At 43.0% G+C, this 121896-nt stretch overlaps 5 protein-coding genes and 1 non-coding gene across 19 annotated transcripts in view; 2 read left to right on the top strand and 4 right to left on the bottom strand.

The window, feature by feature from the left end:
• The window catches only part of dennd4c (DENN/MADD domain containing 4C), a 35951-nt gene extending 33133 nt beyond the window's left edge, over positions 1-2818 (bottom strand). For 3 of the 6 annotated variants that reach the window (XM_069705185.1, XM_069705181.1, XM_069705186.1), the window contains exon 1: positions 2423-2818. The gene's annotated coding sequence lies outside the window, so the exon portion shown is untranslated. Of the gene's footprint in view, positions 1-804; positions 1010-1468 lie in introns of all 6 variants that reach the window. The other 3 variants (XM_069705183.1, XM_069705184.1, XM_069705182.1) reach the window with 3 other exon arrangements.
• Positions 2819-4016: 1198 nt separating this feature from the next.
• haus6 (HAUS augmin-like complex, subunit 6) lies at positions 4017-12038 on the bottom strand. The gene is made up of 16 exons (XM_069705174.1): positions 11852-12038; positions 11420-11515; positions 11256-11334; positions 10795-10927; positions 10478-10622; positions 8764-8829; positions 8613-8670; positions 8234-8407; positions 7730-7926; positions 7366-7495; positions 7121-7223; positions 6959-7022; positions 6164-6296; positions 5901-5999; positions 5627-5762; positions 4017-5446 (listed from the first exon to the last, which is right to left on the bottom strand). Exons 1-16 carry the CDS (start codon positions 11983-11985, stop codon positions 4743-4745), a joined length of 2451 nt encoding a protein of 816 aa, XP_069561275.1. The 5' UTR covers positions 11986-12038; the 3' UTR covers positions 4017-4742.
• On the bottom strand, positions 6738-6868 carry LOC138624751 (small Cajal body-specific RNA 8). The gene has a single exon (XR_011311184.1). It is a non-coding gene; the product is annotated as a small Cajal body-specific RNA 8 (non-coding RNA).
• A 2552-nt stretch (positions 12039-14590) lies between the features above and the next one.
• plaa (phospholipase A2-activating protein) lies at positions 14591-20671 on the bottom strand. The gene is made up of 14 exons (XM_069705175.1): positions 20388-20671; positions 19865-20058; positions 19593-19693; positions 19270-19390; positions 18520-18687; positions 17988-18123; positions 17590-17759; positions 17347-17498; positions 17050-17269; positions 16870-16935; positions 16688-16759; positions 16330-16437; positions 15375-15545; positions 14591-15270 (listed from the first exon to the last, which is right to left on the bottom strand). Exons 1-14 carry the CDS (start codon positions 20534-20536, stop codon positions 14702-14704), a joined length of 2397 nt encoding a protein of 798 aa, XP_069561276.1. The 5' UTR covers positions 20537-20671; the 3' UTR covers positions 14591-14701.
• Positions 20672-21402: 731 nt separating this feature from the next.
• Positions 21403-28325, top strand: zdhhc21 (zinc finger DHHC-type palmitoyltransferase 21). Of its 2 annotated transcripts, none has more exons than XM_069705177.1 (8): positions 21403-21476; positions 21910-22086; positions 22215-22313; positions 22531-22642; positions 23681-23819; positions 24055-24171; positions 24789-24832; positions 25806-28325. In XM_069705177.1, the coding sequence occupies exons 2-8, from the start codon at positions 21933-21935 to the stop codon at positions 25936-25938; spliced, it is 798 nt and encodes a 265-aa protein (XP_069561278.1). In that variant the 5' UTR covers positions 21403-21476; positions 21910-21932; the 3' UTR covers positions 25939-28325. The 2 variants fall into 2 exon arrangements, with proteins under 2 accessions (XP_069561278.1, XP_069561277.1); XM_069705176.1 differs by having other exon boundaries at positions 21410-21641.
• A 5661-nt stretch (positions 28326-33986) lies between these two features.
• Positions 33987-107343, top strand: LOC138624738 (nuclear factor 1 B-type-like). 8 transcript variants are annotated; one of them, XM_069705202.1, is made up of 13 exons: positions 37911-38314; positions 42779-43310; positions 78937-78993; positions 81260-81328; positions 84367-84487; positions 85171-85292; positions 85751-85822; positions 88389-88523; positions 88704-88888; positions 91344-91482; positions 92092-92174; positions 96700-96788; positions 100832-107343. In XM_069705202.1, the coding sequence occupies exons 1-13, from the start codon at positions 38297-38299 to the stop codon at positions 100962-100964; spliced, it is 1755 nt and encodes a 584-aa protein (XP_069561303.1). In that variant the 5' UTR covers positions 37911-38296; the 3' UTR covers positions 100965-107343. The 8 variants fall into 8 exon arrangements, with proteins under 8 accessions (XP_069561309.1, XP_069561304.1, XP_069561305.1 ...); XM_069705203.1 differs by lacking the exons at positions 37911-38314; positions 85751-85822 and adding an exon at positions 33988-34042; XM_069705204.1 differs by lacking the exons at positions 37911-38314; positions 85751-85822 and adding an exon at positions 33988-34042 and having other exon boundaries at positions 88392-88523.
• The last annotated feature ends 14553 nt before the right edge of the window (positions 107344-121896 follow it).

Below are 121896 nucleotides of genomic sequence, written 5' to 3' on the forward strand. Positions count from 1 at the left end.
TACAGCACAGCAACTGAACAAATATTCAGCACAGAGCAACAGTAACCTCACAATGCGCCTGACGAAAGCTGGACAAAGTAAATACGTTTAAAATAAATAAATAAATAAACTGGATAATTACGTTCACTAGAACCATTTTCAATAAAGAATGAACCTTCACTGTTTGGCTGATTTATAATTGCAGGAAGGATCAAATTCAGCTCAATCATTCTCCTTTTTTTTTTCTCCAATTTGTATGGGCCAATTCTTCTCCCACAAACCCACGTTTAACTGAACAGGATATATTCTTGCCCATTTAAGTGCGCGTGTTCTGCCGACTTGTACTTCATAGATCTGCAAATTAACAAACAATTTGTAGGAAAAAAAAAAAAACTGGCAAAAAAAAAAACCTTTTTGAGTTTCAAGTGTGCCTTCATTGATGGAAAAGGAAAACTGCAAATTACGGGCCTAACGTGATACATTGACCTGGAGGTGACAGATGAAGTGGAAGTCCTGCAACAAGCAAGCGCCTGAGCCAAAACCTGACGTGAGCCGGTTGAAGTGTAAAATATGTATGCACAGTGGAGGGGGTACAGGAGTAACACGAGTTGAAGACGTGCTGCTGATGCGGTCCTCAGAAACTCAACTAAGTGTCAGCTGACATGAAGCACTGAAGGAAGTTCAGGTGTCACTTAAAAAGTGTAAACACTGATAAAGTGAAAGTTTTTAAGCTCCGAGAGTTAAAATGTCAACACGAGGGTCATAAACTGACCATAATAAAGTCAGTTGAAGTGGAGGCTGTGGAAGAAATGAGTGGCAACTCACCGATGTACACTGAAAGATGGTGCCAGTTGGAAGTGCGAGTTACGGTGAATTCACAGACGCTAAAGATATTGTTTTGCAGTTGATTGGAGGAGCCGAGATTGGAAACGGTGCGACACGTCGGTGGAAGTCTGAATGCTGGAAGCAAATGAAATGTCGCTGATGTCAGACGTAGTAACGTTTTGTCGTTCTTTCAGAAACATTCACTCTGAAAGAGAAACAGAAACAAATACAGGCTTTTCACACGTTCATCAAAATCCTATTTGACTTCTGCCTTAGCAACTAACGAGTCCTCCAACAGCCTGTTGCTGCTCCTTTGGCCAATCCACCTCCTTTCCTTGGTCACCTGACAGAGCCTTTGGACGGCCGATGGCGGTGACAAAGTGCAAGTTCAATGTACACAAAGCCACAGTGCAGCCATGACTCACTTTATACCTGCAGCGGCTGGTAGGAGGAAACATTCACTCCACTCCCCTTTTCCAAAGCCTGTCAGGCCAAGCCAAGGTCAAGAAAGATAATTTTTTTTTTTTTTTTTTTTTCCTGCTGCGTTTTCACGTGGCTGTGGCTCAGCGAATCCAGCCGGGGCAATTTCGACCGTTCTAACTCTTGATTATCCTGCTATCATGTGACAGCAACCTCAGGTGGTTAAAAAAATATGAGCGCTTACAGTACAATAGAAGAGGAAGTGCCGTGTTCTGCTCTGCTCTGCTCTGCTCTGCTCTGCTGGGACTTGTGCCACGGCTGTCATAATAGGATCATCACATGCCGTGCCGTGAATCACCAAACCGGTGATGGGAAGATGGAGCAGGGAGTGCTCCGCCGGCTTCCAGGGTTAGACTGCTCCTGCTGCCTGGCAAACAGTCAAGCGCCGAGTTGCTGAGGCTCTGATATGTGAGCACCTTGGCACGGCCTTCAATGGCATTTGTGCTCACCGCTCGAGCGCACACAGCCACAAAAAGGAAGAGGCATCTCACACAGTTATATAATCAGCGACTGGATAAAAATGCAAAGGGGGAAGTCAGGTGAAGAGTTTCTTATCAACTTGAGAACAGTTTTGACTGAATTACACCGTAAAATCACCGGTGTTATCCAAGCAGGAAGTTGCTGTGGGTTTGTGAGTGAGCCTGTGCAGACACCTGCAAGGTTGGACAGTCAGCTTATCTGGCGTCAAGGAGGGCCTGGGGAGGAGGGAGGAGGAGGAAGAGGAGGAGGATGAGGAGGAAGAGGGGGGAGAGGGGTGTAATGTTCCCAACTGTTGCATCCGAACCATAACTAGGTCAACTTTGTTGCAGGAAATACACATCAGCGAGGGGGGGGGGGGGGGTGCAACAAAAGAAATGTCCTCCCGTGACCAGGCTTGAGCGGTGATACGTGGCTCTGTCTGTCCCTCCGCGGTTGGATAACACGGCGGAAAGTGCACAAGCGGCCCGCGGCAGGAACACGTCTTTTCAGCGGGGGAGCTTTTACTTTACGCACAGCTCCAAAAAAAAAAAAAAAAAAAAAGAGAAAGAAAGAAAAACAACAACAACCTCCTTATAACACTTCAAACGCTGTTTCAAATTCCCACAACAAACATCGTCCGGTCTCGGCCATCTCCACATGAGAAAATATGTGTACTTACCAGCTGTTTACACTGCAGCGAGAGACAATGTTGACATTAATGCAACTTGCTGTTTTACCGCTTAATATAGTCCGGATTTTTTTTTTTTTTTTTTTTTTTTTTGAACTGTGCAAAACGGAATAAACCAGGACGGCGCGCAAAAAAAACAAAAACAAAGCCCCAAAAAAAAAAATTAAAAAAAAAAGCCACTTGGAAATAGTCCTTTGGAAGTTTGCTGGTTACTTCTTCACGCGCACTTTCATCTGAAGTTGTCGGCGGAGGTGGGCGCCATGTTTGTGTCTGCGCTGATAGTTTTTGTTGGTGTGAGCTTTCTTCCTAAACGTCTCTTTCAGGCTGGAACCGCCCAGAGAAGAGGAGAGGCCAGCTCGTTAGTCCGCTGCAACTGAAGCTGGCCTCGAGGAGTTACGAAGCAAGTCTGCGTATTACCCGTCAACTTCCGGACTATCTTTTCAAAGTAAAATTCCCTCATGGCGAACACGTGTAGCAGTTTTCAGAATAAAGCGAATAATTTGTTAAACAGAAGATTGAGCCTATGTTATATATTACATTTTTATTAATTATATGAATTACTACAACATTGCTGTTTTATATATATATATAAAACAAAGACAAAAAAAGCCACTTGGAAATAGTCCTATATATATATATTGTATAAATACACAATATGATACTGTATATGTACTGAATATACAATGTAAATTACATGTACTATATCCACATTACAGTTAGGGGAGTAAGAAAAAATACACTTCACTTCAGTATCATGATATTGTATTTTGTGATGCTGTATCAATAACTAAAAAGTTTAGTTTACATGCAAAGCCTTTGCACGGACGTATGGATGTGATATGATGTTGGTGGTTATGGGGAAATACAAGTGCAGATCCGACTGTTCTGATTGTATAAATAATAAACTTTTTTCTTTTTATAAACACCTGCGTTAAGATATGCATTGTAACGCCTGATTCGTGCCAATGAAAACAAGTTTCAGCTGTTTATCATAAACGCTTTTGTCATGGTGCAGCAGATTTCATGTGGAGCCTTTCAAATCTAGTTTTGCCCCCCCACGATGTCAAAGTTGGTGCTTTATTGTGAAGGCAACATGTTTTGACTTCCTGCCTCCCTGACTTTCTAATGCTGCCTTGCCTCCCTTATTTATTTTTTTTGCTCAGCTTCTGAAGCCCCCCCATCTTGAATTGGAAGAAGTTACACAGATGTATAAAAAAAAAAAAAAACAGGTGCGTCAGAAAGCCTTCATAGATTTTCATGCGCTCTGGAAAAACACTGGTAGCCTCGAGCCCAATCTGCAGATTTTTTTTTTTAATATCATTTCAGATTTGCACACTTGTGTACAAACCACAAGACATCACCTGTGGGAAAAATCCATCACACAACACAATAACACCGGTCTGTTTTTCTTGGTTGTTTAAATATTTAAAAAAACAACAACTTTGCACTATTGTTTAGTTTTAATTTAATTATTTTATTGTATATACTGTGCATTTTTATATTTAATATTTTTTTTACTGTTATTTTATTTCTTTCCTGGATCTATAAATGCTGCTGTAGCAAAAAAAAAAAAAAAATTCCCCTTGGGGACTAATAAAGTAACCATCTATCTATCTATCTGTACGTTGCACCTAATGCTCAATGCAAACCACAAAAAAAATAATTATTTTTTTAAATTCCACAACTGAAATGAGCAAACCTTTTGACCGATACGGACTTCCCACTCTTCCACACTCACCGTGCTGCTGACACTTCGAGACATGATGCAGTGAGATTACTAGAAGTAGATGCATGCTTTTTATTTACAACAACCGAGAAATTCTACTTTCATTACCCCGAGCGGCCTTGGGTCGTGTCAAACTTGTGGCTACATTCCTCCTATGAAATTTAAACATTGTATAAAAGATATTGTTTGGTTAGAGACCATGTTAACAGTGCAGCGTAAATGTGAAGGGGGGGGGGGGAGGGAAGCCAACCAGCACCCATTAATGCTGTGGATTTAAACACCGAACTCCATCCCTTTTCTGCTATACAACATTTCAAGTTTGGTGACTTCAATGTTAGACTGCTTACACGGGAATAACACGCAAGTTAGAAATCCTAATCATTTACATGCAATGAAAAAAAAACCCTCTAATTTTGCACTTTTATTAAAGTAGTTCATGTTATTTAATGAATAAACTTAACTAATTCAGTACGCAACATATGCATGTTATTTTACAGCTATATACAAGTGTTTGTAAAATGTATTAAAAGTCATAGTGTAGAGTTTAAGACAGCTGAGGCGGAAGAATGTTTCCTGTGAATGAAGCTAACGCTTCATGTCATCTATCGGGGAGAATGTGATCAGGCTGGGGAGGCTGTATTCCTGCTTCTTGCGGGGTGAGCATCCCTCCAGTTCGTCTAAATCCAGTGAAAAGACCTTTTCCGCGGCTTCCACCGATGTTGCCGGTTCCGTTCGCCGGTCTCTGCCCAAAGCAGAAACCGGCACGCGACACTCGGGTGCGTTTATGAGTCCAAGCAGGGAGCCGTCGTTGCACGCTGGCTGGTTCTGACCCAGATGACGGCGTGCGGTTGATCGTGTCTGCTTTGTGTCCGTCTTCAGGGAGGGGATGAGCAACTCGTCCTCCTCACTCTTCACGTCTCCGTAGTCGTCGTCGAGACTCGACAGACTGTCCCAGCTCAGCATCTCGGGGAGCGTTTCGTGCTCGAGGCTGAACTGCGCCGCACTGCCGCCCGTGCCGCTCAGGCCGTCGACGGTCTCCGCGTTGAAGGTGTCCCACGACGGCATCGACTCAAATAACAACCCCCGCTGGACGACAGGGGGGCTGCTGTGGCTCGGGACACGGCCAGAGGCGGTCTGGGAGGGAGCGTCGGGGCTCGGCAGCGCCTTACGGGGCTCGCCGACGGGACTCGGTCGCTTTGTTGTGCGGCCGTTAGCCTCTGCCGACTGTCGAATTTTTCTAGCTTCATCTTCCTTGACCGCTTTTCTCCAGGAGCTTTTCACATCCATAACTTGAGAAAACAGGGAAAGGAGGAAAGTAATTTATTAACTGGGAAAAACACACTTTATGGAACGCTTTTCCCCTAAATAATGCATTATAATCGTTTATTACATGACATTTCACATAAAGCGCAGGCTTCATTCATAATTCCGATTTAAGAGACATGAAGCCAAATGGTTTTCCGACTTACTCAAGCACTCGGGTGTGCGCGGCAGCTGCTTTTTAGTAGAGAAGGGATCTCTTTGAAGAGTGCCGAGAAGGCCCTCCAAGTCCAAACCTTTGACCCTGCCCTCCGAAGGTGTGGTTGTCGTCACGGCATCCGCAAACTAACACAAACCCACTTTAATCAGTATCGAGTCAGTCAGGAAACCAAATTTGTTTGTCGTGTACTCACGCCGCAGCCAGAAGTGTTAAACAGTCTTTTCTAATTCTCGGGCTCCTGCTTTTGAAAATCATCTCTGTACCTGATCAGCAAGGTTATCGCACTCCATGTCCAATATCAGCGCCTTGGTCCTCATGGGCGCCACCTTCCGATGGACATGGGTCGTCTTCCTCGCACTGGCCTAAAACACAGCAGGTTTGTTAAATGTGGTTTATCAGGGGAGGCGATGGACTCGAGCTCAGGAGGCGGAGAAAATCCGGTACCGGGTGTGTGTGTGTGTGTGTGTGTGTGTGTGTGTGGGGGGGGGGGGGGGGGGACAGAGCTTAGCTGCACGATAAGACTCACCTGCGGTGGCGGAACAGGTGGAGCACTCTGTGGAGAGTGTGTGTCAAAGAGCCAGCGGAGGGAGGTGTTTGTTTGTGACGCTTCAGCGATGACAACTGGACTTTGAGTCCTCTCAACTGTTGCAGGGTAAGGACTGTTTCAAAAATACAAAACAACCGATTTAAAAGACTTTTTCACAGTGAAGTGCTTTTCCCCCCACGAGTGTTTTTTTTTTTCAAGTGGAGAAAACAACACCGAGTGCATCAATGCAGCTATTAACAGCCTGCTACGGAGGCCTGGGCTCAGCGCTAAATTCCCAAATCTTCAATTCAATTGAATGGATGAGTCCAGGGTGGATAACTTCGAGTCTCAAGCTCAAAGTAGACCGACGACTAAAATCCTCAATTTTAGAACAATTTGAAGTAGCAGCATTATTTTTTTGACGATGTAAAGTTTGTCATGTGTCAACATCTTGTTCTCGAGTCTTAAATTTCAATTTGCTACAAAATTTCAAAAGCAGTCCACGGGTTTGTTGCTTTTCTTTCACCTTTCCGCTCATTTGTGATACATTTCCACGTAACTCGTGCAGAAATACAAGTGTCCGCTCCGTATCTGTCCGTGGCGATTTCCCTCAATTCGCCACGGTCATCAGAGAGCAGGGATGCTGTAGGGAGGACTAGTGATGGACAGAGCACTGCTTACACCTGCCCAAGTATCATCCTCCCATCTGAAGCCAACACACCAGCCACAGACGCATTCAACATTAAGATGAGAATGAGGCGTGTTGTCATTCAGTTCAAAGAAAGATTAGATCACCTTGTGACGTTAGAATAACTCGGATGAACATCTTCCTGTGGTTTACTCTCTGCAGACTTTTCCTCTGGGGGGGGGGAAAAAAGGGTAAAAACTTCAATTAGACAAAAAGCGTTAACTATCAAACTACATATATGGACTGGATTATAATCCAATGCTGCTCACCAAGAAGTTTAGCAGGGTACTGGGAGAAGACGCTACTTCTGTAACTAGCTTCAGCTGCCGGTTCAAAAGACAGTGGAGCCATTGGTGAGAGGAAACCAAGAGCCTGAAAACAGGGAGATATGAAGCAAGACCAAACAACAGGGTGAGGGAAATGTATTCCTCGTCCTCCTGCAAAGTATGATAATTTAGCGGAGTTTAAAAATAAGTGTAATGTGACTAAAGCACCAATTCCGGGGTCCACTCACAGGGTCTTCATTCAGAAAGGACATTAGGGGCATGACTCTCAGAGTGTCCATCCACTTCTTGTCCCAGTCTGCCTCCAACTCTCTGATGGCATTCCTCACTTCAGGAATTTCTTCCTTCGAAATCTTCTGCCTGAGAGAGGAAGGGTGCAGAAAAAGAGCATGAAAGGAAAGCACTCTTGCGCTCACTTTAACTCTCGGGTACAAAAACAAATACTGCTGAAGATAAGTACACCACCGCCACCGCAAGTCTCCCAAGTAGTTGGGCAATTAGGAGGTACAGCTAATCAGAGGCACCTACCGGACAACTCAAAAGACATTTCGGATCAAAAGTGCATCCATCGAGTGAGTGCGGTTTGACGGTTACCTGATGAGGTGCAGGTCCTGCAGCATGCGGGCCATCTGACGACATTTATCCTGCAGGTGCTGAGGACTGATCGCGGGTTTGGGGGCATGAGAGACCCGACACTGTTCCTCCCTCAGGAGCTGCAGCGTGTGATTCATCAGCTCCATCACACAGAGGAGGTTCAGTTGGCCGGCTTCGTACACGTTCCCCGAACTTAACTGGAAACACACAAGGCGATGGTGACAATTTAAGAAGTCACATTACTGTATATCGATGATGTTGGACCTGAAACTATATTATCCTAAGAAGGCACGTTGATTTAATCGAGTGTCGTCTCAGTTTCTTTCATCTTTATTTAGCTTGTATAAACTGCGACACGCTTTCATTACAAATGATCCGACTTGATGGTGTGCAACACTGAAGTGACAAGTATCAACTCAAGAATAAAATAATCTTTTGTATTGTGAATCGTATCAGATGAAGCGGATACAAACACACACTTTCCATCTATATCTTCACCCTCACCTGATGTGGCAACTGTTCAATTCTGTCCAGCAGACAGCGGGGAACTTTCAGAACTCGATCCGTCCCGTTGAGGATGTACTGATCTACATCCCCCTTCATAACGCTTTCCACTGCATTCTGCTCCTCTTTGATAGTCGACAGCATTTCATCAACGGCCGACCACAACGCGCGCACCTTAGAACAACAGACAGAATACAGTAAGTACTTTAGTGAGCTCTGAAAAATAAAACATAACTACTTCTTGCTAAAACTCATGCCCTCCATAAAATGTCACAATCCGCCAGCATACTGCCAGCACATTGGCTCAACTATACATTGATTTTGAAAGGCACTTTTATAACCTCTTATTTTGGCATTATGATTTAGAAACATTTGAAACCTTTTTGATCTTCTCAACAGGAAGAGCTCCATCCTGTGTAGAACCACTGCTGCGACACCTGAAAGCAAATCGTGCCATTTGTTGAATGAGTCGAAGAACTTAAATCTAAAGAATTGAGAAAAAGAAGAAGAAAAAAAAAACCTATACGTACTTAGTAAGTAGCTCATCATACTTGGCACCATCTGCTTTGATGTCTCTCATAGACTTTACCAGAAGCCTGCACACGAGAGCAAAAACAAAAGAAAGCAGGTTTAAAAAAAAAAAAAAATACAACACTAATCATGTCGTAGAAACTAACATCCACATGCAAATCAAAATACCACAAAACTCTCTTCCACAGAAAATGCTTAGTTAGAATACAAACCTCTAGAACATGGCGAGGCTTTTCTCAGAGCAGATATATTTTACAAGCTGGAAAGGCCCAGGTGCAGCCGCTAATATTAACAAGGATTGCATTAACGGTTGGTGGCCTAGTTGCAGATTCCCGGTATCGTGCATGCTGGCTCGCCGTCACGCTTTAATGCATCACTTGATGGAACCGAGCCATCGTTAACAACACTCATTTCACCTGTGCTTTCCCTGTGAGGACAAATCCAAATGCCCGCTGGGAAAGAGGGCGCCGACCTCGCTAACTTTACCAATCAGCTCGCTTAAAACAAAGAGCCACGGAAACGTGCAGCAGCGAGAACGCTGACAGAGAATTAAAAGCCAAAAATACCTCTGGAAAAAAAGTTTGATCGAGGCATAAAACCAGACAAAAAAAGAACAGAAGAAACACGAGATATAATACAATAATCACATACTCTTGTAACAGGTTAGGGCGAATGGGTTTGGAAATGAAATACAGCTGACGTTTTACACCATGTGAAAAGGAAAACGTGCCACTCTTTGTGTGGGTGTCCAATCAGTGTTGATGGTAAATGTGGTCAATTAAAGCAAAAAAAAGAAAGAAAGAAAATGCTCTATAAATTCTTTGTCTCTGAGAACCAGGTACAATATCTGTTCTTCTTCGAGCACCAGCGCCATTATTTAATGTGTACGGTGACGTAGTTGGTGGCCTGAAGAGTTGCAGACTAATTCAGCTGTAGTCTAGCGTGGCGATACGCAGTGTTTACAATGGCTGCTAATGTTAAGAGTATATAATCAGTACTAAGAGCTTCCTGATGAAAAAACACCTTCTTTCCTGTCTTTTTCCTCTTCGCTGTCAAGGCTGTCTGTCTGCTTATCGTTTTTTTTTTGTTGTATTCTTTATTTAATTGTTTGAGATCTACAAGTAGAGCGACCTGGCAAAGAAAACCAAATGTTTGGGGGTTGGGCGTCAGAAACTTGCATGCAATGCATCCTGGTCCATGTAGGCTCAGCTTTCTCTTTCAATATCGCACTGAGGAATTTATTGCTAATTTATCATCAACACTGACATCCACAAGAGAAGTGGCAATTTGTTCTTTTAAGTACTTTCCAGTGATTGCAGAGAAAGAATGACAAAACATCTTTGCATGACTACTATTTATTAGAGCCGTTATGTCTCTGTGTGACTATTGTATTGAATATTTCTCAACGATGCACAAACTTATACTTGGCAGGAACACTTTTGCTTCTGAATCTTGAAAAGAGTAAAGTTTTGATCAGAAATCGTGCCATTACAAGTGATATATTAATTGTATTTTGTTTGATAACATTACAACACATTTCCTTTTTCTTAATACCGGACTTGAACAAGTCAGAGAGACTGGATTCATTACCATAACCTCCCACGTGGTATGTTTATGATATTATTACTGAAGTAGAAAGCGTCTGTTGACAGCCTGTGTCACAAATAAAAAAAATAACAACTCTGCAGCAAAGTCGGACAACGAAGGACTTACTGGGCTCTTCTCTGGTACTCGTGGAGAAAGCGATCCTGATCCACTGCAGCTTTCAGAAACCTGGCACGGATCAGATCGAGTCTCTTGGTGGCGATGTCCAAGGTGGAAGCAGGCTTCGCTGCTGCCTCAGGAACCCAACTGTCATCTAGCAACGATAACATTCAAGATTATTCAATAAGATTTTCTCCAATCCAGCTCCGTGGCAAAATAAACGTACGGAACGAAAGACTGCTCGTCTAATGCTGCGAGACTCTACACTTTGTAATAGCAGTCAAGATTCAGATTGCAAATATAGGTATCAATCCATCAAGCCCTACCCGCGGTGAAGGTCTTCATTTCCTGCAGCATGACATGAGTGGCCAAATGAAGCATCAAGCTGATGAATTTAGGGCCTCCAGGTGAGAGAAACAGTGATGCCAACACTTTGGATCCTGCGTTCGCGGTTTCATCCTACACGGTGATAAAAAAAACACACAAAAAAACACGTAGGCTCACAAATTCAAGACATATACAACACAATTTTAGACAGTTGTGAGGCAGACAGGAAATGCGTGGAAAGGGGGATGAAGAGCAACAAAGAGCCGCCTCCATATGTGAGGGGGGGGGTGAAACTACGCCCTGTTAAGTCAGTCGTTTTAATAATGTCAAGGCAGGCGAGGAGGAGAATGTGGGAAGAAGAAAAGAAAGGAGAGCCAGAAACAATTTCTCATTTGATGAGGAACATATTCGGTGAACCTACACGGGCAGATGAAGAGGAGGAACACCCAAGACACCTTACCATTATTTCTCGCAGCCAAGCGCAGGTGACTTTGCGGAACTCGGCATCGGCTTTGTGGTTCACAGCAGACCAACAGTGCCTAAAAATAAACATCGGTTGTTTTTTTTAAATTATTATTATGACAATAAACAATACACACGTGTGGCAATCGTGTCTGACTTTACCTGTATGTTTCATGAAATCGAGTCGGGTTCAGTTTCTCCAACAGGAAGTGGATTACTATGTAGAAGGCGTCTTTGTTTGGTTTGTCAAACATATTCCTGTTGGTCAGACAGAAGATTTACACACAATCAAATGTTAACGAATAATGTGAATGTAACTTAAAAGTGAAAGTAGCCCATGTTTAGGTTTAGGTATTTACTTTATTAATCCCCGAGGGGACTTTTTTTTTCTCGCTACAGCAGCATACAGGAAGCAATAAGATAATAATAGAAAGCGATAAAATAGCAGTGAAAATATAAAATACACAGTATATATTTAGAGATCGTACTTCACGATACACGGGACTCAAACCCGTATAAACCCGAATTAAATTAGATAATATCCCGACGTCTGAAATCAACAAGCAATAAAAATAATAAAAAAAACATACTCACGGTCCCACGTTGACGTGCTTTACGTGAATGCTGGCTTTGCCGGCGATTGACGTCGCAACGTCCGGATGAAATCCCAACCCGAGGAGAGTGAACCACAGATATTTACCATTCTTCTTCTGTGTCGGGTTTGACATTGTTCCGAGGAGCTATTTGTTAGCTCGCCGAGCGCTGACGTCCTACTTTTTTTTTTTTTTTTGTCAACAACCATTAAAACTAAAATTTAAAAAAAAAGTATCCGAATTACACACAGACTACCAAGAAGCAGTTGCGTTGAAAGTTGTAAAGATCCGTCCCAGCTGAAGGTTCACGTTCAAATAAATTCCAGTAATTTGGGAAAACGCAGCCGCGAGAAAAGCTACCGCCAATTTTTCCAATGATCACCCGGATGTTGTTAGCAACTACTTCCGGTTCACCAAAGTCACTTTTTTTTTTTTTTTTTTTTTTTTTACATTTTAAACTTTAAGAAACTAGTTTTGTCTGTTATACACATGTGCGACGTATACACTGTAATTCCATAGGAGGACTTTGGGAGAGTCAGCCAAGTACAGACACAATTCTTCTTCTTCTTCTTCTTCTTCTTCTTCTTCTTCTTCTTCTTCTTCTTCTTCTTATTCTTATTCTTATTCTTATTCTTATTCTTCTTCTTCGTCCCTGATTTTATTTGCGAACCGCTACCAACTTGAACAGGTGCATACCGCCACCTACCGTCCCGGGGTGTTTCAGTTTCAGGGCGATAGTTTCAGATGTCTTCCATGATAATAATTACATTTAAAAAAATTAATTTAATTAATTAATACATCCTACTTCTTCTTTATGAAGCTGAATAGAGCCTTTAACATGTTTTATATTTTCAGGAACATAACAAATATTACATTTATCTGAAGCGATTTTTGCCATTAAATAAAGAGTTGATTTTAGCTCCGTATGACCGAATAGCCTTGAAAAAAAATTACCTCCTGTCTTCTATACTTCCATGTGAAAGCCTTCACATTTATTGATTTCTGAATGTTATGGTAATGTCTTCCTTTGTTGTCATTGTCCCTGCGGTGAAGTTACTCAAAGGTTGGAAATTTACTTAAGTGCTTTTTCAATTATGTATTAATATTTTCATAGAACAATTTGCATTTTTCCAATAGCTTTAGGGTCATGTGACCCATTTTCTCCAAACTAATACCATATCATATCGATTGCACAAATAGAAGACTTCTTTTTATTGCAGTGTATTTCTTCTTCAGTTTTAAATTAATACTTTCAAGGAAATATCAGCATTTCTTTTCCAGACGCATACCAACCCTAAACTGAATTGTGTTCTGCTTAGTGCTGCATATTCTATTATATTTCATATAGGCTACATGAGACACATTTGACACATTGTCAGTGGAATTATGAAGTACAAATACTGAATTTCAACAATGTGAGGCATATTCATTATTTATTTGATAAAAAATAAATCTTAATTGATTCAATTAATTAAATAAATTCGAATTATTAAGCTATCTGATTTTTTTGGGGGGGTGTGGCCACAAAGGGCAGGGCATTTCTCTGGTGGGAGGAAACCATGGAAACAGAATGAAACAGCATCCTTTATGGAGGTAAAGAGAAGGACAGAGACCTCGACGTTGAAAAGAAACAACTCCAGAAGAACAAACAAGAACTAGAGGAATCTAAAAAAAAAAAAACAAGTTGAGGAAAAGAACAAGAAACTCGACGAGGAGAAGAAAGAACTGGAGGTAGAGAAGAAGAAAGTGGAGGAGGTAAAGGAAAAAGTGGAGGAAGCAATCAACAAATTAAAGGAAATCATTTGGCGGGAATGAAAGAATTAGAGGAAGCAAAGAATCAACTCCAAGTGAACAAAAAACAATTACTTGATCGTACCAAAGAACTTGAAGAGAAGAACAAAGACCTGCAGGACGAAATAAACGAAACTGAGAAGATTAAGGGACTGGAGGAGGCGAAGATAAAGATGGAGGACAAAATTAAAGAATTAGAAGAGACAAATAAAGAGTCCAAGGAGGCAAAGACAAAACTGGAGCACAAAAACAAGGACCTGCGAGAGAAGAATAAAGAACTGGAAACGAGCAAGAAAGACATTGAGGAGAAAAACCAGGCGTTAGAAGAAGAGAAGGAAGAACTGGAGGTGAAGAACAAAGACTTAGAGAAGGTCAATAAGACCCCGCAGGAGAAAAATGCAGGGTGAGGCTGGAGAGGTGAAGAAAGACGGGAACAAAGAAAGAAAGCAGCTTAAAAAAGAGGAGAAAGAGAAAGAAACAAAAGCAGCGAACCACAGTATCCCTCTTCTTCCCTCCCATTCTCCACCTTCCTCCACCCCATGTTCCTCTCCTTCCCCCACACCGCTCCATCCTAACGCCTCCTCTCCTCCACCCGTCCCACCCCCCATCTCATTTATCCTCACCTCTCTATCTATAATTACCCTTACCTTTCCCTCAACCTCCTCCACCCTTCACCATCACCCCCATCATTCCTTATTTCAAATTAAAAAAAAAAAAATCAATTGAAAAAATAAAATCCTATTTCTGATTGCACGTCTGAACCCTTAAATAAACATGATAAAATACAACTGCACCATATTGTGTATGTTGGTTGTTGTAGAAATATTGGTGGTTATGATTTTAAAAAGGAGGAACGTTTTGAAATTTAAATTTGTTATCATTTGAACAGGATTTATTTTGTTGTTGTTTGAAAAGGTGTTCGAGTGAGAAAAGACCACAGACAAGTACAAGGAGTCCTTTTTTTTTTATTGCAGAACGTACAATTATTTAAGTAGCCACCACAACTGATTAATCAGAACAGAGTAATAGAAAGAAATGCTCCTTTTTCTAATCATTCACATCATTGTAGTTCCTTTAAAACCAGCTGGCAACACTCGCCAACCTTTGATGGATCAGAGACTGATGTGTACTTGGTAATCTGAGAGTTGACGCCCAAGGAGCGAGCCAGGTCCTGGGCTGTCTCGTCTGAGGCCACAGTGGTTCCCAAGGCCACCAGCAGCCTAAATACAGCCTCCTTGTCTTGTACCGTCTCCAGAGCTCTACTGGCCACAGACAGGCACTGGGCCTTGGCCTCGAGATCCGGCTGGCTATGCAGGCAGCCGGCGTAGTTAAGCACCAGAGTGGCCAGGGCGATGTGGATGTTCTTATTGCAGACGGTGGCCAGGTCGGCAGCGCGTGATAGCACCGTTTCACGCTGGGCCATGAGGAGGGCTCGGCCATGCCTGCCAATGAAGCAGTTACACAGAGTCCGCAGCGCCAGCATCTGGTTGGCAGGACGCCCCTCGGGCCTCATGAGGCTCAGCAGGTGGTTGCACAGCTGGACTCCCTCTGCTTCTCCGCAGAGGGTCTCGTTAACCTGCGGGTGGCGCACTGCCAGCCTCATAATGTCCAGGACAGGAAACACAATGTCTAGAACACATGGGAAGATTGGGGAATTGCTTTAGTGTACAGAAACTGTCGAATCATGCCACAAAGTTTGTTTGTAAGGACAAAAAGCATTTTTTTTTTTTTACCTTCGGGCAGGTGAGAGGCCTTCCAGAGCAGGTTGATCTGTTGGATGGTCGGGGGAGGGTCAGAGGAGCCGGACTCACACACGCACACCAGCAGCCTCTCGAGGCTTTCCAGAATTTCTTCAGCGAGCTTGTGCTCGTGAGGGGCCCCTCCATTCAGCTCCTTCAACTTGGCTGGTGAGAAAAAGAACAAATGATTCAATGACACAGCGAGAACTCTCTAAAGAACCAGGGGAAAAGACCTTCTGGTACGTGACAAGAAATAAACGGAAAAAGGTTTACTGTTAAAGCCTCAAAAATGTTCATATGTAATGGATACAATATAATGATATATTATATATTTATATGGCATAAAATATGCATGAATAAATAAGTAACAATTATTTTGTTAGAAAATACTGAATAAGAATTTAAAACTTAAAAAGTCAGTTCCCACTGGATCACCATCATTAGATTTTGATTAAAATTTTGCTAAAACCTGAGTGGTACATGAAAGTAACTGAGCACCGCTGACTTCAAAGCATTGGAAGATGACAGACATGAAAAACACCATTTTAACGTGACATAACCAAAACATCATCACTCAGAAAGGGGGAAAAAAAAAAAAAAAAAGGCCAGAGGACCTGAAAATAACATTTTATGGACACAGTTTAAGTTTCCAGAATCTCAAAATGGAATATTAGAGTTACTAAATCTGTGCTGTCATTTGGTTTTGATGTGATATTGTACTGGTACAAGAGCTACTCCAATGAATGACAAAATAATCTTCAAATGTAAATGTCTCGCTGTGACAACTGAAACGATACAGACATGCATTGGAAGGTTTCTGGTTAATTCTCAGTTCAGCTTGTTGGAAGGATTTCAAATGAAAACGTCACTCTATTGTCATCCAAAAAAAAGGTAAACAACATCAATCAGCAAGGTTTCATGTCGACTGCGCATCACTGAAAACGCTCACCGATGATCAGTGAGGGATTGGCTTGCTCGAAGGTCACACCATCAGTCTTGGGGAAGTAGATATTGGTTGCTGTCTGCCTCAGGGCTGCTGAGGAGTAGGCGCCTCCTCCTGCAGAGTAGTGAGGGGCATCGTCCGATGAGTAGAACAATCAACATTTAAAGGGTAGAAAACAAAACACAGCTGGTCTTGTAGTTTCACGAAGGAGGAATGCGAATGACGCGAGTCGACCGCAGAACGGCTGTCACAGATTAATCCAACACGGGAGACGCCAGCGGTATGACCTCGTCGTCTCGGCTGCTTGTGAGTGTTGCTTTAGTCTGTCGTTTGTTTTCAGTGGTTCCTTCAGTCGGTAACTCACCTGTGAATGGATCCGGCACACCAGCAGGACCACTCGGGTGTGAGCCCGATCCCGGGATGTAGCGACCTGAACCTGCGAAGAGAGAGAGAAAAAAAAAGGAAGAAGCTGTGAAACTGCATTCATGGGTGATGTTCAGTCTTTTAAAAAAAAAAAAAAAAAAACTTGGAGGAAATATATCGCACCTGTGAATGGATCAGCTCCAAAGCCCGGCCTATTGTCAGAAGAACCGGGGATGTACCGAGCACCTCCTGTCATATAAAGAGACATATAAAACACGGTGGGGAAAATAAAAGTTGTAATGAGATATTGTCCGTTTCTGAAAGGCGGAAAAACAAGCCGGAGTCGGCATCTTTCGGCCTCACCAGTGAGCGGGTCACCACCAGCAGGCTGGGCCGGTCCCACCACGTCTCCTTTGGTGTTCTCGATGATAAAATTGGCAACCTGGTCCAGGAACATGGGGCTGAGGTCGTTCTTCTGCAGGAAGTTGTGCGCTGTCAGCCAGGGGTCCTCTGACACGTTGTAAGGCAGCTTCATGGACGGCCCGCCCTCGTTCACGTCAATGGTGAAGACGTAGTCGTATTCCTGAGGGCAGATCGTTAGTCATTGGTGGCTGCTCTCCTGCGGTGTTCATTTCACTGTCACTACGCCTGTGGCCTCACCTTTCCTTCGTACATCACGTTCTTGGAGGTCTGTTCGTTCGAGCCTCCGACCACGTCTCCGATTTTCACCCAGCGGTCATCGCTGGCGCTCCACTGATACGCCTCCACCTTCTGTCCGTCTTTGATCAGCCGTGTTTGTCCATCACGGTTCCCTGGGTGAAATAAAACTATCTTCAAGCACACAGAACAGGTGCACCGATTCATAAAATAGAAACAAATATAATATATATATTTTTTTTTTACCCGGCTCATCAAGGTGTTCTCTTCCAGGAAGGTCCTCCATTTTGATGTCTCCAAAGTCGCCTGTCTTGGAGTCGATGGTAGATTTGGAAAGCTCATCTTCAAAGGCCTGCAGGTCCTCCGCGCCAGCCATGCGGTCCTCAGCTTCCGTAAAGACACGGAGGATGCCATCACTGTGGGCGCAGGAGCAGCATCCGAGTTAACCGCAGAATTACCTACCGCGTCTTCGTCTTCGTTTTTTAAAAAAAATTTTTTATCATGTGTGAATGTGAGTGTGGAGTCAGAAATGAAAGCAGTGAACAGTATGAGGAAAAAGGTGTTTAAATATTTATGGTGTAACATGATCAGCGAAATTATTACGAACTGTCCACACACTGGCGTGCCAAATGCAGCTCTGTTACCTTGATCCGACGGCTATGTCTCCATTGGGCAGAATACAACAGCACCAGACAGACTGGGCAGGCAGGCGGATGGTCTGGGAGCACTCTCCCTTCCTCCATATCCGCAAAGTCCTGTCCTCTCCTGTGCTTACAAAGTCTAAGGGGAAAAGCATAACGGTGAGTCCGCTACCATCGAACAGCATTGAAACAAATAGATGCTGCTTCAGAGGATGACCAAGCATTAGTGTCTGGTTACACACAAACATTGCAAAGGCCCTCCAGGAAATCGCGATCTTGCGATTGCAATAATCATCACAAATTCATGAAAACACCATCATTTCTCTTTGACTTGCCATTTTTTTTTTTTTTTTTTACTAATTCCCTAATTTTACCACAAACAAAAATTCAACTGATTTTTTTTTTGTTGAGAAAAGCGGATGCAAAATTTGATGATTTTTGATAGCACAAAAAAACCTCTGCCAAATCCTGGAGGGACTGATGACAAGTCTCCCAGTCTCCCATATGTCTTTAAATATGAATATAATGAACAAACCTTGATTATTGGGGAAGACAGCTAAGCTGTAGATGTAGTTGGTGTGACTGTAATAGACCTGTACGCATTCGCCTGTCACCAGCCACCTTCTGATACTGGTGTCATTGCTGCAAGAGAAGAACTCGGTGTTGCTGATCACTGCGAGTCCTCTTACACAGTCCTCGTGACCTGAAAATAGAAGAAACAAAAAGATTTCATACGCTGTACATTACATTACATTTAGCTGACGCTTTTTTCCAAAGCAGCTTACGACACACCAACGGGAGCCATTTTTAGGGTTCGGTGTCTTGCTCAAGGACACTGAGGCACGAAGGACAGGAGGCGCTGGGGATCGAACCACCAACCTTCCGATTGGTGTGCAACCCACTCTACCGACTGAGCTACAGCCTCCATTGGACTGCAGAGATATAGCTGCTGGACAATCCTTCGAGTATATAATATTATAATGTATGAATAGTTTAAGATGACCTTCCTCATGTCCACTTACCAATGAATGACACCACTGTAATGTTTTGCTCCGACATAATTTTTGCTTCCTATCAATCCCTACAAAACGTGTTGGCAGGACGACCTGGTTACAATAACCAGATATGCAAAAAGAGGCAAACTTCAAACAGTTTCCTTTGTCTAAACAGGTCCTATCACTCTCAACTATCAGCAGTCAGTTACATTTCTATACACACACACGTATATCGAATTAATATTCAAAGCTAAAAAAAATAATTATAATAACATCACGCAAAGGCTCACCTGTAAATGTCTTCTCACATCGGCCGGCCTTCCAGAGCTTTATGGTCTTATCTGCTGATCCAGACAGCATAAGGCCTTGCTCGGGTAAGATGACGACCGCCCACACTGCTGCCGTGTGGTCCTGTGGTCAAATTCACAAATCAGACAACACGCTCCCTGATTTTAGTTTGGCTTATTACAGCTGCATACGTGAATTTACTGTTAAAGTATACTGTAAGATAAAGTAAACTGTAATAGTGCAAATGTAATAAAAAAACCAACAAAAAAAATGTCAGAGAGGGCGACCCCGAGTGTAATTCACTGTCCCGGGAGCTTCGGCATACCTGCAAAGTCATCATGCACTTCTCATTGAGCCACACTTTGGCCGTGGTGTCCCAGGAGCCACTCAAAAGGGTTCCAAACTTCCCAGACGACAGGGAGCAAACTGCGGGACATTAAAATGTTAGAAATTTTGCAAACTCACCCCCCCCCCACCCACCACCACCACCACCCCTCCCCTCCACCCCACCACCTGCATTACATACACGTTCATCCTCAAGCGTGCAGAAGAAGAAGAAGAGGACCCCCCCCCCCCCCCTCCCCTCGGACGGCTCACCTGTGTTTTTGTGACCCTTGAGAGTGAACAGGGGCTGCGGTTGGTCCATCGTGAACACGCAGATGTTATTATCGTTCCCACCTGTGGCGACGAGCCCCCGAGGGTGCGTCTCGCTGGGCGCAACGACGCACACGCAGGACACAAAATTTGAATGGCCGGACATGCACTGCATCTCCGTGAAGCCTTTGTCCGGGCTGAAAGGAGGCGGAGACAACACAAAGAGACACGGTTTTCAGAAAAGTCAGCGAATTAAAACTCTTGAATCTGTTTTTTGTTTGTTGTTGTTGTTGTTGTTTTATTCGATCAACCGAGAGGAATGAATGACGAAGCTGATTTGAGCAACCGTTAGCAGCCCGCCGTCCGGCTCACCGCGAGACCGACTTCGTTCACGACGCGTCGGTGTCACAACTCAGCGATTTCGTTTGGCGTTTATTCGCCTTGCGGATGTTCGCGGCCCGCACACGTTACTTGAAATAAATAAAATCGCGGCCGCCCAGCTGGCGGGCTAAACGCTTTATGCTACCTGGAGTTCGGTACCCAGACTCTTCCGGTTCGGTCTCTGGACACAGACACGAAAGCTCCCTCCGGGAAAACAGCAGCCGCGAGGCCCCTCACGTCCATTTCGTGGCCCGGAATGGAACACCTGAGTTTGTACGAGTTAGAAGATGCCATTTTTTTTTTTAATTTCTTTTTTTTTTTTTTTGTACCCCCCCCCCAATAACAAAATCAAACTACTACAGTAGTGTTGCGCTAAGCGGCGTTGCTGTCAACAAACCACCAGCCGCTAATGCTAGCGGAAGTGGAACTACGTCATTGCACGCAAGGAACGTCACTTTCAAATTTAGTGGCGTCGTTTAATTTAATCAATTAAATAGGATAGTTTTTTTTATATTCTTTTAAAGCATTTTTAATAAGATATTTAATTCGCAAATACTATTTAATTTAATTTAATTTATTTTTTTTAAAACAAAACACCGCCTCAACTTGCATTAATCGGGGGCAGCAGCACGCTGTTTTGTTGCCTGGTGGTGCAGTTACACTGCAGACGAGTCCACCGCCCACCTGTCCCCCCGCACAGCTGCATCAAGTCACCGCAAACGATATGGATTAAACCGGAAACCGGTAATGTCCACGTTAAAAGTAAAAGCTGAGACTTTGCCAGTGGGAAAAGGGCAGAAGACTCCCGCCATCCTTCATACCCTTACGAAAACAATTACATTTATTTATTTATTTTTTTGGACATATGAATCACTTATAAGTGAATCTTAAAATGGATCTGGTGTTGAGGTGTTATTTATTTTTGCTTTTGAAACAACTGTTTGAACGGTTAACTAATTATCATATATTGTTTGTTTTGTTGTTATTTGTTTTTGTTATTTTATTATGTTTTTGGTTGTTGTTTTTTTGGAATCACCGAAATATAGTTCATTCAAGTGTTTTATTTCTTAACATACACTAACCGGAAAAGCATTTTTTTTGGTGGTTTTTTTTTGTTTGTTTTACTGCAGGTAGCAAAACCCAAGTCCGGTCCTGCCCACAGAAAGAGGCTCGGATGAGGAAGTAAGCTCCATCGATACGCGAGCGGATGCTGAGCAGGACAGCGACAAGAAAAGTAAGTGTGTTTTCATTTTAGCCCATAAAAATAAAAAAAAAAAAAAAATCACGACTGAAGCTCTTAACACTTTGAATGATGTATTTCGCACATCGGATGAATGAAGTGACGCCGGCCCGCGGATGTTCGCTGAGACAGTGAGGCGACAGAGCCGAGCCCCATCCAGTATGACTGATGGAACAGGCGAGGCTCCACAATAATAATAATAATAAGGCTTTTAGTGCTGTCCACGCAGGACCTGGTGTGTCCTCGACCCGGACACGTCACATGATCAATCCTACTATTTTGCTATTAAGTCAGTCACCAATGCGTTACGACTGCTACGGTCACGCAGCAGGCGTGTCCACTGTTTGGTCATCAATGTATATTAAGCACGCGTAAGAGAGGAGGGGGGACCAGGTAGATTACCCACTCTGTTTCAATTCCACTATAGGTGTCCCCGGAGTCCCAGCAGCCATGAAGCTTCGCCTGCACTTTGTGGTGGACCCGATGGGCTGGCTGTGCATCAGCATGGTGTTTGGCATCTGGCTCTACAACACTTTCTTCATTCCCAAGCTGGTTTTACTCCCACACTACAATGAAGGGCACATCCCGTGGGCCATTGTTGTTTGTGAGTGTCCTCGGATTCCAGCGGAAGAATTTCTTTGACAGCACATCAAAGTTGTTGGCGAGTTAGTTGAATTTGTGACTACGACTATATATGACTGCGAGTAGACTAAGCATTGTGTATGCCTTCAGGTTACTACATAGCGTCAGCACTCTGCGTAGCGGCCCTGTTTAGAGCTTCAACAGCAGATCCCGGCCGTCTTCCTGTGGACCCCCACATACCTCACTCTGGTACGGAAACATAAACACACACTTTACTTGTTATCCCAACTTTGCCACTTACATTTATTTTTAAAGTTCCTCATCTGATCGTGTGTGTGTGTGTGTCCTCAGAGTTTATCCGTAAATCTTTACACACCTGTCCTTAGACCACATAGATGGGATTAAAGATGCAATTGGTGCGTTACCGGTTGTTTTTGGTAATAAATATGTTGTCTTTGTGTCACAGAAAGAGAGCACTGGGAGTTGTGCAATAAGTGCAACCTAATGAGACCTAAAAGGTCGCACCACTGCAGTCGTTGTGGCCATTGTGTGCGCAGGATGGACCACCACTGTCCTTGGTAAGCACACGTACACACACACAGTATTTTTTATTTTACTTCAGTATTTCCATCTTATACAACGTTATACTTCTCCTGTACTACATCTCAGAGAAAAACATTGTACTTTTTACTCAACATTAGTCTGACAGTTTTAGTGAGAAACCAAACTTGGTGATCTTGAATTTAATGGTTCAGAAAATTCTCCAGCTACGTTAAGATAAAATATTCTAAAAAACCCAGTTGTATTTGCTGGAAAATGTGTTGTTTTACTGAGCTTGTTGACTTTTCAGAGATACGTGGTTGTTATTGAGCAGAAACGAGACAATCTTTTAGAATATCATCCATTAATGTAGATTAGACTAACCAACAGGACTTAAAGTAGATCAAATAAGCTCAACCTTAAATTACTACACCACTAAAATGCACAATAATGCAACAATAATATTAATCCAAAAACATCATGTATAATAGTAAAACACTGACAGGAAACATTTACTGCATAGTGTGTACTATTACTTTTGATACATCAAGTATATTTTCGCTGATAACGCGTACATACTTTTACTTCAGTCAGGTTTTGAACGCAGGACTTTGACTTACGATGGAGTATTTTCACTTTGTTGTACTAATATTTGTACTTATTTAAAAGAACCTGAGTGCTTCTTCCACCACTGCACTCACTCATTCAGTTCTTACCTAAGATTCCAGAGTTTATCTCATGAAAAAATGCAAGGAAGAATTCCAAAATTCAGATTTCAAAGTGACAAACTGAGTTTACACAGCAGATGAATAACAGTCGTACAATCATACAGGTGACGTCATATTACTGTGAAGGCAAGACCCATTCTCTAAAGCCTGAACGAAGCCAGTTTCTGACCTGTTTTCACTTAACTGAAGACACTTTCTACGATTGATATTAGTTTACTGTAATTGGGGCTAAACATTTCTGTTATTTGCACAACAGTTATTATATAAACAGGCCACGCAGTTGTCCAATACTGATGTAGATAAGGGTTATACATGGTCATACCCTAAATCCAGTTTATTTCCTTGCAGGATTAATAACTGTGTGGGAGAGGACAACCACTGGCTCTTCCTGCAGCTGTGTTTCTATACTCAGGTCCTCAGTTTATTCACACTGGTGCTGGACTTCTGCCAATACTATTATTTCCAGCCACTGACAGGACAGGATCAGGTAAACAGATACAAACTGAAACTGCTTTTTTATTAGTTATATCCTAGTTTTTTGACAAATAAGCACAATAGCTGTACAAAATGCTTTATCACATTTGTCACAGCTGTAAGAGTCACCTGCAACAGTGGTAAAGCACAGATGTTAATATTTTACTCCTGAGAAAGTCACCACAAAGAGCTTTAAGTGTCTAAGATAAGAGTGTTTAACACCAGGTCGTTCTGTATCCTTCGATCAGGAGAAGTTTACTACACGTCATGAACTGGCTCTGCTGCGAGTTTCGGCGCTGATGGGTGTGGTCATGTTCGGAGGCATGTCGAGCTTGTTTTACACCCAGATGACGGGCGTCCTCTCCGTGAGTACTGAATAACAACAACAACTGAGCAGCTCATTATCTTGTTTCAACCGACATTTCAAGCCGAGCTCTCCATCCATTTCCTGCTGTGGTGTCTTCTCTTTATTAAAAACAGCAAATATGTCCAGGCTGATATGACTGTTGAATATCACTTCGTAGGATCTGTATATAAAGCATGACAGGTCTTATTTCCAGTAATAAAGCAAGTTCTTTCTTTTTAAAATAGACGAGAGCTTCAGACAGATCAACATGACACACTATACCGAAATAAAACAATCAATGCCGGTAATGCAGTGATCAATAGAAAAGAAACATGAGAGAAAGTCGGGAGTGTGTGAGTGTGCATGTCTTTGTAAACCTGTAAATGGCAGCAATTAACCTGAAAGATATTAATTTTTCATAACTTTGCTGACATTAAAATCATTTAATTCCTACACCTTCATCAGTGCAGAGCTGTTATGCACTTGGCCTCCATGAGGAGGTGGCAAACATCAAGCTGTTGTTCAGAAAAATAATACATAGCGTTGCAACTGTTTTTGGCTGGTCAGGTGAAAATTTAATCAACTTATTTTTGCAAAAATGATCCACTCTTTCTTTCCCTTCCCTCCTCCTTACAGGATATGACCACCATTGAGAAAATGGCTCACTTCTCAAATGAAATGTGAGTCTGATTAACTCAGTTTGTCGTAGGTTCTATTGAAATGTCACTGGTTGCAGATTACTATTTACCCTGTGTATGAAGTAAGGAATGTAACTATTTTAATTACTTCATCAAAGTATTCTGCATTTACATTTGATTTGATCTGATTACATTTGATTACTTTTCTAACAAATATTTTAAACTGGGCAATAAAGCTGAAAAGCACCACAATCAACACTGATTACTGTCAAACTTCAGATAAAACCGATTTCATGAAACCTTTTAAAGTACACCCACCATAACAAATCACAAGTCTTACACACACAGTTTTTTCACTGGTCCCTGATGGGACTCTTTTCAAATATCTCTTAGTCTTATCTGACAACATGGCCAAACTGCCTCGGTGTGGTTACTTCGAGCAATGCGCATTGATTTGATTGGCAGATGAGAAGCGGGGCAAATTCAAACAAGAGAACCAAATAGAAACACCTTCAAAATTTGAGTGCATACTGCCAAACGAATAGAGCCTGACATAGACTTCTTGCGCAGCAAAAATAATGAATATTATATTCTATATATACGTTTTTTTTTTTTTTACCAAAAACAATATATTTCCATGTAATCCCTTTGTAAACACCAACATTTTTAAAAGCAACTGCAATTTAATTACTAATTCGTCTCCAGGAACTGAAAGATTACAATTACATCTGTTTATAGTAACACACACTCGGTATCAGTGACAGTTGCACTTAAGAACTGGGTTGACACTTTGGGAAATATGCTTCCTTTATCACTTCCTGGAGGAGTGGGTCAGGGTTAGGGAAAATACATAACACTCTCATAACTACTCGTTAAATGTAAGGCGATACAGTAAGGCTGTTTCCGGTTAACAGGCTGCTAGATCATACTGAACATATGTTTCCCAAACTATGGACTGTTTCTTTAAAGTTCTCTCATCATACACATGTATAATTACCCTATCATCTTTCATCAGATATGGCTCAAAGAGATCATGGCAGTGGGCGCTGGCTGAAGTCTGCGGCACTCGCTGGAAGCTCCTGTGGTTCGTCCCGATCCGAAACAGACAGCCACTCCAAGCCGGCCACCTCTTCCGCACCCACGTGTAGCACTCCAGTGTCTCCTACCTGCACAGATGCTCCGGGCTGCCACGATGAAACACTGTATACGCACTCAAGAATCCATCGGCTTGCCTCCACCGTCCTCGTTTGTGCAATGAGAGTTGGCCAGCAGTCTTGGTTTGTCAGTGGATACTACAAATACTTTTTTTTGTTTATGGGGGGGTTTTATTGTTTTAAATTTTTTTTTAAGCCTTTCTCTACGAGGCCCAGACTGGCAGTAAACAGGGTAAAGAAACACCGTTGGAAGTGATGGGATTTTTTTTTTTTTTTTTTTGACTCACTGTGACTGCTACTTCACCTGAAAGCAGCTGGCGAAAGGGACCCCTCTCAGGTTACTTTAATAAAGAGCCTTTACCTTTAATCAACTACAGACAGAACTAGGGTAACAAACCTCCGTATGTCTAATAGAAAGGCATTTTTTTGTATGAAGTTTGTGCCTTGTTTCTTTTATCGATGTCCTTTTTATTTGTCGCACATGAGCAGTGCTTCTGTTTTATGTTTTCTGGCCTATTCCATTTTGGAAATTTGTTGTGAAGGGATCTGATTATCATTTGATGATTCACGAATGTTTTCTTGCCTTGTTCTATGAACGTTTTATCGATAAAGCGTTGTTTTATGAAGCATGGCCACAGAACAAAGAAATGATAACTTGCATACTGATATGTGATACTTTAGTTACACGGGAATGAAGCTATCTAAACGAAAGCGGCTAGTTAACACTTCACTTTGCCATTGTAAAGAAAATTCCAAACTAGACACTAGCTTATACGATCAACCTTATGCTGTAAATGTCAAAGTTTAACCTGCTGTGTAATCTTGTTTTTCTCAGTATAACATTACACAGCCAGTTCATGTCACCTGATCATAACTTGATGTTAAATATTTATTGAAGGGGTTTGAGCCACATAATGTCTTCTAAGATAACTTTAAAGGACCGGTATGATTTAGGAGGCTCTAAAGGAAGAAATGGAACACAATAGTCATAATTATGTTTTCATTTGTGTATAATTTTCTGAAATTAGGAATGGTTGTGTTGCTATTACCTTAGATTGAGCCCTTCATGTCCACATAGGAAGCAGGTCCTCTTCCATGGAGCCCGCCATATTGTACAGCCGCGTACACACTGCTGTTTTAAATCCGATACCACTCTTATGTCTGAACACTAACTCTGAAACTACAGCCAGCAGCTGGTTAGTTTAGCTGGTTAGTTTAGATACAGAAAGCATGGAAACATAAACTACCATGTTTAAAAAAAAAAAACCACAACTTGTCTATTTTACACTTTTTTACACAGGTTTTTGTACAGATGAAATAAATGTGTAATTAGTTGTGCGCTTTTGGAAGGAGGGTTTTCTTACTTTTGGACAGAGCCAAGCATTATTGTTGATCTTGATGCTGGGGTAAAGCTAAGCTAGTCAGCTGCTGGCAGGAGTTTCACATTTTCATGACAGGCATGAGAATAGTTACAAATTTCTTATTTTACTCTACAAAAAAAAAAAGGAAAGTGACTTTATGTGTTTCCCACACTGTTGACCTACCCCTTTAAAGCAGCGTGTTCAGCTGAAATCTGCTCTATCAACCGTAGCACTTCCAGCACAGTGCGCTGGCACAAATAACTTGAATACATGTCTTTTATTTTATTTGCTTGCCAAATTATTTGTGATTTATAATGATCAATTTTGTGCTGCAGGTGTCATAGTTATGTCTTTAATGTTTCTGAATAAGTAATATTTATACGTGCATATCTTTATCAGTAATCCAAAAACTAGCGGATTAGTCTAGTTGTGATGACATAGAGCTGGCTGACACTCGTCACAATACAAAAAAAATTATTTATGGTGGTTCTGCTGTGACTCTGTTGTTGAGCTGTTTAGAGATTTTATTCAATTCTTTAACAGGATACTTAAAGTGATGATATTAATACTAACATTGCGTGGTTGTCATTGACTATTATACTTGTCTTAGCTAAACCTGTATGTAAACAAAGCTTATCAAGTGTGGAAAATATTTCAATATCCAAGTAGTTTTAAGTGCCTGTCCAGGTCTTCTTTTGACTCTTATGGTTAATCATCATTATTGTATGGTCTCCATACAAGCCAAAGACCTGGGGAAACGTTGCAATAGTCAGCAAGCATCCGGTAAAATGCATGTTTCACCAAATTTCTGAAGGTAGCGGTTCAATATTATGCACTGAATTTCACGTTGGCACACGGTCTGTTTCACTTTTGAAAGGATGTCTTCACTTGAAGTTGTTTTATTGGATGTGTGTGGTTTGTCCAGGTTGTTTGCATTTGCATGAGTGTGTGTTGAGAACTTTGCTCAGTGGTTTTTACAACTCATATTCAGGTTCTTGGATGTTTTATTTTTTTTGTGTGTGTGTGTGTGGGGGGAGGGGGGGTAATGAGGGGGACAATTGTGTGTTATGGGCACACAAAAAAGTCATATGTAACGTTTACAATTTCTTTAAATAATTTTTTGAAAGCAATAAGCATTGTGCATCAGTAAAGCCATCCTTATTGTTACAACAGTAGTGAAAATCTGACGTATTGCGAAGTTTATAAAATGGTGGGTGGGTTGCACTCATGACTTGCCTAACTTCAGCGTCTGTCAGTTTGTCAGTAACCTCTGCCAAGAGCAACACTACTGAAGCTGTGGTGTGTAGTTGTACCGCCTATTTTCAACAAATAATTGCTTAATTAAACAATTAACAACAAGACAGCCTCTACACGTCATGTTGTTAATAAGGGAAAGACTTGAGTTCATTTTATTTGAATTGAAAGCTGCAGGAAGCTGGAGGTGTGAACATTTCCAAGATGCTGTGCTTTATCACTCCCTCCCTCCCTCGCAGGTGTTACCTGCCGTCCCCCAGGGCACTCAGTACAGATCTGTATATTTTCTTCAATTTGTTCATTTTCTGTCTGTTCTGAATGTGTTTTCAAGATTTATTTTTGTTTAATTCTGACCTCAAACACTAGAAGAGTTATGGTTTGTGAATTAATACACATATACATAGATATTTTACCACTTACTTTATGTCGAGAAAGCCTATTAGAAGTTGCCAATTTATTGTTACAAATCTATTAATTGTGATTATAGAAAATATATAGGTATTCATATTCAAATAAATTTGATTCTGAATAAGTTTCAGCAACTTTTTGTGTTCTTTTTTGAAATTCTATTTAATTTTGGCTGAATCTGTTTTCCAGTTATGAAAATAGTAGCACATGATCAACATTTTCATGAAGTGCATTTATCAGAGGGAGACCTGGGAAGACTTTTAATCTTAGCCATCATACATTCATGTGGGAAGAAGTTATCAGGCAAATAAAAAAATATAGTTGCATGCATTGCACTGCAAAGGCTTTGCAGTTAATGTTTATAACAACACGGATGCCAAGTACACTTTTTCTTCTATAAAGGAATGAATATGTCAGGTGCATACAACATTTATGACAGATCTTTATGATAGTGCTGATCAGTCTATCTGCCTGATAATCCCAATTTCCTGCATGAAAAAATGATTGAAGTGACATGAACAAACTGAAAACTTTATAACAAATTTTCTTTAGGGACATAATTTTGCATTAAAATAAAGGCAATATTAATTGCTGGAAAAGCACAGGTGTAACTGAAAACATTCAATCTAGCTGCGTATTGTGTGTTTAGTGGTCTCTGGCAAGGTTTACGGGCACACTTGATGGAACTGAGTCATTATAATGCAATTTCTCCTGTGCTTTTCCTGCGATGACAAGTCAAACTGAATCCACTTTTAACAGAAGACCGTTTTTTTTTTTTTTTTTAAAGAAATACCGACCTATTCAGCATCAAAGTCAAAGGCTGTGTGTTTCCCTCTGCACAATTACCCAAAGAGCAGTTGTTTCCGATCAAATGGCCATTGTCCTGAAAAGTTATTAAGTCTCAGTGAAGCGTGTAATGTGTGCACGATCCGTGAACATAATCTATGTGTGATGTCCAAAATATTTTTTTCTACTAACTCCACACACACACACACACACACACACACACACACACACACACACACACACACACACACACACACACACACACACACACACACACACACACACACACACACACACACACACACACACACACACACACACACACACACACAATACACAGCCCTCAACAACCTCAACCAGTTTGGTCTTGACCAACCAAAATCTTGAATTGTTCAGAACCCCAACAAGGTCATCGTAGACTGATTTAGAACATGACATCAAAATTGGGCTTAAAACGCATTATTCATATTTTAAGCAAATGGATGAATCAGTATTGGTAAAACATTCTATGTTAATGCATAGTTCATCCAGATTTACACAAATCAGTCCTCTTAACTGTTTTCACATCAAAGACAAGTAATGCCTTTATTAAACATTTTGATTTGAACTAAATCATGACAATCACAAAAATAAATGTTCTCTTTAAAAAAAAAATATATATATATAACTTTCAACAGTGCTTTATACCAGATTGAGCTTGTCCTAATGTAAGAGCTTTACACAGTTAGTTTTAAGAAATAGTTTTTAGTACAACTAGAACAAGTTTCTGTTGTGCTTTTTGACACGTGGCCACTCGTTTGTGTCTTCAAATGAACTTAAATCAGTGTGTCACTCTAAAAGTCATATATCATAATCATAATCACATTTATTATCACAAAAAGGTTTTGACGAGTCTGAAATGTAATTTGTCATTTTATACTTTGAGATGATGAAATGTAAGGAGTCCGGTCTAGATAATAGCAGCCGGCACCAGCCTGGGTTAAATGTGCTCTTAATCTCTGGTAATGGTTGGTCAACTGCACTAATTAAATAAGTGACCACCTGCCACGTTTATGGCCGATGACATCTGGTTGAACAAAAGAAATAATTAGCCACATGCTTGATAAACATAAACTATGCTTGGAACAGTTATCTCAGATACGAGGCCGTCTACCTGTCTAGGATTGGAGTTAGTGGCTTGGCGTGTTCCGCTGCTTTTTTGCCAAGCCTAGACACGGATTAAGTCTACGCTATGGAACACATCATTCATGAGTCACGTGTTCATTTTCTATTTCTATCCATATGGGCCATATATCCTATGTCATATAATGATTAGCATCAGTCCAAGCATGCATCAGACATGCTTTGCTTTGATGCCTTTTTCACATCCCACATCCCAATCCATAAAAAGGCCCATAAAGCCTTTTTAAATCTTAAAAAGACATTTTTTTTAATGTTTACTGACTCCCTGATTACACTTTGAAGTAGTAACAAATTATTTCTGTCGTATTTTCCCTCCTTATAACAAAGGCATAATTAGATTTGCTAGACCTCAGCGAGTCATGTGTCCAGCTTGCTGGTGGCACGTGTCGGCAATGTTCCTCCATTTCCATCTCCACAGCTGAACTTCCTGAAAATGGTGGTATTGATTGGCCTATTGATTTTCAAACACGCTGTCATTGTAGAAAGTAGAAATCCAATTAAAAGTTGAACTTGAAACAGTTAATCCAATCAAGACGATGAAACTTATCGATTTGAACCTTAAAATCAATAAGGTGCACCCGGCTCTCGTGTGTGGGAGCTCGGCCATAAACATTTTCCTTTCTCCAAAAGAATGAAGCCCACGCTCGCCATCGGCTTCAAGAACATGTCAGAAATGTTGTTTTTTTATCTGCTAAGTATATTTTTATTGAAACAAATACTACCAGCTGTGTCAACTATTGTATTCTGTTGACACTGGCTTTACTTCCTTGTTGTTGGTGTCTCAGACTCCACTGCAGCAAAATAATAATAATATTAATAATAACAATGGCAAAATCTCCCTTTTTTTCCCTTCAAATATACCTTTTTAATATTTTATACCCTTTATACATCCAAATGTTAAACCCAATATGTAAATGTTAAAGTAAAACTATTCCCTTTGTAACAAGCAAACGATATGCAGTTGCAGCTTACAGAATTTCAATGAACATAAAGCATGGCTGCACTATAACACCAAACAAGGAAATATCTTATGTCATATTTGAAGTGATATGGGACTTTTGTTTTGTTTGCAAAAAGGTCATTCACCGACAAAGAAATGTGCAGCATGTTATGGTACACTGGGAGTTTACTTGTTTGGGATCAGTGAGAAACCAGAAGTTGAACTCCCTGTTAAATCTCTCACTAAAAACATAAAAAAGAAAAGGAAAAGCTTCAATAAGAGAAATTAAATATACTTTTCTGGGGGGGGGGTGTATTGGGAGTTGTAGTGTTTCGTAAAAAGCCAGACATGACCACACAGAACATAAAAAAATCCACTGTATTTAACGACTTGAGTCTCCAAACAGAATTGGTGCATACTTTTCTGCAGCAGATGTATTATAAATATCAGTCTAACTTAAGGTTTATGAGAAATGCTTGTAAAATTTGAAACCAAAAAAAGGCACGAGAAAACATTAAGTGAGTTTTCTGAGCTGTAAAATGAGGCTCCAAACTCTTTTCTAATTAAACCAGTCTGATTTGTAAACCATAGTTTTCACTGACACTTTACATTTGTAGCATTTCATCCCACACAGTAATATTCATGTTCCTGTTGTAAGCTGACATTTGCCTTCCACGATGAGTCTCATATTGTTCTCTGTTAAAGCACCAGTTCAATTAGCCTGCTGCTAATTAGGCTCCTAATTAGTACTTTATTAAAGTCAGGTGAGCTGAAAAGGTCAGCTGAACAGCGACTAATGAAGAACAGCTACACAGAGCAATCAACTGGCAGGCAAACATGTTTACATTGGAAGTGAAACGTTGGTGTGTTCAGTGCTTCATTTCCACCACATTTATTATTTCTATCAGTTTATAATGGATCTTCAGTCATATTGAGTGTGACTTAACCCTGAAATATGATGTTCAGTGACCAGCATGCTGCGTTTATATGCAAAAATCTACAATATAGTCCGAGCACAAGCCTTTCCTTTTTGTTTTTACTTCATCTATTTGTTGTAATGACGCTAAGTTACTGTTGCTAAGTCCACCCACCATCCATGTGGGGAAATCCAGCTGCCACTGAGTGGCCTCAGTGAGGGGGATTGGAATGTGGCAGGAGAGAAAAGGTCTTTTCAGCTGGCATTTAGATAACATTTACATGGACACGCCAAACGTCTTAATTCATGGATCAAAATACAGCAAAGCCATGAAGTCTGAGGGGCAATTTTGATGCAACAGGTCTCTTGATGACTATTTGATATTTAGGATTTCATTTTTTGGGCTATAGGTCGAGACACCTTTTGAATGAGAACAGTCATTTGATAATCCTTTACCCCAAATCCTCACAACGGTGTATTTTTGAATGCAAAAAGTCGGGGGGATCTCAGTATTTTGAGACATCTCCTCCACCCAGACACTGATATCAAACACTGGCAGGTTTGTACTCAGACAAAATAATTAAACAAATGGTTGATGAGAGTGAAACAGAGAGACAAGAAGAGGCCAGATGTCAGCAATGACTCAATCAGCTTACTTCTGACTCAGCCTGAGCAATACTGTTAAAGAAAGCTGTCTTTTCTCAGCTGTGTCAAATTTCACGTTTGATGTGGGGAGATATATTTTTGTAGAAGAACACACAACATATTTTAAACAGCAAAGTAAATACTTAACTGTTTTACTTGTATTACTTCTAAAGTCTATCAAATCCCATTAAATGCATTTGAATGACACTAAATGTGGCAGTTTTTGCAGCAAATCTATTTACATGTTCATAAATCTTTGTACAACAAGTGGAAGAGAGGGAAGGGGGGGCAGAAAGGGGAGGAGGTTAGTGGAGGAGGGGGGATGGTGAGGGTTGCAGGGTCATGGCTCTTGTAATTACCACAGTCAGGTTCAAATCACTGGTCAAGCTGTTGCTGATTTTTTTTTTCTTTCCTTCCCATAATGCAACGTTGTCAAGGACTGGCCTACATGTGGCACGGCATGCCTCTACTGATGCCCCTTTGATTAGGTGCCTTATCTTCCAAGGGGCAGCGTCCGATCAGAGTGCAGTGATGGCCGGGAAACTGACTGAGAGGTCCATTAAATGGCAGCTTTGTTATGACATCTCAGCCCAGACGTGGTGGATGGTAAGCGGAGCTCTTTTGTCCTGTCCTGTGTGGAACTCCAATCTTGTCTGATTGACCTAAATAATCATTTTCTTCTTCAAAATTGAATTAACCTGAAGTGGCATCATTTTGTAGACTTTGGTTTGTGTCTTTTTGTGACTGTGGCCAAGTTAAGATTGATTCAACTTGTTGATATTGTGGAAAAATATGAAAAGATTTTGCCTGCAGGACTGAACATCTTGTCAAGTGCCTTCCACAGCCTTTATTTAGTTTTTGAAAGAAAAAATGTCAAGCGCATCCTTGGCACTAACATTGATTTCTGGATGAATGTGATCCTTGAGGCCTGAAACTTTAACATTGATCATTTTAAATCCAATTTTACTTCAGTTTGGATTTTGAAGATGAGAAAAGGGAGGGGGCAAAATGGGTCACAAAAATAATGTTATTTTTTCACTGAGATGAATAACGAAAGAAAGTATTCAGCCTGCCTGGAGTAGAAGAGCGTTCCTCAAGTGCACCTCTCTGTGCACCCTCGGCAGTGTTAATTTAGCATTGGACAAAGAGCCCTTGTCCAGCCCGCGCTTTTCCCATGCTGAAGAGGCAACAGAGGCTGACATTTCTCTCTGAATATTTATTTACTTGTCTGACAACAGGCGAGCTTTTATTGTGGCCCATCACCAGGGTTTAAGTTGAGGTTTGTATGTCTGTCTCTGTGATATACGAGCTGAAATAAGAAATTCCCCCCTCTCTGCTCAGGCCCTGCTGCTGGTGTTCACTCTATTAAGTCCTCTGTTCAGTCATCTTCTATTGTAGTGACTAAAGAGCATATGTTAATTTAATGTTGACGTACTAAATGTGCTTTTTTTCAGATGACATTTTTTAACTTGCTTTCAAGCCATGATATCAAGTTTGTGTTGTTGTTTATTTTGCACGAAAGTTTATTTTAACATGTGCTTTTATAATGGAGGATGGATTTTAAGATGCATTTCAGCAAGCAGGGGACAGACCATGACGTGGAGTACATCACTGTGAGGACGAGCACTTAATTGAAAGTTCATATCAAAGTTTAGAATATTGGAGGCTTTCACAGAGACCAGCTGACCTGCTGTCTTGTTATGAAAACACGCGTTATGAAAGAACATAGGAAATGGTGCAACTGGTAAGAAAGTGACATCAGACCTACAGTACTGGTCTCGAGGTTACAATGTAAATTTAAGGAACAAAAGCATCTAAATCTATTTCATGTTTTGCTGAGAAAAACACTCGGGTAACCGATGCAGTAGCAACAGCAGCAGCTTTGTCCTATCACTGCATCCATCCATCCATCCATTAACTACACCTACTTTACTCTGAACAGGTTAACTGGGAGGCTCCAGTCTGTCCCAGCTGTCTTTGGGTGAAGACAGGGTATTACCGCATACAGCATATGGTTACGTTTACATTGCAGCTAATTTTAGAGCACTTGGCCACTGCCACATCAAAACATGTACATTTTTGAGAATCGGGATTGGTATGTATGCTTTTGCTCATTTAAATTAAATGTCAAACGTGTTAACAGAAATATTAAGACCATAATATGACCATTTTGGTCACCATAGTAACACCTTTAGAATGCTGCCCACGAATGGTTCGAAGAAAGACAGTTTGGTGGACGGCCCCATTACATACAGTAGGACTGTCGCATAAAAAAAAGTCATCCCAGATGACATGTCAGAACGAACAGAAGTGTAGATAATAAAATGAATGATTGCTGAATTTTAAATAGCTGACACCTGCTGAGCAGGGCCTCTGCTAACGATATTATTTACACCTGCTCTTTTCCTATCAGTGTTGTCTCATAATTTAGAAAAAAGGGAACTACTGTGCCACCCCCCCCTCTCCCTCTCCTTCTCTCCCCTCCCCTCCCCTCCCCTCCCCCCACTGTATAATTTATACTGTAAATTATCCTAAAAATTTAATTAAACCAGGCCACCTTTTAATATTGGACCACAGTTTAAGTAGCTGTCAGTTACGTTTGTGGCCACATGGGGGCGGTAGGTCCACATTCAGAGCGATGAATCTGTGTGTGGAGCTCATGCCACCATGTGCACCAGGAGATTGTAAGACACAAGGCTGGATTCATGGAGGCAGAGAGTGTGGAGTCAGTGTTTGTGATAAGGATTTGGACCTTCATGGAGTCATGAACAGCAGTGAAAGTAACTCAAAGTAAAACATTTACATAAAAAGTCCAGACAATGTGAATTGAATGCAAATCAAACTATTCCAAATGTGGTCCAATTTTTTTTTTAAGGAATACGGTGCTTTTCATTTAGTGATGGTCTGAAGGAGGGTGAAAACATGCCAACGGTAAGGAGGACAATAACTATTGAGCTTCATTACAGAAAATAACTTGGCTTCAAGGCTGCCAAAACACACAGACACACGGACAGTTGGCAATCAAACTGAATTTGTGCTTAAAATGATCATTGATCAGCCATTTCCTCCACAGCTGAATGCTCTTAGCCTTTTTTCTTTTTTTTTTCTTTTTTTAATGTCTTTTTCAAGCAAGGACTAGGTGGATTTGATTCACTTACTGGACCCACATGGCAACAGTGACATTTTCAGATGTTGCAAACAGTGTGTTAATGTCACGATAACAGTGATGAAAGAGAAGTCAAATCTATTGTGAAACTTCCCATTCAAGTCATAAAATCAAAAATTTAGCTGTTGTTATGGATGGCATGCCCAGTAGACGGTAATGCATGATTATGCACGACAAAGGTTCAGACAGCATATCAGTCAAGTCCTCTGGCAATATGGCACCGTGTGATGACTGTTGTTGTAACTGCTTACCACTGCTGCTACTATTCACACTGAGCAGCATAACAGCACTGATTTATTAGAATACTCTCATGTTGAGATCATATTACCGTACAATAGTGGCAATATCGGTGCTTTCAATTCAATTTCTGTTTCTAATATTTGGCTGATTGGTGAAATCTTATCATAAAAAGTGAAAAAAAAATTAGTGGCGTCATATATTCCAAGTAATTTCTAAATCACAGTAATTTTTTTTTGGGGAAGAAAATAATCTTCATCACCCTACTTTTATAAGGAACATACTTAGGTGGCTCAGTACTTCCTCTTGTAATAATAATTCCCAGCACCGTATATAATAAAGCAGTATTTGACTCGGGTGTGTAGTGTTTTTAATCATCACTCGGTAACTCCATCGCTATTCAAGCCCGGCTGTCCAGCAGCGGCTCGGTCAAGCCGCAAACAGCGCGTCAGAGGAGCGGAAGTGAGGGGCCCAGGGTGCAGAGTCTCGGGGCCACCGCTGCTGGCCAATGAGCGACAAGAATGCAAGCACCCTTGCAGAAAAAAACCCCCAAACTGTCAAGCGTCTGAGAAACAGCTCGACAACACCCGGGAAGTGGAAGAATATACTTTCAAAATAAGAGACAGGGTTTTTTTTTTTTTTTTTTTCCCCACTTCTGACAACAGCGCGAAGCCACTTCAGCTTTAATCTGCACGAATAACCGTTTTAAATACGTATTGACACATTTCATAGTAGACGAAATAGGAAGGGACATTAAAAGAATATACTGCAATTTAACTACAAAGAAAATGAGATTTTTTTTTAGGTTCACAGATTGTACTGGACGGCTCCAAAGCTCAAATAAACTTTCTAAAGAAAACGGTGAAGATTAGATGGATCTTTTATTGTCTATATAGTCTGTTTCAGAAAATACTCCTGCTATTAATTGAGGTGTTTTTTGTTTTTGTTTTTTTTGCTAAGAAAGATTTTATTTGGAAACATTGTACCGGAAGTTGCCCTGTTTTACATCCCGCCCGGTTTGACGGTCACTGCTGTGTGAGCCGGAGGGCGGCAGTCAGTCAGACAGTGAAAGTGAAGGCGAAGACCAACCCAGTGCCGAAAACTCAGCCTCTTCTGGATCACGTTCAACTTCACTGAACAAACCCCCCCAAAAAAACGATCCAAAAAAAGTAAGAATTGAAGAGGAAGGAAGACAAGGGGGGAAAAAAAAAAAAAAAAAAAAAGAGAGAAAAAAGGCGAGGTGCTCCTAACTTCTTTGCACCGCTATCTGCCAAGAATTGTCTTCCGGTTTTGACTTTTTTTTTTTGTAATTTTTTTTTTTTGGTGTTTTTTTTTTTTTTGTTGTTGCGAGCACTGCAAGAGAAAAAACCCCTCCAAAGCACAAAGTTTGAGCGTGAGAAATGTGAAGCTACCGGCTTGTGTGTTTCAACCAGGCTCCAGGACTCCCTATTTAATCCATGCAGTACAGTGCAATGGTACGTGAACATGGATTATTATTACTACTTTCAAATGTTGTGTGAACAGACTTTGTGATACCATATATATATATATTTATTTAAAAAAAATATATATATATTTTTTTTGTAAGATATGTCCTGTCCTCGCGACGATGGGAAAATGTGGAGAAGTGGGTTGACTTAACACGGACCACAACACTTGGCACGCTTGAGCCAAAAAAATTGTACTGAACTTGGCACAGTTTCTCCGGCAGCCTATGTTAACAACCACATTCCCCTAAATCTGGCAAATGAACTCTATGTGGACTGTTGACAGCTCTGTAGGACACACGTACACACGCACACTGCAGAAACAAAGTAACACTTCCACTGCTTTCAGTATGACTCCTACAATATTTCACCTGACTTAATATCTCCTTCAAAAAAAAAAAAGAAGTAAGAAAGGAGTTATTCTACTTCCTGATATACTACAAAATGTCATTTTTCAATTAACACAAAAAAAAAGAAGAAGCCCTCTTCTAATGATAATGTGTGGAAGATTTTAAACGATGTGTTTTCTTTTAACTACCTCGGTTTAAGGTAGGTATCGTAGGACAACGTAGGCTAAATTCTGCAGTGACTAATTCTATTAATTAGATATTAATTCTTTTATTTAAAAAAAAAAAAAAAGCACTCTCCCCTCGATTTTCTTTTTCTTTCAATAACTTTTATATTATTTATTTAAAAGGCGTCATGAACCGACTTTGTGCCCTTGCTTAACTTGTGTGACCGGCGAACTAAAATGACCTGACGTTTTGTTTTCACTGTGAACCGCAGACACTGCCGTTGAATTATCTAAACTGGAAACGGTGTGTGTGTTGTTGACACGGGAGCTCGGGGTGGGGGTGGGGGGGGGTAAAGGGTGGCAGAGGGAAAAAAAAAATCTCCCCCCCCACCACCACCACCACCACCCCTTTGCCTTATGCGACCGAGGCTCTGCGGTCCAAAGTCCCCGTAGTTCATAAAATAATTCTGCTCGAAGTGACGGGGTAAATGAATTGTATGCCGGGTTGTCACAGCCGATGAGGAGAAGAAGGTGCTTGGAGGGTGGATATGGGTTGTGTGTTTGGAAGAGCAGCAGCAGCAGCAGGAGGAGGAGGAGGAGGAGGAGGAGGAGGAGTGTGACTGTGTAATTACGTGGGTGAAAAAAAAAGAGAAAAAGTTGGGTCTGATTTGCTGGAGTCGCGCAGCACCGAAGGTGCACCGGTCGATTTCATATCAAGTTTGGTTAAAGCGGGGGTGAACATCACACACTCGGCGCCCTCTGAAAAGCTCCCCGTAATGCTTTTTAGGAGATAGCGCAGCGACCGAGACGCGCAAAGAGCCCATGCAGTAGAGAGGAGTACGCAGCAGCCCCACCGGCTCTACGAGTACAATCTGCAAGTGCTTATATACCGTGCATGTCAACTTAGACACAAAAAAAGAGAGAAAAAATCTCCTTTTTTTTTTTTGGTTTGTTTTGTTTTGTTTGCGGTGACGACAATCTTTGGATCGCAAAAACACATGGATGTCCTTGGATAATTCCTTTTTTTTTCTTTTTTTTTTTTGTGGTTTTGTTTCACGCGGATAGCTGCTCCACAGTCTTGCATGGTGCACATCGGTCCAGGAATGGCGCGATAAAGTGATCAGAGGAATCAGTCCAAGTACAGTCACTCTCTGTGTAGCCGTCTCGTCATGTATTCCCCGATCTGTCTAACTCAGGTATTTGTGTCTTTTTGTATCCATTTAATCGCTCTGATTTGAATATTAGTGATTTTTTTTTTTTTTTTTTTCTTCTCCTCCTCTCTTGCATGCACTGGTCTAAGAATTGAAAGTTCTCTGTGTGCGTGTGTGCGCCAAGACAGTGCAGCGTCAGCTCTGCGTGGGAAATACTTCGATAATTCATACATATAATACAGATTTGTCTTGTAAGTGAAAAAATAGCGTTAAAACGACTAGAAATTAAAATATCTAACTTAAAATATATATATTTGTGCTATAGATGGCGTGTTTTTGTTGTTGTTTTTTTTTTACTTTTGAGATCTTGGATTCTAACAAAAGTACTAATGATTTATAATTTAAGAGTCCTTGAAGTGTTCATCTTAAAAGTTATGCGGAAAGATGATTTTTACGATAGACTGTCTTTTTATAGCCTTGTACAATTGGCACAGGTATTCTTATTTTCTCTCGGGTTTAATTAGGTTATTGGCGTCCTCCAATAACCTCACACACACTTCCCGGCCTTGCTTGAGCTCTGTTTATATATATTTTTTCCCCAAGTGTATATTTTTATTTAGAGAAAAACCCATATACTTTAGTGAAGTTGGAGGAAGATAAAGCCACTTTCACTGTAGGAAGATCAAACACACGATATGGTTGATTCAGCGGTTGGACAGAGTAGCTGACTGTTTTGGCTGACTCAGTTTTACTGTTTATATTTTACTTGGCATAAGTAAGTGATTGACTGAGATGTGGTTTAGTTTGTACTTAAGAGGATTGTGCTTTTATGGCCGCAGATGAAGTGCACTGCATAGGCCCTGGCCAAGTCATTTATCTTTACAGCATTTGGCTTTAGCCTGGTTAAAAAAAATTAACACAATATTTTAAGTGATTTTTGAACAGGAAACCAGAAGTGAAAATGATTTCAGAAACACTTGCTGCAGAACACATTTACCAGCATTTACTTTTGTAATTTTAATTGGCAGCTTTATAGCGAGGAGATGGCATTAAAAGAAGTTCTGAATTATATTTTGTATGTCTCTAAAAGACTACGACTCGTACTACTATCCACAGTAAATCTATCACATTTAAAAACTAGAATGTGCAGAGTATAAAGTTTACTTCTCCTGTATAATAAATGATTATAATTTGACATTACTGTAGTGCAGCAGAGTTTTATTGGCCCGTGCAGTGCAGACTAGAAATGTGGCTTCTCAGAGGAGCACCAGCGGCAGGCACCGATAGGGAGTGGATTTCTGGGGTTTCCTCTAGCCTTCTTTTCCTGACTGCTTACAAAAGGAACAATATGGGATTTTAACTCCTCAAAAGCCTGCTTAAAAGGGGCTGCGCATACTTATTAAATATGACATTTTAATGAGCTAAAACAAGGATAATTTAATGTTTCCACTTCTCACTTAAAGCAGCTGTAATTTCTGATGAATCCTAAATCATCCAGACCGTCCTGTGCATTCCTCCACCTCCACAGAACAAGCAATGAGAAATTATTGTAATTTGCCCTGAAATTACTGATGTATTTCAGATGTAAAAACCCGTAGGCCACTCAGCTCTTGTAGAAATATCGGCATTTAGGATTTTCTTCACAAGGAATTGAGGGAAATTCTGTCAAATGAAAAAGTTGCAAAAAGTTTATTTTCTATATTCCTTTAGTTTATAAATATAGAAAATGTGGTTTTAAGTAGACTACACTATAATTAAAATGAAAAGGTAACATTTGTGTTAAATTATTTCTTTAATATGAATCTGAATCTGTTACTATATTCTAATAATTTATCAGAAAAAAATAGTTTTACAAAGAATTTTCTTTTAGGTTGAAGCTGATGTGAAACATTTGAGAAGTATGTTTGAGAAGCCGGATTTTAATGCCACTGACAAATCTGAAGTTGTAGGAATGAAGCAAGGCAAGAGCCATTCCCTGTGATAACCCCGACACTTGAAATAATCTGGCATGAACTTCTTTTCAAGTCCTAACTCAACCTTTACAAATACCTTTCACACTATTGCTTCATTAGACGTGCTGCCTTTCTCCTCTGCTTCTGTTTTCTTTGCGTTTTGTACACGCAGACTATATACGCGGCTGTGTGTGTGTGTGTGTGTGTGTGTGTGTGTGTGTGTGTGTGTGTGTGTGTGTGTGTGTGTGTGTGTGTGTGTGTGTGTGTATTTGGAGAACGGGAATCTCCTTAACTTCCTATTTTGTGGCTGCATCTCGCTTGGCCTTTCCAGCTTATCCTCTGTTCTTAGTGAACATGGGATAAGTTCACAGAGGAATGCGGATAGTTTGATAAGAGAAATGCAACTGTGTGTGGGGCGCATGCTCTCTGCTGCAGCAGCAGCTATACAGGAGTCCTGCTCAGAGCATGCTCGGGAAAAGGAGAGCGGAGCCACGAGTGCATTCAGCCACCGGGCTTGGTGCTATTGTAGTGCCGGCAGTTGATATATATACACTGGAATTTCCTTCTCATACCTGTACTACGTCCAGATACAGCTAAGATGGTAACATCAATGTTGCTATATGAAGAGAAAATTCTCAGCTTAAATTAGCTGCCAATAACATTATATGACTGATTAGGAGTGATTTTTGTTGTTGTTTTGATTTTTTTGTTTGTGGTCTTACTTCCCTTCTGCCTCAGATTAGTAGCTGAATAAACCCGTATTTCTTGTCCATGTTTGATTACATTTCTCTCCTTCTCTCCTCCCTCTCCTCACTGTGTCTCTTGGATGCTCCAGGATGAATTTCATCCCTTCATCGAGGCACTTCTTCCTCATGTCCGTGCCATTGCCTACACGTGGTTCAACCTCCAGGCCAGAAAACGCAAGTACTTCAAGAAGCACGAGAAGCGGATGTCCAAGGACGAGGAGCGCGCAGTGAAGGACGAGCTTCTGAGCGAGAAGCCCGAGGTGAAGCAGAAATGGGCATCCAGGTTGCTGGCCAAGCTGCGTAAGGACATTCGGCAGGAGTACCGGGAGGACTTTGTCCTCAGCGTGACGGGCAAGAAGCCCCCGTGCTGTGTGCTATCCAACCCGGACCAGAAGGGCAAGATCCGCCGAATCGACTGTTTGCGGCAGGCCGACAAAGTTTGGCGTCTGGACCTGGTGATGGTCATCCTCTTCAAAGGCATCCCTCTGGAAAGTACAGACGGCGAGCGCCTCGTCAAGTCTCCACATTGCACCAACCCAGCACTTTGTGTCCAGCCACACCACATAACAGTATCGGTCAAGGAGCTGGACTTGTTTCTAGCATACTATGTCCAGGACCAAGGTAGGTTGAAGCTCATACTGTGTGTGTGTGTGTGTGTGTGTGTGTGTGTGTGTGTGTGTGTGTGTGTGTGTGTGTGTGTGTGTGTGTGTGTGTGTGTGTGTGTGAGAGCTAATGCGCATGTGTGAGCGATGGCTTGGCGAGGTCAGGGTTCACATGTGTTACTTCTTGGCAGTTTGGCTTCGACTGGCTGAAATCACCACGACATTTGCCAGACAAATAAACGTAAGAAACGTAACAGTCGGTACTGTACAAACACAGCATCATTTTTACAAATCTTTTCAAGTAAGGCTCAATATTAAACAAAAAGAAAACGTGTAATCAGCATAAAGCACGTTTTAAATGTCTTTGCCCTTTTGTAACGCAGCAGCAGCTCCTACTCAGTTTTCAGTAATTATTCAGTTACTGTAACTCTGACGGGATGCGTTTTTATCTCGCGCACACACACACACACACACACACACACACAGCCCCACAGGCTCGTACGACTGCATGCACACTATATACCTGCTGTGTTCGCCTGGAAATTAAGTCGTGACATTTGTGAAAAGTTACAGCATAAACTGGCCAAATTGAAATGAACCCACCAGTGGTATATTTTTCCAAATACTGAATCTACTGACTTGCATCACATGATTCTTATAAAGTCCTTATTGTTCCAGTTTTCTGTTTATCAACAGCACATTTTGTAAAGCTGAGGTTGTCCTCAATATGTTAAAAATCACAGCCTTCATCCCCACAGTCCCTATAATTCCATGTAACATCATTTTAAAATTCCTCAGTTATAAATCAAAACTCATATTTTGTCACCATTAAAAAAAAAATGTAACATCCATTTGTTAAAACACATATTTCTATCTGGAGTCACATTAAAGCTAGGCATTAGTCAAAAGCTTAAACTTTAGATTTGTGTTTATATTTGCCAGAAATGTCAAACTTTTATTGTGTCTGTGTTTAATGTGTGATTGTGTTGGTGTTATAATGGCAACCTCTTTCTTTCCTTACTTCCTGAAACATAGCGATGTGCTCAGTGTGAACACTGAATCATGAATATTTTTTTTTAGCAGAGTGCAAGAAGAGGATCAATAAATGGTTGCCAGGTAGTGAAATAGGTTTTGACATGCACATTATTTTTAATAGATGTCTTAATATCATTTTTTTCAAAACTGAAATTACTATAATTAAATTTTTGCTTTGATGCTTAAACCAGAAGACATGGCACACACCAATAAAATCATCGTGACATTTACTGAAGCATTTCAGATCCAGCACAGAACATTTCAGCCAAATCTGATCACTGGAAATACTTTTTTTTTTTTTTTTTTAGAAGCAGCCAGTTCCAGGCTGTAAACTGGGAGGTTTTCACTCACAGCTTGATGACAGAAACATCAGATTCGGATTCAATAATCAAAGTCTAAATAGATCTGAAGAAGCTATTGTTTAAATAGATGTTGTACATTTTCTAATCTTTGTATTTTGTAATCGTACTTGGACAGCAGATTAGAAGGCTAACACCTCGAACATCCCTCTCAAAATTAAATTTGTGTCTCCTGTATTGTTGGTTTGCCACAGTATGTGATTGAATTTCATTCATTCACAGTTTTAAACTTCCTCTCTTTATCTGCTGACACCACAGGAATCCCCCTGCAACGCTCCAAGCTGAAATTCCCCTGTATTAAATCTATGGCAAAGGCACAGAATAACCACCGATACATCGCTATTGAAGGGAGAAATAGTGGTATGGCTAGCTCATTATCATCAAACCCTGAGCGCCATTTTGTGTTTGATAAGTGCCAGGGAAAGCAGAAGGCACAGCACAGAGACAATAATGGTTGCCACTGGCACCGGGGTTGGCATCAGACCCTCTTTTGTGTCTTTTGTAGGATGCCACCGCTTCTGTAGTTTGCATCTGCTGCATTTTTTTTAACTGTTCAGTACCAACTTGAGAACGGCTCTTTAGTCCGTTTTTTTTTTTCCTTTCCACAATACACACCATTTAAATGATAAGTTAGAGCTCGTGTTATACATTTTAAGCGATGTCGCGCTCGAAAAAAAAATGTTCTACTTAGAGTTGAAGAGCAAATTACTGAGAAGAATATATAAAATTTTAGTGTTGGAAATAAATGTGGGACATAATGTTCGGTTTTGCTATTGAATATATTCACTACGGTTCAACAGTGATTATTCACCGTTGTCCTCAAAATTTCGCTTGATTGAAACTTTGGCAAATACAAAATAGCGTTCTTCTACCGGGATCACAGAGATGTCTGTGGGTTTTTTTTTGGTTGTTTTGTTTTGCACGCTAAAGCGTCTTTTCCTTTTCTTTAAGTCGCCAAGCGATGCCCAACGCGCAGACAATGCAGCCATGTTGTGGTAGCGTGCGGCGCAGCGCCATTTTGTTTTACACTGTGCCAGGGAGGCAGGCAAATCACCAGTAATGGTTGTTAGAGGTTTGGGAGGTTGGCATCAAACTCTCTTTGTCTGCTTGCAGCGTGCCTTTGATTCGTTGGTTGGCATCCGCAATGCAGTGGGCACGTTTGGAAAGTTTTTTTTGACAGTGGCAGAATGGAAGCCGCTGCCTTTGTTCTGCTGCAACTGCACGAAACAAACAAACATACAATCAAACACAAAGAAACTCGCAAACGGCTCAGCCTGAAACTGAATCCGGTATTTGTGCGAAATGCTGGAAAAAAAAAAAAAAAAAAAAAAAAAAAAGTGTTCGGACCGTGCTTTTAATATTGCGCTCCGTGTCCTGCTATCTGGCAGGGTCTCCCTTCTGCTGCGTATTCAATTATTTTGCTGCCGTTATTTACTTCAACGGTATTTTTTTCTTAGCAAAAAAAAAAAAAAAAAAAAATCCAGTCCAGAGTGTATTTGTTTTCTGATTGCGGCGGGTTGCTGCCTGAGAAAGGTCGGCGGGTTGGCAGCGAGTGTCCTGGGTGAATTTTGAGAGGGCACTCAGCCCTCTTGTTCTGGGGTACAGACGCGTTTAGCCAGCCAGGCAGGGCTGTAGCACCCATGTGCATGCCCAGATGAATGCCCGCTGGGAAGTAGGCTGGGGGCTGGGAGTGGGGGTTGTGGCATCCATTGTGCCAACTGGCAGGCCGTGTTCAATACAAGGCCTTGGCTTCTCACACACACACACACACACACACACACACACACTCTCTCACACTGCCGAGGTGCTCCAATGCTTTATCGTTACCTGATTAAACAAGAAGTGCAATTCTTTTTTTTTTTTCTTTTTTCCTTGAATCATCACCTCTCACCTCCTGGATTCATATTTTGCATATCCAGTCCGACAGCTTGATGGAATAGTTGTAACAAGGCATGGAGACAATCATCGTGTCGGGACTTGTCAGAAATCTGTAGGCCTCGTTTGTATTTGGGTTTTGTGAGCTGCTCATCACTATTCGCTCAAGAACTGCAGAGATATAGTTCTTGTATTCTCTAAAAGTTCTCAATTCTACATTTATATCCCTTGTTCCTAATAGATATGCATGTCATTAATAAAATAGGAAAATGGATATATAGATATATTTTAAAAGCAGGTGATTAACATTCATTCACCATCCAGCCGATGAATTTTGGAGGAATCTTTTAATTGTTCTGGAAATAATCCTCAATTGTAAATATAATTATAAATTACTGCAAAGATTTCTAGACATTTTGGAAGTGGATTTCCTCACAACCAGTGACAGAAGTGAGTTGCTGAGGGAGTCCAATGGGAGACTTAAGGAGTCAAGGTCAAGCAGCCTTCCCATTACTCTGGCGCTGAAAGTTAACACAGCCATAAAACATCATTACCTTGACTTTTTTCCCCCCTCAGTAATGTAACTTTTTTTTTTTCCTTCACACCGTCATGATAGTTTGTGGAAATGGATGGATTACCTCCGAATACACGCTGCCATGTTAATGGAGACCTTGTTTTACAATCGGCAGACTTAACCTCCGCCCCCGGGGTCGTGACCTTTGCAAAGAGATGTGGCAGGGTGTCCTCTGAAGTTTAATTGAGCAAAACAGATCGGTGAAAAATGCGCCGTTGCAGACTCGGGGCACGTGGAGGAGGAAGACTTTTTGCCTAGGGGGTGGGGGTGTTGTCGGTCAGGGGAGGTGGTGGAGGGGAGCTGCTCATAAGCCCCCCTTGTTGACCTCCTCAATCGGGGTCAAACCACAGCGGTCGCAGGATCACCGGTGGTCTCTTGGCAACTGTTTGTCTCCACTCCCCTGCCAGTTCTTCTGGTCTAGCTGGTGGTCCCTTGGTTCACTGGCCTAAGTGAGGGGGAGTAGGCACCACTGACTCCCTCCCACACTCCCCTCACCCCTCACTCCTCTCCGTCAGGCCGGGTAGTCGGGCTGCTGGTCGCTATCTCCGAAACCGGCCACTGCCTTGCTCACCAAACTACTTGGGGTAGCTGTTTGCATCTTGTTTTCCGCCTGGCTGCCTCGGAGGCTTTGGTCAGGCGGCCAGTGTGGAGGTCTGACCTTCTGGGTCACAGTGGAGGTCTGTGACTAAGCACAACATTGAACCCTCCCTCCCCGTATCCCCTTATCCTCCTCTGCCATCAGGAATCACCCCTGCGGCACACTGCCCGGCCAAATGACTCTCTCACTCCTTTTTTCTCCCGGTCTCTTTTATTTTCTGGCTCCCTGGCTTTCCCTCAAGTCCGAGACTCTGACCATGACAGCTGTCCCAGGCTTAGGCACTCGGCCAGAGAAAGGGTGGCTGGGTTCATGCCAGAAGTGTGAAACAAAACTTGTTGTAAGTAGACAGCGTTAAGGACACCACTGTTTGACTTTTTTAGGTTAAGTTACTCACTTGCCTTCAACTGTTGAGTTTTTCTGCTGAGATGATATTAGAAAAAGTCTCAAGGATGGCTTTTGTGGAAGTTGAGTGGAATTTTATTCTTGGACATGAATCTTTAAAAGCGAACATTCAGAACAAACTTAGCAAGACCGTAAAATACAAATCGTGGGGAAAACGTTAACCAGTGATGCCAGAGCCGTACAGAAAAAGTCTTCAGAGTGAACTGTACAACCCTGTGCTTAGCTTCCATTCTGGCTTCCTTATTAGTATGCAATAGAGCCCGCGGTGTCTGGCTACCTCTCTCTCAGAGCCATAACCTATCGAACACATTCTCTCAATCTAATCCACTTAGAACTCCCTCCCAGCTTCACCGCTTGCCTTATTGATTTCCGCTTCCCACTAAATGTCTTCCCAATCCTTTTTCTCTTAACCCGGGAGCTATTTATGTTTTGCTGTGCAGTCTTTCTTTCTCTCTTTCTCTCTCTCTCTCTTTCTTTCTTTCTTTCTTTCTTTCTTTCTTTCTTTCTTTCTTTCTTTCTTTCTTTCTTTCTTTCTTTCTTTCTTTCTTTCTTTCTTTCTTTCTTTCTTTCTTTCTTTCACTCCCGCTTTGTTTCTTTCTCTCTTTATGTCTTTACTCGCTCTCCGGGATCTTTGGTTGTTTGTGGTCTCCATCAGACTTTCCTCTGCCATCTCTCCCCTCCTGCGCTTTCTCAAACACTAACCTGGGTGCAGTGCAGCCAGGTTGCCTGGCTCAGTATGAAGCTTGTGTTATTAGCAGCGGGGCTTTGCTCGAGCAAATACCTTGAGGCTTAAACAGGCCATGTTACCTCCTTAGCCCTCTTTTGTGTGCCATGTGTACATAAATCTCCATGGAAACAAGGCAACTTGGAGCAGAGGCCACTGAGAAATGTGGATGCTTTCTTTCTCAACAAAATTTACAACTCCCTCCTTTGCTCTGCTACAGTGTGTTTAATTTGCTTGTGTCACAGTTTGCACTGTTGCATCCGTCAAAAAAACGGACAGGGCCTTTTATTTTGCATTGTAAAGCGTAGGCATTGTGTTTAAAAGGCTTTTCTTGTGTATTTCAGCAGGAGACTCACTTTTGCGTTTGTGGCTGCACTTGGTTAAGGGCTGCAGTCTGTGTCATTAGTCTATGGTTAAGATCTCAGCTTCCCCACACTTTCCCAGGCTTTTGGGGAGGACCCCAAATGCATTTCAAATCCCCCAGAGGCCACTTGACTGGAGGACCGGCACCTCCCACTCCTCCCGGATAGATTCCCCACCCCCACCCTGTCTGCCAGTCCAACCAAATGAAGACAAATGGGTACATTCACCCCCTATCCCAGCCACTACACCGTACCTCACTGTCCTGCTGTACAAAGCAGGCCCTCCCTGCTGCCTGAACTTCTCCATCCAATGGCTGCACCCTCTTCTTCGCCATCGTACTAGCGTAACTGCTAGAAAACCCCACTGTTGTCCCATCTGCCTGCCGGACTGGTCATGTAAGACAGCAGGGTCTGTAGTGAAAAGAAGAAAAAGAAGGTTCAGACAGGAGACACAAAAGTCTCCGATTGAGAATTCGTGTGAAGATGTTTTTTTGACCTTGCATTTTTTCAAGTCAGCCAGGAGAAAAGCGCCCTCAACTATCAGAAAGAGACTTTCAATGCAAAAGCTAGTCCCCTTTGCCCAGGATGGAGGCTTGTGAACAACCAATAAAGGGAAGAAAAAGTGGGTTGGGGTAGTAGGTGGGGTGTTATGGGGAACTTCGGGCAGGGACAGACAATCAGAGCGGTTGCCCAGGAGACACTAACTTCTCTGTGCAGCACCCCACTCCCCTTCTTTGCCCCATCAAAGTCTTTTCAGTCCAGACAGGGCCGATCAGTGGCCCAGAGTGATGGTTGTCTCTTCTTTTGTCTGACGGTACAGTATGGCCCATCACTGTGACGGCTGGAGAAGACCTGAGCGGGACTGGAAAAAAAAAAAAAAAGGCCCGCCGTAGCAGGGCTGTGCAAAATGTACTTTTGGGTGGGCATGTTGTTGTTTGGGGTATGGGGGGAGTAGGGGTGGGAGGGGAGAATCCCCTGAGGATTTCTTTCTAATGTCAGTGCAGCGGGTCAGAGAGGGGATATGGTGTCTGGGGCTTGGGAATGGCCTGCTTGGGACGGATTCATCAGCACCCCATTGAGTTGTCAAAGCCAGCGAAAGAGCTTCCACTCCTCCCTCACATATGTCAGGTTGACTTCTCAAAAAGCTCCCAAATTTAGTAACCAACTGTCGAGCAGCAGAAGATGCCCAAAGTTCAATGTAATCAGCGAAACCCCTCCCTCCAACCACACTGATCTTTATTGACCAGTACTGTAAGAGAAGTTCTATAGCAGCAGAGAGGCGAGGGAAGCTGTAAAAATACGTCTTTTACGCTTTAAGGACTTGCATAAACATGCTGTCTTTTATGAAAGACAGCATCTTTGAGCAGTGGGGCTGCATGTGATTAAAGAGAGCCATATAGAAGGAATAACAGGAGGAGAGGAAATACGGACGCCTTGTTGTTTGTAACGGCATTAAAATATCTCAAAGATCACCAAACCAGCAGATGTTACAGATTTTCTACAGAGGTACTTCCTCCACTGTCACAGAGTATTGTTTTTTTTCTTTCTTTGGATCAAGGCATTAAAAACGACAAACTCATGCAGTGATTTATAGGACAACAGAGGAGAAAAATACACCTTCTCCACTTTCTTTTTTTTTTTTTTCAGAGATTTTCATATAAATAGTGAGGCACAGCTTAAACACAACATTCAAAACCAGCACCTTAAATTAGAAACTCCAAAACAAAACTCAGACACTGCCAACTTTGGGGCAGAATAATTTTTATACTTTACTTCAAAGTTAAACCATAAACTGTGATTAAAAACTCAAAAGTATTTCTTTTTGCTGTGACTTTTTAACATTTTTTTTTTTTATAAGATGTGATTTTGGATATTTGGATCATTTTTAACCAATAGCAAACACTGACTCTTAAGAGTTAAATAGTGATGATATTGTTTGGCCACACTGCCACTATTTGTGTGTGGAGCGGGCGAGTCCAATGCTCTGTGGACCTTGCGATTAAAGGCCACTGCAGCACTAAAAGGATGGTTAATGAAGCCCGTTATTTTTACTAAGGAAGAACAGGGCTTGTTACCATGGTGTCTTCTGCAGGCCTGTGAGATCTGGCTCCCGATAGCTTGAATTCTTCTCAAATTGGCCTGCTCTCTCTGCTGGCGAGCGGCTCCAGCTGGTAGTTTAGCTGCACAGACTTTTAGAAAACCCTTCTAAAATTTCGTCAATGCACATTGAGGCACGTGTTTGCACTCAAACGCCCATAGACGTGTGCACTCAGAAACCCATGAACTCATAACTGCTCACACACACACACACACACACACACACACACACACACACACACACACACACTACATTCTTACTCACCTGCACTTCAGCTCAAAAATACTGCATTTAGATTCAAACTCCTCAGTACTCGAGCATCTGTTAGACAAAATTTGAAAGTGAGAGTCTTTAAAAGCTCGTTCCAGATTTACTATGTCAAGATTGTAATTAGGACTCCAACATGTGCGCATACCTACAACCCACAATTACTTTGCGGAGTCTTACCAAAAAATAACTCCACTTCACCAACCCTCTCTTAAATCATCAACTTACATGAGCAGGAAAATTCAAGTCAAGAAAAATGCAGTCACTCAGCCTGTTGTTATCTCTTGTATGCCACTCTTGCCTACCTAATAAAACACAGACCCGGTTTAAATTGAGCTTTGTCCAATAGAATCATGATGTAATAGCTGATCTTCCCTCACAGTTTTCACAGAATTGTTTGCAACCTGTGGTCTGGGACCTGTACTGACTTAACATAGCATCCGAGCAGTTATGATAATGACTCTAGTTGACCTACAGATGGCTAACTGAGTAATGCTGGAGCTCATCATCTCTTATGAAATCCCAGCTGAGTCTGCTTGGTGTTTCCCGGGAACATCTTCATCTGCTCATGCGGGTCTGTTTTGCAAACTAGTCGACGCTTACCAGACATTTTCTTCTCCCCTTTTTCTGTAAAACTTCTGGCTGTAACTTGGGTTGCCATGTGTGTCTTGTTAAGGGCAGTTATGACAAATGGCAGCAGCTGTACAAACTAATCTCTCTGTAGCTTTCACACATGGCGCCCAATTAACAATGGACCACTGTGGGGCCCTAATCCATGGTGCAGCCATCCTCTGGTCCCGCTTGCTGAGCCAATTGCCCCAGGAGACTCTTCTCCTCAGCACTCCTGATAGGCAGCCTCTAACTCCGTTCAGATGGAAGCCGGTGAACGCAGCCTCAGTCGGAGACTCGGTAGCCATCTTGTTTGTTTCCACGTTGGGAATCCTGGTTCGTGACGCTAAAGACCTCCGGGTTTTATATGGCACGTTGGAGTTCCTCGGGATCGGGTTGCAGCCCTGAGAGAACACACTGCATTGGCAGGCTGTACGTGCAATGGTACATTTGCGTGTTTGGACTCTCACATGCACATATGAACTCCCGTGTATTCAGCTTGTGCACTTGTGCAGTATGGATTAAAATAAATGTATGTAGATGCAGTCGATAGATTTAGCAAAGTGGTTTGGTGGGAACAGTGTTTTTGAATGTGTGTGTTGGTGTGATATAGCTTTCCTGTCAGAGGGCATTTTTCCAGTAGTTGCATGATGATAAACTGCTGTTTCTTGGGGCCTCAGATAGTTCAATGCACTGTGTAATGGACTTAAAGTGGTTGTGTGTGTGTGTGTGTGTGTGTGTGTGTGTGTGTGTGTGTGTGTGTGTGTGTGTGTGTGTGTGTGTGTGTGTGTGTGTGTGTGTGTGTGTGTGTGTGTGTGTGTGTTGGGAGAGGGGGGGGTGCTTTACACAGTGCACTCACTACTTCTGCAAATTTATGAGATAATATAGTGTATGCAGACAAGAGGATAACAGTGCACACTCTTTAATGAGTCTTTTTAACTGTGGAATTATCCCAACACTGCAACTTACATACACAAACAAAACATCCACTTTCCCACTAAAGGTTTCAGTGTGTGTGAAGTCCTTCTCGGTCCAAGAGTGTGTCAGCAGCGCTCTACATGGCTTTGCCTAAGTGTCTCCGGTTCAGGTTTAGATTACAATTAATTATTCGAAAAGTGAAATACAGTAAGACAACATCTCTTGGACGCAAACCAGTGTGAATTGTATTTCCATATTTTCTTCACCCTTATCCAAAACAAAGCCGCAAACGGGACTCAAAAGCAGGGTAGTGAAGGGTCGACGGCCATCAGGAAAACGTTGCCAGGCCCTGCCAAATCTATGACATGAATGAAACAAATGGATGAAGGAAAATGGTAATGGTTGGGGTGTGATCTCTGGCAGGCAGAGCAAAACCAGTGCCAACTATTATGAATGGGGGAAGCTGCTGCTGAGCTAATGAAAAAAAAAAAAAAATTGAAAAAAAAAATGCACTTTTTTTCATCCACCATCCAGGAATAATTGACCATGGGCAGGCCTTCTGGTGCGGGTGGAGAAAGCCACAAGACACTTGACTAACATCTTACCGCAAAGCAGGACAGTAACACACAAAGAGTGGGGGGGAGGTGGGGGAGCAGAGGCAACAAAAGGAGGTTTATTGGGGGACAAAGCAGAGTTCTTAGTTACTTTTAGCCATGAAAAGAGGACAGATAAAACCAGGATATAAAGGTGTCACTTCTTAAAACCTATTCTTTTTTTCTTTTTTTTTTATATATATATAAAAGAAAGGCTATGAAACCACCTCATACTTCAGAATATGACTTATCTAATGATAATGATTGCTGACATGGAGTCTCCAGGGATCATGTAGTGTGTACTGTCCTGTACTGCTGCTGTGATAAGAGAAAGGAAAAGTTCTCCATTTAATTTGGCTCATGGATCAAAGTCTGTTATGAAGCCAAAATGTCAAACATTAGTGTATGAGGATTTAGGATGTGTTCTGTGTTTTTACACCTCTCTGCATTCAATATATTTTTGTTTATGCCTTTTATTTGTGCAAAAAAAGTGATTTGAAAATATTCCTTTGGTTCTAGAAAACTACAATTGGCTTTTTTACATTTTACAGGAAATTAATCTGTCAAAAAATACTAAATCCAAGATGAAAATAATGATTTGCTCCTTCCTTGCTGCACTGTACTGTTCCTATTTCTTACAGCCTTCTCTCATGTAGGCAGGATGACATGATGGAAAGAGCAGAATGGGGGCCAGATGTATGTTTATATATAGGACCTGACAAGGGTACAGGGAATGACACCAAGCAGAGGCGTGGCATATCCCATGCACACCATCAAGTGCTGCACATCCCACAGTGATAAGGACCATACATGTAGATACTTTATGTAAAGCAAAGAAAATAGCGACTATTAAAAAACGTTTGATGGCCGGAGCTTCATGATACAGGGGAGGGGGGGTATTTATGCTGGAGGAAGAAGGTGCGGCATTTAATTACAGGAGTTAAAGGGTGTAATTAAGACTAGAAAGTCTAAATTCTTAGTTGTGTTTTTTGTGTTTTGTTTGCGTTTTCTCGCTGTGAGGTCCGTAGGCGCAGACTTTATTTTAATCCATTCAACTCGGCCCTGTAGCCAACAGCAGCAATATTGTTTTCGTTTTACCATAAAAACTTTTTTTTAAATGGCATTTTGTATGCCACGAACATCACCCGCCGGCTGACAAAGCGGGCTCTGTTTTGGAGGCAAATGCTCAAAAACAAAAAAGTGCTTTCCCCATAATGGCAATCAAAGCAACGTTATCAGCATCAACAGATTCTCACCCAGAGACAGCGAGGAGAAGAATGCCCCATTGACTGATACTGCCTGCTAGGCCGGTCGTGCTGATCTCCTGAAGAAAAGACCAGTGTCGCTGGTGGACCCCACACTCCCCACAGCCCTCACCCCCTCACCCTTCCCCTCCCCTTCCCCCTCTCTCTCTTTGCCTTCTTCCCGCTATATATGTCTCAATACTTGGGGGGGGAGGAAGGCTGCATGTGTGTGTGTATTGTCGAGGTGCTGCCGGGAGACTATCCCATGCTGGCAGTGTAGAAGAACAAGGAGGAGGAGGAGGAGGGGGGGGGAGAGAGGAGGAAGGGGGGGAGGGGGGAGAGGGGCTGAAAAGACGGAGCCGTCACCTGCCAGACTGCTGGAATGTTAATGCCATGGCTCTGATAATTGGATTTTGTACACACCGTCTGTGTGGAACGTCCAGCAACTTTCCCCCTCTTATTGTTCGACCCAGCCCCGGACCCTCAATAGGGCTTGTCTATGTTTATACAAGCACTCACGTCTCAATAAAGACTGTTTACAGTGTGTGTGTGTGTGTGTGTGTGTGTGTGTGTGTGTGTGTGTGTGTGTGTGTGTGTGTGTGTGTGCGCGCGCGTGCACGCACGCGTGGCGTTGGTTTCTGAATCACAGAGCAATTGTGTGTGACAGAGAGACTGAAAATGAAAACAAGCGAGTGTCAGATTATGAAAATCTGCCAAACGTTTAAGATATTAAGAGATTTGTCAGAGTCTTAAAATAGGATCTTTCCAGATTTTCCTGGTGTTGCAGTAAGATTTTGTACATACTTGGATTAAAGTTTATTTTCAACAATGGGACATTCAGAACTTGTAGCTGAACTTTTCTTTGCCAGCTATTCATCGCACCACACTCCCATGCTGCCTACATGTTCTGAACTTCATGCAGAGTCAAAGGTAGGCGCACCCACTTTGAGGTCAAAGGTGAAGAGGAAGTACTCCCCATTGGTGGACCTTAGGCGAGGCATACACAACCTCAGATCATTAGGGAAGTTATGGCTCTTGTTTGCGTTTGGGGGGGGAGCAGCCTGGAATCAGGCCGGGAGCTGTGACGCACTGGTTTCCCTCTAGCTGGCCTCCCATGCTATTTCCACCCAGGCTGCAGCGGCTTGATCTGGTTAGCTGCACTGACCTGAATTCCTCATATTCACCTCAGAAGACCCTTAGCCAACCAACAATTTTTTTTTTTTTTAGTCTTACTATGCAATGAGTGTACACGTTGTTTGTGTATAAAAGCTCCTTCCTGTACATAAGGAAGCTCCGTTTGAAAAAAGTTATCCCATTTCCAGCTGTAATCCCCCAGAGCAGAGCTGCTAGAAACAATGACAGAGGTTTCTCTTTTGGCACAGTGACTTGTTCTGATTAGATATACAGCCTCTAATTGTATTTAATCTGTGTTGAAATAAGGCATTTGGAACAATTACTTTGGTATGTTTACCAAACAGCTGTTGTGTGGATTATTTTTTTTTTTAATATATATTGGATTTGGATTGGATTTTGGTTTACCTCGTTGTCTTTAGCCTTTTCCTCATGTGTTTGTCATACTGTTTTGTATCTGTGCTGTTTGTGTCACTGTGTGGACTGTGCTGACAGGTCATCATTGTAAATGGGAATTGGTTCTCAATTGATTTTACCTGGTTAAATAAAGGTCATAATTAGTGTGGAAATAAGATGGGTGCTACATTAACTTATGCATGGGTTTGTGTTCAGGCTTCAACTGTTGCAGAAATAACAGAATAAAAATCTCTTTAGTTTTGGGTGAGGTTTCATTAGATTTAAATGGCTTTGGATAAGGTACCAGTTTTCCATTTTCTGTCATCGCAACAGTGGCACTTCTTTTAGAAAAACAAACACGATCCAAAATTACAGCTCATTACCTAAAATATAGTATTTATTTATAATGTTGTTCTTACATAGCAGTGTGTTCAGTTAACCTATAATCAGGAGCATTTTGCTTGGAGACAACATTGTGCAAAAAAACCCAGGGAATTCTCTTCTCAAAAAAATATCTTGCGCAAGAGCAAAAAAAAAAGAGTTTCATAATGAAATGTCTCAGTATTTGTGCAGAAAAGATGAACTGAAGCATAAGTCTGCCGCAGGAGGAGCCCTCCATATTTCTTTTCCCTTTAACCTGGCGGTAGTGTGCTGTTGCAAAAACAATGGTCTAGGCAGCCACCTTTGGGCTATTGTAGCCTTCCACGGGGCTGAACTCTGGCCAAGTGGATGTTGTTGCAGGAGACGGCCCCGCAGCCAAACACACAAGCCAACCAGAGGTGTCCGTTCCAGGAGGCGAGCCCTCACTGGATGATACCAGAGGATAGTAGCTTTTGACAGCTCTTGGATCGTGTAAAGGAACTTGACTTTGAAATTTAAACAGAGAGGGATGAATTGGCCACAGCCCACGAAATCACGTGCTCAAGTGTCACAACTGAAATGAAACTTGAGCCACGCTTTGGACAAAGTCCTTGTGTATGTGTGTGTCTTATTTGTGTGCCGATATGATTTGGCATGTTCCTTGTGTTTAGTATTCATAATGAGGTGTTGCAAAATGCACACTCTGAATATCTTGCTCGACTCACCCACCACCTGTATAAACAACAGTGCTATTGCGAAACGGTTCCAAGGAAAGGCTCTTCTCGGGCCTGTTGTCAGAATGAGGTCAGTGAACGCTACTCTTTTCTCTCTCGTTTCCCTGCTTTTTTCTGCCTCTCTCTTAGTTTTACTTTGTCCTTCCAGAGCACAGGAGGAATAAGGGCACTAGATCATCTTCAAGGCATCTCGGCCCCCACACACACACACACACTTATGTGTTTTAAGGTAGAGAGGCTCGGTTATTTCCAGAGTACTATTGACAACCACATCCAAATGGGTGTTTTTGTACTGTTCATGTTTTTATGTCATGTTTTGCCCTGGAAGTTGTCATGGAAAATTACCTGGTGTATCTCAAGCAGCAACTGGCAGAGGGTCCTTGAGCCATAATGCAATTATTATAGCAATCAGGACATAGACATTAGGGAATCCTGAAGCACTGTTGGATCCACTTGTATATTTTCTTTGGATGGTAACGGGGATGGGAGGCCTGCTATATCTGAATTCTCACAGCATGACATCATTTGACCCCCCCCCCCACCCCCATCCCTCCCTCCCTCCCTTATGCTGATCATTTTACTTCATCATGGCACAAAAGGCGCGCTCGGAGACGTAAGAGGAGTTCACATGTATCATATGCTGGAAGTGGAGGAAGCAGCTAATCGCACCAACCCCACGAAACGGCGCGCTCCCAGAGGCACTGCTGGTGGAGCGCGCCGTGTCTGGAACACTGTAACAGGATCTCCAGAGAGGAGCACAAAATGGGTGCTTTGTGTCCCAAGATTTGTCCAGACAAACCCTGATAAGGAAACCCAACAAGGGCGAGACGAAGGAGCTGCCTCTGTGACTTGAGCAAATAACCTTTAATCTGGCTCACGCAGGCAGATAGGGGCAGCGGTAGTCTAACCACCAGTAATGATATTAGTGGTGATGTAAGAGATTAAGAGACGGGTGATGCGGTCACTCCTGGTCATGACCAGTTGAAAAAAAGTTTTGCTTTCCCTAGAAAAGCACACATCCTTGTGAGCTGTTTGGATTAACAGAAGGTTGCCCTAATTATTAATGAGCTTACCTCCCCCCCTCCTCCCCCCATGTAATTACCAGGGATGGGACAGGATTTTCGAACATTCGAATAGTCATTATAGTATAAAAAAAAAAAATCGATTAGTATGTGCGACTGTCGTTCTTCCTCATTTCCCCTGTTTTCACCTGCGTCTCGTTGTAATTTTGTTACTCCCATCAGAAGGTGGCGGTAAGTGGCCTAAAAGCTGCCTGCCAGCTCCCTTTAAACAACATAAAGAGAGGAAGAACTCGTTGCGATCAGCCTCCGGAGCTTTGCAGGCATAACTCTCTGCCTTCCACATCGCATACTATTTCTTTTTACTTTTAGTACGGACTACAGCTTCCCTTAAAAAGTATCTACTGTTGCATATAGTATGTATATAATTGGGACAAACTACTTCATCATAAACATGCGTCTTGAACTTCAGGATGTTGCGATCAGTAGCGCGAAGTTTGTGGCAAAAAGAAAATTGCGAAAATGGCTTACTTTTAATGCCTCTTCATTCGCATTAGGCGGCTCAGTCTACGTGACATCTCTGCCGCTGCGCAAAGGATTGTGGGTCGGAACAGCTCGAACTGCATGCTGGCCTGCAAACTGCAAAATAGGCTTTGGCCTTTTCTCCAGGCACCCAAAGCAGTTTAAGGTGGTCAAATTAAATTCAAGTGTGATACTTGTGTAACCAGTGGCATTTTATTTATTTTTTTTCCGCCCAAAAAGCCTGCCAGGTCGGATGAACAAGCACTGTTTAGTTGAGTTCACACTTTGCGGCAATACACTGATTACAGCGGTGGGCCCGACAGAGCCCAATTCTCTTGGCAGTCATAACAAGACCCATACACATCCTCCCCATAACTGTGGCTGGCCCCTGGGGCTGTGTCTGTCTCCCTCTGCCCACATCTCCCTGCATGTCCCACAACGATCTATGGTTGTGGGGGGTGGTTTGGGGGGGGGGGGGGGGGACTGGTCCGCTACATGGACCATATGTGTCGGCAGACCACAAAACGCTGAAGCCATTACTTGGCCCACTCTTGTGAAATTGAAAGCAGGAGCCAGTAACAGCAGCAGCAATAGCTAGTTTTGGCTGAGCGTACCGGGGGCAGTGTTAGGAAAGCCCAGTCAGATGGTAGTGCTCACGCTGACTTGTTGACGGCAGCAGGCTGCAGACGGCTGATGTCTTGTTGTCATAGTGCCAGCTCCTCCCTCTCATGACTTCTCAGTGATGACGCTTGTCTTGTTTCTCTCTGTTTCAAATTTGCTAATGTGTCTGCATGTGATTATTCAATCCCTGAAATGGGCTAATGGAGCCCTGCTGATGTTGCCTGTTGGATGTTGTAATATTTTGATAATTTGGAGGGTGTGTTATAAAACTAGATGTTATGGTAAGAGAATATAACACGGCATAGGCAGAATTTCAGGTGGTTTCTTCACTGAAGGACGTTTTGGTAGACCTGTCCGTGCCCAGTCACAAATGGAAACTCACCGAATGTGAGATTGCATTACATGTGCTGAAAGCATGTATTTAGGCAACACCGTCATATTATATTAATGATGAAACATTCGCCGTGTCATTGTAAACTGCAACACTACTCTTGCTCTTGGCATTTTAAAACGGCACAGTACGAACAGTATCCTGTCGGTGTTGGTTAGCTACCCTCAGTATTCAGCTCTGCTTAAATCTCGGTGCTGCTGTGTGTCTTGCAGGAACCGGGTGCGTCTAATGCATTAGTTCAGGGTATCGTTTTACATGCTGCATACATCATGCATTGTGATTGTTGGTAATTTATGGGCAAGACATGTTGATTTGTATTAAAAAAAAAAAAAAAAAAAAAAAATCTTATTTGAAAGATTCTGTACTTCAGGCAGCTGGTTGATTTTATTAGTGATTTATTGCTGGAAGTTGTGTTCATGCTTGAGCATTTACAGGCTTTTATTCATTGTTCTGTCTCTGCATGTGTGTTTAACTCTGTGTTTGCCATCTACTCTTGACTTAATTCTTTTCAGCCGAGCTATCCGTGGTGTCTCACTCACTCAACAGCTCAGCAGGTCGGATTTTAGGTATCATCTCAAGGCACCAAAAGGGAACATTTACTAACACTAGTTCCCATTGTTGCCCTCAAGGTGGGAACCAGTTCGGTTGTATTTGGCGTTTTGTAATGTATTTATTTATTTCTTTATTTGCTCGGACGGCGGGTGTTCGCAGGACAAGGGCTCATGGAGAAGACTTATCTTCAAGCGCACGTCTGTCATCTGCTGCTGCAGACAGAGTGCTCATTCATTCGCTTCAGTGAAAGAGGGTTCACAGAGATTTAAGGGCCAGCATTGTTTGTGCTCCGCGATGCTTAATCACTTTTGATTGGACACCATATTAAAACTTGGGCTCTAGACGGGAGAGAGCCTCTTCGTCTAAAACGAGTACCCGTCCTTCACAAAAAGGAGCACCGCCGCCGCCTCACAGGGTGGAAGACGAGGACAAAGGCGGAGTTAAGCCAGGAGACGGATGAGATGAGAATAGATGAGAGAGAAGGTCCTCAGCAGAGTGAAAGTTAACACTAACAATGCTACTTGCTTAAGACTTGCTGATTTTGTGAATTACTTTACATTTGGCTCCTTTTAACAACAACAACAAAAAAAAACTGTATATTGTTGGGAAAACGCAAAATATAGGCTCAGAGTTTCTGCAGCTTTGCCTGCATTGTCTTATCTTCCCTTGAGCTCAGTGAGTAAGATGGCGACTTATTCCTAAAGCACTTCACTTTCCCACACACCCCCCTGCGCTCCATTTCACTGCAGCACTGATTACACATAGTGTTTACATATTCCATAGAGCCCTGTGACAGAGATAAACCTCTCCTGATGCTTATCCCCTGGCCACAATGTGGAAACCACTAAGATATAATGTAAACCAAACGTCGCAGCTGCCCTTTCATGTCTCAAGTGCCAGTTCTGCGTGCTGAGTGAGAATTTTGAGAGCTTGGCTTTAAGTGGCATCGGTTAAATTGGAGTTAAAAACCATCATCGTTTTTTTTTTTCTTTCCCCCTTCTTTTAATGATGTTGGCAAGCGGCGTTCAAAAGTGTATTTCCTGTGTTTTCACATGGTTGCACAGGAACACGAGTGTGGAGGTGCTTCAACTTAAAATATTACATCCCGAATCTGGATGATGTTTCAACAATATACAGTTTAAGGACTATAGACAGCTGCTCTAATCGATTATGGGGAGTTTGACTAGCTTGTTGTGGTAAAGAGGAGTGTTTGACATGCATAGTTTGGAGTTTTGGGAAAGGATATTTGTGGGAAGGGATAGGCGTTTGATATGAAGTGTGATTAACGATCCTCACATCAGCGCAAGACGGTAGTGTTTCCCATAAAGTAGGTTGTGGGATTATACAGACGGCCGCACTCAGAGGGCTTCTTGGCATTAATTGTCATGCGTCTCCCGTGGCTCCGAGCATCGCCGTCACTCTCCTTGGCAGACTGCAGTTTGTTCACGTGATCACTCTCGAGGTCCTTCGCCGTAAACGTGTCACAGGGAAATTGCACTGGCTTAAAAATACCCTCACATCGTCTCACGTGTGGATTGTTGGCGGGGGGTCTTGGGCTGCAGGGCTCTCAGGACCCAACAGACGCATGAATCCCTGCAGTCAGGGATGAAGTCGCTGCAGAAATCATCAGTGCATTAAATCACGTTTTAAGGTTTCTTCCATCGACACGTAAGAGGGTGAATTTGAGAAACCACGCTTTAAAAAAAAAAAAAAAAAAAAAAAATCCAGGTTAAACATACACCGTAAACGCGCTGCATGGCCTGTATGGTTGGACCTGCACCGCACCCTCCGTTTTCAGAGTGCTGATGACAAGCGTGCGCTCGCTTCGGGGCTAATGCTTACGATATATAACCTGCTATGCGGACACACTGACACGCATACCGTCTTACAGCTGATTTTACAGAACAGACTTTATTACAGTTGCCAGGGAGGGGAAATTATGTTGCAACCTTCATTAATGAGAGGTGCTTTGTCAAGTTGAGCCGGTTTGTCGAGTACCTCGGATCGCATTTACTTGGAACAACTCGGCGGTCAAATAACTCTAAATAAGTCTTAACATTGTGCTCCGTGCGCTTTAACTTCAGTTGTCTTTTAGTAAGTGTGCAAAGGTGCTTTGGTTGCTCCGGATGTCTTCACAGCTTTGACAGACAGCCTTGTGTTCTCGGCGCTCTGCATCGGCTCCAAGTTGTCCCCATGAATCTAAAACTAATCCACCGACTGCGAGCTCATCCCTCTTAATTTGTTTGCCCGCTTCACATCCGTGGCGATGTTCTCCAGTGACATCTAAGCCATCACGTTGACAACCCCAAGTGGCGTCTAATACTCCGACTGATTCTCTTCTATAGCTGCTTTGATGCTCCCTTTATTATGTCGGATGGGGCTGTATTTTTCCCCTCCTCCTCCTCTTGTTTATGAACAAGGGCCCGATAAGGCCTTCAGTGCGCAAAGCTGAACTTGCAGTCTGCTGTTTGGCCACTTGGGCAAAGCTGAGGACTACTTTAATCAAGACATGAGAATGACCCACTTCATCTTATGCTAATTTGTTTTTTGGAAAATGATCTGAGACTGGCTGTGAAGAAATGTTTTTTGGACCCTTTTTATGAGCTTATATCAAAGTGCTATATGTGCATTGAAGTATGCTGTGTAGATATAATTCCCCCGTGTTTTTGTTTTTAAACACCCTGAAACCATGTTTCCCTCATTCTGTCGCGGCAATCAATCCCTCCGCTTGGCTATTTGTATGAAAGCAGGCCAAAGCTGTTGTAAAGCGGAGAAGTGGCCCTTTTTACGAGGTGCTAATGGACTGCTAATTCTTGGTGAAAGGCAAAGTGACCAATTCATTTAGCTGAGTGTTTACTACCTGTTGCCCTTTGACCCCTTTCTGTCAGGGCGAAGTCAAACGCAAGTTGATGTTCCGGCACAAGCGCCACGTTTACATCCTTTTCTGACACACTGACTTCGCAGTCCAAAATGCCGTGTAGCATCACACATGAAAGTGTGATCTGATCAATATCATGAAGCAGGTGGACACATTATGAGAACATTTTTATATTGTCGCGCATTTCAGCCATTAATTACGGTTGTCAGACATCTTTGAGTCGGCGTCACAGAGTTTATTTATTTTTTTGTTCTGCGCTGTAATGAGAACCCTGATATTTAGTTTGACCCGCATCGTGCAGATGTCGTTGTGATGTTTTCCTTTGTGTCCCAAATAATGTTTTTCTTGTTACATAAGATCATACATCACTTCAAACTATGACCTCAAAAGCTGAGTTCTCTGACACGGTTTCAACAATGAAAAATGTATATTTACTTAGAAAGTTGCGGTTGTTGTAGCGCTGTTGGACTAATTTACATCTGATTGTGCTGTGTAGGTGTTGTGACTGGTTCATTTTCTTAAGCTTTGTGCACACACGTATTACTTCCCAAGCTTGTTTGTTCTTACTCTCCATATGATTCAATCAGCTATCAGCCTCTCTTCTCCCCCCCACCCCTCCCGCCTTCTCATGTATTTACTAGGCCTTGTTGTCTTTATGATTTCCTCCGGTTGAAATGTTCGTAAATAGCGGGGGGATAAAACGAGAGGTGATTTAGTGGCCTTGTTACAATGCGCCCTGCTCCGGCGGCCGCTTCCTACCTTTGTGTAGTCGAGGGCTCAGGGGTGCGGCAGCGGATACGCGGCCCGAGTCCCGGCAGCGTCCGACGAGGGAAGGAAACCTGGTGTCAAAGGCGATCGCATGCTGCTTCTGTTATCTGAGCAACAGACACTCGCAGTGAGACTCAATGTGAGCTTGAGACACCGTTAAACAGATTTATAGAATGTTGTGCCACAAGTTTCTTTATTATTACGCAAGTTTTCGCCTCATTGGGAAACGGAAAACAAAGCATGAAAGTAAAAGCAGCCGAAAAGCAGCGTCCAGTGGAAACCTTGTTGCGTGCGGACTGCTGCTGCATTGCTTTCTTTCTCCGGCTCCTCTCCGCACAGGCCTCTCCTGTAACCTTGAGAGAAGCCTGCGCAGGCCCCAAGTTCAACGAGTGCATGAGGCATATTTTCGCTGAGCGTGCTTGGACCGCCCCACTAAACCTCTCGACCCCCCCCCTCCCTCGCCCTCCCTCCCTCCTCACCATACATACAGCTCTTTTTTTTTTTTTTTTTTCCCTCCCCTCCTCCTAAAGAGGACTCCCTGTAGGCCTTGCCTTTCACAGCGCCTGCAAAGGAAATACATTATGTGTAAAAAGAATTCCATATGGTGTCATTCGATCTGTGTAATTCTCTCAATTGTTAAAAAAAAGAAAGAAAAAAAAGTCACCTTTTCTACACATTTCTGTCCTTTGTGAAATGTACTGAAGCTTCTGTACTGTATTTACGGTCTTAAAACATTTGGTCAACTTTTTAAAAACAGTCGCAAACAAGCCTACAATTATTATACGTTCACATCACTATACAATTAACATGGATCTGCTCATCTTCCTTTATCTTTATCAAAGTCCTTTTTTATACCACACAGATGAAGCTTTTCACCGCCTGCTCAAAATTGACATTGATTTATTATTTCATTAAAAGTGACAAGCAGCTCAACCAGCTTAACAGTTGATAGAAAAACAACTTGTCACTTCCTTCTTTCTTGACAAATATCTGGAAGTCTGTTGTAGTCAGTTTTTAGGAGGTGTGGCTGACATCAGCTGTTGTAGTTTACATTTATGCTGCCTGCCTTGGCTGAGGTGGGAGGGGTGGGAAGAGTCTGTGGCGGTCCTACGGCTAGGCTGTTCCAGGTAAGCCCTGCCAAGTTCAAGTGGCTTGGACCAAGCCCCGCACCGCAAATGGGAAGTGTTTCTCCGGTGCTGCCAACCTTTGCGAGAGCTGTGACTGCAACAAGCCCGTTGTGCCGTCAGTGTCAGCAAAGAGATAGTGTTTTCTACATGCACATTCAAGCAGGCCCTCAGGAGAAAGAAAGAAAGAAAGAAAAAAAAACTTTGGCAAGGACGGATGTATATATGTAGATGCTTGCCAGGAGGGGGATTACAGAGTCTGTTCCAATGGTGGCCCTTTGATATTCCTTCCAGTTCCCATGATGCAACACTGTGGCTAGTATCAGGAGATTATGTTTTATGACCTTTAAATAGACTCCACACCAAATTCAGTGCAATTAAAGTCTGAAAGAACTGAAATTCTCAAATGTTTTCAGGTTAGAAATGTACAGTTTAGAATGTGTTTCTCCTTTTGAAGTTTTATGTGTTTATTTGTAACTGCATTAAAATGACAGTGGTTAATTGGCAAGTGGATGTTATAAACTATTTAAAGCACTTCATGTGTTTGCTGTGGTTGGTTGTTAAAAATAAAGGATGGAAGAAAGGCTAAGTGAGCACAGTGTTGAGGAGTCTTGAAGACAATAGACAATGGAACAACACATTGCGGAAAGCATTATCAATATGACACCAGCCTAATCGGAATTTATGAGGAGTAAAAAGGAAAATATGTGTGAATGTTCCAGCATGTGTTCCACGTATTTTTGTGCAGCTCGAGCCAGTATCAGTATCGGTCGGTGAGGGTGAATGAGAGAGGATGAAGTTGCTCTCAAATACAAATAGGGGTCACTTTTCTTTGAGTTTTATTCAGAGACGACTCACCCTGAAACATGAAACATAAACAGAACAGCCCTGCTCGCCATGCTAACCTTCCTCAGCTACGCCAGCACAGAAGAGGAGCTCCCACTCTCCTCATCCTCCTGCGGCATTTAACACAACCCTGATTGCCCTACCAACCACCTCTGATCCCAGCGAGTGAACTTTTGGCATCTCGGATAAAGAACAAAAAGAGTGCTTGGATGAGTGGAAAGCCAGGTTTGTGGGAGCTAGCAGCAGGGGTGGGTGTAGAGGCCCTTGCGGCGTGGCCCTGAGTGGTCAAATCCTCGCAGGCTGAGGAAGTTGGAGGAAGGACTGCTCGGAGGCTCATTGGGGTTGGTGGGAGGCGCGCAGGCAGGCGGGTTGCAGAGAAAAGCGGCAAAAGGGGAATTCCTGTTCCTGATCTGAAAAGTGATGGAAAAAGTGACTGCTCGATCTCGCTCATGCCGCTCTATGTCAAAACAGCCGAGTGCTGCCGTCATCTGTGCAAATATTTCAAGAGATTATGGTTTGAGAGCCTCGTGGGAAAGGCTGAAGCAGCGAGGACAGCCATACTTAAGCAACAAAAAGCCTTCCCGTCTTTACTTTATAAGAGCAAGAATGGAATCACAGAACCACTATACATTCAAGATACCTGCAAACAAACACAAACCTATCGGACGAGGCCTCATAACATACGTCCTTTGTTCTGGGTATCATCCCAAAATTTTGGCAACAACCCAGAAATAATGTCAAAACAAAGGCCCTTCACATTCTCGTCTTAAAGAGCGAGGGAGGACAAGACTTACCATGCCTGAGGACACGGCGTGCACGCATGCCTGCTACACACCTTCATTTCATAGTGCAACCACTGTGACCACAGTTTGCTGAGTAAATTTGATTTGCAAAAACTCAACACTCACAGGGAAAATGATATATTCCTAAATCCCTGAGAGGCTGCTGATGTAATGCCTTCAATCCATGTGACCAAACCTCGTCTGTGGAAGCCGTGCTTCTCCCTAACATTGTTTATAACTCTCAAACAACAGAATCCAAAATTAATTCAGTGCCTCTCCTCTTCCCACTGTAAATCGGCACTGTGCAGCCAAACCACATGTTGTTATTGCTGCAGTGGCAGAGGGGGCTGCCCCAGCAGGCCTTAGTAGCACAGAACAGATTTGCTGTCTGTTTTTTTGCCAGGAATGTGGAATAAAGTTCTCTCTCGCTCTCTGGCTGCGAAAGTCTCTCTTAGCATGCACTTAAGTGTGATTTATAAATCACACACTTGCGATGCGGCGGAGAGAATACTCTGTTAAACCTGAGAGATTAGATTTACATTATGATCTCCTGTAAGACGTTTAGTCGTGATTACGTGTTGCTTTGTTGTGGCGAGTGATGGGCTGTTGGCGGCATCGAGCCTCCGAATGTTTGTGTTTGGATCGTCCGTCTGGGACCCGCAGCAGCAGAGATGGTTTGCACCTTAACTGCTGTTCGCTGGGTATCTCCAGACAGTTGGAGGGTCCGTGAGGAGCGAAGGAGCTTCACTGTCTCTGGATGACTGCCAACGCTCTGACCTTGTGGCGGGCGAAGAGCCTTCGCTCCCTCCTGAGTTACTTGAAAATCTGTTTTATGATGCCGTTTTATTTAAGCCGCCGCTCTGCAACCGACTACAGCTCACCGAATGAGAATTTACCTGATGCAGTGAGATGTGGAAGAGCAGTGGTTTGTTTTGTGAAATCCCTCCTATAGTTTCCCTCGTTGCCCTAAAAGCTTCATTCCCTGGTCATATGCCAGTGGAGACACCCGAACCCCACTCCCTCAACAAACCCTGTTGCCCCCGAGCCTCGATCCCCATGGATGCTTTGATTCGGCCCAGCTCTGACGGGGGCCTCTGAAAAAGCCCCGTCTCCAGGCTCATTAACAGGAAAGGAGGGGTTTTACTGGCCATGCGGCATGCAGCCGGCTTTTAAACCACCAACGAGCTCCTCGCTTGGCCTGCTGCATCTGAACAGCTTCCACTCTAAAGAGTTAAAACATCCTTCCATCATTACTGCGCTATTAGGAGTTCAGAAAGATGTGGGCAGTATTAGACCTGAGGCTCCCGGAGATTGGTCTGCACTTTGCTACAAGGTATCGTCCTCCTGGTACACGAGTAACGAGTACCTCGCACATTTTGTTCAGAACCAAAAGGGACTGAGGTTTGATACCCGGCCCTTCACTCATGATGGATGTCTGAGTAATAGATGAGGAGGAATGATGATGCGGCAGCACAGTAGCCCGGATGGTAAAGAAGAAAGCACCATTTGCACCTGCCGCTTCATTCCCTACTGGAGTTGTAATGGAAAAGATAAACTGGATCGACATCTGTTGGCAATGTCAGTAGTCTGTTTTTATGCTTGTAATGACACATTAAACTCTGTGGTTGATTCTCCCCCCCTTCTCCACCCTATGTCCCGTTCCAGGGGAGCAGTGCCAGCAAAATCGTCTGAATGAGTGCACGCTTTGTTTTCTTTGTCTGTTTTGGGCCAAGATCTGGCCTTAGATGTGGTGGCATTCTATGATCGGATAATTCCTTCCACGTCCCCACTTTAAGGTGTGTGCGTGTGTGCGTGTGTGTGTGTGTGTGTTGTGTGTGTGTTTCACTGCCGCTTGCTTGGCAGAGCTCAGGGAGCGCAAACAGTGGCAATGGGTGGCAGGGATCCTCGGTGGCCTCTCGCCCAGCTGGAGGAGAGCCATGTTGCCCTGTGAGGGAGCACCCAGTCGCCCTGGCGTGGCCTGCAGGTCTCGCCAGTGGGAAGTCCTCTTGGCTGAATCCTGAGACCTTCGTAAGCGCTGACAATTACTGACACATCACTGGCAGAGGCCAAACGGACACAGAACATTACACAGGCCTGAGTGAAAATCAAGTGACTTTGCTTTTGAAACTTTTGAAAAGAAATGCAAAGAAAAAAAAACGAGTTGAAGTTACTTCCATCTGTAGATTTACAAACTAAAAAAAAAAAAAAAAAAAAGACACCTTTATTTACACAAGATTTTAAGTATTGTCACATAAATCATTTTGATTTTCATTGAAATTTCTAGTCCAATACGATAGCAGCCAGGGTTTGGTGGTTGGTGTGAGATAAAGATGTAGGTAGCATTGCTAAATGTGCTTCCTTATCAGTGCAGACCAGAGCGGCATCAAATACATTAATAAAACAACATCTTGTTTACTGGCTCCCTCTACCAGCTGCAAGTTAGAAATCCGTGCATGTTTTCCAGAGACGTACATTTGAAAAACCAAAGAGTTTGAGTTTGCTAACTGGGATGTGTTTGTGAAAGTTGAAAGGAAGCTGGCGGCTAAAACCAGTTAAGCCTCGTTAGTATCACAACCAGGCTGTCCCTGAACTATGATCTGTGGGCCAAGTTGTCTCTCCTGGGAGAGTGGGGAATTTCCCAGACCCCTTAAACACCCCCACTGTCTCTCCTTCCCTCTGTCCCTCCTCCCTCCGGACCAGTCGAGACGTGCAGGTTTGAACCCTCTCTCTGTGTTTCTGGCCTCCAATGCCCATTGCCACTCAAACAGCAGGGGTCCGGTGCATTTGTCTCATAATTATCCGACTGGATAGGGGGGTTCTGAAGATGAAAGAGGCGAATCACAGAGCTCCTCTGTCAAAGGTCTGTCTGCCTGACTGGGGGGTTTTGGATCTATCTCCCTTGTCCTCTCTCTTTCGTGGCATCCACCGCCCACCCCACCGCCTCTCCTCCATCGCGCACACAGCCTTGCTTTTCCTCAACGGCGGCCTCCACAGAGCACCATCGCCAGCAGTGAACGCTCGTGCACGGCCCCCCCTTCTACCAGCCTCCCCACTGATTCATTCACAACTACAAAACTGCAGAAATACCCCCCACCCTCACATCCTGAAAGACTTCAGACTTTCTCCTTTTTTTTTTTTTTTCCTCCCTCCCACCCCTCACAAGCTCCGCCCACCAACCATCGGCTAGCTGCCCACCTCACCCATTTGCCCCCCTCTCCTGCATCCGCCTCCTCTTTTCTCCTCTCCACCCTCCCCACCGCCACCTTTCTCCTTCTTCTCCTCTTAACTACTGGCTAGGAGTTAATGGACTGTTTTGGCTAGTCTCCAGACGGTGAGTGTCACCTCATTAGCCTATAGCGGCTCGCTCCCAGACTGCTCCTTGTGTGTGTGTGTGTGTGTGTGTGTGTGTGTGTGTGTGTGTGTGTGTGTGTGTGTGTGTGTGTGTGTGTGTGTGTGTGTGTTGGAGGAGGACTATAACGACGGAATGTCATTGGTCTGTCTCCCCCCCCCCCCGCCCCACCCTGGCCTCCCCCCACCGACCCACCACACACCCCTTACCCTCTCCTTCTCCCCTTCCCACCACTACAATGAATGAGAAAACACGCATGCATAATTAAATCTATAGTCTCGTCCTCACTCCACCCTCCCTTCCCTCCTTCCTCCACAGACGTGCATTAAAAAAAAAAAAAAAAAAACGCTCCTGCTTGGAAGTTTGCCACTGTGAAGAAAAAAAAACAAAAAAAAACCCCGCAGTGTCTTCGAACCAGAGAGATGTGGCCAACCTTGCACCCTCCTATGGACCTATTCTTTTTACCCCGGCCTGCCGAATGGCAGGGTGGCAACAGCGGGCGAATGTAAATGCCACCCGGTCCTGCCAGTCAATTACACCGCAACAAAGCTAATTGTTTGTTTGGTGCATACCAAAAAAAGATGCGAGGCTGGCCATTGATGGAGCCATTGTTTCAACACAGATGCCAAGTTCTTTTTTTCTCACAGGCTCGACCTGATGCTGCTTCAACTTGTTAATGATGAGACCACACTTTTTGGAATATCGGCTAATCCACGTTTTAAAAGTGTAAACAATTTTAGGCAAACGTCTGATGAGTATTTTAATAATCAGTCAATCTGTTCATTATTTTCTGATTACTTAGTTTACATCATTCAGAGGGCCAAACGTTAGGCTTTCCAGTTGCTTGGTTTAACTCATCAAAAGTCACAAATTCAAAAACAAACAATTTACAAAGCTGAAAAAGAAGAAAAGTTTTAAATCCTGACATTTGAGTTGCTCCAACCATAAAACCTTGGGAACTGTTGCCTGACAAATGACCTCATAATGAATGATGAACAAGATGGTACAAATGGATGCGGATTGATTTTCTGTCCGTCCACTGATGAATTGTTTCAGCACAAGTACTATTCATGAATATACAGTAACTACAAACACGCAGTGTCGGGTGTCGTATGGGAGAAGAAAAGTTCTGGCAGAAAGCTGAGAGGAAAGTGCCGGGAAGAGAAAGAATAAACGGGGGATTTAGGAAAAAGTAAAGAAAAATTAAAAAAAATGAAAGAAAGAAAGAAAAAAGAAAAAGGTAAGGCCACGCTGTGAGAAAAGGGCAAACAGAGCGAGAGTGGGAGGAGGTGGAAACATTAAGTGGGACTCAGTGTGCTGACTGCAGACCAGCCTGCTCATTTTTCACCGGACAGATGAGCCACTGTGTTGCGTTGTGTTGTGCAGTTTGTCTGGTCTCTGACTGCATAGCACAGATCATCTCACCGCAGGATGCTGTGTGTGTGTGTGTGTGTGTGTGTGTGTGTGTGTGTGTGTGTGTGTGTGTGTGTGTGTGTGTGTGTGTGTGTGTGTGTGTGTGTGTGTGTGCGCTCGCCCATTTGGGCACACGTGTGCCTCAGTGTGTTGAAACTGCACGTGTGTTTTGTACACATGTCGCATGACGACATGGTGAGCTGCGCCCTCCCCCCCGAGCGTGTTTGCCTCCGTCTTTGCACTGTAAACGCATGTGATGCGTGCATCAGCACAGAGGTGGGTAAACTTTATTTCACAAATTAAAAGGTGGGGAAGTTGAATTTGGATGGATTAACCCTCATCTGCATCCTTAGTTGTGTAGCTGTGTATCCTTTTGTGCTCCCCAGGTTCTTCCTTCTCCTCTCCTGGGCCGGTGTGGCTAATGATCCGTCAGGCCATTCAGTCCCTTGTTCAGGGCCCACTCGCCACTGAATGCGCTCCCTCCCCGTCCACACTGTTTGGTGACCTCAATGAGGAGCCTGTTGTCCTCCCGGCTCAGTTAAAATGCTCTCCTCTTTTCACTGCCGTGAGAGTTTACGGAGGAGAAGGCACAGAGACTCGGCGAAGAGAAAGAGGGCCGCTCTTCACTGGCATTAGTATGCAACGATTAGAAACAAACACACACTGATGATCCGCACACACACACACACACACACGCGCACACACACACACACACACACACACACACACACACACACACACACACACACACACACTAGAGGCGGCAGCGGGCGTGAGCTTGCTCTCGTTGAGAGATGCACAGGGACACAAGGGAGATACAAGTGAGCTGGGTCACACACACACACACACACACACACACACACACACACACACACACACACACACACACACACACACACACACACACACACACACACACACACACACACACACACACACACACACACACACACACACAGTATGTCTGTCAGGGTTTTGAGACTTATGGAATCAAGTGGGATCCCAGCCCAGACAAGAACAATGAGAAGCCATACTGTGTGTGTGTGTGTGTGTGTGTGTGTGTGTGTGTGTGTGTGTGTGTGTGTGTGTGTGTGTGTGTGTGTGTGTGTGTGTGTGTGTGTGTGTGTCTCCCCTCCTGCTCTATTGAACAAGTCTGTGGTGTCTGTCTTAGAGAAAAGAAGGCAACATTTCATTGTTCTCACAGACGTTTCAACTTTGCCCCTCTCACTTTCTCTCTGCTTTTCTCTCCCATTTGTCTGAGTGTGTGTGTGTGTGTGTGTGTGTGTGTGTGTGTGTGTGTGTGTGTGTGTGTGTGTGTGTGTGTGTGTGTGTGTGTGTGTGCTCTCGTGAGTGTGTGTAACTCATCTCACTGTACCTGCATTCCCCGTCAGTGGCAGTCATTTGATAGGGTAGCTATCCGGATTACCAGGTGCTCCTTTAAGCCAATAAGAAATACTTGCCTTGTTCCAATTATGAGATAATCATTACGGTGTCACACAGTGTATAGCCACCACTGGGGAAACATAGTCATAGTTTGTCAAGGAAACACAATACTGCCCATGTCTTTCAGGTATCACTGATAATAAACCCAACAATATGGCCTGGATGAGGTTTTAAAAGAGGCTGTTTTCTGAACTTGGTTTGACTGAACGGGGAAGCTTTTTCTGCATTTACTGCTTAGTCAAAACTCCTTCTCCTCCTTGAGACAACACCAACCCCAAGATGGGGTCCCAGTTGGCACAGTATTTCTCTTCCCTTCACCCTAGGTGTCAGTATCACTCCCCTTTCGGCCAGGTCAGGTGCCAGCCCTTTTGCAGGATGCCATGCATGAGCCCTGGTGAGTGTGTGTGTGTGTGTGTGTGTGTGTGTGGGGGGGGGGGGTTGGGGGTGCCCGAGATGCCAGAATTTGGTGGGTGTGGGTGTGTGTGTGTGTGTGTGTGTGTGTGTGTGTGTGTGTGTGTGTGTATACAGGGAGGGGTCGGCGGTGGGGGGCATCGCCAGTTGGCAGGCTGGCACACAAAGGCTGGCATGATAAGATCCTCCCTCTTCGGTGGGCAGATTTTCTCGCCCATATCTTTTGTTTGGCTTGTTTGGGTTGTGGCTCATCCTGATAAAGGCCACTTTGTTTAGACAACAAAGCGTGAGGGAGGGAGAGAAGAGAGAGATACAGAGACAAAGAGATAGAATGAGAGAGAGAGAGATATGGGGGGCTGACATTAAAAACATTTTTTTTTTTAAAAGGCTGCAAAAGAGGGTTGGGGTGGGGGGCACCGATACAGATGGAAACATTAAAAGAAAAAGAGAGAAAAGTGTTTTAAAAACGAGAAAATCAAGACAGTTGCAAAATAGATAAAGTGCACTTTTCACCGGATAAGACAGCATCGTCACAGATACAAGCTGAACAGTAGATATAAGCAGAGGTGGTATGAAAAGATACAATGGAGGAGGGATAGTGTTGCAGGCACAGGGACAGCGATAGACAGATAGCCAGGAGAAGAAAGACAGATTTGGAGAAGGGAGCAGGTTCTGCTGGCTGCTGGAAGCCAGCCGAGTAGTGTGAGGTCATCGCCAAAGCTGTGAATGATAGAAACCAGGAGCAGAGGAGGACATGGGACAAAGTACACACACACACACACACACACACACACACACACTACATACCAGCACATGTACAGTCATTTATGAATACTGTCAAGACTTGCTTGACCCCGTGCAACACGCACACACACACACACACACACACACACACACACACACACACACACACACACACACACACACACACACACACACACACACACACACACACACATTATTACACACATATTTGGGCCGTGCACTTCCAAGGAAGGACAAGTCGGAGTCTCGGCGCACCGGAACAGAAAAGAAAAGCTGGAGGACACTGAGCAGAAAGTCTGCTCGGCCACATCAAATATTTACTCAGGAGCAGCTGTATTGTCGAAACATTACGCATCAGAGCTGCTCCGTAATTAGGTCGATATTTTCTGCCCCTCTCCCCCTCTCTGTTTCCCTACTTTGCCGGGAGTCCACCCCTCTCCACCTCTCCTCCACACTCCCCTCCCTTCGCCTCCCCAGGCTGCTGAAATGCGTCTTGGCTCGGGACCCATGCCTCTGGCAGCCAGAGTGCTATACATGTGCACAGAACCCCGCTCGGCATAAAATGGCTGCCAGATAGGCTTCTCCTCCTGAAATGTCGACAGTGGTATGCATCTGCAGGGCGTGCGCACTGTTTTTTTGTGGAGGATATCTGTACATGTCTGCAAGTGTTTGCGGGCGACAAACGTGCACCACGGTTATCCCTCCCTCCCTCCCCCAAAAAAGTAAATATATATATATATATACATATATATATATATATAAAAAAGAAGAAGAGAGAAAGTTTCCCAAACTATGTGGCTAATTTAATCCTCAGTGTGTGTGTGTGTGTGTGTGTGTGTGTGTGTGTGTGTATGTGCATGCGTGTTTTGCAATTTAGTGGGAACAGAATGGGTATCATGCCAAAAATGAGGAGGGTGGGTTAGGGAGAGTGTGTGTGAGTGTTTTACTGATTATAAAATCCAGCCGAGTAACACACTTGGGCGTGGAGAAACCTCACAAGCGCTGAGAAACTTTCTTTCCGAGCCAGATTTCTGTTACCATTACCCCTAATTGCCCTAATTGTTACAGTGGTATGATAAGTATCCCACTGGACAAGAAGGTGTAAGAACTCGTGGACACATCCAAAATCCCCACAAGGCCCCTCTGCTGCCTTTTTTCCCCCTTGGTTCTTTTTTTTTTTTTTTTTTTGCTGAGTAACAGCAGATGATCTGATTCATACTTGGTACTGTTTTTTCACTTCCTTCATGGACCGGTTTGTTTATTTAAACAAGTGGCAGGGACGGAGGGTGCCAAGAAATGTTGTCTTTGGAAAAGGACCGTGTGTTTATGCCTGTGTGTGTGTGTGTGTGTGTGTGTGTGTGAGAGAGAGTGAGAGAGAGGCCGTGTGTGTGGTGTCTGGCCCTGTGATCAAGCCCTGCCAAGCTCCCGGGGCAAAGCTGAGCCTCCTCGACCGCAACTGTTTATTTACAGGTTACACTGCTGTTTATTTGAAGACTATCGGATTGGCCGGGCTTCTGCACAGGACACCTTTTAGATACAGATAGCTCGGCTCATTCTCCTAATAGCCCACGTCTTTACATTCTATTTCTGAATAGCCTTGATAAAAGTCAATATAAATTTAAATGCACTTAAATTCAACATGTACATATTTATTTGACTTGGATAACTTGAAATTTAAACTTTATTTCCATACCTGTTGAATTACAAAATTGAAAACACATTCAAGCTTCTTTATTCGGTCATTTTGACTCATTTGATAGGAAGTTGATTTGGAGAGCTCGGACAAAACAAAAACAAACAAAAACCACATACATAAAACAATTGATTTAAATTTAAAAAAATGACAGACAACAGGAGGTAAAACGCTGAGATTCACAGCCTCCCAAATGTCCAAGCGCCTTACTCAACAATGTAATCACCCTGAAAAAAAAAAAGAAGGTGCCTGAAGCTGCCCTTCTTGGGTCAAAGGTAAAATGTAATGTAATAGAGGGGGGTGTTTCCAGCTCCGGTGCAGGCCTGGCAGATGTGCCATATGCTTGCATCCCACCTTGAGTCATCCAGGTGGTCTCTCCTGGTGCTACAGTGGGGCCTCATGCTGGAGGATGCTGCCTGGGATCTCTAATTGCCACGACCATCTGCTCTTTTTGTCTTGGTCGCCTGTTCAGCCCTGGAAGAAGTGAAAAAACAACAACAAAACAAACAAAAACACCAAACTCTGATCCGATCTAACTGAACTGGAGCACCTCTCCCACCTCCTCGCTCTTTCTCCTCTTCAGGGTTTGCCTCCTCTCTGCTCTCTTGTGTGCTCTTTTCTCTCTCTCCTGCCTGTTTCTTTCCCTCTCAGCAGTTCTCAGGGAGAAAGCATGGAGTTGGCAGTCGTAACTAGACTGATGGATGACTTTGAAAGTGGCATGGGGAGGGGGGGTACGGGGAGACAAGGCCACTGAGCTCCCTGCAATCGCTTTATGGACATGTGCTGTGGCAAATCCAAGCAAACCTCAGCTTGCCCACAAAAGCTTCTTTACACAGTGTGTGTGTGTGTGTGTGTGTGTGTGTGTGTGTGTGTGTGTGTGTGTGTGTGTGTGTGTGTGTGTGTGTGTGTGTGTGTGTGTTCGTGCAGGGGGAAACTAAAGGGACTCGCTGTTTATTGGTGCAAGGCAAGGGAAACTATTTGGCTGACGTCAGACTCGAACATGTTCAATGTACAAGTGTACAACTTGCGATGCAACTGAGATTTTAGTACTAAAGAATATAAATTATTGATTACTAAAAGGAACATTTTCAATCATTTTCTGCTCCCAAAATTCCTGTTTTATATCATTAAAATGTTATATATATATATATTTTTCTTTTTAAACTGCTGATTTAAACAGAAGAAGCCATTTAAGGATGTCATTTTGGTTACCTCTGCCAATTAGGAGGCTAAAAAATAAAATAAAAAAAATATTTGTAGTGAAAATGGTTGTTACATGCGGCACTAATGCCTTTAAACGTAAACATCTTCAGGGGAGAGATTTACCAGCAGGACAACTCGATGAGAAAGCATGAACCCGGCTCGTGTTTTTACGTTCTTAGGAAGCACAGCAGAGACACATTGTGAGGCCATAACTCGTACGCCGCTCGTGTGTTTTTAGGGCTAAGCACACTGAAAAGAGGGAATTTGTTCTGCTCAACGTATGGTCCTTTTCCCTCCCTACTTTGTCATTGTTGAGCTTCGGCCAAGAACATTCTGTTTTTGCAGCGCTGTTTAATAGTCAAATTTAGGAGTTGGGGAACAAGAGAGAGAGGGAGAGCGACACAGAGGCAGAACAAGAAAGGAATAAATCTTTCAACTTTTTTTTTTTTTCCCCTTCTCCTTCCCTCTCCCTCTCTCTCCCTCTCTCTTTCTCTCTATTCGTTGCCTCTAATGCAGCTCATGAGAGCTGAGGCAGGAAAAGGGGTGTTGTTGCAAGGCGAGGGTATCTGAGTTCACTGTCTGTGGTGCTCAAGCTCTCTCCAGTTAAAGGTGTAGATAATAATCTCCTCGCTGGTTCTCGTTGCACCCTCTCCGTTTCAGGGCATGTCATTATGGGGGTCGACTCAGACGGGGCAACAGCGGCAGCAGCTCAGCACCGCTCCATGTAGGAGTTCAAGGCCTTTTTTTTTTTTTTTTTTTTTTTAATTTCTAACAGCATTAGTGCATGTGCAGATGGAAATCTGAAGGGAAAACTAATTTCGATGTTTCACGACTTTTCGTGCTGCGTGATGTAAAAGGATAAAAAGGCCTCGGCGCCTGTCAGTGATTAAGCAGGAACTACTGAGGAATGATTCATTCCCGTCCCAGTGAGGCTTCAAGGTAAAAGACGTCAGTCCGGTCCGCCTCATACCAAAGCCTGAGCACCGTAGCCGGTGGAAAAAAATTCCACTCATGTTTCCTTGTGTTTCCCCGCCCCTCCTGTCCTCTCTCCATGTTTTGTTCTGTGCTTGTACCTTGCACAGCAGGACCGAACACATTCTGAGCCCCCCACCACCTCCAAACACTCCCCCAGCCCCTTTGAAAAATTACCCAAGGTCTGCTGGTAAAAACCTCTAGGTCATCCTGTGTCAGATGCAGAGCCTTTTTTTTTTTTCTTCAGTTGCCCCTCCCATTAATGATAATGCTGTTCAAACAAAACTGTCTTGTTGAATGTACAGCGGGTTTGCTCCTCTTGACAGGCAGATAAGGAAAAAGCTCTCAGCTCCCATGAAAAATACGTTTGAGCGTTTTTCCTCGTCTTGACAGAAGTCATTTCTTCACTTCAGGTTAAAAAAGTGACCTCAGTGAGTTTGTGGTCGACCAAATGGGACAAACCATATACAGAAGAGGCAATAACAAAAAGGCAAACTTGGGATTTAGGGACAGGAAACAATAGAAATAATCAATGCTGACAAGAAAACCATGTTTTCAGGTTCATTTGATGTCTTCTTATTTTAATCTCTCTGCTCCTCTTTCTGTGTTTGCAGACTCGCAGCAGTCAGGAAGTCCAAGTAACAATGATCCAGGCAAGAACCCTCTTCCAGGTATGTAGAGTGCCAGTCGTCCTCCCTCCTCCCTCCTGTCATCGCTCTATTGTTCCTCTGCAGCTTGCCCACTGCACAGCGGCTTATGTACACCATAACCTACCTCGTTTGAATAGTGTTGTGAACTCTGTGACTTGTAGGCAGTATAGTATTACTGTCAATCAAAAGCTGTGTTGTAGCAGCGCTACTGTACGTGTATACCACATGATCCACTGTCCGGTATGGAAAGATATATGATGTCTAGCTAAAAAAATAAAAATTCAAGTGGATAGTCCAGGTTTTAAACACCTTAAAAAAAAGATGATTAATGCCAAGTAGATTAACTAAATATGACACATTTGGTGTAAAATTTAAACTTCGACTTCTGACATCTCTTTGATGAGGCCATATTTTTTTAATATTCTGAGGAAAAATTTACGAGATCATAAAATTTGAATTATCATGACCCAGTGACAGCATCAAATACTGTAAAAAAAAATATAAAAAAAGGCAGAGACACGCGATGTGCGGAGTGAATTTGTAACAGCAGATTGCACCTTTGGCTGGGAGTTGAGTGCGTTAAGGTGAGCCAGCAAAGCCGAGCCGTGGAGAATATTCTCTGACGGTGCCGTTGTTCCCCTGGACTGACCTGCGCCGTGTCGTCACAATGTTGGAATGAAAATAGTTTGAAGAGTATAATTAGTTTTCTACCTCAAGAGCAGGTTCTGCTGATACCAGTGCCAAGGAAAACATGCGAGCGAGCCAATGACTCAGGCCTGGGAGGCCCTCGGCAGTGGTACAGTGCCTTGTGAAAGCCGTTGGCTCGCTGGAGACATTAAGCTTCGTAGGTGCCAATCGAGATGCCCGTCTATCTTTCTGGCACGGCCCGAGCACCCTTGGCATTGAAGCAAAGCAGAGCCAGAGTCATTTGGGTGTCAATAACTTGTCTGGCTGTTGTACTTGACTGACAGCCTCTGATTAGTGCTACTGAGTCCTGGGCAGGTCATACAGACCTCAACAAATCTACAGACGCTGCAAAAAAAAACCCACTTTAGGCCTTTCATTTCTTCAGTCTAAAAATAGTTTTCGGAAAACAGGAGTAAAAAAAAAAATAGCTCTGTTGAAACAACCTCGTTTCACTTCCACAGCAGTTTCGTGATTTCAAGCGAGTCTTAAAACAGTTTATTGACATTGGAAAGAATAAAGCAATCTCACATTCTCAAACTAATCTTTAATATTACTGCTGCAGTAAATGAGACTTTGAGATGGGTACGGCTTGGTGTAATACTGTATCATAGCATTACAGTGTCAATATTGAGAGAGCTTAAGTTTTGGTCAAGCAAGCAGCACCTGCAGTTCAGCACGGCCTCACTGCTTTTCCCACAGCAGCAGGAGTCTGCCTGTCACTCCTCCTCCTCCTCCTCCTCACACACCTGTCCTGTCACTCTTTACTGGGCTGCGCAGAACGGCTCTGTGCTACATGGTAGTTTTAACACGTCAAATGAAAAACACAGGCGGTAACTGTATACAATCATTTTAGAAGTAAAAAAGCTCTCTTCGACCATTTAAAAAAAAAAAAAAAAAAAATTTAAGAAGAGGGCTAGACGTGCATAAATCATTGTGTAATAATCAGGTTTTCTTAGTTCTCTTGTTTTATGCTGAATCGTGTGTTCTTTTCTCAATATACAATTTTTAAGAAGATAAAAGTATCATAAAATCAGAGCTCCGAGCGGAGATTCGAGTTGAATTGTTGGATTTCAGATTGAAAAAAAAAGTTGATTAATTTGCACATGTAAACATGATTGATAATGGAAGAAAAAAATAAGAAGGATCAAAATTTCTGTAGCTCCGTCCATCTTAAATAAAACTTGAGATTATTTAATATCCATTTTAAATTCAGTGTTGTTGTTGTTGATTTTACAATAGAGTAAAGTAACGCCTGCACACTTACTCAAAGCCACACAGGTTTAATAACGACCCTTCAATCGTACTTGGATCTTCATCAGGTCAGAACGATTACCTGTGTAGATATTAAACTTGTGGCTTGGACTGAATGTGCAGGCCTTACTGTTTTCCAATGATGCTGTCATCTAATTAGCCCTGCACCTACTTAATCTGCATGCAACTATTTGCACTCAACTGTTCATTTCACACCCAAAGAACGACATGTGAGGCTCTAATTTTATTCCACATCGAGTAGATTAAAAGCATTTCAAATGTGTTTTAGTCATGATCACAGCTACAATAGTAAATGCATAATGTGCATTCATGGTTTCTGTGTCTGCAGTCTATTTGGAAGACAGTTTCATCAAATCAGGAGTCTTCAGTGTTGCAGAACTGGTGCGAGTGTCCAGAAGTAAGTACACAGCTGTTGTATTCTTTTAGTACTCACACACCCTCAGAGGTGTTTTCAGTTTTACTGTAACTGGGGCTCACATAAGGACACTAAAGTCTTTCTGCATATCGAAGGTGCAACAGAGTTAAAAATGAAAGTCAGGAAGCTGTCAGTCAATCACAATGTTTACATGCTCAGACAATCATTAAAAGAGGTGTAGTTAGGTAACACAACCAAAATCCCCCCCCCCCACCTGTCAGGGTGTGCAGAGACTGATATGTTTAACTGATCCTGATTTTTAAAATAAAACAGCCGCATAAAATTCCGATTTTTATTTATTTATTTTTTTCCTCCTAATCTCCTTATTCACTCAAATCCACCATACAGCTGTGGTGTGCTAAATCCTGTTCGACCGGTCTGTTTCGCAACGAGAGAACAGTGAGAGTACGCAGCTGTCTGTTCGAGCCCGTGTTCATCTGTAGAGACACGTCTGCCCTCCGCCGAGCCGTTGACGGTTGTTCTTCCTCCGTTAACCGAGGGCACGTCAAGGCATCGCTTGGTCTGTGCTGCCTCTGAGCGCAGGCTGTAACTGCAACGAACGTGCCCGCGGTGCACAAAGGACTCCAGTCACCCCAGACAACCTGTGTTTAAAAGATACATACCTGCGCTGCGTTGTCTGTGCTGTTGTAGCATGCAGCAGCCACCTCCAGTCTCATGGTGAGACTCAGAGGGGTGTGTAACCTGCTCGGTGCGATAGTCAGGAACACTTGGATCTGACATTTTATCTGAACAGGGTTTAAATGGATTAAAAATGTCACTAAAATTGACAACACTGATTATATCTTTGTAAATGTTAAAGTGATGTTATGTTGCACCTATTTTGTTAACTGACAAAATCGTTTACATCACTAACTTAAAAAAAAAAAAAAAAAAGTGCCACTTCCAGCTTCTCAAATGTCTTATGTGATAGTAAACTGAATATATTTGTTTCGGACTGTTGGTCAGACGAAACAAGTAATTTTAATATCTCAACTTTGGCTCCTGGAAATTATGCCGAGCAGTTTTCACCATTTTTTTTTTTTGAACATTTCATAAACCAAAGATTTGCTCTGAAAATAACCACTGGTAAATGAATAATGATTATTCTCTGCCCTAAACTGATAAACACGTCAACATTCAACGACTAAAACCAATACATTTAATTCATATTGACACATTTTTATACTTACATGGCCAAAAGTCTCAGTATATTGTCAAACTGAGAGAGCAACAAATAGTATCCAAGACATCAAAGTGTTTCTGGTGTAACAACATGGACCAAGACATAACCTACTCCTTCCACTGCTCAGAGACTGAATCTCCTTTGAAAGAGTGTGTTTTTGTTTGGTGTTTAACTTGCCCCCCTGACCAGATGGCCACCGCGCTGCCATGTTTGCTCTCATGTGACCGAGCCCGGTTTCACTAAAGCCGACTGAAGTCGAGCTGGAATTTTAAAAAGGTCGACGGACGCACAGGAATTGTCACTCACTCAGCCGGTTACTCCCAGGGAAGATATCTAAGCAGCCGCTCGTCCGTCATCACGCTTCTCTCCCAACTCTCCGGGCTGTTGAGACATTCTTTGAAGTCCATCAAAGGGAGCTGCGGAGTTCAAGGCTGACTTACAGTCCAGCATTTCGACGAGGACGCTCATTAATGCAACAGGAGCCTCGGCTGCAAGTGCAAAAATATTTTTGTCAATAGAAAATGTGGGCATGCACGGGCAAATGAAACTGTTGTGCTAAACTAGTGACAGAACATTCTTTCTTTTTCCCCTCATACAGTACGATGAGGTAATCTACTGGCGAAAACACTGGGTGGCGAATTATTGTTTGTTTTTGCAGCATCGCTCTGTCATTTATTGTTTTTCTTTTTTGGCCTTAAAGTCAAAGCCCAGATTATTAAATGAGATGATTGGCAGGGTTTTCCGAGTGGCATGACAAATATTGTGGCAAGAGGAGAGAAAGAGCGATAAAGAGCGAGCGGCACACAGAGAGATGGTTGGGAGTATCCTAAGCCATGAATGAAAAGGAAAAACAATAGTGTTGCATTCAGCGTCCTCGGGCCGGATGCATTCCTCCACAGACAGCTCGGTATGGGTAGCAGCGGGTAGGGGCCTTTGCCAGGGCTACAGTGGGCTGCCAGGGCGGAGGCTGGCGGAGGGATCGTGCCAGTGGTGAACCTCAGACCACAACAGACGGCGCCACACACTCCATCCTCTCATCCACTCCAAACCAACCAACCGCTCGAGCTGCAGGCTGCCTCGCTGGGCCACACACCGAAGAGAGAGAGAGAGAGAGAGAGAAAACGAGCGACAGCGCAGGGAGAAGAGCGTGCATGGGTGGTGAACCCCTTTTGTTCTGTAAATACAGGCCGGGCCTCCCTTGAAACAATATCCCTCACCTTGACCGCAGTGAGAAAAGCAACACCTTTCCCGTTGTAAATCATCATGCGCGGAAACCACTAAGTACGGTGTTATAGAAGACCGTAAAGAGGAAAGTGTTGATGATTGTAAAAGTTTACTGAGATGCCTTTCAGCGCTCGTACAAATTTGTGATGAAATGAAAATGAATTGAAATGATTCTATTCTTCCGCAAAACAAAAACAAACAAAAATGGACATTTAAAGGCAAAAGAAACATTTTAAAATCATATTAAAATTTGCTATTTCTGATCATAATAATTTAGGATACCAACAAAATGAAAAAAAAAATGCTTCATCCATGCATACATTCATCCAAAATGCACTTTCAGTTTCCTTAGATATGTCCTTCCATTCAGCTACAAGCACTTTGACAACCAGACTTAATCAGTGCTCAGCAGAAATGCCTGCGATGGTCAGACAGTTAACCTGTGAACAGGGAGTTGTTAATATGATACACAAAGCCTCTAAACAATAAGCTTCAATAACAGTCAGTCAAGCTATTGTGTAATTAATTGTGCATCTCTCGATGCTCTGACAGTATTCGATCTGACAACACTGTGACATTGAACTCCTCTTTCTTTTCTCCGTGTCCTCTGCAGTGCCCATCACCCACGGTGCAGCGGTAAACTTCTCCATGGCTGACATGCCCAGTCAACCCTACTATCATGACCTGAGCTCCAGCGTGGGGCTTCATCGCTCCCTGTCCTCCCCTCCCGGCAGGTCAGGAGAAGTTACAGCAACAAAAACAGATTTTCTGGATATAGTTGGAAGAAAAAAGTCATTTTATTATAAAACAGGGACTTTGTTTTCTTTCATGATACCATTAAACCCCAGAAATATCTTATTGCAATCAAGGCAGGGGCAGTGCATGTCTTTTGTTCTCGATGTTGTTCTGTACTGTTTTCATATGTGGCTGAAATGAACTATTGCATGAGATGTTATAGTTTGATATTTTAGATTATTTGCTTTTAAATGATAATCATTTATTTTTCCAATAATATAGTTAAAGTCTGGCGACTGCTTAGCTTAGTATAATGACTGGAAACAGGGATACAGACAGTCTGGTTCTGTCCAGTGTAAGAAAAATTCGCCTCTTAGCATCCCCGAAGCTCAATAATTTCAGTGTAAGCTAAGCTAACCATCGCCTCGCTTTATATTTAGCATGCAAACATGAGCGTGGTATCAGTTTTCTCATCTAACACTTGGCAACAAAGCAACTACGGGTATTTGCCAAAATGTTGAACTATTCCTTTAACTGAAGTTTCACATGATGCAAGTTAATCTTTTCCAAACATCCACTCCAACTGCCCCGAATCAGTATTGACACCATCTCGCATTGTTGAAAGTTTTAGTACTCAAAATGACAGTCTGCGTTTAAGCCGTAAACTCGTCCATGTGTGCAGCAAAAGGCCCAAAACCGTCAACATGGACGAGAACATGGACACCAGCCCGACAGGACCCGACTTCTACTCGTCACCGAGCTCACCAGCCAGCAGCCGAGCAAACTGGCACGACAGAGACGGAGGTGATTTTCCAGTTGTTTTTTTTTATTTCACCGCTCTTAATTTGCCACTTTGGCCAGTAACACCCTCCATCGCATTCATACAGTCACACAAACACTCCGAGCGGGACTTTGCTCAACTCAAAGCATGTTGAGATAATTTGTCGAAGGATTTCCATCCCCGTCGCATGCAGACCGATGTGATCAAAGAAAACAACTCGCATTGTTTTTTTTAACTGCAGCTGAACTCTCTTTAACTCTCAACCTTGTCATGAGCTCCGCTGCATCACCGCCGCCGTTCTTTCTCCTCGCAGATGACCTGCATCTGGTTTCTCTGCACATGCCCTCGTTCAACCCTCTTAAAACACATACCATGTCAGAGAACACCCCGGGCATCTACAGTCATATAAATGTTTTCAAGCCATTTGAACTGCTGTTTGAATGTGAATCTGTATTCTCTCGCACCTGTCGCTGACACAAAGGAAACATTGAATTCCACAACGCAGAGTTTCCCCTTATGAGAACAAGCTGTTCCAGCTACGATCCACAACTAGGTAACTAAAAAACAACAACACTTACTTGGTTAATGACATTACTGGTAAACTTAAGAATGAAAAATTTACTTTCATACAAGTGCAAGTTGTGAGCTTTAACCTGTATCGTTTTCTTCTTAATGAGACACCCAGAATACTTTGTGAGTTTCTGTTCTGGAGAAATTCAGGTTTTTAAACCCCATGTGGAGCGATTAGACCGGCAGGTCAAATGTGTCAAGCGATTTCTCACCAAGAAACAGATGATCGTGTTTGTTTATACAGGACCAATTAAAATCAAATTCATTCACCAAGCACACTTCGCAAAATGTAAAAGGGGCTTATAGGATGAGCGGAGAGATAGAGGCGTGCATCGGGGAAACACTCGCTCGCTTGCATGCTCGCGAGAGGAAGCGAGACCCTCACAGGACAGCTTGCATGTCTCATTACGTTGTCTCCTGGTGCAGAGCACAACCCGTAGCCCTTTTAATTAAGGCCTCACTGTCCCATGTTCCTGGATCATTCTCCCTCTCTGCTGACTCCCTTAACGCTCTGATACCCGCGCTGCATCTGGATTTAACCAAGTAGAGGTGGGAAACATTTTGTCTGACGGCGGCCAACAAAATCCTTGGAAGTACAACAAGCCCGTCTCTTCCTCAGTGAGGCCGAGGTTTTCAGCTTGAACTTTGAGCACCTTTTCTTTTTTTTTTCTTTTTTTTTTTTTTTAATGTAATAAGTAGGAAAGGCTGAGGGAAGAAAACACTAGAGGATACACAGGAGACGCAGCCCTGGTTGGGATCCAGCCACAGCCCAATGTGGCCACATGAAATTTCAGCGTGTCCCTTTGCACAGGGCCGGAGAGCACCGCTCTGCGTAAACCTAGACACTTGGGGTGAGGAGAAAGGGAAAGCGGTGGGTAGGAAAGCCTCCAAAGACAGCCATTATTCTGTCAAGAGAGAATAAATGAGAAGTGGGGCGATATTAAACCCATATGAGTCCTTCCAAGTGCCAAGGAGTTATTTCTCTCACATGGCTATCGTTCGACAAAAACCTCACCATGTAGTGGAAGAAATTGTTTCTCTCCTGCGTTTTGCTGAGAGAAAGTACAGGAACTTTTTGAATATAGATGTAGATTTACTACAAGGTATATCAGTCACTGAAAGATGGCCAGTCTGCTCAAAATGCAAGGACACGTTGGCCCTTTTTATTTAAAGTGTTTAATGCCTGTTAATTAATGGTCCAGTTTAATTTCTTGCGGCAGTCTCTGAAGGAGTTAATTAGCAGAAGAGAGGGAAAGCTGAGTAACTCCTCCGCGGAAAATATTTCCTATATTTTAATGGAAACATTAAGCGGCGATATAAATCTTCTCAAAGGTATTTCTCCTTCTGACACAAAATGAAAGCACTTAAGCCGGTATCCTCTTGCAACCTCAGACTGGGAAATCCCCCTGAATTCCAGCCACCTTTGTCGCTCTCCGCCTCTGGAGATGAGTGAGTTTTCCCGTCACTTGGGTGGATCCTTCCCCGTTGATGGTTGGGGGGGGGGGGGGGCCCGGTTAATACAACAGGGGGTTTTATACAGCTTATTTTGTGGGGAAGAGATGGATGATGTGAGTTATACACCCCAAAGATCTGTGGCAGACCAGAAAAGCACTTGATGAATGTTCATAGAAAGAAGCACAAGCAGACATAGGCCATTGCCTCTCGCATCTATTTGTTATCACGTTCCCTTCAGACACTGTGTCTTACCATGGAAAATTGAAAACCGCGCAGCCGTGACAGCAGAACATTGCTCATGAAAGTGTAGAGCAGCAATAATGAGCGACTCGTACGTGGAGTTTGTGCACATACTTTCAGTTCATAGAAATGACACAAATTTCCTAAACAAATTTTGTGTCTCGCGCTGAGCCTTCAGGATTATTCATGGGGAATTACAGTAGCTTGTCAGACAGTGTGTCAGGCCAAGCGAAGCAGATGTAACAGTGTAATATTCTATTTAAGATTACGTGAGGGTCTTGAAATTCTTAAATCCTATTTGAGCGACCAGCTGCTTTACAACCGCGTGTCACTTCACTGGGTTTAATTGTCTGCTCCGACATAACAAAAGACACGTTTTTTTTTTTTTTGTCGCGGATGTCCAGTGATTTATTATGATTCCGGAGATTATATGTGATTTTTACCCTTTGGGATGTCTTTAATTTGCCAAGTAAATCTTTCATTGTGCATTGCATTTGCCGGCAAAAAAAAGGTCCCCTGATCTGCTTAATTTTAACCCTAATTCACTTTTGCCATTTAATTCCTTTCATTCATGAGGAATGGAAGCATTAGTAGGAGCTATAGGGAAATGCTGAGATTAATTTGAAGCAACAGGAATAAAAGGGATAATCTCGAAATATTTATTTTTTTCGCTCTAGCTTGTTTGACAAATTGCTCACTTCAATTCTCCTCCCTTCTAGTCTTGTGCAAACATGCCCAAAGAAATGGAGAAAGAAAACTTTTACAACTTTAAAGTTTGTACACTCAATAAGCCAAATGAATATTTTCTGACCATGACTAAGCATTTATGAGTCCGTGTGTGCTTTTCCTTCTAGCAGACATGTCGTCTCCTACCATGAAGAAGCCAGAGAAGCCGCTGTTTAGCCCCACCTCCCCGCAGGACTCCTCACCGCGACTCAGCACTTTCCCTCAGCCTCATCACCCAGGCCTAACAGGTGTAGGACACAGTGGTGAGTTACGGCGGACTTCACCCGCCGGCTGAATCCACAACTTCTTTGCCCTCATACAAACAGTCGAAGAAAAAGAATCGATATTTATACTTAATTTAGCCTCAGAGATCAATGATGATTGTTTTATTAGCTCCCTCTCACACACTCTTTATCTGCTCCTCTTGTCTGTCATTCTTGCAGTTATATCGACGAGGAGCCCCCCTCCGCACTCACCCCTGCAGTTCTCGGCCTCGGCTATCTTGCCCCCGGCGCCGTCGCCCTACTTCTCGCACACCACCATCCGCTACCCGCCTCACCTCAACCCTGCTGATCCCCTCAAGAGCTACGTGCCGTCATATGACCCGTCCAGCCCGCAGAGCAGCCAGGTCAGTCTCCTTTTGTGTGTGTGTGTGTGTGTGTGTGTGTGTGTGTGTGTGTGTGTGTGTGTGTGTGTTTGACGGAGGCAGCGAGCCAGTTTTCAGGCCAGAAGTCAGAGGGTGGTTTGGCACAAATTTCATGGCCTCTAGTCGTTCTTTGTTATCTTGTTCGGCTGCACTCCCATCTGACCTCGAGAGATTAAAGATAAGATGAATTATAGCATGCATTTTTCATTATTTCATTACTGCCTCACCGGTGCATTTGCAAATAGAGAGTATCATCCTGTTTTGCTTGTTTTTTTCTCTTGCTCCTGGTCATTCGCTTTATTTATGAGGGTTACAATGATGTTCAGTGATATCTTTGTAAAGCTGTATTTTCTTAGTGCTATTCTCAAGTCCCAAAAAATAAAAATATTACAAACCTCAAATTAGATATTTTATGAGCCTGAGCTGACCACTATTTGACGGACACAAACCTCTTGCTTTAGCACTTTTTTTTTTATTTTTTTATACTGGACTGCCTGCTCTTTATGTGGGGATATAGTGACAAACCTATAATTACAATACTCATAGTAAAGAAGAGTAACTAATTTAGCCTAATTTATAGCAAATTAAACAATAAATAAGTTCCTTTTTGGGGGCAAGCCCAGAATGAACTTTTGCCTCTCTTCATGTGACGACGAAGCGTATATTTTCTGCTTGATATAACGCTCATGGCAAAGGTCACAGTACATTCCCAGCCTTGTATTTGTAGTTTAAAAAAAAACTTTAAAAAAAACAACCGCATGACTCCATAAAAAAGTCAACCAAGCTATCGCAATTGCAGTCACACGTGACATACAAAACTGTATGAAGACATCGCAGTAAATCAAGTAGCTTAGAGGCTTTTATACATTCAGGGTACTGTGGCCAGTGTGTTGGAGAGAGAGCGAGCAGGCGTCTCTATAGATGAGAGAGCCGTGTGATATTTATGTGAGTTTTATATCCCCGCTGTTCTCACTGTAAACAAAGGCCTCGTAGACGGCTCCATCTCCAGAGCAGGGAGCGGGTTAGAAGGGGAGGCGGGGGGAGGAGGGGGGAGTGTTACTCTAGAGAAAAACCGCAGGGAATGATAAAGGTTGTAAATATTTGCCGTTGCCGGGGCCCAGTTCTTGTGCAGAATTAACTGGCCCTCTGCTGGGGTGCTGGAGAAAGGAGAGGGAGGGGGGGCGGCTCTAGCGAGGTGGGGTCCGGTAGGGAAGAGTAGAGCGCTAGAAGACCAGTTGGGGGCGGAGGGAGGTGGAGGGGGGGGGAGGGGGAGGGGGCTCAGCAAATAACACAGCGCTTATAATCCCATGGACGAGTGCCAGAATGTTTTTATGCTTGCTTTAACGCAGATTATATTACACTCTAATTAAACATTCTATTCACATCGCAGGGAACCCTGTGGACACAATTCTTTTCCAAAAAGGCCTGTTTGAGTTTTGAACTCGGGGCGGCCCTGAAATGAACGCCCCAGACAGTCTCCAGCCGCCTGAAAGAGTAGCTCCCACTAGCTTCCTTTATTTCCTTCTCCATATATATAGTCTCTCGGTCCTCGCTCTCTATACCGGCACATTCACACCATTGTAACAGGTCACTCCACAGCTCCCGCTCTGTCTTTTCACGCCCGGGTCCTCCTAAATTCCATTTATGAGCGCCATTAAAATCATTGTTTGGAATCATGTAGGAAATCCATTGTCAATGACTGAGGATCTATTGTTGCTCGTGCCCCCCAGAGTTTTAGTAATAACTGTGACTGGACAGCGGCTGAAAGCACTAAAACCTTTTCTTCAGCCGGAGCATTAAGTGCAAGAGTGAGCGGTCCAGACACCTTTTGTTGGTAACTCTTAAGTTTGTCAGCGCAAACAGAGCAGTTGCGTCCCCCCCCCCAAAAAGGAGGGACATGACGCTGTGACTGGATGTTCAGCTTGTTTAGCGAGAGTTTGTTGCATGCTTGTCTTGATTTATTGAGATCTGGCTAACTGCACATTTACAAGCGAACAAGAGCTTGTAAACATAAGTCACTGGACACAGTCCGTCCTCTCAGAAGGTTTCAGGTTTTGGTGGAAGACAAAAATGAATGTAGATCTTTTTTTTTTTTTATTGATTTTTTTTGGGGGGCATTTTTATTTTTTAACCTTAACTCAGGTAGTGCAGCGTAGACAGACAGGAAATGTGGGGAAAGAGAGACGGATAATGAAATGCAGGTCTCACACTGGTTGTTACTGCCTCCAGCACCGCACACCATACAGTATTTGATGTAATAGAGAAGTGAGTCTTTTTTTGTGTGTGCTGCTCCAGCATTGCTCGCATCGAACAAACCACTCGGCAAACGTTTGCCGTGAACATCCCTTAAATTTAAAACGAATATATTCTTCTTTTAAAAAAAAAAAAAAAAAAAAAGCTTAATTGTGTTTCCTGGTTGTTTGTACCCCACCTGCAGCCTAACAGCAGTGGTCAGGTGGTTGGAAAGGTCCCAGGCCACTTCACCCCAGTCTTGGCTCCCTCCCCACACCACGGCGCTGTGCGACCCGTCTCGCTCTCCATGCCCGACACCAAGCCCATCACCACATCAACAGAAGGTGAGCTCCAGTGCCTACTGACGCACACTACCCATCACCTACTGCACACCAATCATCCAGCAGTTCTACATCAAACAGCTGCAGCTTAAAACCCACAATCATTTTGAATTGTAAATATATAGTTTGCCTTGTAAATTTGATTGTGTCTCATTTAAAATGCGCTTAAATGACAACGGTCTGATTATTCTTACGACAAGAATAATACTTGAAGACTAACTTGAACACCGGGCTGAAAGTCTTGATTTAAAACCAGTCTAATTCACGTCTGTTTGAATCTCTGCTGGTGTCGTTGAATGCGGTCATGAGATGAGAAGTTAAACCATCAGAAGTCGGCGAAAAGAAGATTTGTGAAAATTAATGTCATGCCAGTTGATAAAATGAAGAATTGAAGTGGGCCCAAAATTGAACCTTGAGACTCCACGGGCCCTTTTTTTTACTGTAGTTCTGTTGTTTATAGTGATAGTTAATAACTTAAAATTCATGGTGCAGTTGCAATATGTTATTAAGTTTAAGAGCCTCTTACAGCACCAAGTTACGTGTACATTCCTGAAAGGCTAATTGTAATGCAAGCATGTGTTTCTGTGTTTTTTGTGGCGGCGTGTTACCCAGGCTACTCAGCCCCTGGCACCCCGACGGCTAATCGTTTTGTTGGCCTGAGCCCGAGAGATCCCACCTTCCTCCACCAGCAACAGGTGAGGTCTCCCCCTTCGCAGCACTCGGCTCACCTGCTCATCTTATCCTTTTTCTGTTCCTCTGTCTCCCTGCACATCAGTTATGAAATCCCCGCCCTCTGCAAAATCCACTCGCACTCTTGAGTTTAACTCGTAGGAACCATTAAACAGTTGTTAGATCGCAGCGCTTCAGAGGATCAGAGGACCGATGATGCTGCGGTTGCACTTGGTGTAAAAACTTAGCTGAATATGACAAAATTAGAGGCTTAACGTGGCTAATATTAGCAAGGCCTCCTGATAATTAAATCTTATTTTCTTTAAATTCTAACATCATGGTATTTTAATTTCAAGTTTAATGTCATTAAGAAAAAGAAAATAGGGTTTAATGTGCCTGTATATTATTTTTTTGTTAATCTTTTTGCTTAATTTCAGTAAAATATATACATTTATAAAGCCAAATCATTGAGAAAAACACACTCGGTGAGATATAACTTCAAAGCAGTGTGTGTGATTTTTAAACTCCGCAGTCTGCAGTAGAAAAAAAAAGAATCTACTTCCCGAGTTCACTTTGAAGAAATAAATGAAGGTGAAGGGTCACTGTCATTGTCATTGTGCGGTCACTACTCCAAGATGGATCGGACACACGGGTGCTTTTATGAGTGTAAAGTGCTCAATTCTATTTCCTTCACACATTACATTAGAAGCTCTCACGCGCGCGCGCACACACACACACACACACACACACACACACACACACACACACACACACACACACACACACACACACACACACACACACACACACACACACACACACACACACACACACACACACACCTCGTGTAATCACCTTATTTACCGCATTCAAGCCGAATACGTAGCGTCGCACCGTTGCCCCAGCAGTGGTTTTAGGATGTTCTCGGACAGATGTGGAAACCCCGTGTGTGTCCGTGTGCGTGGGTGTGTTTGTGCGTGTCTGAGGTTAGGAGTGTTGCGGCTGTTGTCGGACGAGAGAGCGCTCTCCCCCACCCCGTCTTATTGAAAGCGCTGGTCTGAGGCCAAGGCTTTTCCAACCACAACTAATTGAATGCATCTGCACGCAGCTACATAATGATCGCTGGGTTTCTCCTCAGCTCACTTTTTTTTTTTTTTTTTTTAATGTTTGGTAAAAAAAAAAAAAAAAAAAAAAAATGACAAAGCTGGCCTCTGTTTCCTCGCTCCGCTTTCTGTCTTTCTTTTTCTCTGCCTTTTCTTTCTCCCCAAATTTCCTAAAATCAGAGTAGGCAAAAGGAGAAAAAAAAAGAAAAGAAGAAGCTGGGGGATGTTTGTCAGCAGTCGTGGGATGCTTTTATTCCATTCGGGAGGATGAGAGGGAGGATTCACTTGGCTGATGTCACACAGTTTGTCTTCCACATTTTCTAGTAGCCCTGCTACTTCTTTCAGCGGGGCACAAAGTGACTACACAAGACAGCAGCAGTCTGAGTGGAGCTGCATGAGCCGCTGACTTCTGTCCAAAACTTTGCTCCCGGAGGCTACAAGGCCTTTTCGCTCCAGATTTTTGAAGTGTAAATCAGCCAGATATATAAACATCCTCTGAAGAAACACAGCAGTGTAATAGAATTAAAGTAATATGGTAAAATTCATTATTTAATAACCGTTATTATCCAAAAGTTATTTATGGCAAAACATCCTTTTGTGATCCTTTTTGCACTGGGAAAAAATAAAAAAAGACAAAAGCTAAATTATTTTAGGCCTCGCAAAATCAGCCGAGGTATCCTCAGCTTGGAAAGCGTTGGGTCAAAAAGAAGGTGGATTAAAATGTGAAAGAAGAATGAAAGCTGTGTTTGGCGCAACAACGACACCCTTCCACAGGGTTATTACCTGCTGTACGCCGACAAATAAATGTTCTTGACGGCTTTAGGAACTCTAAACAGTCCCCACGTTGATTCATCGCGCTTCGTCTTGTCCCAGTTGTTTTTGTTTTCTGTGGTATGATTTAATGGTCCGGGATATGGCCTCGCGGAGCGCGGAGAGGGGACCGAGCCAAGTCCCTCAGGACTAAACACTTTCACCGACTACTCCGTCATTGTCCTCATCTGGCAATGATGTGTTTATTGTGTGGGGTCCGCGAGGCTTCGCTAACACTTTGAGCTGTTCAGCCGCAGCCGTTCGTTGCTAGGACTCGGTAGGAGAGGGAAACGCGCACACACACACACACACACACACACACACACACACACACACACGTATGCGTCATGGTGGTTTAACGTGGTCTGCATTGGGGCCGGACCGCGGAGGTGCACTCTTCTTTGTCTGTAGGATTGTTAGAGGTCATGACTGCACTCTGCCGCTTTCAGAAATATCTTTACTTTTTTTTATTTTATTTTATTTTTTTTAATTTTTTTTTTAGATTAAAGTGAAAAGCAGAAAAGTCGTGAGGACTTTTGGGAAACCGAAGTAATTTTAACACGATGGCGCGCGCACAGATCTCCTGATCCTTGTCCAAAATGTAGTGCGGCGTTAACGCCGAGGCATGAATGATACATTTATAATATAATATTTCCTGACTGTGAAATAAATTGTAACGTGATAATTTGGTGGGTAAGTTTAAAACAACCTACTTCTCACGTGATGCCTATTTGAAAATGTGGCAACTATTAAAATAAACTCTGGACACTCACACACACACACACACACACACACACACACACACACACACACACACACACACACACACACACACACACACACACACACACACGGCAGGCTTCAAAAATGAAAAACGCAACAAAACAACACCACCACACGCTCCCACACCTGCTCTACGAATCCCAGGCAGTGAATGTGTGAAAACCCTCCATTCATCTCTCGCCTTGGTTAACCCCTCGAGGGAATGCCACCATCTAGCATTCCGCAGGGAAAGATCCGTGATCAGATGTCATTTGGTATTATCTAAGGAAGGATCCTAATCCACAATCTGCCCGCATCTGTTTGCTAACGTTCCCCGGCTCCGTCCCCTTTCTCCCCGCTGCCTTGTGCTGCTCTGATGTGTTCGATGCCAGCGGACAGATGGCGAGCCCCTCGAGGAGCGGTGGCACCGAGCGTCTGGCTCAACCCGCATATTCTCTCCCAGCTATTGTCAGGCGGCAGAGTGCGGGAACAGCGTGGGGGTTTTAGTCTCCCAACCTTCGATAAAGACAAAAAAAACACACAAAAAAAAAGCCCCACGCTGAATGGAACAAGTTTGCATTGTTTCCTATTGAGTTTAATTAAGCGACTCTTCAACACGAGTGATCAAATGAAACTGACGTATTAAATTGAAAGCAAATGAAGGTTATTACATCATTGTGAAGCTTTGAGATTAATTCTCTTTGCCGGTTGTTTCTCGCCGCTACTTTACATTTGTTTCTGGCGGGGGGGGGGGGGGTGTTGGGGAGAACGAAGGCACGTAACAAACACACATCCTTGAATTTAAGTCAGGCCGAAGGTAGGAAACCGTCGTCCTCCCCTGGCGTGTTCATCCAGGTGCTGGCGGGAAGAGAGAAAAAAAAAAAAAAAAAAGAACACATTTCTTGACCGCTGCAAATGGCTTTGAATATTCAGCGTATGCGTATATCTGATTAAATCCCTCTTAAGAGCCTCTGCAAAAACGTCTGCCACTGCACAGGGAGTGCTAACGGTGCAGTTTTATCCCGATGCATTACTAAATGAATGTGTTGACCACAGGGCAAGGTTAGGTTGGTATTGGCAGAGATAGCTCTCAGCTGGATTGCCGACACGTGCGCTCGCATAATGCATGCAAAGGAGACACAGTTTGTGTGTGGCTTTTTTGTTGCAGTAATTTGTAATCTGTATGTAAGGTTGGCATGTCTTAAAAAGGGGTTAGTGTGTACATTTGAGTGTGTGTGCGTGCGTGCGTGTGTGTGTGTGCGTGCGTGCGCTGTTTAACTTCATTGTAATTGTGACCCCTAATCAATAAAAACAGTTAGCTAATGAAAAAACGTCCGCATGCTTGAGGGCGTGCGCACTGCGTCCTGAATGTGAGAGTGCACTTACGGGGAAGCGATGATTATCGACAGGCTGCATGCATCCAGTGGATTGCATGGCTTAATTGGTACACCAGGTAAAAAAAAGAAAAAAGTAGCATTGACTGCTCACAGATGAACTATCTATATGATGCCACTCACATTTTCTAACTAACTAACTGCGTTTTGTTGTTTTTTTTGTTTGTTTTTTTTGCTTCCAGGTTAGCTGTTACCACTAACTGTGATTGCATGCTTTTTTTTGTTTATGTCTGTTTTATCCATAGCTTTTGATTTGATTGTTATTTGCCCCAACAAGTAATGAAAACACTGAGATTTTCATCTTATCAGTTACCGTTAAGGCTCCTTTTTGAGTCTTTTTTTTTTTTTTTTTTTGTAATTCCTGCTGCTCCTGCCTTAGACTCTTCTGCATGCATGTGTGTATACAGTGTTGAGTTGTAGTGTAAATCTGAAGTGGAAGTTGTCTTGGCCCAGTGATCTGACTGCTAGGTTTCAATTGACAGCTGAGGAAGTGTGACTGGAGCGTGACTCAAAACGGCAGGCATTATGGCCCCAGTGCCACTGACGACACTTTGGGGATTACTTGGCAAAGGTAACCTTTTCATTCTTTCATGCCTTCTTTCTGTCTCTCGTACACACACACACACACACACACACACACACACACACACACACACACACACACACACACACACACACACACACACACACACACACACACACACACACACACACACACACACACACACATCTAATGTATGATTATATTAATTGTCTTCTCCTCACATTCCAGAAATGTGTTTATTTCACATCTAAATTCCCACAGAAATGTAATAATCTGGTGGCTGTTGTTCATACAGTCTGTCACACGTGTTAACCTTTCTGATTTTGGAGATGGGGTGGTGCATTTCTTTGATAAAACACACATTTCCTTTTGTCTCTCTCATGCTATTCTTTTCCCTCCTTGCTGTTCCTTTATCTCTTGTTTTTTTTTTCCTCGCTGTAATTGTTTCCCACATCTCCTGGCAAACTATTGGATATGTAACCGTTTTTTTGCACTTGAATTTGAATGAGCTGTGTTTTTAGTTTTTTTGTTTTTGTTTTTTTTATCCTGTTACAGAACTTTCAAACTGTTTTACCCTGGAGAAATGTTTGCCCTTTTTATATATATACACAGTGAAAGGAACTAAAAGAGGAGGAGCTTAATGTTTCCTGTCAAATCGGGTGAAAGCAATAAATATTCATATTAATACATTTCAGTCAAATTTGTCATTACACTTTATCATTGCTATTCACCACAAGATGACAAATAACACAAAGCTAGTTTCCCTCTTAAATTCACACCCAGTATAGACCAAATGTAATTAAACTTTGATGAAACCAATTAGAAGAAATGAAGTCAAATCGTGAAGAATAAAAGAAGTAATTTCAGGTCAGATTTTAAAGCCATGTGAGGATAATTGACTCTCCACATTTAGACAAGCTGAGCTTTGTTTGACTTTATGCTCGAGTCATGCTTTACTCTCTCTAACTTATAAGTTTCACACAGTACCCCTCCCTCTTCCCGGCCTCCCCCCATCCCCCCATCCCCCGCGCTCCCACACTGTATCTCCCTGCCTCTCTGAGGGAACAACCTGAACCGTTTCACCATGGTAGAGCGAGCAAGCTGAGCTAAGCCTTTTCCTGTTACGTCTCCTCTTTCCCCTTTTCCCTGGATATGGAGCGTCTATCTGTGCGTGTTTGCGCGTGTGTGTGTGTGTGTGTGCGTGTGTGTGTGTGTGTGTGTGTTTGCGCGCGCACAGGTCATTCTGCGCTCGCTGAAGTTGCAGACGTTTCTGCAAACACAAATGCACACAGCAGCAGCCCCTTCAACAGGCCTCCTAATAAGCCAGCAGAGGTAGCAGAGAAAAAAATGTCCCCTGCAGCAGCTCGAGGTCTCTTTTTCCACTCGCACTCCGGCTCACTCCTCCTCTTCCCCTCCGTGTGACTGTACGGTAATGAGTACAGATAAAATAGATCCCCAACTGAATTTAGTTTATTTTGTTAAAAAAAAAAAAAAAGATGGGACGGTAAATCAATTATATATATATATTTTTCCTCTTTGATGGATTATTTGCGCCAAACTGGTCAACGTATAGATGGAATCAGTCGGACTTCTCTTTTATCTTGCTCGCTCTGTAAATGGAGCGCTCCACTGTGCCTCTTCAGTACTAGCCCCAAATTAAAAAGCTGCCAGACTTGCATGTTGCCATTGTGCAGGAAATGGGTCAGCAATCCATTAAGATGCCATTAGATAATCTAATTTAGGGAGCTAATCCTTAAACGAAGCACGCTGTACGCCCGGGCTGTGCTTGCAGGGAGTAGAATTAGTGAGGTTTGGGAGCTGGACAGGGCAGAGCGAGGCCATCTTGAAGGTTACCTAAGGAAATATGGCGATGGAGGTCAGGTTCTTGAGGGCGCACGCATAAAGCAGCAATTTGTATGGAGGCAAAATATAAAGGAATAGAAGTGTGCTCGGGCATTTTTGAAGTCTTGGCAGGTCAACACTCCAGCGAAAGGAAGCTGCTCGACAAATTGTACGCAGATGTCCTTCAAAAAAAAATCTTTTGAACACATTTTTGATGTGATTTAAAAAAAATTTTTTATTACAAAATTACATTAAAGATACTGTCGGCACCATATCCGATGTTGGTGGTTCTGGCTTGCTCTGGTTGGAGCCCCCTCATTTTTTGTACAGGTTGCATCATCCTCTTAAGTTTGGTTGGACTAATAAAGTAAATCTGCGAGCCTCAATTGATTCCCCTCCACACACACACACACTTGCACGAACACACACTTTGTGATTTGGCGTAATACAGAAGTATAGAAGTATTCTTTACATTAAAAAAATCCTGCTCAGTGCAGCATTAGGTTATACAAAGCAGATACGGACTGACAGCCGTCGATTTTAATGAGATTAAAACCGATCCGCAACCAAAACAAAACAACAACAAAAAGCCCGCAAGTGCCCTTTTGTAGCTGTGTGGTCCCCTTAACGTAAGCCATTACCTGAGGAGTTTCATAAGGAAAGAGAACCAGGGAGAGATGGAAGAAGGGAGGGAGGAAGGAAAGAGAGAAAGAAAGCAAAGAGGAAAAAGAGAAAGCTGCAGCCCTTGGCCGCTCTGTGCGCTCTTTGTTCAGCAAGGTAGGAAAAACTTAATCCCCCGTTTCCTGTCCGATGATTTTTGGCAGGGTGAAAGAGAGAAGGAGGGAGGGAAGATAGCAGGAGAGAGAGGATAGCATGAGGACGGGCTGGGAGGAGGAGGGGAGGCTGCGAGAGAGGATTAGACTTGAAGTCTTTTTTTTTTTCTTTTTTTTTAACACTTTGCACACTGAAAAGCAAACTAAAACTGGAGAGATGTGCTTTTATTTTGAATACATCTCGTCTTGGCTGTTTTTCTGTCTTTCATTCTTTATCAAAGAGTCTGGCTCTTTTAGGCCACGAGGTGAATTGAATTTGCACTTGCATTGTTTTAAGTAAAAGAGCAGTGACGAGTGATTTGTATAAAATGCAGACTGGTTGATGAGTTGCTTTTATGCACGCAGACACTGTTGTCTTAATAGTGGAGCTTCACAAAGAATCAAGTCTGTGTTTCAACTCTGCAGCGTCACACTTCAGGCTTATCTGTGTTTTGTTTCCCTTGAAAACAACTTTCCTTCCTCCCATCCATCTTCCCCCTTTCTCCTTCAAGGTTTTTTTTTTCTTTCTTTTCCACTAGTTTTTGTTGTTGTTTTCTTTCTGTATTTCCCCCACTTTCACAGTCATCCTTCTTTCCCCGCTCGTTTTCATCGATCAGGTTTTTAGCTGCTGCAACAAAGCAGAGTTTCTCATTGGTGAACCAGACAGTTCGTTTATTGGTGATAGCAAAATGTGCGACACAGGTATCCTCACAGTTACTGGGGGTTGACGTGAGAGGTGGGAGGGTGTTAGATGAGTGCACACTGGGGGCCTGTGGGGAAGGAAGGGGGAGGGAGGGAGGGGCTAATTATCTGACATCTACATAGCGCAGCACCCCTCGGGAACAACATGCTGTTTGTTCCCGCTTGCGTTTTCAGTTAGCACCGTTGCTCCCCAGGAACAATCACTGTGTTGTTTTGCCATTAGCGTGAGATGAATAGGGATGGGACAGCTTTGTATAGGCACCCCCACACATTTTACCCGCAACCACCCCAACCCCCCCCCCCCGCCCTCCTCCCCGCCACCAACACCACCAATCACACGCTTTTGCTATACTGCCTTCAATGCAGAGAAGAGGGCCTGCGTCACGGCGCTCTCACATGATGTCCCTCAGTGGGAACCAAGTGGAATCCCCTCAGATTAGAGTAACAAAACTACTGTTCAATGTTTATTTCTCCTTTTTTTTGTTGTTGTTGTTGTTGTTGATGATGACCTATCTCCGTTTGAGCAAAACCAAAATAAAACCTTCAACTTTTATGGCCGACAGCAAAGCAAGTATTCTGGTCACTAGTGAAGCAGCGTTCAGGAGAAGGAACAGGCAGAATCAGATTTTGACTGCATGCTGCACAGAGACGTCGTCGATGACGAGTGATTAATCTCTCTGCCTCTTTCTGTGTTTTTCTTTTCTCTGTCCACAGTCCTGGTACCTGGGCGAGCTTAGTTCCATTCCAAGTGTCGAACGGGACTCCGATTCTGCCAACAAATGTCCACCAGAACTACAGCATAAACATCATTGGTGAGCCCCTGGTCCCCGCTGAGACAGGGAACTGAACACCCAGAGGCCGGATGACCCCCCCCCCCCCTCCCCCCTCCTCAAGGGCGGGTGTTGGTGGTGGTGCCGAGCTAAGCGCCACAGGTGTCCGCAGCCATGGATGAAAACCAGCAAAGCAGCAGGTTGCTGCATAACCACGCCCCCCTCTACCCCCCTTCCCCCTCCCCAGACCCCTATCTTCACCCCCCCCAACGTCCCCTCCCGTCACCCGTCCCTCCTGATGATGGACACTGACCCTGAAGTGAAGACGAGGGTTGGTTCAGAGGAAAAAAAAAAAAAAAAAAGAAGAAGAAGAAGCTTCAGGTCTGCTGTGTCCTCGCCGGTCCACACACCCGCCACCCACCAGTCAGTCGTTGCGTTTGCAGAACTTTTCAATCCATTCAAATACTGTGATGTATAGATGCCTTAATGTTTTATTGCATGACACTCTAGTCTCTTAGCGGCAATTCCTACTATTTTTCCATGTTGGAGGAAGATGTGAAATCTAGATTTACACACACACACACACACACACACACACACACACACACACACACACACAACACACAACACACAACACACAACACACGAGTGAGGGGGTCTGCATACTGACAACCTCTGCCTGGTGGATGGATCAGAGACTCAAAGCTCTCCGAATCAAGACCTCTTGAAAAGAGGCTTTTTCGCATTTTTTTTTTCCCCGCATCAAACGATTCACTGTGTACACCATAGGAACAAAAACTTGTGAATTCAGAGTGTTTCTTCTTCCGTTTGATTTCAGTTGACTGTGATACTGCTCTTTGTTCAGAAAATGTGTTGACTTGGTTTTTATTCTTTACTGCTACTTACTTCAATAATTAATTTTAACACTTATGGTAAGAGTTGAGAACTCTTGATGCAGTTTTCGAAAAACACTAAATGCTCGGTTTGAGATTGGACCCCTCGTAAAAAGAATTTGAAACTCCTTTACAAAAGGTATATGATCAAGATGGAGAATAAGAAAATTGCGACAGAGGCAAGTGCAATTGAATTTTTGAAGGGAAGCTCTCAGTCTGTCAGCCCTAAGACTCTAAAGGAAGGGGGATAAATATGAAATGTTTTATGGGTAAAATGTTTAAGAAAACATTTGAATTTGATTTCAGTCACATATCTGTCTCCTCGCATGAGAAAAAACACCGAGCGTGAAAGGCAGTCGAAGGCAAGCATTAAGCTTGTGCAGCGCTGAGCAAAAACCAGCACTTATTTTGAGCCCTTCCTATTATTGTGGGGAGATTTTTGTTTTTAATTTATTTTTGGGGTAAAAAAAAAAAAAAAAAAAAACCTAAGTAAAGAAACAAGACACACGTAGTGTGCAGAAGAGGCATTTTTATTTTTGAAATGTTCACGATAAGATCAAGAGCATATGCATTTGGCCATCAGCTTCTAAAGCTTATGTTTACAAAACGAAAAAAAAAAAATGGAATACCAAGTGTTAATTCATGGAAAATTTATTATTCATGCAAATGTAGCTTCGACTTATGTGTAAAGCTACAGTTTGTGCAAGGTTCACTCTAAAGTGGAAGAGGTAGAAATTATGAATCCAGGTGGTGGCAAATCCCTGAAATCCAGAAAATTGTGCACGGCATGTTCGCAGCCATCACCTCTCCAGTCCAGACGTATTTATACAAGGAAAATCTCTCCAATACTCTTAATTTGCACGATGACATATAGTCCACATTACGTGCCTTGCCTTTTAATATAGAGACATCACTACACTTGTTTTTGCTGCATTTATCATTATAGAAAAAAAAAATTAACATTTTTATGATAAGACTTGTTTTGTACTCTGAATGAAATTGTTGATTTTTAACTTCATGTACTATATCTCACAGTTACATTGCATATCAAGGCTGTGTATAGTTGCCGTTTTAAAGTTTGTAATCAACCAGCGTTTCTTTTCTTTTTTCTTTTTTTTTTTTTTTTTTTCCCAGTATGTTTTGGTGGTTTTTCTAGTAACCTGTCATCTTTTGTTTTCTTTATTTCTCAATGCTCATTTTTGTTCATCTTCCAGTTACTATTGCGGAGGGTGGAATTCAGAATTATGAAAATTATGCAATACCAAGTTTTGCCTATGTAGGTAGTGCTTATAGATGCGTCAATTATTAGAGGCTAGTTTGGAGATAGACAATATTGTAATGCATTTATTTTGTTGATATCGTTGTTTGTCGTTGTTGTTGTTGATGATGTTGTTGTTGTTGTGGGTGTTTTCCTTTTTTTATTGACCAAAGTGGGGACTGCTTTCTATGCAGTGTAAGACAAGGTCGTTTTTCTTTTTCTTTTCTTTTTTCCTCTTTCTCTAGCATACAGGCCTACCGAATGACGGTGAGACATGTTCCAGTGTATTATGAATTCGGGAGTTTTAGGGGGAGGGCTGGTATTTTTTTCTTCTTCTAGAAGACGCACCCCTTGGTCTTTCTACGGCTGCAAAGTCACCGATTGGTCTACTGTGACTCGTCCTTTCAACTTTCCACCTGGGGTGCTAGCATGTGACCTTGAAGGAGCTCATTTTTCCACAGGAGAGACGGCTTGACTTGAGTATGACAATCATTTTTTTTAAGAAATCATTTTGCGTAGAATCCCGTCCCGTCTTTGGTCCCTTTCGAGCTGCAGCTGAGGGACAGGCCCTCCAGCTGCACGCCTTTATTGAATCGTACACTATTCTGGATGTCGCAGAATGCAAATCCCAAGTAGATGCCTTAAACACATCAGCGAAGTGGCCTGTGACCTGCGCAACAATCACACACCGACTAATGCTCGTGAGACCTGTCGAAATCAGTTGCAGACAGGCTCAAGCAAGCCTTTAGAAAGTATTTTATAAGTAGTAGATTTGTATAAATGTATATACGATATGCACATATGTCAATTCCTGAGATACTTCCCCAGCAGAGCCCCGTAGAAGTAAATATTGGACCACAGAAGAACGATGTTTTCTGACTTCACGTCCAACGGCCCAGTAGAAGCTAAAATAGAAAACCTGTAGAAGAAAAATAGAGCACTTAAATAGCACGTAGGCAATCATCTCCCCCGCCCCCCCCCGCCCCCCACCCCCGTACAGTGTTCAGAACTTCGTCTCAGACTAAATCTCTCAGGCGTATTACAGGGCATTATTTATATCAATCATTATCTTACCATTTGTAATGTAAGAAATAAAACTTTCCTCCACGGAGAGGGCAGCGCCGCTGATGCTGCTGCGACACCTTTTGCACTCTTTCCCCACGATCGCGAAAGAATTCGGGAGGGTCGGTACAACCGAGGGATCTCCGAGCGCCAGCAGACGGCTCGGAGCAGAAATCATCATTATAAAAAAAAAGAATCCTCAAGTCAAGCTCAATCTCTCCGTCTTCACCCAGATTTCTTACGCAGAAAAAAAAAAAAAAAAAAATGGAAAAAGTCACCCCGTTCTATGTGCACTGTTCTGTCTTTTTTGTTGTTGTTTTTATTCTTTTTTTTTTTCTCTTCTTTTAAAAGGAATAGAAAACTATAGGTGCTTTGCAGCCTTTTGGCCATTGGAGACCCCACTGAAGTGCATTGTCCCCAAGTGTGTTTGTGCGTGGATGTGTGTGCGAGATCAAAATGTGTCAGGGTCACTGTGCTGTTTGGTGTTTATGAGACTGTATATAAAGGTAAATATCCCGGTCGCGTCGATACAGTAGTCCGTGCGTGTTGAACTCTGCTTTGGCAGCTTGAGTGTGCATGCGCGCCCGTGTGCGTGAGTTTGTGAGCTGGGTGTGTGTGATCGAGTGCCTCTGACACTACACAGCGAGACAAGATGAGGGTCTTTCTATTGAGAAAACAAACAAAAAAAGAAAGAAAAACAAAACAAAAAAAAAGAAGCCTGCCGTAGGACAGGTGTTTGTACACTGTAAACTTTCTGGGGAGTTCTTCTTCGAAGCCCGTATTTGTAAATCTTCATTTCTGGTGGAAAATAAGTCAATTCCATTTTAGGAAAAAAAAAAAAGAAAAAAGAAAAGGAAAAAAAAAAAAAAAAAAAAAGAAAGAAAGAAATATTCAATTTGGATTTTGTTTATTTGTTTCAGAGGCTGGATTTGAGTTACAACTCTCCAGGTTTCCCTGATTAGTAGAATCGAATGTGTTTTCATCAGGTGTTGTATTCCTGTATGTAAAGAATAAAAAAAAAAGGGGAGGGGAGGGGAGGGGAGGTTATTCTATACAGATCCATAAATATAAAAAACAACAACAATGAAGGCTTTTTTTTTTAATTATTAATATTACTATTATTTCTGAACTTGGTTAGTGCATAGATATTTCCATTTGGGAAACACTTCATGAGTATTTGAAATTGTTGTTCTTTCATTAGTGTGGCCATAGCGAGTGTGATGTGATCATTTTTAATTCTTTTTTTTTTTGGAAATGGGTGTGAATTCTTGTCCAACAAGACGGTGGTGTGAGTGTGTTTCTCGTAGCAGCTGGGAAGTGGCGTCACTTAAACCAGTAGAAAAGGCCCCAGGTTGCACCTGACCTAAAGTGAGAAGCAGGGTAAAAATCTGCAGTGACAAACGTCCTCCATGAATCTGTCAGATACTTTTTTTTTTTTTTTTTTCTTTCTGTTTGTTCCTTCTCAGAATGGTTGCAAGACGGGCTCGGCGCTGCATCTCGCCGTATATCTGATTCGGCTCGGCCAACGCGGAGCCCCGTCTACGTGCTTCAAAAAGCAGACGATGCTCTAAAAAGAATCTCTTAAAAGATCAGCGGAAGGGTCGCTCATTTTTGCACAACCCTCCAAACATACTACAAACCAACGTGACATCAGACTTCAGGTGCCTCAGAGTGGGGTACTGTACCTTCCAGCTGAGGTCCTGGTTTTTGGGCGTGGTTACGCATTTCTATCGCTACGCGGGGTGCGAATGCAGCCCCGTCGGAAAGCGCTTGAAACTTTATGAAATTGGAATCGGTGCTGAGCAGCTTCGAGAGCTGCGTTCAAGGCAGATTTTAGACCTTCTTTTAGAAAGTATTATCACACTGATCACAGAGAAACAGCGCAACTTTATGCAACGGAGGACCTGTGGCACTCATGCAATATGTGTGATTTGTTTTTTTTTTCCTCATTTTTTTTTTCTTTTTTCCCATTTTGAACCGAATGTCATGCATTCTGGAGGGACTGAGAGGGCGTGTACTGTACACGCAGACTTAAAAGGAAACGTGAAAACTTCATTTTCATCCTACATGAGCAATACACACCTTCCATACTTTGGCTAGCTGCTAGTCACTCGGCATCAGGTTGTTACGAAACATGAAAACCAGCATTTTTATTACAGGATGTAACATTCACCAAAAGGAGACAAAAAGATAGCAATGCAGTGCCTGTTCGAGCTGTCCAAGTGTCTGTTGTATATAATTGTAAAATGTAATAGACTTAACTTTCCTATGTGACGAGAAGAAAAAAAAAAAAAAAAAATACCCACAGCATCCACGCAAGAACAGAATGTGACAAACTCATCGGGAAATATGCTCTTTGATGTTTTTGGAGCTTCTTTTTTTGTTGTTGTTGGTTTTTTTTTGGGGTGATTTATTCATTTTTGCGACACAATGCCCACATCAAACTTGTTCAAAATTTGATAGGAAATGTTCATTCTTCTTCTTTTTCTATTATTTCTTTTCTTGTGGGGGTGAAGGGGAGGGTCAGTGCTACATTAGAGTGCAGTCAAAGAATGAAATAATGTCTTTTTTTCTAAAGATTTAGTCACCTTTTTTTTTTCTCTCTCTCTCTCTGCGGGGCTGATTTCTTTCTTTTAATTTGGGTCTTGTGGCACTTTTACTTCCCTCTGCGCACACATTTCACTCTTATTTTAAGGAAATCATGGTGGAATGATATATATATATATAAACATATAAAGTGAACAACAACAACAACACCAACAAAACAATATGTAAACAGTCTCCAGTAGTGATCGTAGTTACACTGCAAGTGTGTGCAAAGGTCTCTGTATGTATCTGAATGTACGTTTTAGAGGACTTTTGGAACTTTTTTTTTTTTGGTTTTGTTTTTTTAATCTTTTCATTTACAGTTTAGGAGCCACAGGTGTCCATTGTGAACTGTATAGCGAAGGCCTTGATATCCCTTCTTTTGTTATTGATTTCTTTTTCTTTTTTTTTTTTTTTAGAAACGCCGAGCATTAGGCGATGCCTTCAAGCTGGTTACATTTGGTGCAGGGGCTAAAATTGCCACAAGATTAAAATCAGTGTAAATAAAGGCTCAACTTTTTGTGATTGTTACTGTTATATCCAGCCTATACTGCTAGCAGCTGTTTTTACTGCAGTCAATTACTGGAAGTGGATATATTTCCTATGCAAAACTGTTTAAACAATAAAATGAGCTATGCTACAAAAATGACTTCAGTATTATGGCTCTGTCTCCTGTTTATTTTTATTTCATTGGATTTTAAATGATGGCAATTTGGGATATAAATATGAAAGTATCAGTTACATCAGCTTTAGTCTGCGTGTTAGTAAACTGATGAACAGGTGAAGTGCCACATCTGACTGATTTCTGTATTTAAGACAGGAAATACAAAATACATTGAACTGTTGCAGCTACAATTTGTATGTAAGATAAGATACATAGAAGTTCTGTGACCATTTTCTCCGATTTGCTTTTAATTGTAAAAAAAAAAAAAAAAAAAAAAAAGGTTACAAATGTGAAAAACTTACATCATTAAGATGATTTATCTAAATGCTGCACCATTTTTGGAGGCTGTTTGGCAGAAATGTCCACACACCACATGCGACGCAGTCACTGTGTAATTGATTTGACGTTAAGCCCGACATACGATCTCGTATCAGGCAATAACACGATAACGATATATTTTTAATAAGTGTCTGTAACACAGCTGTAAGGTTCCGGCCTCACGTCACTCAGGGAAGGCTCTACAGGACCGGACTGAACGAGGGCAACAAGTACTTCCTGCAGGGGTGGAATAAGGACAGTGTCAGATCAGAGAAAAGACGGCTATTAGACTTAAAGTATTAAAGTAATTGGATTCCATTGATTCTCAGAAGTGCGTCTGTGACAGTTTCCCCTGAAAGCAAACATTAGTTTTCATGTCCCGGACTGATCCCATGACCCCACATACCCGTGCTCCATCGTGGTATTACTCCAGCTAATCTATTGTAATACCCCAATCCTTGAGGAATGGGAGCCGGACTACAGTGTTTGGACCGCAGCAGAGTCTGTCTGCTGGGACCTCGGAGGGTCAGGCAAGGTAACATCCATCTGGGTCACTGTGTCAAGTACACGGAGCTCTGATTGAGTAAGGCTTTCTAATGGGATTGAGGACATCGAGGGAGGCAAAAGTCAGGCTAAAGCGCCAATTAAGTCTCATTAGGGACCTGTGTGATGGGCTCAGAGCTCAGCTGGACACTTGACGACAACAACAGGAGCCGTCAGTGGTGCCCACGAGTCCAGGTGCCCCCGTCTGCAGCAGGGGCGCCCTCGGAGTGGTCGTTGAAGCGTTGCATGTTGCACACCAACACCAGAAAAGCCCACCTGGCTTCAGGCAAAGACAAACCAGAGTTCATTTGACTATCATTAAAGAGGACCAACAATGTGGCACACTGATATAAAATTACCCGATCTATAATGGTAATCATTATGCCATTTATCAAAATTGGCCAGTCGAGGCAACATCTGGCTTCAATAGGGGGCTCTTGTCGGTGAGGGTCTTGGCAGCGTCTTGTACCGTACATATTTTCCACTCTCTTTTATCAAGGCCTGCTGTCAGTGATTTGACGAAGCTAAATAGATGATGATTTGGTACTATTATGTTTCGCAGGGCTCAAGCAAAGAAGATTTGTTGATTGCCTTTGTGCTTGTCCATTTTTTTTATGTGTGTCTCTTTCTGCCCGTATGGATCCAGGAGAGGTAATGGCGCCTTGTGGTTCTCCGGTGTGAGTCTGACTGTGTACCAAAGAGAGGATGGAAGGGGGCGGGGGAAGCACAGCGAGTACTCTCACACAGACCTGTGAGTGCCGGGGCTGGACTGGACTCTTGGACACCAGCCAATGCCAGCACAAAGAACTCTGTCACATCCCCCAAGTTTTATGGGAGGAATATAATATTCATCTTGTGTGCTGTTGGAATCAGGTAATTAATTAATCTGATGATGTCATCTTCTGGCATCAAAGTATGAGTGCAAAGCACTTTATCTAGCAGGAGGTAATTAAGGCAGAATTTGTAGAGATTTATATTTTTTGGGGGGGGGGCAGGCAATGTAGAGCTAATGATTTTAATACAAAAAGAACACAAAACAGTGTCTAATATGAAATAGCCTAAATTATAATCCCTCATATTTCTGTCTTTGAAAATGAACACACAAGGGAAGAGGCTTCAGTAATGAGTACTTCACTTAAATGAATCATTTTTGGGAACTATACTTGTGACTGATGCACTTTCATATCTATCTGAAACCAAAGTCTTGGTTTAAAGGATCTGCGACTTCGCAGCACACCTGCAGCTGTCTGGGACCTTGTTCCAGATAGGTGGAGCATACCACTTATTACATAAAAAAAAAATATATATATATATATATATATATATATATATATATATATATATATATATATATCAATCTTGTCGTTTACAAGTTTACATTCATTTCCCAAAATGTGAAACCTTTTTTCTTTTATTTAATAATCACAGTAATGCCAGTACACCATAACCTGTGCACACCTGAAAAAAAACGCGATGTCGCTCGATGACGTAGTCACTTGCATTGCGGAGCGGCACGTGCGGCTGCGGTGAAAGGTAGGTAGGTAGGTGATGGTAGGAAGAAGGCACGAGGCCTGTATGGAAACATTTAAGTGTTTGAGTCGAAGATAAGGGACAAGATATAAACGACCAAAAGTCATAATGAAGACGGTGTGACGGGGAAGAAAGAAAGAAAGAAAGAGGGGAATTATTATCTCAAAGCTCAAAGACGGACACCCGGATGTGGACGCAGAATTCAAAGTGAGAGATTCTGTTTTTGTTTTTTTTTTTTTTAACTTTACATTTACGTGCATGTCTTCACAATGTCCATATCTGGAAATGTTGCTTGTCGAAGTTTGTGAACTGTGACAGCCGCTTATATTAAGACAATGCTGCATTGACAACGTTCACAGAGGCTGAAGACGGCTTGTTTTATGCTGACGTCATAATGTTAGTTGGGCGCGAGACACCCGCAGCCAACAAGACAAGAACTCCCACGGAGCTAGGGCTCGGTGTTAATATACATGCAGACTATACGCCACTGTTTTCTGTATTGTTGGTTATTGTACCTACGCTGCTTATTATTCACATTCTTTAATTTTTGTTTCGTTTTATTGGAGACAGCTGGCCGCTGCAGGAGTAAATGCTTTTCCGCCACAAACTGGTCTATTCTTTGAACTTGTTTTGCACAATAGTGTTTTGTTGAAAGTAACAGCGATGTCTATTATATTAGATGAAGGCTTCTTCTCCTTTCTTGTTGCTGGAGTGAAGTTTTTTTTTTTTTTTTTTTTTTTGGAAGACTTTATTTAGAAGATAAATTCTTTCCATTTAATTTTTTTTTTTTTTTGCCGTGGCATTGTATTAAGAATCATGTAAATTCAGTTGTGTTAATCCCAACCACCAAATTTCTGGTTTTGTGATGGACTGGTTGACTGCTATCGTTGTTATTACGCGGTTCCCGCCATACATCCGCGCCCAACATATGTGAGCCGGCAGGGCCCCTCCTAAACCTACCAGTAGACGCAGGAGGCCATCATCAGACGACATGTCTTAACTGTTGGACGGTGACGGGTGCTTTGTCGTCACGGTAACTTTGCGACGCGGGTCAGATTTTGGTTGGGTTCGGGCGCCAAGCCGACCCGGTTAGGTTTAGGAAAAGATGATGGTTCGAGTTACAGTCGAGCTCTTTCGCAGCACACGGGGCCACAGTTGCAAAAGCACAGGTGTACTAATGATTTCCTGCTTTCCACGTAGGGGAACAGAACAAAGCCATCTTTACTGTGACAAGTCAAAGTCAAAGTAAAGTACATGTATGTACATAACTAACGTTAACTGACGTTGCGTGAGAAACGTTACATCATGTAACTTTTTTTTTTAACGTTATCTAACTTAAAAATGTCACATACATTAACTCGCACATGTAACCCACCATGCCGTCCTCGTTATACGTCTCCGTCCCCCTGATGACGCGGCCACAAGAGGTCACAGTTACTGTGACCTTCTGGCCTCCCAGTAAGCAAGCAGCAAGCTACTCGCTCACATATTTGCGACGCTGACCGCTTTATTTAACGGTTTTAATTTGGGGATTTCTAAAAGGCTAAGGAATTTCACGAACGGCGAAGAACTTTAGCCTTCGTTGAGGGACTTTCAAAATCTCAGACGACAGCCCGCATTTGTTTGCAGAAATGTAGTTGAAGAGAGCCGGGGGAATAAAAGAGGTCTGTCTAAAAGTGCACTGGTCCTAAATAGTACTCTCAGCTCTGTGTATTCCCACACAAATTTGCATAAATTTCATAGTCTAAGTCATGGACTGTGGCTGGAGCGTGTTATTAGTCTGTCCTTCGGTGGTAGTACAGGCCGATCACACTGAGGCTTGTTGTTATCACGTTGAAAGCACCCTGGTATTACACCCAGTGGATTGAGAGTGGGTCTTAAGATCGTGGGATTTGTTCACATATTAAAGCATGTCTGTTTGGATGCGCAGAAAAAGAAACAGGTGTTCAGTGTGTGTGTGTGTGTGTGTGTGTGTGTGTGTGTGTGTGAGAGAGAGAGAGAGAGAGAGGGAGAGAACTTGTGTGTCTTTGTGTTTTTTCCCTGTGATGTTTGTTCGAAAGCACACACAGAGTGAGAACACGCTGTTCATGTGTGTGTACATGTGTGTGTTTGTGTGTGTGTGTGTGTGTGTGTGTGTATGACTTGACAGAGGGGTGGGGGGGGGGGTGCTTTATTGAAAAGTACTGCTCTCCTCCCCTGTTCAACATGCTGGATTAGCACCAGCAGTTTCCCATGGAGTCGTCTCCTCCCAGCCCCCTGCCCATTTGCATAAGGCGCAGACAGGCGGAGATGTGACAAACAAACCTGGCACACACAGTGCCGGCTGCCTCCCCGACATGAACTCTTTCCCTCTTTCTCGCCACGACAAGAAAGAAAAATAAGACGCAGCTCGAGCGAACCCACCTGCGCTCCCCTTTCATAATAAAAGACCTGTTTCCCCGAGTCCAGGCTGCAGATGAAATTAAAAGCCGCGCCAGACTGGGGTTTCAGGCCTATATTCCTCCTGGTGATCATAGTGATTCACAAGTGCAGGAATGCGAAGGGCTGAAGGAGGTGAGAAGGGCTTTCATTGCTCTGTCATTTGGACAAAACTCCCCTGAATCAAAGTATCCTCCCCCTCGTTTTTCTCTTCCTCCAGGATGGTAATGTTCACCTTAAAACATCTTCACTGTACTGTAGCTACATAACACAGGCTCTCTGCACCGCTGTCTGGCCGCCAAGTTCCTATCAAGCCCCTGATTTATGGCGCTTGATGCATTCCTTGGCCCTGGCGAGGAGGCAGTTTAGCTGAAATATGAGAGGAGATGCAGAGAACACACTCAAACTGAATTTCACTTTAGCCTGCCTGCAGTGCACTGCAATGCTGGTGCAGCTTTAAAAATATGTCTGTGCAGACAAATCCCTTTTTCTATCTTTTGATTGCTAAAGATTTCAGCAATGTGGTCTGTCTGCCTCATCAGCATGCCATGTTAGGTGGGAACAAAAAGGAACTTTTTGCCAATAAGATCCCCTTTTTGTTGGTTGCGACGTGCAGCTTCCCCCCTCCTAAATGACATTGGCACTAAAAACTCCTTCCTTTTTCCCCGTGCACTTGCATGTAGTAAATTGCATGCAGGTGTACGTAGGAAAAGAGACCAACACCTTTCCAGTCGTATGTTTTGGTAAATGGCTTTCTTGCTCGTGGAGTAAAGAGCTGTAATCAATCATAAAGGCTTTAAGAAGCAGTTTGTCTTCATTTGGGTCTTAATGTAAAATTGCCGATAAACTGAAGAATCAGATAAACAGAACCAGACATTTCCTAAACAAGGAGAAGTCAGTATATGAAGCGTTCACTTCGCCTGCGTTGCTTTGTCTGCTCCCAAGTTACAACAGTGTGATTACATGCTTTATTAAGTGCTGAAGTGCTCTCCCTGAGTAAAAGCAGATGTCACCACAAGGTCTGTCACTGAGTCTGGATCGGGGTGCCTGTGGTCAGTGTCTCAGCCCGCCTGCAGCTCCCTGTGGTTTCCCATCAATTCAGCACACAAAATCATCACCAAGCCGAGTGGGTTAACAAATATAGACCAACAAAGTCTTTTTTTTTTTTCTTTCAAGTAGCTGTATGTTTCTATTTCCTTGAACACGTGCAATATGTGTACACAAGTATGTTAGAAATTTTAAGACGGTTCACACAAATGATGGGAGGGGGAAAAGGCACGTGTTCTCTCCTGCACAATAACGTAGCCTGGCGTGAAAGTAAATGTATGCTGGAGCCTTGTTGCTGTTTCTGTTGGTTCAGCACCATAGACATTCGCACATGATGATGGCGGATCCAGACCTGGTTCAGCAAGAAAAACACTCGTTTTGTTGTTTTTTTGGGGGCTAAATGTAGTCATTGTGAGTATGGCAACCGTCCACAATGCCCTTGCGTTGTCACCAAGCATTCACACGGCTAAGGTGTCCTTGAACAACACACTGCATCTTCGCCAGCTTCTGCTACAAGCTGCTGGTCACGCAGGACATGAGTCTGACCTTTGACCTCTCCGAAGGAGAGCAAACGATTTCCATATCACGCTGCATTTGATCACATCCCAAATGCATGAAAAAGAAATGCATGAGAGGAGAAGAAGAACATTCCTCTGGCTGATATTTATACAAACTAGGACATTTATATTAGCATTCAATGAATAAGATGTTTTTTATTTGGACTCATGTCCTGTTTATTTCAGGTTTGTGCTTGTTGTTTTCTTGATCATGTGCACACGTGTGGCCTCTTAAGTTGATTGCTTTTATTTGTAACATCTATCCTGTTAATATGAATTCCCAATTAGTCCTCCAACCCATACGACCTTAAAGGTCATTTGTTCCATTTCATAAATTAGCGCCTTTGGTTAGTTTCAGACACAAAAGACACTTGGTTCGAGTTAGAGAAAGATGGTGGCTTCGGTTAGAATAATGATTTGAACAATGTTTGTACGTTGAAGTAACTATTTCTCTGAATAGTTTATAGATATGTGAGGAATCGGCCGTTTGATTAGTGAGAGATGGTTGCTCTGTTTAGGTTGATGTTATGAAAATGCCCCGTCCTCTTGCATTTAAAAGTATGTGTAACATTTAATATGCAATGAATGAACAATGGCAGGACATGGAACGACAGAAAAACAATAAACATTGTTTGACAGTCGGTATGCACAGCAAAACGACTCCTCTACAGACCAAATAATCACATCTTGAGACCACAATGTTTCACGGATTTTATTTCGAGGTGACCGCATTTCTGAATTCTTAAAATGAGCGGTGTTCCCCTTTAATGTGACTCTTCCCATATGTGCGCCCTGTGTTTCCCAACACTGGGAGGTAACAATGGGTAGAAATTACCCGCCGTTGTATTAATTAATCATTGCACATCTGTAAGTGTGTATGCCCATTTTGGTGCCTGTTATGTTTGTTGACTTGTGTGTGTGTGTGTGTGTGTGTGTGTGTGTGTGTGTGTGTGTGTGTGTGTGTGTGTGTGTGTGTGTGTGTGTGTGTGTGTGTGTGTGTGTGTGTGTGTGTGTTACAATGGTGCTTTGGCACTTTGGCACCTGCGCTACATTATAAACCTAAAGGCTTCGATAATAAGCTGCAGGTGCACCCCTGGCAAACAGGGGGAGGATGCAGGGGGGCGGTGGTGTGTGTGTGTGTGTGTGCTGGCAGGAGGTATAAGGGGGTGGGGGGGGGAGGTCACCTGCTGTTGCTGGTTGGCACTCAATATTAGCAAATACATGACGTCAGCCTGGCGCCTATACCTCCTCTATACGGCACGTTCGCTGGCCTTTTTTTTTTTTTTTTTTTTTCAAACAGCGGAAACTACGCTTCTTCCAGGAAACTGGCTTTCAAAGAGCTCCACAAAGGAACCAGCTCCTTTGTCCATCGTTCTCTCCCGTCTGTGGCACTGTCAATAATTATTGATGTTAATTAGCATGATGATTAGGGTAATTTCTTTATGGCTGTGTTAGCAGGTATGCAAAGTATGCAGCTGACCACAGGAGGAGCTTCTCTCATTGACAGCACAGAGTCAAATTGACAGCCAATAAGGAGGCAATCGACTACATGAAAATCTGATTACGTGATGAATGGTGCAATGTATAGACTGTGGCACAGTAATATTGTACCCCCACCTGTGAAAATACTAGTTGGAATAATTGTTTGTGTTGGGGGGTAATTTCTATAACGCAGAGAGTGATGTGTTGGTATCCATAAACATCTGCCGCACGTAACTCCTGAGCACACTGCCGCTGCATGCAGTATAGTGTAAGTATTCTGCACAGTTATGCCCCCTGCAGCACATTTCACGCTCACATTTTATATTTTCCATGTGGGACATTTTTTTTTGGAAATAGCTCAAATGTAAAAAGTTGCAGACTTTACAAAATTCTTTCCCAGCGTTTTCTTTTTGTAAAGAACCGACTAAAGTTGGGATCATTTTGCCTCTCGAATCTCCTCACCTGCTTAACATTTACTGTACTTTCTGCTGAAACCCTGCTATATTCTCTGTTAATGGCTTCCAGACTTCATCCTGGCTGAGGCACGTTGTTGTGATTGAGCGAGAACTCCCCTCCGAAGCTCCGAACTGCGACCGACACGGAGGTGTTTGTGTGTCTAAGGTATGGCTGACACGACATGGGTGTCCTTGGGTGTTTTACACGCATTATGAAGACGGATCAGGTCAAACCCTTTTGGCCAAAACCAGCGCCATTAATCTGCACCGAACATGAAGTCAAACCTTTTCATGTTTTAAGATCTGAAAACTCTCTGAGGATCGTATTTTGGTTTTAAAGCACATTAACTCTGCAACTGTTTGCAGCCTCACATTAATAATCGGCCCACCTGAAACACGCTGTCGGCTTATGAAACGCATCAAAATGGCAAATTTGAAATCCACGGTTTAGAAGTAAGGTAGCGAGGCGGCATACGGCATATGGCACGGCGTGTTCAAACCTGGCAACAGGCACCGGATTAACAATGAAGATTTCTTCTAAGTGAAACAAAAACCCCTCCAAAAAGGACTGTCATTAAAAGGCCTGCAAGTGTAACCTTCACTTTCATGTGCCCAGGGGAGTGAGCAAGACAAGAGAGGGAGACTTTCTTTTTTTTTTTTTTTTTGGATTCTTTCAGCTGCATTTGGAGAGACACTGAACATGCATTGAGCTCTTAGGATCTTCTCATCCACGCTTTCCCATATGGCCTATGGATCTCGGCGCAGATCGAAGGATGAGACGCACAAAAAAAAAAAAAAAAAAGAGTCCCATATGTGTGTCTTTTTCTGTTCATTAGCTCCCAGCAAAACAGAAGTACCTCCTCGGCGGCCTGATTGAAACGAACGTTGTTAAGAATGTCAATACGAACGCAGCTCACTTACACGAGGACCTCGCATCCTAAACACGAGTGTTCTCAGACATTTTGACACCGCCTTGTGAATATTTATGAAATATATGGGATATTTCAGTGGCATTTGAAAGATTTACCGTAATACCGCCTCCGTTTATCAGTGCTGTTGGTAAAATTAGTAGGAGGGACCTGCCATCCCGTTGCGTCTCCTCTCTCTTTGCCAAGGAACACAGCTTCCAGTCTGGAGGTGCGGCGCTAACCTGACATGCCCTTAAAAGCTGAAGCTGCAGCTTGGTACACCTTTTATAAGAATTTGGAACACAACTTATTTAGATATCATTCCATGTTATGGTACCTTAAACCTGCGTTGAATGATTTCTGGTCAGTGAACACAACACTGACATATATATATTTTTGTTTTACTGTCATTTTTATTGCTTTGCCCTGTATATGCTGCTGCGACATAAAAATTACCCTCTGAGGGATTAATAAAGTGTCTGTCTGTCTGTCTGTCTGTCTGTCTGTCTATCTATCTATCTATCTATCTATCTACTGATCGATCTAAGCAACTTAAAAAAAACAATATTGTGAACACATTAGCAAACAGTTGTGTCTTTATGCAATGAGCAGACATGAAACATCATTTATTTAGTGTCTTATTTCTGGCTATTCAGCTGCTAAATGTTCTGCTGCATTTACTTGCTGATTTCTAACTTTGTCTGCCGGTCAATCGTTGGCAAGTACAGTTGTTGTTTTATCACTCGTGGCAACCACGCCGTGACGTCACCCATTGCTCTGCAGAGCTGAGGAACTCTAGACTCGAGGGATGACTTTCTGTCGCTCACATAACCTCTATTTATTTAAAAATATGAAGTGGAACAGCTTTAAGACATAATCTGGCGAAACAGTTTAACGCTCAATTCCGCATATCTACAAAAACACAAGATTTTCAGGATTTTGAGGACTATATATACACGGCTGTGGTTTGTTACGGCACAGACCCCAAAACTTCAGGATTGTGCACACTTCTTAACCGACGACTTCGGTTCAATCCATTAATGCCACAGCTCCGCTCCCACCGCAGCGACCCCTCCCTCGGTCAGCTACCAAGTCTAAACAAAGTACCCATTGTACCGGTGCCCTCATTCTTCCTGCAACACCCTTTGAAGAATTTCCCCATCTCTGCCCCCTGTTAACTTAAACCTAAAATTAGTCCTATAGACCCACATCTACCAGTGAGAATATCTCCTTCTGATTTATTATACAGTAGGACTTGCCAAACACCACTTATCTGAGTTATAAAACTCTGCCTGATCTCATTACCTACATGAAGCACTAAAACGTTACCTTTGGTGTCCTGTGACTTCTTTCTCCTTGGACTTACAGTTGCTGAAGTTACAGTGAATGATGGTTTTTTTTAAATTTAATTTAATTTTTTTATATCCGTCTGGATATTGTTGGACTTTTTTGAAGCAGAACTTTTCACTTGATATTTGTGGAAAATCATGTGTCAGATTGGGTTGCTGTCGTCATGCGGGCATCTTTAATCGCAGATGTTTCACCAGCTCCGGGGGCCCAACAGGAAATTCCAGCATCCTAAACCCGTCCAGTTCTGGCAGACGTTTTTCTGTGCTGAAACGGACATTACTAATATTTCTTATCACACGGACAGCAGCAATTTGCACACGGCCTCTCCTCGACAGTTTTTTTTTTTTTTCTCCATGTCCCTTGAGGGTCGGGCATAAATCCACTGTTACCTTGAAGAAGGTGTTGACACCGGGCCCAGAACCAATGAATTGCACTGTTGCCTCAATTAGCTGCTCGGGATCTTGTGTCAGAGCCATGAGGACAAGGGGGTGATGTGATACCCTGCAGCTGAGGCTCTGTCACTTACCTGGTGGCCCCATAGTGTGTCTTTGCATATCATGTGCCTGTGCACGCTAACACATACACACTGCCGGCTCTTTTTACATGGATTCGGCAGAAATGCAGCCACGGGGGGCCTCTGTGGGTCCACGACTCCTCCTCGGGCCAGGAATGTACCTCTCTAACCAGGGCCAGGACTGACGGGGAGGGGAAAAAAAAAAAAAAAAAAAAAAGTTACAACTGATGTGATGTTAGATATTCTCTGGAAACTCGTAGTTGCCAGCAGGATTAAGGTTAAGGAGCATTCTGGTGCTAGATCTGCGCTTAGGGGCATCTTGTAGCTCGGAGGAAGTGGTGTCGGCAGAAGGGGGCGAGTGTTCCTCCCTGTTACCCCCTAGCCACCCTCCTCCGACTGCCATCTGATGTGAGGTAACATGTGAGGGCGAGCTTCCATCTGTCCACGGTATACGCTAGCAGAAGGTGCAGCTAATGAGGCTTGATTTGCTGCTGCACCTGCCTCCAATCTGGGGGGTGATGGTAGTGGTGGTGATGGTGGTTGAGTGTGTGTGTGTGTGTGTGTGTGTGTGTGTGTGTGTGTGTGGTGGTGGGGGGAGGGGGGGGATGTGTGTGTACTGGGGATGCTCTATCTCGCCAGCCTCTCCTCCTCTTCCACCCGCCCCCTCTCCCCCTCAAGGTGTAATCATTGGTTAGCTTGTATGGGAGTGCCTGCAGGTTGATGGACCCTGGGAATTCATTAGGAAGTAGGTTAGGCCTCTGGTTGAAAGGGCCTTTTGACCTGCCTCCAAAACACCCTCACATTACAAAGCAGAGGACGATTCAAAGGGAGAGGGGAGTCAGCCCAACTCGTCGATGCGTCTTTGCCGCTCACACGATAGCTCGTCTTTTGTTTCAACACAACATTTTGATTCTCGTACTGTTTGTGTGGCGGCTTCTTTTGAAACGAATCCTTCAGAAGCGAGGCTGATTCAGAAACCCTGCGAATTGCTGTTGTTTCGGAATCGGCAGCAAACGGAGGTTTTCTGAAACGCCACCAAGACAAGCTCTTCTTTAGTACTTGAGGATGAGGTTGTTTTCCTCCAGATGGTGTTAGGGGGAGGTGTTATGTCCACATGTTAAATGCAGCATGTTTATCCCCCTTCCCTTTTCCCTGTCACAGATACCATTTGACACAAGAGCTCTTCAGGGGCCAGTTATTCCAGGCCATTGAATCCAGATCAAAACCAGCCTCTGTGTGTTTTTTTTTGACTCTCCCTTTTTCCTTCACAATCAGTCCCTGACTGCTTCTGAATCTGGAGGGCAAATCATCACCGCAGCTCTGCATTAGAAGCCACAAATATGACCATGTCTCCCGAGGCAGAGCGTACACCCGAACAGCGTATATTCAGATCTTCCAACTTTTACGGGACTTTGTTTGCTGTTCTTGAAAAATGTTAGATTTGCGCATGGCAGAGCAGTAAAAGAAAACCTCTGATCATGTGGTTCTTTGTAGGAATTTCACAAAACAAAAGACAAAGGGCTCGTTGCCCTCAGGCAGCACTTCTAACCGATCGTGAAGCCATTATTGGGAAACCGTCTTTGCAAGCGGCGTGAATAATCCACAAGGTGACGTCATCGCTGACAAAAGCTGTGTGCCACTCTAGATTAATTTCAAATTAGCTGCTCCATTCAGAACAGACTTAAATACATAGAGGCCTGAATTAGAACTTGCATATTAATGACTGACCTGAGCAGACTGGCCTTCCAGCTACGCTTAAAATCACCAAACAACAGTTTTTTTTATTTTTTTTTATCAAGTCTTATATAAACAATATGCCTGATTTGAATTGCATCCACCCCGTTATATGCCACACCTCATGATAGCATGAATACCTGATGGTTACAATTTGTCCACTCACATTTCAAAGTGGTTGAATTTACTGCAGGCGTCTGAACTGGCAGCAAAACGACACAATAAACTGACTGTATTCTCTTTAGTATCTATAAATAATGTGCGCTACTGACACTTCTCGTGACTCTTCAGCCACTTCTTGGGCTGCATTTGACTCTCACTCCGTCTCCTCTTCAGATTAGTTTAAAAAAAAAGAAGAAAAAAAAAAAAAGAAGATGTCAAACGTGAGAGCCGGTATAAATCAAGAGCTTCGTCACCAAATGAATCAAGAGCCGAGAGATAAATCCGAGCCTTGTGTTGAAATTACGAGGCAGCTCCATGGGAAAAGAGTTTATGCTGCGAATCCGAGAATGCTGATCATCCCATCGGGCTCATTTGTTTACTTTCAAATTCCCTCTTTTGTGGGTTTGGAATTAGAGCAATGTTTGTGCTTGCTTTAGCCATGGGGGAAATCACTGGAGAGGTGATTAAGAAAATGGATACTGCCCTCTTCTGGCAGAAATAATGATCACTTCTCTGTAAATGTATAATGATCACTGCTGTGATCAGAGCGGTGCAGCACAAAATCACAGAGGATGATATGAAATCTTTATCTGGGCTTTTTTTGTCATCAGAAATGTCACAGGAAGTGCAGAAGTTAGACCCCTCCTTTCCCTCAATAGTGCTGAACTCTTGAGACACAATTTAATTACGTGTGTGCGTGCGTGTGTGTGTGTGTGTGTGTGTGTGTGTGTGTGTGTGTGTGTGTGTGTGTGTGTGTGTGTGTGTGTGTGTGTGTGTGTGTGTGTGTGTGCACGCGCGCATGTATGCGAGACATAGTGAATAAGCAGAGGGAGATTTTTTTTTTTTACTCACTCCAGTTTGTGCGGAAAGGGAGATAATTTGACTCTGGGTCCAGACATAAATGCAAAGTTAACAATTGTTTGACAATTAAGCAGGCAGGCCGTCATGCTCTAACCAGGTAATTGTCCAAACCTTTTAATGACCACTGCAAATCGTTCATTAAAACGACGTATAAATCCCATATGTTCCCTCTGCCTCTCTCTTGTGTGTAATGGCGCACCAATCTTGCGGCTGACGTGGGTCAGATCTTCAGGCAGGTGGCTGGGAAATGGAGGCAGATGGGCCGAGTGCACGCCACCACTGAATCTGTGAAGTTCTCTCTTCAGTTTCAAGCTGCACCGACGGGCCCTTGAATTATTACCGGGCCCCCCATTCATAATTAGCCCGGGCCTGGTGGGGACCAAAGCCCCACTAATGACGCCTTTGTTGCTGCTGATCTGCGCTGCACAATCAACAAGAGAGGACGTATGACGGGGAGAAGAAGAAGTCCCACATTGAGCGATAACGTGCCTTTAGGGCAGCCTCTCAAAAACAATCACGCATGGTTTCGGCTCTCCCCTCGTTAAAGATGAGTGTTCACATGGGGCGTGAGACAGAGCCTGCGTGTGTGTGAGAAAGAGTAGCTTGTAGGTCTAGAGATATGCCAGTTCCCACAGGCAATATTATTTGATTTGAACCGTCTTTTAGT

This window comes from Brachyistius frenatus, unplaced genomic scaffold, assembly GCF_029030835.1.
Source record: "Brachyistius frenatus isolate BFR_SWC_R1_liver_20210118 unplaced genomic scaffold, ASM2903083v1 Contig_54, whole genome shotgun sequence".
Taxonomy (NCBI): domain Eukaryota; kingdom Metazoa; phylum Chordata; class Actinopteri; family Embiotocidae; genus Brachyistius; species Brachyistius frenatus.

Coding starts and splice junctions, on each gene's coding strand:
- LOC138624738 (XM_069705202.1), top strand. Junction 85,823..88,388: donor CAGCTACGATCCACAACTAG/GTAACTAAAAAA, acceptor TTTTCCTTCTAG/CAGACATGTCGTCTCCTACC. Junction 88,524..88,703: donor AACAGGTGTAGGACACAGTG/GTGAGTTACGGC, acceptor TCATTCTTGCAG/TTATATCGACGAGGAGCCCC.
- zdhhc21 (XM_069705176.1), top strand. CDS start 21,599: ATGTTCGCTGAGACAGTGAGGCGACAGAGCCGAGCCCCATCCA. Junction 21,642..21,909: donor ACAGAGCCGAGCCCCATCCA/GTATGACTGATG, acceptor ATTCCACTATAG/GTGTCCCCGGAGTCCCAGCA. Junction 23,820..24,054: donor CACTGACAGGACAGGATCAG/GTAAACAGATAC, acceptor TCCTTCGATCAG/GAGAAGTTTACTACACGTCA.
- plaa (XM_069705175.1), bottom strand. CDS start 20,536: ATGGCATCTTCTAACTCGTACAAACTCAGGTGTTCCATTCCGGGCCAC. Junction 20,059..20,387: donor GTCTGGGTACCGAACTCCAG/GTAGCATAAAGC, acceptor GCCTCCTTTCAG/CCCGGACAAAGGCTTCACGG. Junction 18,688..19,269: donor ATGTGAGAAGACATTTACAG/GTGAGCCTTTGC, acceptor TTCTATTTTCAG/GTCACGAGGACTGTGTAAGA.
- haus6 (XM_069705174.1), bottom strand. CDS start 11,985: ATGTCAAACCCGACACAGAAGAAGAATGGTAAATATCTGTGGTTCACT. Junction 7,224..7,365: donor CCTTTCTGAATGAAGACCCT/GTGAGTGGACCC, acceptor CCCTGTTTTCAG/GCTCTTGGTTTCCTCTCACC. Junction 7,023..7,120: donor GTACCCTGCTAAACTTCTTG/GTGAGCAGCATT, acceptor CCCCCCCCCCAG/AGGAAAAGTCTGCAGAGAGT.